The following is a 139,525-nucleotide window of genomic DNA, read 5'->3' on the forward strand; positions in this document are numbered from 1 at the left end:
TGAAAATATTCTTTTCTTTCTGAAAAAATTATGATATCCTGTGCAGATATTATGGTATCCTGTATTGAAATTATGACTTTCTGCATAGGATGTCATAATTTTTTCACAGGATGTCATAAAGAGAGAAGTATTTTCGTCATAAAGAGAGAAGATCATCTTCTAATTATGCATGCATGTGCATGGATTCTTCAATGACAAAAATGCCTTTCCCTCTTTATGACATCCTATGAAAAAATTATGACATCCTGTGCAGAAAGTCATAATTTTAATGCAGGATACCATAATATCTGCATAGGATGTCATAATTTTTTCAAAAAAGAAGGGATATTTTCATCATTCAAAATTTCAAACAAAAAAATAGAACCGCAAATATTAAATACATGTTGAAAAGTGGTGGCTACATGGTCTAATAGGGCGAAGGGGTGTACTCCATGTTGGATTTTCTACACTGCAGGTGGTGTACAAAGAATTTCTCTTATGATGAGATTGGGCAGAATCAGCTCTAATTATAGATATCTATATACAACTAGCATTTAACACGTGCGATGCATGTTAACAATCGAAATCAAAATATATAATAAATATTATCTATCAAATGTTATATGTTTGTCTAAATCATATTTATTTATAGAAGAACTATGCTTATAAAATCAAACTTCAAGATACCATGTTAATTCTAGTTTTTTTGGTACATAATTAATTAGTTTTGGGTTTTATTAAACTTCATATCGCTAAAGTATCTAATTAGGAAAGAAACATTATTAATATAAAAGGTTTATAAAAAAAATTATGAATATTTTCCTATAATTTTTTAACTTTTTGGATCTTATTCACTAGATTTCTTTGCTATTAAAATAAGATAAATATGAAAAACATATTTGGAATCAGAGTCCTATTTAAATTGAGATTACCGCTATTGAAACTAATTAAAAAAATAACTCTAATATGTTAGAACAAAAAAAGCTTATATTGAGAATCATTGCATATCCAACTAGAACTCTATTTTTTATGTATCTAATTTGAAATAAAATTTTATTTTTTATATTATTCTATTTAATTATTTTCTTCTTAAGATTGTTAGTATTTGTATTCTAGTGGTCTTTGGTTTGTAATTTAAGATAGGAGTCAAACTTCTATCCACATTATAGTCTATTTAAAGGGACTCTTGGTGTCTCCTTAGTATGTGGAATTATGTGTGGAACCGTAGAGAACCGGTATAGAAAGAAAGAAATAGAAAAAATTATTTGTGCATGTGGAGACTCCATTGTGAGGTGCTTTTATGAGATTTTCATACTTATTCTCTTTGAATAAATTATTTTTTTCTCTCAATTTTTTTGTTCTTCCACCATTAACTTTTCTTGCGATTCTCCACAAATATTTTTTCGTTTGATGTTTGTTTTGAATCTTGGACTGGTACTATTGATCTGCTACGTATAGCATGCCATTTTATATGGTATCAGAGCAGAGATTTTGATCCATAGACTTGGAGAGTGATTGAGCGATTTGTGGCTTCAATCAGATTTATTTAAAGTATAATTTTTTTAGAGCAATGACTTGATTGTTGGTCGTTTCTATGTTTGTAGCTCCGTATGGTTAAAGAACTTTCAGTAATTCATGATGCGGTAGTGCAAGTATTTGGATTCTTATTTAGTGATTCAAAAGGTGATCATCATGACTGATGTTATTACTATCTCTATCAATGGATTTGAATATGAGATGCCCGATCTTATCAACATCAGTAAGGCTGTTTTTATTACTATCACTTCTCTTTGTAAGTTGAACAACATCTGTTTGCATATTGGAAGGCTCTTACCAAATCTTATTTGAAAGTCTAAGATTTATGGGATATTTTGGATGAGTCAAATATGATACCAGCAGATGAGATTGTGAGAAGAAGATGGAATTTGAAATCTTGAAAGATAATATGGATTCTTCAAATTGCAGTTGATTTCTCGATATTCAAGATGCAAAGGAGCCAAAAGAAGCATGGGATATTCTTGCATCTATTTACTTAAATTTTGGCAATGTGAAAACTCATAAATTAAAATTATCTGAAGAGTAGATTCTGGTTCCAGATTTTTCTAAAATTTTGAAGAATAACAAAATTAGTTTAAAGCTGAAGATTTAAAATAAGGGGAGTCTGATCAGTTAGAGATAGGATAAGTTCTGACGATTCAGAGCATGACAAGATTGATCAGTTTGAGGATCAATCGAGTCCAAAAGAAAATCTTAAATAAGAAAAGTTTGATCTTCCATATCAAGTTTAGAAGAGATTGTGATTGAAGAATCCATGGACTCTAAAATTGCTTAGAAAGATTTAGATGATGCTATAGTTGATCCAGTTATGGAGATCCCTAATGAGGAATCAAATCATGTGGAAGAGTTCTATATTGAACCTATATAAGATTTGGATGTTTCATATGGAGATTTGGTCAGCTATGAAGATAAAAAGTTGATTAATTTTAAAATAGTTTTGGAGATCAAGAAATAAGAAGATATGCTTGGTAGAGATAATTTTTGTCGTGCCTTGGTACCAAATGATTTTGAAGCTATTCCAAAGTTTGAGCTATTAGAAGACTCTATGCATAAGGAGTTGATTCTATGTTCAGAAAAAGTCAATTGTGTGCAGATACTTGAAGAAATACAAATAGGGACATGTAGATATGATCAAATTTTTTTTTTTGATTTTATTTGTGTAAGTAACGACCGATGCTCATAGTTATTGCAACCAACAATTTGATATTCATTGGGATGAGCTAGATCCTCAAAAGTGTCTCAGCATCGTGACTGTGGAGTCAATATCGAGAAGAAGTATTGTAGGATATCATCATCTTCGACATATGCATCGAAGAGGATGAGCCAACGAAGGAATTATTGTTTAAGCTAATAAAGGAGCTCCATTATTCAATTATTGGTTCGACAAATTATTATATGTTGCTATTACTACGGCAATGATGGCGATGGCTATGATGGTGCTTCATAACATCAACAATTTTAGTATTGTCAGTATGGACTTCACAATGAAGAAGAGTGTTGAGAATCATTACGTGTCTAACTAGGATTCTATTTTTTATATCTAATTTGAAATAAAACTTTATTTTTAGTATTACTCTATTTAATTATTTTCTTCTAAAGATTGTTAGTATTTGTGTCTGAGTATATCTTTGGTTTATGAGTTAATATAGGAGTCAAACTCCTATCCAGGTTATGGTCTATTTAAAGAGACCTTTGGTGTCTCCTTAGTATGAGAATTGTATGTGAAACTGTAGAACCATAGAGAACTAGTGTGGAAAAAAGAAAGAAAAGAGATCATTTATGCATGTGGAGACTCCTTCGTGAGGCCCCTTTGTGAAGTTTCGATATTTATTCTTCTTTCAATAAATTATTTTTTTCTTCTAATTTTTTTATTCTTCCACAATTATTTTTTCTTACGATTCTTTGCAAATATTTTTTTGTTTAGTGTTTATTTTGGATTTTGAGCTAGCACGATCAATCTACTATGTGTAGCATGCCATTCTACGGTTTGTGCATTTTCTTATTGCATCTGGACTCAAGAGTGAGTTCTAGGGAAAGGAAAAAAATATATATGATACTCTACCTATTCTCACTATTTGAAAAAAGAGCTGTAGTTTAAGTTGAATCCTATTTAGAAATTAACTTGGAAGATTATTTTATTTTTTTCTTTACATTAAATATCCAGTTCTTGTTTGGATGATCTAGCATCTTATCCATCAGTTAAAAATCTTAGAAGTGGCAGATGAGGGAAGGGATAGCACAGAAGAGAAGACTATTAATCAATCAAGTATGTTATTAGTTAACCCCTAAAAATTAGGATAGTGTAAAAATATTTTATTTTGTATGAAATACTATGAATTATGCTTAAATATATTTTTTCAATTGCACAAGTCCTCAAACTTTTAACTTTTATGGCTAGATATAGACTAAAATATAAATTATCGATAAGATTCTAGATATCCAAAGAGGGCATTAAAATTTTATCTTGTTTTTACTTTTTCTAATTTAGAGATTTAGAGGTCTTTCTTGAACTTATACAATTTAGAGAGCTTGAAATATATTTTTTTTACAAAAAAACTATTCTAAAAAATAGTATCTAAATTCTATTAGCCTTTAAATTCTCTTGCAGTTAAATCCTGTTTAAAATGCTGTGATTTTAATTCTTCGTTAGTATGTTGCTCTCTAATAACAAAAGAAAAATCTTACATAACATATATGATGCATATCAAATCCACAAGGAGATCCAACAATACTTTGACAAATAATATGATTTTATTGACATATGAAATATTTAATAATATACATTTTTTAAAAAAAAAGAGTTAAGATGCAAATATATTTAATGTTGGGTTATGATTCTATTGACTTGTGAAATATTTAGGATTTAGATTTTTTCTTGTTCAGAAAATTAAAGCTTGCAAATTTATGAATTCTTTATAAAAGGTGTTTTATGTTGTACAAAATGCTATGAATCAAGAATTATTGTTATATTTAAATACTTTCTTCTAATTGTATAATTTTTTTTCAACTCCTAATATTTTGAAAGGTATAGATCAAAATATAAATTACTGCCAAGTAAGATATAGAGTATCCAAACAGGACCTTAACATTCTATCTTGAATTTTTCTTTTCAATTGAGATATCTAAATGACTTTTTTAAACTTGTTCAATTTAGAAAATTAAAAAAGTCTATCTTCTTTTTGAGAGAAAAAAATATATTTGGAAAGGTAGATTTAAATTCCATGAGTCTTTAAATTTTCTTAGAGTTGGATCCTATTTGAAATATCACAATTATAATGGATGATTATGTTGCTCCCTAGTGGATCAATAACACATCTCATAGGATATATGAAGCATATTATTAATTTTGTAAAAATATGCATCAATACTTTGACATATAATCAGAGTTCAAAAAATATTTTTTTTCAAAGAAAAGTTACGATAAAACACAATACTATTTGAGGTTGGATTATAATTTTATTGACTTGTAAAATATTTAATATTAGATTTTCTATATTCAAAAATTAAATACAAGTTTGCACTATTCTTTTTAAAAGGTGTTTTACGTTTTACTATGTGATATGAATTAAGAATTTCTATTGTGGTTAAATACTTTCTTCAAATTGCATAATGATATCTCAAACTCCCGATATTTTCATGTTCTTATTGATTCATATTTGGACTCAACCCATACCTAATAGTTTACCCAAAATAATACAATATTTTCACTCATATCTTAGTTTTTTTATAGAGCTTGTAATGATATATAAATTTTAGTAACTTTATAAGGTTCATCTATGCTTACACAAAGTCAATTAGCATCCATTATTGGTCTTTTGAGCTTATAGCACATATTTCATGACTATAGTAAGATTTCTTATCATATATATATATATATATATATATATATATATATATATATATATATTATATATATATATATATATATATATATTAAAATAAAGCAACTGCATTGATGCATCTTCATCTGCCACATGGGTATGCCTCTATCCGCCATGTGTGTAGAAGAGAAATGTAGAAGAGAAAAAACTTGAGAGGAGATGGGTGAGGGCTGTGAAGGTTCGAAACTAAAAAGAAAAAAAAAAAGATCTTCGAAGGAGGGGGAGGAGGCACCTTTAGGGAGAGTTCTGGGTCGGCGGGGCCATCGACAATGGAGGAAGGGACAAAAGCGACAGTGATGCAGAATAGTAGGCGATGGGGCCGATGGAGGATGACGTGGATGTAGAGGCGGATGGGGGGAAGGGAGTGGGGGAGCGTGAGGGTGAGAGCGAGGGATTTAGGAGAGGCAGAGGGGGAGCGTGAGGGGAGGGAAAGGGGGAAGAGGGGGCAGTGATCGAAGTCGAGGCAGGCAGCCATCGCTTCTGTGGCTCGTCTTATGTCCGCAGCCCCTTTGCCATCTGCCAGATCCTCACCGGTGCCTCCTCCGACGTTAGCGTCGGCTGGAAGTACTTCTCCTTCAGAAAGGAATGCGGAGCACCCCGCCTGTGGTTCCAAGGGTGTCTCGAAAGACTTTACTAAAAAAAAGAAAAATATTGGAGAAGAAATCATTTCAGCACAGATAGTGTGAGTTGTCAGTGAATGCAATTAATAAGAAAAGTTATATGTTGCCTATATATATTTTTTAATATAAAATTTATACATTATAGTGATTTTTTTTGAAGAGATAAGTAATAGTTGTACTTTTTTTATTTATTCAGATTGTATGGAGGGATTCTGTCTATTGCTTGTCAGATCATTTGATAATGAATTCTGCGGATGGCTTTTGATTTCTGAAAAGTATAAGCCTCATAAATGCAGTATTAAAGTCTGTAGTATTTCTGCATGGACCGTCAAAGAGTTGTATCAGGACTGAATCCGAACCAAAACCTTCCTAATATCTCTCTCCACCAACCCTCATGAATGAGTTGAAGAAAAATATAATAAAGTAAATAAATAAAATTAAATATTATTAAAAAAATATCCCATGCATCGTATGGAGTTATAAGCTAGTCATTAACATATTTTTGATACTTATGCAGCTATAGTAGTGGTAATACCTTAGATGTAGTAGTTGTACACAATTTATATATGCTTATACAAGGTCAATAGTATCCATTATTAGTTTTCTAAACTTAGACAATGGTATTTCTTGTTTGTACTAGGATCTTTTTTCATGGTATATAGATTTTCTATACTTGTATAATAAAAATGTGATTATGTAACAATTGCACATAGTTTCTACATATTTATATAAAGTTATATTTAGTATTTATTATTAGTTTTCTTAGATTGTACCATGATATGTTGTGGTTATATTACGCTCTCTTGCTATCATATATATTTTTGATACTAGTATAATAAAAATTATTAGTGGTATATGATAAAGTGGATGCACATGATTTGTACATACTTATATAAAATAAATTAGTATTTGTTATTAATTTTCTTAACTTATACAATTATATTTCATCATTGTACTTGATTTTTTTATAATTTTAAATATATTTTCAATAATTTTATAATGATAGTCAGTAGTAACATACTGTCTGTAATGGTTCTATAAGATCTATATATACTTTTTTATGCAAGATCGATAAGTATTCATTGCCAGATTTCATAACTTCTATTATGATATTTTGCTTCTTACTAGGATCCTTTTTATTAATACATATATTTTACATATCAGTGTAATAATAAATAAATAATTTTTAATAGATATATAAGTTTTATATAGGCTTATACGAGGTTAATTAATATTCATTATTAGTTTGCTCAACTTACTTGTACTATGATATTTCATTGTTGTACTAGAGTTTTTATAAAAGTATATGTATTTTCAACATAAGTACTTTAACAATTAGTAATATATGATATTTAATAGCATACAAGTTCTACGTACATATAAAAGGTTTATTAGTATTATTGCTAAGTTTTTGAAACTTGTACTATGATATTTGAGTCCATAATAATTGTATATATATTTTCAATATATTTATAATGAAAAATAATAATATATAATTTCAATGATGGTTAAAATAATAAATTTATGATTGATATGTGCTTTACTTTCTATATTTTTTTAAAAAAAATTATTTTATAGCCTCCTGTCATAGAGACAAGTTGAAACCGCTATGCTAAAACACAATATAGAGGGGATTGAAAGATAAATTATTATCGATACAAATATATATATATATATATATATATATATATATTGTGTATATATTGTATGGAAGAAGGCATATATATTTTATATAAATATATTAATCTATTTGACAAATATGCTAAAAATTTTGAAAATTAACATTTTAAGTATAACCATTTGTCCAATGAAAAGAACCACGAAATGTTGCAACTGCTAATAAAAGTTTTAAAATTTTATTTATTTTTTTATAGTAGAATTAAAAGAATTTTAGATATTTGTAGATTTTTTTTTTGAAAGAGAATTGCAATGTGAGAAGTTTTTTAAGTTCATGTAGCAAATTCTCAACACATTTTAGAAAAAAAAAATAGAAATAAATTTCTTTATTTTTTTTCTTCAACAAGATGTGGGCGAACAATCAAATATGATAAATTACCTTCTTTATTTTATTTTGAGAGAAAAATTGGTAATTAACTAGCTACACATATCCTGTTGTTCTTTTAATATTGTTATTATCATTGTCATACTAAAAAAAATATAATTGCTAATATTTTATTAAGTTAAAGAATCATCATTGGAAAAGTATTTGAGATATACTTTATTAAACTCTTGAACCTTTAATTTAGAGGTCAGTTTGGAAGAAACCCAAGTGGATTTTGCAAGAAGGGAAGCTCGAAGAAGAAGAGATGGAAAGAGGATTATTGTGGGGATTGCCCTAAGACATTTTTCTATCTCGCTTGCATAGAGCTTAAGGCCCTCACAATAGCCTTGTTTGGCATCTTCTTTTCTTTTTGAGCTCCTCTTCCCTAGTTGATCCTACCAGATTTGATAGGATTTCTTCCAAAGATACTTAAATTGTTTATTCTAATTAGCACTACAAATGGGTTAGTTAGCACGACAAATGGGTTCGAATTGACTCATGACTCGACTTAATTCGATCTGATCTAAACTATTTTAAAGGATCCATGGAGCCAGATCGAATTCTAAAATTAGACTCGCTCTATTTTTTTTAGATTGGGTCTGATTTACTGAATTTTAATCTGATCTCATCCAATCCATCTTGTGGAGATTTTTTGGATGATTTGGGTCTTAAGATAAATAATCTAACCTAATCCAAACCCAATACAATATTTGAACACTCATCCGAATCCAAACCCATCTCGAGTCTCTCTCTCAACCTCTTAGAATTGCTCTCTTAAAGTAAAATATCACTCTTGAAATTACTCTCTCCATCTCCTAGGCTTTGTCCCATTCCTGATCGATTGCCCTTCTCCTCAATAAAATGGTGATAACTTTGGTGACTAACGAGGCAGCAACTTTGGTGTGTAGTAGGACTGAGCATGGATCGGATTCGATTGGATTGAGAGAAAAATTACATCCAATCAAATCCAATTAGGTTGAAAAAAATTTAATTCACTGCTGATCGTTTATCATGTGTAAATTTTTTGAAATCGAAATGAATAGTTTGTAGTAGATTCGGATGGACTGTGTCGATTTGGGCTTCCATGTTGATCCAATATTGATTTTAAGTCTAATATTAGCCCACTTAAGTTTATTTACTTTTTTTTATCAATTTAATACAAAAAAAGTTTAAACCTTATATGTTACAAATTTTGAATTTATTTTTGAATCTATATAAAATAAAATAGAAATAAAAAAGATTTATTCATCTAAAAGCAACTACATTTGAAAGCATTCACTTTATAATTATCTCAAATTAATATACTTTCATCAATAATTTAATATTAATATTTTTATGAATCCAAACAGGTGATAGAGTATTTTTTAGAATGAAGTATTAAAGTCTAAACAATGTCGTCCCAAAAATGAAAGTAAGTTTGTGAAATACTATATTGGTTGGATTCAATTTCATACAGGTTAAAAGTATAAAAACTAAATTCGACTGTAAATATTCGATTTTTTATAAATCTTAATTCGATTCCATCTGATTTATGTCTTTCAACCAATTGAAATTGATGTTTATTGGGTCAGATTGGATAGGTTTCTTCAAGTTTCGATTATTTCTTAGCCCTAGTGTGTAGCACGTGCCCAATGCTTCATCTCAAGATATGTCCTTCTTCAAAACAGCAAAATCCAAGATCTTACATCTCAGTTGATTTTTTCTTTTCCATCTTTCCTTGTTCTCCTCCATCCTTCTCATCATGTCCTTGCTTCATTGGCACCTCCATTTGTCACTCCATTCATCCTCCTCCACCTTCACTTATGGCTACCCCTTGCACTTCTTCCCTTTCTCTTGTTTGTAGAAAAAAAATCTCTTCTCTTTTCCTTCCTGACCTCTTCCGAGGAAAAGATTTGCATCCCAATATCATCTTCTTCTCTTGATACTTGTACATCTTCTTCTTCTTTATTTGATCACCATTTTTTTTTAATGCTAGATTTTTTAGATCTAAAAAATCTAGTCTTAGAAAGATTTCTTTCCTAGTCTAATCATTATTTATTTTTCTTTTTTTTTCTATTTTTTAGATATGAAAAGTTTTCTAGATTTTCTTTTCTTCTAGTTTTTTCTAGTCTAACCATGATGAGATCTAAAAATCGTTCTTCCATGCTAATTTTTCTCATATAGATCAAATATTTTTGGGCTAACCATTATTAGAATTATTTTTTCTTCCAATTTTTAGATTCAAAAAATTTTGTATATTTTTTCTTCTATTTTTTTCTAGTCTAATCATGATTAAATTTGAAAAGAATGTTCTTTTATACTGACTTTTCTTTCAAAGATTGGCTTAGATTATATTAACATATAACTATAGTTTGACAAGACAACCATCTGATTAGGTCACAAATATGTTGGAGTCAATCTAATTTAAGCATAGATATCTTCAAAAATTGATATCCAACTCGAACAGTTTTGACTTCATATAGAGTATTATTATATTGTACCATATAGTTAATGAAATAATCATCATATCCATTTTGATTTAAAAGAAAAGAAAAGCTATAATCTCTTCTGTTGCATATCTTTTTTTTCTTTATAAAGTTATCAATTTCATGGATAATATTTTAAAGTAACGAACATGGTTCACATGGAAAAAAAGAATGTTGAACATAAGTTGGATGCAAAAAATAATGTGTAATAATTACATGACTTGCTATTTGACCCTACAAACTAAAGGCACCTGAAGAAATTATAGAACTATGCCTCATTAAAAGTTCTACTATCACTTTTTTTTTGCTTTATTTTATTAGTGCTAGCTAATTTGGTTGATAAAGTTGCTCTGACTTATTTTTTTTATAATTGATGAATTTCAATCCCGCATATGTCCCAAAAAATAGCTGATTTATTTCATATTCAGAATCGAAATCTATATGAAGAAATACAATCTCCTATAATAGTCTAGAAGCTATCTATAGATTTTTTTTCATCTCAAGTAACTGAAATTTAAGTGGGAGAGGAAACTATCTCCTACCAAAAAGAAGAATAGCGAGAATATAATTCATGGATGAATGAGTTAAGGAATGAATAGGAGAGGTGCATATTTAGAGAATAAAACTAATGTTAAGTAGAAAAGATCTGATATTCTAACAAATTTACTAAGTAAGGGCATTGCTATTAGATGTCTCCTTTAATTCTTTAAAGTTGTTAAGATTTTGGATTTTCAAATTTATAGTTAGAAAGCTAGTGCCTTTTTAATAATCTATATATTTTTTTTATTAACTTTTTTTATTTAACAAATTATGATTTTTTAATATTTAAAACTCTTTTAGTATCTTTTCTTTAATGTCTAAGATTTCTTATCCTTGATTATCTTTTATACTGATTTGTTATGTTGTACATTTGAGAATCATCTATTATACAAAGATTGTTATCTTTCTTGTCATTTGTTTAATATGTGATACCTATAGCATGGATCTATTTTCTTATTTTTAGATTATTTAGTCTGTCATGAAAGCTTTTCCTTCTCTTGTTTTAATTTGATACTGTAAGATATTTGAGAGGAACAAGGGATAAGATTATTTTATCTTTCTATTGTATTTAGTTGCATTTCATGCTTATATATTTTTATTTAATTCTATGTAAAATAGATTAACGTGTATGATGGATAGTAATGAAAATATAGCTAAAGTTTCAAGCATACTTGGTTATAGTAGTTCTCAACCTACACAATCCTCTAATATAAATAGCTCCAAAGTGAGCAAAAAAGAGAGATAAGAGATATGGAATCATTATTTTGAGATAGAAAACTAAAAAAATAAAATTAAATATAATTATTATCATTTTATATTTTCAACCGATCTTAAAAATAGAACAAATCATCTTCACAAACATACAAAAAACTATAAGTTAAAAAAAATATCTTGATAGGAGATAGAAACAGTTGATAGATAATGTAATGTCAAAAGATGGTGTTATGTTGAATTAATTGACTCCCTATTCATTTGATCAAGAAAGAAGTTGTGAAGACCTTGCAAGAATGATAATTCTACAAGAGATGCCACTTACAATAATTAAACATCTAGCTTTTTAGATATTTGTTAAAAATTTTAGACCTAAATTTTATATTATTTTAAGAATAACATTGGTATCTGATTGTTTTAAAACATATGAAAGAAAAAAAGATTAGAAAAGTTGTTTAAAGCAAACTATAAGAGAATCAGCTTAACATCTGATATGTAGACATTAAATCAGACATTGGGATACATGTGTCTTACTGTATATTATATCACTAATAATTAAAAACTTAAAAAGTATATCATCGACTTTAGTCATTAGTGAATGCATTGCAAGTTGTATTTTATCTTGGAACATTGAAAGAAAGTTAGATTCAATTATCTTTGATAATTTGTCAGCAAACACAGTTGTAGCCATAGAACTTCAAAGATAAGTTAAAAGAGATTTACTTTTAGATGATAGGTTCTTTCATATACATTGTTGTGTATTTTTAATTTGATTATAAAGAATGGATTGAAGGTGGTGGAGGATGCTATTGATAAGATCCGAGAGACTGTTAAATTTATAAAGTTATCTCTAGTAAGATTGAAAATATATATAAAAATTATCAAACAATTAAAGATGAATGGTAAGAAAAGGATATACATAGATGTATCTATTCATTGAAATTCTACATATCTTATATTAAATGATGCTATACAATTCAAGAATATATTTATATGACTTGAGGTCTAGGATTTTAATTTTAAAAATGTATCAACTGAGAAGATTAATTTTGAAGCATTATTATTTATAATTTTTTAAAATTAATTTTGAGGTATTATTATTTATAATTTTTTAAAGATTTTTCATCATATAATTAATTTTTTTTCATAAACAAAAAAATACAACTACAAATTTAAATTTCTATGAGATTTGGAGAGTATAAATGCTCCTAATTTAAGAATTTAGGAGTTTAAATGTAGTTGTGATGATGATGGCCTTAAAAATACAAGAGAATTCGATAAGTATTAGAAAGATTGTTCTCACATTCTTGTCGTAGAGGTTGTTCTTGATCCAAGACATAAAATAAGGCTTATTAAGTATTGCTTTCAGAAAATCTATGGTAATGGTGATCATGCTTTAACTAAGATCAATAAGATGCATAATGTTATTTAAAGTCTTTATGATCATTGTATAATTTTATATGGTACATATGACTCTCATGTTCAAGTGAAGAAGATGGTGTCTACATCTTAAGATAGAGAAGATAAGAGTTTTTTCATACAAGATTATAAAGATTTTATTCAAGAAGAAGAAGTTGCCCAATCATCTAGTCAGAATTTGAGATCTATTTAGAAGAGATCTTTTATGATCTCTAATTTGTATATCTGCATTAAAATATAACACTATATTGGGAATAAAATAACTTACAATATATTTTATTTTTTAAACAAGTTCATCCTCTAGGAGATCATAATTTTGATATTTTAGACTACTAGAGAATTCATGAATCAAAATATCCAATATTGCCTAGGATGGTTCGTGATATATTGGTAATTTCGATGTCTACTGTTGTATCCGAGTCTGTCTTCAGTACTGCTAGAAGAATTTTGGATGTTTTTTGTAGTAGTCTATTTCTTGATATAGTTTAGGTCTTGATATGTACACAAGATTGGCTTCGAGACATCTTACCTTATCTTGCAGATTCAATTTCTAGAATATTCATAAACTTTATCATATATTAGTATATTAAAATTTTTTAATTTCTAATTTCATAATTTTTCACATGTAGATGGCTCCACCTCCTCATCTGAATTATAAGATTGAAGATTACGAAATAGCTATAGTTATTGATACTACTAATTAGCTTATACTGGTAACAATTATTTTCATTATTATGTCTATATTGTTAAACTTTATCTTAAATATTCTTGGTAAAGTAATTAGTTGGTAATATAACTTTTTACTTTTCTTCCTTTGAATACTATTTGAGATCTCATTTGCCTTACAGTTCTTTTAGAAATATCATATTTATATTATATTTTATGTTTAATCTTCTATGATTATGTTAGAAGATAAGGCAATTTGCAATGAATGAATGATTATTTTAGAATTTTACTTACCTTCTGATTTTGGCTAAACTACATAAGAAGCTATGAAGGCCTTGGCTTATTATACTGTGGATAGTTATTTTTGTTGATCTATTATATAATTTTATTATACTTGGAATTTAAAATACTTTATGTAAGAAAAGGGAGTTGGATCTTTATACAATGATAACTTTCAACTTAAAAATTCTTATTTTTATTCATTAAAATCAGAAATTTTATCTAATGTGCATCTTAGTATACACATCCCAACTATATTAAACTAGTTTATTTTTTCATGATCTACTTTTACCTATTTTATAATTCTAATAATTAATGATATCACTTTTGTTAATGCACAAACTACAGTCAGAGTGGAACAATAACCCAGCCAAAATGGTAAAAGCAAATCGCAGTCATTCGATGAAGCATCGAAGTTGGAGGATGGAGCTTTTTATTGTAGATATTTTTATAGAGTGTATCTGGTTTAGTGACTTTGATTTAAAATATAAGTCAGACATGTCGTTATATTTGTACTTTATAATCATGACAATATCTAAGTTAGCTATTTGTTGAATCTAATAATTCTATAAAGTTGTAGATGAATTCTAAGTTAGTCTAAATGCTTATGACCTATTGTATATTTTTTTTAATGATATTAGTCTGTGTTATACTTTTCAATGACAATTGTTCTGATTCTTGTTCAGCTTATATGAGTCTCTGGGCAATTTTCAGTGGTAAACCTTTTAGATCTGTCTTGTTAATTATAACTTGTAAGATCAAAGTTTACATGTTCAAGAGAGAAAAAAAATATGGAATATGATGTTCTGGACTGTATAAAAAATTAAAAAAGTTTATTAATTTTACGTGCCCCTATAGTTTTGCCATAGAATTCTTTAATCTTTTTTGATATATGGTTATTAAGTTGATGGTATACCATTTGCTAATTCTCTCAGATATAATGTAGTATGAGAAGACAATTATCATCATAGAACAACAAAATACCTCTGGTTGTTTTGGTTGTCCATGACTTTTAAAGCTCTTTTGGACATTCCTTCAAATCTTGCTGTAGTCAAAATAATGCTTCAGATATAGAACTGCTTGAATCAATGAATAGATTTTATGTATTAAATTTGTAAGTTTTGCTGTCATGAATGTTTTCTGAATATATACTCCTTTTGAAGTGGTTGATGATTATCTAGAAATTATTGTACTGATGGCTTGAGAATGTCTGTCTATCGCCGTAATTATTTAGCATATGCCTTGCCATATAATATTGTTATCATTCTTGTTCTTAGAGCCTGACGTTATGGAGTGTCTAAAGGGTATTAAATGTTCTTAATGATAGAGATATAAGTTAGCATGGGACTGGTCTCTAAGTATTTGTAGAGCTTGTATGAAGGGTTTTAGAAAGACTTTAAGAGTTCTTCATGACTAAACTTCATTTTTGTTAAGACAGGCTTCAAAGGATCTTTTAACTTGCACTAGTAAATAGCTTAGCTACATTCTCTATGCACGTCTTCTACATTGATGCTATTAAAACATGTGTGTATTTTTCTTCCCTTCAAGTGGAAAATAGAAATCGGCATGAGGGGCCAAGTACATTAACTTCTGTAGATAATAAAGAAGAAATGCTTGTTGATGACGATGATGATGAATTGAATATTGGTGAGCTAAATGAGCTAGAATCAAGTCTATCTAAAACATCAATCCAGATCCGGGAGCCAGACATAGAGGCATCATCTTGAGAGGTTTTCAAGTGTCTGCCAATGACCAAATTTTGCATCTTCTTATGCTTTCGATAAAATCTTTAGCAATAGTATTTTTGCATTTTGAAATTCAAGACATGAGTGTACCATCAATAGCAAGATGGTTGTAAAGTGTGAAGAATGTGACTCAGCTTTGTTCTTGGCAAAGATGCTCTTGTGACTGATCATTTTATTGAGTGTGATATTAATAATAGAATCCAATTCAGCTTTGTATGCAGAGGTGTTGAGGAATTAAGTTTTGATACCATTTTTCTTAATTAATCAAGGTGATTGAAGCAGAGCATGGTGTTAAAAAGAGTGTCAAAATCGTAGGTTCAAAAAAGACTAATCAGAGAATCATTAAAAAAATGAAGAAAAAGACTAATCAGAGAATCATTAAGAAAATAAAGAAAATAAATATTCAAGACAATTCTATGTTGACTTGGATCCAATCCGGATCCAAACCAAACTCACATTTCATAGATTAGGGTCAGGTTATACATATACCTGATCCGATCTGAATGATTTATGGGGTCAAGAAATTTGATTATGGATCTGACCCGATCTGATCTGATTTTCTATATGATTGGGTTTGGATTCAATATTCAGATCCGATCAAAGAACCGGATCGGATCGGGGTCACTTATGATCCAGTCTGATTCGACCTATTGCACCCCTAATTTCAGTTGCTTTGGAGTGGGTTGGATTTTATAATCTATGTCTAATTGACATAATTCACTTTTATACAGGACTCATCTGCAATCACCTAAAAATAAAGAGAAAAAGAGAATTGGGGTGAGAATGGTCATAGATTAGTTAGGACATTACTTGTACCCATCTCACACTTATCTTAAGTGAATAGAGTCTTAGGATAAGGATAGAGCAAGATGGGGTGGGTTGGACAGATTGGATAAGAAAAAATTATAATATTTTTTTGAATAAATTACAACAACCCCTTAAGGTTAGATTGAGATTACACTTAGATCTAATAGTTTGAAAAATCTGCACCTACACCCTTCATATTTATTTTAAGCCTATAGATTAATCCATGTTGTTAGGCAAATCACTAATCCTATATAGGACCCAAATGTTACATCATAATAATTTTATGAAATAATTGAAATGATCTTTAATAAAGAATGAGCAAGATGAAGTGGGAACTCTCCCCTCCTATAGAAATCGATCTCCTCTCCTTCATTTCTAGTTTCATTTTTCTCCTCATGCAACAACAATCTCCTACTCTTATGTGTCTCTGCTCTACAGTTCTTATGTACTATCGACATCTTCTCAAGCTGTCTTCTAAGTTCTCTCCTTCGACTTGACTTCATGCTCTCCATTTTCGACCCACCCTCTTCATCTAATGCCAATGGACGTATTGAAATCCCTGTTGGTATTCTACACTGAAACCCTAGGTTTGCTCTTTAAACTGAAACTTTTAATGTCTTTTTTTAACATGCAATTTATTAGAGCTCTACTTGAATTTGTTAAAGATTATCAGATTTTTATCATTGAAATTAATGTTATTACATATACTAGTGGTTTAATGAAGTTTATTAGGCCTCTAATTGAATGTATCAGATGTTTAGTGTTTGAATTTAATTAAATGTAACTTATTGGATTAATTAAATTTCATGTCAATTTGCTTATTTCGACCTTTGTAATTAATTGAATCTAACTGAATATGGTAGGACAAGATGTCAATTGTAGAACATGATGTACTGGTTTAAATTTCATAATTAATCAAAAATCGAGTTAGTAGAATATATTTTTTGATCTAAAATTAATATCATTTTATCTACTTTTATTTTTTTATGAACTAATATTATTTGTTTTCTCTGTAGGACATCCTAATATCTCAACTCAATACAGCTTCTCGGAATAACTTATCGTGGCCAGATTATTTCAACAAACGGTGTCATTGTGGTCGCATAGCATCAATAAAAATTTCAAGTTCTCAAAAATCCAAACAAGTTATATTATAGTTGTAAAGAATATCATTTTGTCGATTGATATTTGTTTACAAATGATTAGTCCAAAACTCACTCATTGATATTAGTTAATGATTCAATTTGAGATATAAGAAGAGAAATTAGTAACTTAAGGATAGAGTTAAGAATATTGTAGGTGAGTAGTGCCATGACAAATAGACTTTTGATTAGAATGATGGCACTACTTATTTTTGTTTGTGTTTATGTTTAAATGACCATCATTATATTAGTTTTGAAAAACTTATTATTATAATGAATGCTGAACTTAAATGACTATAGTGTTATTTTAGTCATGCACCAAACTTCAGAATTTCTTGTGCAATCTATATAATCTTATGGAATAGTTTGTTCCTCATGTAATCTATATAATCTTGCATATTTAAAGTATGAATATTTAGCTCTTTTATTATGCAAGTAAAATCATGACTCTTATTTGGAGATTATTATTAATGCACATAGTGTAAAACTTGAATTTCGCTTATTTATGGAGAACTTTAATTATGACTGTGTACTACTATTATTTATATGATACATTTTGATTAAACAGTGATTGATAATTAATATGTATCCTTCTAGATTTTGAGCAAAACTCTCAATATCACTTTATCTTGACCTTTTGTACAATAATGTAATATCAGCAGATCTCCTTACCATATTTGTGACCACCATTGTTTAGTTAAAAATCAAGTTTCATTAGCTTCAATTTATTGCTTAGCAAGAATTCTGAGTTTCTCAACATTTCTTCTCTAGAAGGATCCCTTCTATCTGACACAGCACCCCTTCTATCTGAGTACCTGAACATAGCATCCCTTCTATCCCTTCTATCTAACACAAAAGATACAAGCTAAAATATGTACCATCATCTTAGTGATTTTGAGATCTCAATGGTATTTAATATTTGACATTCTTAATCAATGGTTAATGATTTCTTATCTCTAGATCAAAATCAATAAGCCCTCACTTCAATTGCCTGATCGATGTGCTATCAAAAGTTACATAAGTTTAATTGCCTATTGAATTTCTATGCTCCTATGATAAGTTAGAGCTAATGATTGCATCATGTAATAGTACATTCAAATAATATTAGCCATTACATTATCCTATTAATAATGATAAGTTGGAATTAATGCAACATGAAAAACAACATGTAATACAACATATGCTCTAAAACAACATGTAACATAACATGTGAGCTGCAATAAGATGTAACAACATGTGCTGTGAAACATATGATTTGCAACAACATCTATAAACAATATATGCTTTGAAAGATATACCCTATTAACAATGATAAACTGAAATTAATTATATGATTTGCAAATAATATATAAAACAACATGTAACACAACTTATGAAACTGAAATATGTACTGACAACCTGAAACAATATACTATATTGAATGTAATAGTGTTTATTATCAAAGTTTTATATTTCCATATGTTAATTAATTAATACATCAAAAAGAATAGAAGATTTTCAATCCTTAATTAACAAGTATGTAAATCAAATATTACAGATGACTATATGGTACTAAAAGCAGTAACCATCTTTTACATCCAAAAGGAGAAAGAAATATCAATATAAATATCCTACTTTAACATCCCCCAATATTATTTTTATTGGCTTCCAAATAAATACACTCCTTTCCTTTGAACCAGATCCACCACTTCCTCTACCATTTTCTCGAGGCCTCCCCCTTCTACTAGATCCACCCATTAAAGCAGATATACCCCTTGAAGCAAATCCTCCTCTTAAAGCAAATCCACCCCTTCCTTTTAAGGTAGATCCATATGTAGGTGTTCCATCAGATACTTAAGATTGATGGGATATGTTAGCTTGGCTTTAAGAGTGTTCTTGTATTTTTTTTATAAAAAATAGAAAAAAATTATTTAAGTAATTTGATGTAATAAAATTAAAAAAATATGATAATTTATACCCTTTTTGTTATAGGAGTATGCTAGCAGATTCTTCTATTATGACTAAATTCTTTGCAATTATCACACCTCATAGTGGTTTGCCTTTCTCTCTCAATAAGTTCATCTTTTTCCTTTCTCCTTTTCTTTCTTGGCTTTTCAGATAATTTTTTGAGAGACGGAGGTTGTAAATTTTTATTATTATTTTTTGGATCAAGATTAATATCAAATAATAGATGAATCACACAGCTTTATTTTTTTAAATATTTTTATTATTTTATAATATTCATTATATAATTTTTTAAATTTTTTCTTGTATAATCAACACATAGCACCACATGTTTGTATGATAATCCAATAATCTCTACTCACCACATGTGTAGCTCCTTTTACTCAAATTAATAGCAAATTTTTTTGTCCTTTCCAATACTTAAAATTTTTACTTATTGATATCAACGTACAGAGCTTTGAGCCTTGTATGGTTTTATCCAACCTAGACTTAGTAAATTGAGTTAATTTATCCTTCCAAACACATCCCTTCATATACCTCATTTATGGTCTACTCATCAACTTCATTCTCATATTCTCAAGCAATCCAAGAATAAGCTTGCTCCTAAACTTTCCCGCCCATTGATTAAAAGACTTGCATATCATTTATGATGTGGTCACTCCAAGCTCTGGATAAAAGCTTCTAGATAAAAAATGTACTTTGCCTACATTGATAGAGATATTTTCATCATGTATTGATGAGCCTCGACATCAGAGTCCTTCATTCTTTTCATTGCATCTTCAAACTACAATTGGTCATATGCTTTTGTAATAGATTAAGAAACTTTGATATGATTTTTTATACAGATACTTAGCACAAAATTGATGACTGGTATCTAAAAATATTTTGAAAACTAGCTCAACTAAATCCTACATATAGATTCGACGGTATGAGTAAACCATTCAAATAATACAAATTAAACAACTTGTAAGCAAATTATTAACCAAACAGAATATTCATATGCTTATTGCTATTTTCATATGCACAATATTATATTATGTTATAATTAATCTTCCCATTTTGCCTCAAGCATATAGCATGTAACCAGAGAAACTAGATCATTGGATTTGAATGTATTAATTATTTAAAGGACTTTACACCAACAAGATAAGTCTAAGGTTCAACTACAAGGTATAACTAGAGAAATTGGATTATTGGGTTTGAATGTATTAATTATTTAAAGGACTTCACACCAACAGGACAAATCTAAAGTCCGGCTACAAGGTAGGTATAACACAAACAAAGTATTGGCATTATGATATTTGCACTTTTCAATTTGTGTATAAACTACTTATCTTTACTTTGATGAAAAATAGTAGATTAGGAGTAACATTTTATAAACAAAATTAGACTCATGCAACATACCAAATATTTACTTCATCAGAGTATAGACTATATTATATTACAAGGTTTACACATGCATCTTGGTATTGCTATGAAGACTATATTATTGACTATATTATCTTGGTATTGAAGATAACTAACTATATATTTGAATCAAAGCTCTAAAATGTAAACCAAATTATCTTATCAAATAACTTATCAGTAAATTAAAGCACAGAATATGAAAGACTATATATCTTTTGCTTATTAGATACGATAATTAATGAGCCATTTATTTTGATATAAATGCTTCAAAAAGAACCTTCATCTATCCTTAATTACACTCAATCTTCACTGCACCATAAACCACAAAAAATGGTCCCTCATTCCCATCAATTGAAAATGTTAAAGTAGTACACCACCAAAAGATCCTTTCAAACGGCACCATCCAACTCTAAAAAAGATTGCACCTCTCTAAATAATCCTTTTTTATTGCCTTAAAGCATATAAAGATCCTTTAAAATATTGGGAATACTTTAGATTGTATAGCCCTCTGATATAATTGTATCTTCACAAATGTACTAGGATTCTTTGTCTGAAGTAGTTTAGTATATCTAGGCATTTTAGATTATGATTCATTATGCTTTCTCTTAACCTTTTTCAGTGCCCTTCTTTTTGCTCTATACAGCTGCATCATATGAGGCTCGACACCATATTTTTCAGTCAAAATTTGGTACATTAACTCCTAACTTATATGTGAATCGATCTTTAAATGAGGCTTTAATATCTTGGTTATCCACTTAGAGTTCATATTATTATTCTTTTAGATCTTACACATATATGCTGCCCTTGTAAGGTTTTTATCATGAAGGTGCTACTATCAAGTGTAATGGATGTATGAATTCTTCAATTACCTCTTTGACCTATGCAGTGGGCAGTCATTCTCTCAAGTTTATTTTTTATCCCTCTTAAGTTCATAGTCACCTAGGGCTATATAATCTCTCAATGTATTCTTAGACTCATGTACATCTACAAATAGCTGTCCTTTTTCAAACATAATTTGTCAACCCACAATCTTAAATGAATTATCTTTTATATTCAGTGAGAAAAAATTATTTTTCTTAACTTATAATTGGATAACTCATCACTACTTAATGGATCAACTGATTCAATATACTTCACATCATTTGGCTGATTATCACTGCTATCATCCGCAAATCTCTCAACATCACCCCCATCAATTGAATCATTTTCATCCCCATCATTTGACTCTTTCGTGATCATCCAGTCATCATTATCTAGTCAAAAAAGGACAAACTTTTTTAAATAATTTAGGCATATCATCTTTTCTACCAATATATAATAGTGTACTCTTCCTACCATCACCTTTCTCATATCTATCTCCAACCTGACCTCCAACTTTTTCTCTAATTTGATGTCCAATATCTCTTTCAACTTTTCCTCCTCCAACTTATCCTCTACTTTGACCTCCAACTTGAACTTCACTTGCATTCCATACAGAAGAAATAATTATAGAAGAAACTGAATTATCAATATTATCTTTATCAAACAAGTACATCTCCTCAATTTTTTGATGTGTGCTAAATATATGGATCACATCATTATCATTCGTAATTAAAAACCCACTATCACATGAGACAGTAAGATTCACAATCTTTTTAGATTCACAATCCTTTTACAAATGAGTTTATATATAGCTCATTATTATTCTTAATTAAAAATTCATAATTAGATAAGATAGTAAGATTCACATCCCTCTTATTAATGAGTCAATACAAATCAGCCATCATTCCTAAATATGAATAAAAATCTTGGTTTGCATTGTCGATCCAATATTTTTGATCCCCATAGTGTACAATAAAATTATGATAAGCCATTGCATTCTTACATAAATCAATCACTATATTAATTTATATAAAGTTAATAGCTAACCATTTAAAATATGGTATTTCAATCAGAATAAAATAATTATAAAGTGTTATAAGAGATCCTCATGAAACTGATAAATCCTTTGCATGAATGAGTAGAACTGTTATTATTTGATCAATATATTTAAGTAAAATGTACAGGCCTTTTCTTTACTTTGATCAAAAAAATCAAACTAGTGCATTATGCTTTTTATCTTAGCATCACTGCCACTAACCAACACTCAATCTCAGGTTAGTTTGACAATCAAATCATGGATGATTGGTATCTATTGTAGAGGCAACCAACTTTCTGACCCCAGATATCAACCATGTAGCTTCTTAGAGGCTTTATCGACGATTAGTGCATTCAGAGAGAGTTTGATCCAATTAAATCTCCAGAGCCTTTTCCATCGTCCACTTGAATATGGGCTGAGATTTCTACCACCAAGGATATAGTTATGGCCCATAGTAGTTATATCGTGGGCATAATAACTATTTACAATGTGCACCTAAGATTGCCTATATTGCAGGCCATTATTAGACACCACAATTAAGTTTAGGAAACTCAGGATCACAGTTAATGGACTCTCCTCTTAAAGAGGGGAGAAGAGGACCCTCAGATAATTTTTTTTTGAAATTTTTTTTTTTTCTCCACTGTTTCTAAAACTCCGGTTAACTTAAGTATCGAAGAGTCTCCCATTAGATAAATTCTAACAAGTGGACTTTTGGTTGCCGGTGGTGAAGTTTTTCTTAATTTATCTCCAAACCGACCTCTACCTCAATCTCCAACCGACCTCATCCAAAGTTTTGCAGCAATGATATCCATTACAGATATATAAAATCATATTCTTTTTATCTTCATCATATCAATCTCAAAAATATAATTTTTTAAAAAATAATAATTCGACTAAATGCATGGTTCCTAATTAATTTCTGCAGTAAATTTGTGAAGTTGTCAACTAGCAGCCAACCCCCTCACCTGCATTTAAAAAAATGAAGAGAAAAAAAATAATATTCAAAAAATTCCACCTACTCTATAAGCTTTTCTTTTATTCGGATCCAAGAAGTGTTTCACTATTATTTGCCCCAAATCCATTGTGTGTTGGACAAAATCTGGTCTAGTAGGGTTGGAGCAGAGCCAATCCTAGCCTTGTCTGATTTTGCGCCAAGGGCGGGATGGGCCCTGAGTGACTGGCTCCAGGCGGTTAAAATCTGAGTGGACCGCCAAGCGACTGGCTCCAGGCGGTTAAAATCCGGGTGGACCATAAGTTATGGCCGTTTATCGCCGTCGCGCGACGAAATAAAACGCGAAGCCGGAGGCCTGACTGGAAAGGAAAACCACTGCCAAAACCTCCACCGCCGCTTCCGAGCCACGGCCGCCGGGCGAAGAGAAGAGATGAGCGTACACGACGTTGACGGCAATGACTCTGACGAGGGAGAGGTCTTCTTGGATGACGAAGACATCATCCAAGAGATCCCCATCGACGAAGAGGGTCCAAAATCCCTTCTTTTGCTCTTTCCTCTCCAATACCTCTCTATCTCTCTCTCATCTGCCGCTTAATTTTGCCTTTTCTTCTTTTAATATGATGCAGATCTTCCGGACCGGGACGATGAGATGGATCCCGATGTCGACGATGGTATGTAGTTTGGTTAACTCTTTTGGATTGTCTTTTTTTTTAAAAAAAATTTCAAATTACTTTTTTGGAGTGGCCGTTGTGAATTTATTGAATAGAGTTGGTTCATCTGACGAAACAAAAAAACGATTTTCTTTGTGTGGGAACACAAAAACGATACCTGGGACACGAGAAAAACTCTTTCTAGTTGTAATGATTTGTTTTCATAGTTGCATGGATAAAAAAAAATCTCAAAATGTCTTTTAAAATTTCTAGGTATTTTATGCACAACAAATCATGATCCATGGTGTCAATTTTTATTCCAAGAGGTCCATCGTTGATTTTCATTGGTAAGCATTTGAGGTCAAATCAAGTTTCTCAATCTTGGTACCGGACCTCATATCGCTACATTGCTGGTGTAGCATCGGTATGCCCAGCGTACCAAGACTCAGTATGCCTGTAACATAGAGTTTTGGTTAGGTACCGGTATCACGTGAAAGCACCAATATTGCCAATCGTGGGCTAAATGCGCTTGAGTGTATTTTAGATTGCGAAACTACTTAATTATTGTTTTTCCTTTTTGATCAACTAAGTGTGCTTTTTGTACACTAATCAAAAGCTTAGATGGAATAGCCCCATCATATGCATTTTAATAATCAAAAGGAACTCTTCTTTTTCCTTGACACTAAAACCTCATTATTCAAAATTTCAAATGTCTTACATGTTATGCTAATATAATTCATATAAGTTTTCATTACTTAAATCAGTGTCAAATATTTAACTTCTTTGTTATAGTTTTCATCATAAATGTGCGTTGGCACATATATTTTCTGCTAGTAATATATCAAAGTGCTAATGTTTCTGTCTAGGAACAATTTCAACCATCAAATATAATTAAATTAATCTTATCCATCCAAAAATTCTAAACTACAATGCAGTAGTACCTCTTTTAATAGTCTTTTCCATATTTGTTACTATACCAAATCAATTTCTTCCAATACCTATTTCAAATCCTTCAGCTATGACTTTGCCGGTTGTCTTCCACTCTTCCTAACTTGTGTTCTTCCCCTCTCTCTCTACACTATCAATATGGGACTTGGGATTCCCTCTAGTTACTCTTCATTTAGTGCCTGAACTGGAGAGGTCCAATTCTCAACCTCCAACTAGAGAAAAGTTCAAGCACAATCTAAAGGAAGGTACTCTTCTGATATGGAACTTTTTGGTTTGGAAACTATGATGTAGATTGGTATGGATCTGAAAAACAAGCCTCAAGAAGAGTTGTTTAAACAAACATAACAAAATAAGTATTCTGTTTCTTGTTCTTCCAGTTCTTTAGTTGTATGATTGGAGGTTGCTCTATCTCTTTCCTGTGAAGGTTACTTGATTCTTGGTACCTAGATTTGGTTCTTGTCAGAAGTGGACGCCTTTTATGTTTTCGACCAATATAAACAACCAACTAATATATGCTGTGCTTTTTCTTTAGCATGAGGTGTTTTTTTTGACATATTCTGATGTAAAGCTTGGTCTGGTGGGAGATAACTCCTTTCCTGGCAGATTGAGAAGTGGAAGCTTAGGTTTAGGAAAATTATGATAGCGGACAAGGAAGATAACATGTTTTATTCTTTTTCTTGATAAATAAGTAATGCATTATTTGAGATCATAAGAAACAGAATAAAGAATGTAAGGCTCTGGTTCCGTTGAAAGGTTAGAGTATATGGTTCTAGTTTTCCCCTCACTCTATAGAACAGACAATAATTCATTATGATGTTATAATATTTTCTACAATAGAAATCTAGACATTATGATAAACATTCCTTTCTCTGATTACAAGTTTTATTTGTTGATCCTACATGCATTTGCATGCCTAATTACTACTTTATCTAGAATCTATTGATGAACTTGGATTTTGTCTATTGATTAATTTCTTCTAGTTGCTATGGGGGAATATAGTTGTTTTGGCTTCTTGTTGTTTTTTCTTTTTATTTTAGGCATTGTTGAATTTGCTTCTTTCTGGTACCTGCAAAAACTTTATAACAAGGCGTGCAAGTTTAAATTTCCCCTTATGATTATATATAACCTATTGAAGATTTCTTCTTTTATACGTGATTGGCTATAAAATTTCTGTTTGATATATTGTTACTATGGATTAGCATTTTTATTCATCTCTATCTTTTTATTCAAGATTAGTGGTTAACGCGTTGTGTTTTTTTTGTTTCAGAAGAAGCTGATGATTCTGTCTACATATTCAGGGGCCATTCAGGTAAGTTCTTGTCTTGATGCCTCGGCTTGTTTTGGATATAAGATCATGGGTCCCTATTGGTCATTTCATCTTGCATTTTCTTTGCTTTCTACTAACAATTTGGATGGACTAGCTCAGTTTTGATAGAAAAAATTAGAAAAGGTTAAGATTGATATAATCTTATAAACAAAAATGGGGACTGTCATTAGAGTTGGTTGCAATGAATTTCTATCATTGTATCTCAGTATTATAGTTGGAATATTTTCTTTTGATGCAAATTATATTTGTCTTTAATAATTGTAAAGTAAAGATAAATTTTCAATCTATACATATTAACTAAAGTGTAATATATTTTTTTATTCACATAGTAATTTTTATTTTGATCTTAATCAAGACAGGCTTAAGTGGATAAAGCCTAGCTCTAGCTCAGCTCATTTACTAATCAAGTGAGCCTAAGTTGAGCCAAACATGATATTCACATGAACAACTTGTTTGTTTGATAGACTTAAATCCCATAGATCAGCAGGACCTTGCTCCATACATGGCCTTTCCTTTCATATCAATTTGGGTACCAAAGATTGATCTTTTTGATCATCTTTCACCAATTTTGCTCAGGGAACTTGGGCTTAGGTATTGTTGCGACTAATTTGGTAAAAGTAATGCCCTTTTTCACCTTCGTTTCTACCAAGTGAGGGCTCAATGAATTAGAGCTATAAGGAGTTAATGGTAATGACATATGATGGTCAAAAAGAATGGTAGATAGTGGACTATACCATATAGTGCTTTTGTTTTATGGAACTTGGAAGCATAGATCAACTCTTTATTTCTTAACCATGGGGTAGAAATGGAGTGGGACAAATTCTTAACAATAGGAAAATTTTGATGAGGCTAAGGAACATACTTTTATTCGTAATTGGGACAAAAATTCCACTGATGTAGAAAGTGGTTTATGTTGCTACTCGTGCATATGTGGCTCCATGCCCACCCTATGTTCGAAGCTTCCCCTCCATGTCAATGGGCCACGTAGCGGGTGCCTAGATGCTTCACACAGACTTGGTTCTTGCATGCTTCAGGTGCATGGGTCGAGTTAAGTTTCTAGGTCTGGCATAATGAGTCATGTCATGTGCAAATTTGTTATGGTGAAACAATTTCTTGCCTCTTGTTGCGAGCTTAGGATGGTCAAGCCTCTAGATGTAAAAAGATGTCTGGTAGCATGAGGTCATGGTAGAGGACAAACGAAGGAGGTGGCAAAGGACTCTTTTCCAAGTACCTTGTTCCTACTCTTCTCTCTTCCATTTTTTTGCCTTTCTTCCTTCATTTCTTTTTGATCTCCCTCACCATTGTCACATCTTTCTTCTCTGAATTTTCCTTTTCAACCATTGACCCCCTTGCTATCTCGTTCTCCTTACCTCCACTTGTCTCCTACCTCTCGTTCTCTGTTTCCCTCTCCTCTCTTCTTTAGGAATAGTTAGGACACTTTGTAGGAAGAAAAAGAAAGGGAATTGGTGGAGTCTGCCAAAGCAGATTTAATGAATTGACCACAAATAAAGATAAGCGTCTTTGTAGTGTTTAAAATTGTAACATATCTAGCTTTAGTTGAAACTGTAGGAAATCTGATTGACCAAGCATTAAGTACTATCATGTCTTTTGTTGTACCTATATCTATTATATAATGGCAAAGGAATGAGGCTACCTTCATGCGGCTGGTCGAGAAAAGTGAAGCTCCCTTTTTGTTGGGCTTGAACTTTTAATATGCTTTATTCCCTATCAGTTTTGTTTCAAAAGTTGAAATAGAGTCCTAGATTGTTTCTTTTTTCTTTTCCCATGCATACTAAAATTAGGTCCACAAATGCTTTCCCAGCTTCGCTTTTCTTTTATTTCTCACTACAGTCTTAACATATGTGATGCACATGTGAGCAAGGTCCATAGTTTCGGTACTAGGTACTGTACGTTACCTAACTGGTATGTTACTATACTGAAATGCACCGTATTGACGTTTGCATACTGGTACATCATTTTTTTGGATTTTTTTTGTTTTTTCATTTTTTTTTTGTTTTGAAGGATTATTTTAAGGTTTATGGATATTTAAAAGTATTGTATTGTTCTTTTAAAGCACCCAAAAATGCCTCGTTTACTCTTCAAAAGTACCTAGTAAAGGCTCCATGGATGTTCACATTACTTAATAAATTTCCTATCAGCAAATTTAGATATTTTAAATATTGAAATTTGAAAAGAACTAGTAGTAATTAGAAATTCTAAGGAATATCCAATGGGATTAGATATATGTAATATTCCAACCATGGTTGTAGGTAGCTTGTATCAAAAGCTTCTAAGAACAACCCAAAAGCAATACCATGTTAACTCTTCGATTATGTGATCAACCATGCTAATAAATATCAAGAAATTTATTAAGTTTTAAATGTTCTAAGCTTTTTCTAAGATATTATCTCACAGAATTGTATAGCACTAGCTCATGATGTCTCCTTCAAGTGAAAATAAAAATTAGACTTGGTAAGATTGAATTTATATGTCATCAAGCACTTTGATTATTTGCAATAACATTTTCAGGCTACAACCATTAATGCTCAAAGAACTGCAATGGAATTAACAAAAATCATACCATTAGGGCTAAAACCATGTGAAAGGACAAACTACATATAAACTAGAGCTTTTAATATGACAACATGTCAAAAGGAAAGAAATTGTGACACATTTGCAGTAATTTGGAACATTCAAATCCAATAGTTTTGTATTTATTTACATATCATTAGATGCTTTAAGTTATAATACTATCCTTGTAGATTGTCGAGGAACATGATGCATTTAGATCATTATGATTTATGATTGTTTGAACTTTGAAGTATTTGAATTGTGGCTACATAGTATATGTGGGGAAAGAAGAAGAAAAATGAAAGAAAGAAGGGAAGGGAATAAGAAAAAGAAAGAAAGCAAGAAAGAAAAGAAGAAGAAAATGAAAGAATGAAAGGAAGGGAAGAAGAAGAAGGAAACAAGAAAGAAATGAATGAAAGAAGAAGAAAAAGAAAGAAAGAATGGAAGGGGAGCAAAAGAAAAAGGAAAGAAAGAAAGGGAGGGAAAAAAGGAAGGAAGAAAAAGGAAAGAAAGGAGAACAAAGGAAGGAAAGAAAGAAAGGTGGAAGAAGAAGAAAAGGAAAGACAGGAAGGGGGGAGAAGAAAAAGAAAGAAAGGAAGGGAGAAGGGAAATAAAAAAGTTAAGGGGTCTGAACCACTCCAAACCAAGCATAAAAAAGCGGTTAATGTTTGATGTATCGATCAGTACCATATCATACCAGGCATACCATACTATACTGATATTGAACTGGTATGTAGTCTCATACCATGCCGATACTTGATACTCCTCACTGTCTCATACTATATTGCGTATCGACACTGTAATAAGATAGTACTAGTAGGGGGTCCTATACTGAGATGGCGAACCTTGCAAGCGATTATGCTCAATTTGGGCCGGTATGGACCTTTTCCAAGTTAAACCCTTGAAACTTGATACTATGCTGGTTTCCCCTCAATTCAGAATGGTTCGAACCCTTTACCTGGGATGAACCTCCAAACCAACCTGATATTGCAGTTTAGGTCGGTATGCCCCAGATTGGGTGGTTTGGGTTGGTTCGGCTTACCTTGCATGTGAGGAACCATTTCAGAAATCTTTTTGAATTTGTGAGTATTGCAATTAAATGAGGAATGTCAGAAATTTTTTATCTCTTCAGAATTGTAGATACTAACTGTGAGAAGAGCATTTTTCTTTTTATTTTTTGGGGTGGGGGGACTTAGGTGCATGAGAAGCGAAGATCACATAATTTTCTATTTCTTTTGGGTTAAGGAGGCCTAGCTTTAGGTTTTGAGGCTGACTTCAAAACCTTTACCATCATATATTTGTAAAAGTAGATTAGTAGATATCCATCAAGTTGTAGAAAAGTAGAAAGAAAATTGATGGATAGATCCCTCTGTTTTCTTTCATTTCCCATGTTCACATCTCGATCCAAGAAAAATGAGATTCTTTGCATGTGTTGGACTCTGGTTGCATAAAATGGTACGGTTGCATAAAATGGTACAGTTGCATGTGCTACTTGTTGACGAAGCATTAATTAGAGGCGTAGATGATTTGTTGTGATCTACATGGACATATTACACATGGATTTAAATGATCTTTATAATAGTAACAATTAGGTTGTTAGATTGGGATTTTTTTCTTAGGATTTGTAGTATGACCATGTAATTGTTTTTTTTTTTTTTTTTTTTTTTTTTGTGTGCAAAGTTTGAAATATCCAGGATCAAAACCCCATCAACCAAAGGGTGGGTATGGTACATGCTGTATACATCTATCACATGTAGTATCAACAAAAACTATTGAGTGGTACACTTTGAGATGGCTAATGCACCCCAAGGATGTCTTTTTCTGGCCTCCAAGACTGCTTTCTTTGCCCTTTTCTTATCGTTTATTTATTGTATGAACACCATGAACTGTTTTAAGTGCCCTAGTTATGGATTTTGATATGTGTTGAAGTTTTATATTGCATGTTTAGGACATAACATCACATAATTTGGAATTAAGGGTACATCTAAAATATGTGTTAAAATTAACAATTCAAATTCATTTTGGTTATGGGAGATCATAGCATTAACGAATGGCATCGAGAACTACCAATGGCCCAATTTTCAAGATGAAATAATCTAAATCTCACACTGATTTGACAATTAATAAAGAAATCACAATATTTATGATATATTAATATTATTGAACAGCCATGATAATCTTTTGAATATAATATAGCACCTCATCTTATGCCACATGGAGTGTATAGAGGGCTTGTAGATTTTGGAGTGATAAAAAGGCAGGCAATGCACAAGGCTGTCATCATTGCGAAGTCTGGGTGGGTCAGATATATGTTGCCTTACCCCACATGCAAAGTGGTTGTTTCTTTATGTCAAACCCATGAACTCTAGGTCATAATGGAGCAATCTTACCATTGGATTAAAGGCCATTTTAGAGTGATCAACCAAAATTCCAGATCTTCGTTTCCGGCGAACAAGGACCATTAAACCCACCAACAATATAAGAACACGTTGCTTTCAATTCAAGATCAAGTTATTCTTGGATTTTTCAAGAAATTTATAAAAGAAGAGGTGATTTACCTAGCCATGACGTTGTTCTAGCCTTTAAAATCGATAATTCTTGCTTGAAGCTCAGAGAAAGCATACTTAGATAACCCATCTCTTCTCCCTTAGTTCATTCCAAACTTGAAATGGTGGAGAGCAAGATGAAAACAGATTGAAAGGTCATTCCATGCAATACGGAGTGGTACTGCTTGGTTAGGTCTGGTTCTGTGGAAATATAAGCTTGATTTGCCTAGATTTGGGTTAATATGGGTGAATCTGACTAGTTTGGCCTTTTCTAGGGTGTACCAGCCCCCTGTATGCCATCTTATTTGGTATGTCTGACATTTCAATCCTTTGTCATCTCCAGATGCATGTCTATGCATTGGATCCCTTGAATGTCTAAGAATTTCTTCTTAAAGAACCATATCTAGTATCATACTAGTGTTTGTGTTTCAATCAAGGTTTGCTGTACCCGTTGGTATCATATTGTATGAGGCATATCGTATTGGTACAGTCTTGTATCATATCGACACTTGATTTGCCTCACCGTCTCATACTACCGTATACTGACATTGTAATATGATGGTACTGAGATGGGGTCTAGTATTGAGACAACGAACCTTGGTTTGAGTATAAAGTTTAGATACTTTTGTCTGAATTGAGTGATTTGGCCAACACAAGTGACATGCCCTATAACAGTTCAGGTACTTTAGGTTAAGTTGAGTGGTTTGGCTAACACAGGTGACAAGTCCGATAACATTTTATCTATCCTTTTCTTCTTAAGGAGTTTAATCTCTAGTTATTAGACCTTAAAAAACTGTACATTTTCTTATTAAAGTTATAGAATGTAGACTAGTTAGCCAAGTCACTTGGTACGGTTTAAGGATCAAAAAAGAGAAATACATGGAAATGGATGAGGAGAAAACTAATGATATTAGTTGTTTTTATAATCATTAGTAATAAGAGTGCACAGTGAAACATTCTATCTGGGGATTGATCTGCTCAAGTTTACTAAACCAAATTTTCATTGCATGTTTCATTTTGCTGTTCTTATGCATCATATTTGGTTTGCACTGGTTTTAAACTGAAAACTGGTTATGTTTGCACAACTTCATAAGGCTCTTTTTTATGATTGATTTGGAGAAATCATGCTTGTTTTTGCTTTGCAGTGCTTCTGTTAGCCTTTTATTTACTGATATAAAAATAATTTAAATCAACTCATAAAATTTTCTGACTGTTGCATCTGTGTTGATGTAGATGAACTCTACACTGTCGCTTGCAGTCCAACAGATGCATCTCTTGTGGCTACAGGGGGTAAGGATGATAAAGGATTTTTGTGGAAGATTGGTTCTGCAGATACAGGTCTAGAGCTCCAAGGTTTGTTCGATAAGTGAGATGTGTTTCTGTAATGGAAACTTGGCTTATTTATTTTTATTTGCTTTACTCAATAAACTCTAGGAACATGATTTGTTGCTGGCAATTTCTTTTTCACTCTTTCTCAATAAAATTTAGGAAAATGATTTGTTGCCGGCTACATTTTCATTCCTGATACACTAATAGCTTTCTTTTCTACTCCTTGAAACCTTTGAATGAGGGTATTGTACCATTTCTAACTGACATATCTTATGATGGGTTTGAAATTGTGTTAAATCAGGAATACTGTTTGAATTTTGAAAGATTGCTATTTGATCAGAGTATTAAATTAATCACTTATTTCTACAAGCAAATCTTTATCTCTTTGTCAAAATTTACCTGGACATGTGATCCAAGTGTCAAGTGGCCAAGTCTCCAGAAGACTAGGACATGGAAACATTCATAATTAGACAATGGGACACATCCATATTATTACATAGATGTGTCTGTAAATATTATTGATTAATTTTAGAGAATAATTGATAATTTCTTGGATCAATTGTTTCATAGTTTCGTAGAATTGATAAAACTTTTACTGAAATTCACATTAGACTGATTACGTTTAGGTATAAATGCTAGAAGTTGATTTGAAACTCTGATACATCCTGTTTCACTAGCTTGAAGTGTGAAGAATTGTCATGAAGTATCCAAGTGTTCAGACATGTTAAGAAACCCAAATTTTGTATTATAAATATAACTGATGCCATGCTCAGGTACCTGCTTGTAGTCTGTAAGTTGCCAACGGCCCAACACCATGCTTAATTAACATATAAAAATATGTAGAGCTATAATCCATATAACTCATGAAGAAATTGATACTAATAGTCTAATATACTTTTTAAGTATTGAAAGGTAACTCTGACAGATTAGGTCTCCACATTTAAATTTGTGAATTGAAAAAAATGATTTGGTTAGGTATCTATATTCGTATACTGAATCAGTTATTTTCTGATCACTTCACATACATTTGCTTCCTCATGCTTTATAAGGCCCATGGTGCTGTCTTGTTTTTTTACATGCAAATGGTGTGGCATTTTTTTCCTCTGATATGATTTAATTGTTAAGTTGAATCATTTGATGTCATTTGAGGAAAATCTTATCTTTGACATGATTCTAGCTGAAAATTATGGTCTTTGGGCAAACAGATTCTATGAATCATGTAGTCATATAGTCGTTGGGTATTGGGATTCTGACTCAATTTGGTATTTGGCTCGTAGTTTCTGTTGCTATGAATGCAATTCCTTATATTAATTTTCATTTTCTTTCCTCTATGACAAGGCTCTTTGGAAGTTGGAAGAATAGAGGTACTTCTGAAGGTTGTCTGGTGTTTTCATGGATTTATGCTGCTAAGCAATAAGGTAGTCCATGCCCATCGATTTGTTTTTCAGATTTTGAGATAGGTTTGTCTTTTGTTCCAAGATGCCTGTCCAGAAATTCAACATTGATTCAAAGGGTTTATGATCCATTATAAGTTTGAGAACCTACCATTGAGCTTTCTTAGGCTCCTTTGATTGATCACAACTTTTCTCCTTTAATCTGACCTCATATAACAGGGACAAGCATGTCGATTAAGGTAGATTGCTAATCTATGGTATCTAGTCCAAGCTTTAAATTACTGAGCAGTTTGACATGTACCTCTTGGTACATACTGTACCAAGGCTTCCTTGATAAAGGGAAGCTCGATTTGGATGAAAGCTGTCCAAACTGCCTATATTGAAGTCTGAAGAAGTATTGAGCAGTTCTGGATGTATCAAGGTCAGTTCATGCTGATTTGACCCTAGACCACTCTCAAACCAAGTGGTATGCTTGGGTCCACTTGGGAAGTGGGCTAAGGGTGATTGTCTCTCCCTCCCTCACCATTTGAAGTTGGAAACAAGAGGAAGAGGGACCGGTTGCTATAAAGGTTTTCATACTAGGTTGACCAATTTATTTCTCAGCATTTGAAGGTGGAAACAAGAGGAAGAGGGATCAGTTGCTAGAAAGGTTTTCATACTAGGTTGAGCAATTTACAACTATTTCTGCACTAGTGGTACCAAAATTTACTCCACAATCGGTGTGATTTGTACGTGCTTAGGTTCCAACCAGGCCAAGGCACGAAACTATCATAAATTGCAAAATTATTTAACTTTTTATTAATTAAAAATGTTTATATGCTTAAAAAATGCTGTCAAATTATCAAAATAAAAGGGAACATAAATTGATGCACCAAAAGAAATAAGGTCGATGCTCTAAGAAAGTGCTTGTTAACAAACTAACATTTCAAGAGGTTAAAAAATTTTGAAGATTTAAAAAACATTGGTAAAACTACATACGCTAAACTAAACCTAATGCCAAGTACATGATCACTTGAGTGATTTTGGGTTGTAGGTGCTACCATCGTTTACCGTCATGAATATAAAACTTTTTCTCTGCTTTCATTCCAATTGCTAATTTTGACACAATATATTTTGATTTATTTTAGTTTGCAAGTTGATATTTATGTATATCAATGACTTTAGCATGCGAAAAACCTTGACTATAGCATTTAACTTCGTACCAAAGATCTTCGACTCAAAATCGGACCCCATTCCAGCTGACCGACGGTACAAGTCATTACGCCCTTATACCAGATTGTACTGGGCTCGAACCGACATGGAGACGGTGGATGAACTGAGGAGGAAAAGAGAGAAAGAGAGAGGGGGGAGAGGGAGGCCGATGGTGGCCACTAGAGGGCCGCGGAGGCTGCTAGAGGGCTGTTGAGGGCTCCCGGCCTCGGGCTTTGCAATCCTCCACGAGATAAAATAAGAAGAGGGAGAGGGGAAGGGAGGTGAGAGGAGGGAGGGGAAGGCGGCGGGGAGGCCATCGGTGGGCCATAGTGGCTGCCAGATGGCCCAAATCACCCTTGCGGCCGGCATGGGTTCGAAATAGAGGCTTCGCACTTGCTGCAGCCATAGGGGCATTTTGGACTGTCCAATGGCCATTTGGTGCACCGCCAGTCTCCTTGCCGCCTTCCCCTCTATCTTTTTTTTTTCTCTCATCTTGCGAAGGATCATAGAGATCTAGAGGCTCAGTGGCCCTTCGGCGACCTTGATGGGCCACCATCGGCTACCGCCAGCCTTTTTCTTTTCTTTCTTCCCCTCGTCTCTCTCTCTTTCCTTCTCCCTCACTCTGTTTTTGCCGGCATTCCAAACCGAACATCCGAATCACATTGGTTAGCCATCAGTACAGTTCAGCACGCCCCGAACCATTTGGTTTGGGGCAGTTCGGCGAACCATGCTTGGTACTATTCTATTTCTTGCAAGAACATGGCATTTGGATAAGAAAACATGCTAAAAAAATCTAAAACTATAGTTAGAAGGTTAAAAATGCTATCTTAATGGTATTTGGATTTTGGATCAATGCATACCCATCGATATCCTTTTTTGGTATAATCCTTGATAAGGCATATGTTGTATGGACAAAGCTAGAGCCAGAGGAGGGGAGGGGGAGAAGGAGAAGAAAAGAGAGAAAAAGGGAGAGGAAGGGAGGAAGAGAGGGAGAGGGAGGGAGATAGAGAAGTTGAGAGAGATAGACGGAGGGTCAAAACCAAGGTTTGCCAAACTGACCTGAACCAGACGGTTGAACTATATCGGTGGCCTACCAGTACAATTCCAACATGGAATCTAGAACACCGAAAGAAAGAGAGGAAAAGAGAGGGGGGAGGGAAGGAAAGAGAAAGGCTGGAGAGGCCATCAAAGGTGGTTGGAGGGTTGCTGTAGCCGTTGAGGGCCGCGGGCAACCATGGTGCATAGGATAAGGTGAACTTAAGAGAGAAAAAGAGAAAAAGAGAGAGGAGGGAGGGAAGGAGAGGAAGATCCAGCTATGGTTGGTGGCGGTCGCCAGAGGGCTGGGGAGGCTCCTAGAAAGCCCTCCCACTCTGTCCGGTTGAAATAGGGGTGAGACACCATTGTTTCGATTGCAAAATCGCAATTCTTTATTTTTTTTTATCAATTTACAATGAAGCTGCTTCCCAGTGAATCCGACAGTTCACTCTGAACCAACAAGGATCATGATTTTGCAATTGAAACAAGGGTGTCTCGCTCCTCTTTCAACTGGATGGAGGGGAGGGCTCTTTTGGGGCCTCCCTGATCCTCTAGTGGTCACTGTTGGCTACGGTCAGCTCTCCCTCTCTCTCTATCTTCTCTCTCCGATTCACCCTATCCTACACACCACAGTCATCCATGGCCCTCTGCGGCCCTTCATTGGCCATCGCTATGGCTGGCCGGCCTCTCTCTCCTTCCTTCCATCGCTCTCTCTTTTCCTCTCCAGTTCTCCCATTTTCTTTACTGTGTTGGTTTGGGACCGATATGGGGATGTACCGAACCATACCATCGACCGGCCAGCACGGGATCTGGTTTCATTTCGGTGTTCGTCAAAATCCTCATCTCGATGGGATCCTCTATTTCATTTCGAAACAAGGGTGATTTTTTTCATTTTGCCGGCCTGACTTTAGTTCAAGTTGGCAAAATAAAAAAATCACTCCTATTTCGAAATGAAAAAGGGGAGATCCCATTGAGATGAGGGTTCTGGCCCTCCCTTTGTCTCTTTTGATCTCTATCTCTCTCCCCCTTCCTTTCTCTCTTTCACACCCTTCCTTCCTCAACCTCTCCCTCCCTCTATCTCCTTCTCTTTCTTCCCCTTTGTTGTCGGATTTTTCGAATTGAGTGCCAGAATCGTACTGGTTCCACCTTGATATCGTTTAATATACCCCAAACTGGATGATTCGGGATAGAATTGCCTCCTTTGGTCCCTATCTAGCATGACATGAGTGAACTTTGACTTACCAATAAATCGATGATTATGTAACTATGAGTCATATGCACTTATGCCACGTTCACTGTCTATTCCTAGCCGTCTAGATGCATCGTTACTTGAACTATCATCATCATCATTCTTGGTGTTGCAAAATGATTTAGGCAACTGATCATCTGAGGTCTTAGCACCATCAGAATTGGAGTGAACAAACTCCTCATCCACTCTCTACAATGGAACTATAGTTTTCTTTTCTTATTCCGTCTTACTAATTTGAGAAACTACTTTCTATGGTTCATCGAACTATCCTAAAGTACCCAGTTTGGGGCATGTCAAACCATACCGACAGCCAACTGAGAGGGTTCTGATGTGAAAAATAGAACACCAATGAGGAGAGAGAAGAAAAGAGAGGAAAAGAGAGAGGGTGGAGGGAAGGAGAGGAAAAGGCCGAAGAGGCTGCTAGAGGCCTGTCGAGGCCACCAAAGGGCTGTTGAGGCCTCTGGAGCTCTACCTTCCTCTGTAGAGAGGAAAATAGAGAGAGAGATGGAGGGAGAGAGAGGAACAAAAGGAGCGGGAGAGGGTGGGGAGGCTGGCGGTGGCCATCGAAGGGCCATGGAGGCCCTCGAAGGACAGTATTTTCCTTCTTGTCCTCCATCGGATCAAAATAGGGGCGACTGTCTCTGTTTCGATCATGATTCCTTTTTTTTTAAATCACTTTCCACCGTGAAGTCTGCAATACTGTTGCCCCTATTTCAATCCGACAAAGGGCGGAGAGGAAGATCCTGCCCTCCGAGGGCCTCCGCGGCCCTCCGGCGGCCTCTGCCAGCCTCTCCGCCCACTCCCTCGCTCTCTTTTTCTCTCTGGGTTCAAAGTTCCCTGCTCTTCCGATCATCTGAGGGCCTTCGGCAGCCACCACCAGTGTCTCTGCCATCTCCCTCTCCTTCCCTCCCTCACCCCTCTCCCTCTTTTTCTCTCTCCAGTTCTTCCTCTCCACTGCTTGCTTTTGCCATGTAGGTTCGGGCCCAATACAGAACAGTATGGGGCTGCACCGAATTGTACCACCAATTGATCGATTCAAGGCCGGTTCTGGCATGAGAAATTTTGCTATTTTCTTTCAGTGGATGTTCCTGCCTACTGGGTTCTATTTGATGGCTTGACTGGGCCCATCATGTCGACCAACCTACCTGCCTAACTAGATCAGCTACCATAGTGGCCTCTTCTTAGTGTTTCTCTATCAAATCTCTGGAAAGATGTCTTAGAGCTCTTGTGATGATGAGCTACTCTCCCTTGACCTTTGTGGTTGCTAGGCTGGATGTGAGTGTGGCATGTTTCATTCTACCTATTGTTGTGCATCCACCACAGCCTCCCTTAACTCACCGAGCTCTACCTGCTGTCTCTTAAGCTGACCAGTCATCGGGTTCTCTTCATAATATATGAAAGATGATGATTTCTTCTGAGCAACGTATATTATCCTTGTATCTACAATATATCATGAAATCACGCCAAAGTACAAAGTAACTCAATCTCAGTATTCCTCATTTGCTTCGAATGTTTATTGAAGCTGTCATGCTGGTCTCTTGGACCTCAATGTGGACTTCCTTGATTGTGGTGGAGTCATCCTGGTGCTAGTTACAGGAATATTCCATTAGCATTTTTCTTGCTGGGTTCAAATTTTCTACTTTTTCATTGCCACTGGGATATGCCATAGGCACTCCAGTTTTTCATGATTTATATTGTATTGGACCATAATTGGGTGCTCTATCTCAAATAAGATGGGTTCTTGTTTCATAGATTCTGTTATATGGATGTAAATGCTTCCAAATGCTTGCACCATACATTTCATGAAGCTATCGGATCAGTATCATTATAGTTTTTATTCTTTGCTCTCTATACTCAGGTCATCGAGATACTGTCTCTACAGTAGCCTTCAGTTCTGATGGGCAATTACTTGCTTCTGGAGGTCTGGATGGAGTTGTACATGTATGGGATACATCTCTAGGTAGTCTTAAGTGTACACTTGAAGGTTCTGGAGAAGGTTTTGAGGTGAGATTTATGAATGCCTGATGATATCTATCAAATTCTATTGCTTTCCTTTTTACATGTTAAACTGTGTAGCTCTGAATTTTTTTTTTGCTTGAACTGCTCAGTGGCTCAAATGGCATCCAAAAGGACACTTGATATTAGCAGGGTCAGAAGATTCAAATGTGTGGATGTGGAATGCTGACAAAAGTGCTTGGCTCAATACATTCTCTGGTCATAGTAGCAGTGTCACCTGTGGTTCTTTTACTCCTGATGGTACTTAAAAATATATTGTGGTAAATTGTTGATGTTTCTTCATTTCAACCAAATGCCAAATGAGGCTAATCAACTTCCACATCATGGTTCTTTGAAGGTAAGATTATTTGTACTGGTTCTGATGATGCATCCTTGAGGATATGGAACCCTCGGACTGGGGAGAGTATCCATGTTGTTAGAGGTATGATATCTGTCTTCTTCTGAAGTCACCTTTTATGTATACTGAATGCTTCTTGTTGGTCTAACATGGGTATGAAATGTGCTTTTGTGTACATGGATATGGATATGGGATACTAGGTATCGTTTAGTAGGTTGGTATGGGTGAGCTTGAAGCATCAAACAAAGGTAATGGAATCTCCTCCAGGAGTGAACTACTGGGCATGCTTGAATATGCAGGGCATTAAAAAACATAGTACTTGGTGATTTAAATCGTAATTTTAGCTTATGAGGTGCAGATTTATGGCTCTTATTATGATGCCATTTTACCCATGGAATGCCACGGTGATTCTGTTGATATTTGAACTGTTTTGACTTCAAAGTCAAAAGCCATCCATCAAAAACTTTGTATTAAATGAAAATGAGTACTATCTGTTAAAATTTAAATTAGGGACTTGAAAGACAACAAAAGTCACATGATTGAAATCATGGTTTGAAAACTGACCCGAACCGCCCGATTCGGGCCATACCGAGTCGTACTGGCACCGAATCGGGTCGGTTCAGGCCTGGATTTTGGCACCCAAAAATTAAAAAAAAATATGAATCGGGCGATATGCGGCTATTTGGGCTCGAACCAGGTGGTACGCAACTGTTTCGAGCTGAACCGTCCGATTCGGCTCATGTTGGGCTATTTTTATGTCTGAGACACAGAAAAGAAGTCTTTCGAGACTTCTCCGTGTTTCTCAATCTCTCTCTCCTTCTCACTCTCTAGCACCGAGAGCAGCAGGAAAACTCTGAGAAAATGCGGATTAAACATATGTTTCTCCTTCCTAGCTCTCTTTCCTCTCTTTCCCTCTTCTTTTTTTTTGTTTGAAAATTTGTGAAAAATGAGAAAACAAGGGGGAAAATTTTTGATTAAAGATGTATCGAAATGATACGAATATTAATTAATATCATTAAATATCAATTTGTACTTCAAAACATTCAATAATCCATAAAAATTTGATTGGACACTCAAAAAAAAAAAATCTCAAAAAACTTGGCATGCCGTACCATGTGTTGGTACGGTATTGAACCGGTACCATATCAAACCTACCGATGACTGGTATGGCCACTGGTACTGATTTTCAGAACCTTGATTGAAGCGGCATTTTGAGCCCAAGCGCAATAATTATTAAGTCTTGACAAATTCACTGTGCGAGTGACCATTGTGCAATTTTGCAAATTGGCTTGGTCTATTTTTGTGCTTTTATATGTTATCAGTCTAGCAAGTAAAATTTTTGTTACATGGAAGCAGAAAACACGAAGCAGAGTAACAGGCATCGAAAATTGAGGGATGGAATTTATATGGTAATCTAGAAAACCATGGGAACAATGTTACAGAGTTCAGACAACATTTTTTTATGCATTTAGAATGATGCAAATAATGCAAAAATAATCATCTTTTGGGAGTTGATGTTTGCTGTTTTTGATTTGTTTGTTTGTTGGAAAGGTTATTATTCCAAAAACTTAGGGTAGCAAGTGATTGCACTTTAAATGAAGTGATATATATTTGGTCAAAAATTAAAGTGATGAATATATCCTCTCTCTAGATGAGTTATTCATAGCCATGACAGTAAGTGAATTATTTTAATTAGAAGAGTTCATATTTGATCAAGATTTCTATTTTTAAGTTAACTACATGGAAGAGAATCTTACTACTATAATATAAAAGGTTAGGAATTATTTGGTTTGATAAAATTGCTACTAGACTTGTCTTGGGAGTTATCAGGAATTATGAAATTAGAGTGATTTTTTATGTTATTTCTCAACGTGGTTTGTTCGAACCATCTTTTTTTCTTCTCTCCTCTTTCTTATATTCTTCTAGCCCATTCTTTCTTTAGGCTCTGCTTGGATGCCTGGACTAATTATCCAGGAATAACTCTCCACAGAACAAAATTTTCAGAGAGGCAGCCACAGTAGAAAAAATTGAGCAAATCAGGGAGCTTTGCAGATCATACAATTCTGAAAAGTGAAGATACTGGATTCTTTCTGATAGATGATTCCAGTCTCCCAGTTTTTGGAGGGCTGAACAACCAAAGTTTCCATCAATCAAATCTCTCTCTCTCTCTCTCCACCCCTGTCCCACCATCATGCTAACTCCTTTGCTTTGCTCTTCTAAATCTCCACCATATATGGTATATCCGGTGGATAGTTTAGCAGGGCATCTGAGCGGGGCCCTTAATTATCTATTGCTGGTAAAACACCAAATTCAAAATCTGATCTGATAACTGATATCCTTTGAAGATCCGATGTTTGCCTTTTAATGGTTTTCTCTCATAGTCTTCTTCAACCTCTCCTTGTAATCATTTTCCTTATGTTATTTTCAGATATGACATCTGATCAGTGTTAAGCACCTTTTAATCATCTTTCATTTTAATCCTTTGGTTACAACTCATAACTGTACTCTATCCCATTGAAGCCCTGATCCTACTTAAGCGTTACTGTATGTTTCCTCTTTCTATATCAATTTTTCTTCTGCTGATCAAATATTTTTCCCTTTACTCCATTCTTTTCATAAACCTCAATTGTTCCTGACTTCCCTAGGCCTTGAGACCAAAAGGTGTAAAACACTTTACACCATCCTCTTTGTTTGCCAACAAATCTTTCTGAAGACAAATTTTACAATGCAAAGCTGTAATTTTCTAAAAAATTGCAATTTTTATTCAATTCCTCATTTTCCTTGTGCAAGTCCTATGATCTTCATTGTTGGGTTTAATGGTAGATCACAAATTCAAAAGGTTCAAAATCATGGCCCACCATATCGATTGGTATTGGTGCATATTGGGCATACCATACCATACTAGTACCAAACTGACATGTGGTATGAGAGAGGTGTATCAAGTGCCAGTACACCAAACCAACCCCCATACTGGGCATCACTGACACTATATTAAGATGTTACTAGTATAGGGTCCAGTATTGAGATGGCAAATCTTAATGAAAATAGCTAACTTTTTATATGCCATACTATAGAAAACATGGCAATCTCAAGTTGCTAGCTGGTTTTTGCTTGTCTTGGGAATAAATGTACATCTAGATGATAATGAGCTTGTGGAGGCAAAATTTATAGACATGCTTGCGCCCAAGATATATTGTCTCGGTACTGGGCCTCGTACTAGTACCATCTTGTTACTATGTTGGCATGCATTGAATAGGGGCTGGTTCGGCGTATAAAATGTCAGTATGCCCCTTGTACTGTATACCAATACTGAATAGGTATGGTATGGTACATCTTGTACCAACCGATTCCATACAGTATGCCGTACCTTACTTTAGGGACATGGTGAGAAACTCTTCACCTAGATATAACATGTAGAAGAGTAAGGGTAGATATTTGAAATATAATGTTAATAATATGTTTACAAACAAGAGATTTGTACATCTAGAGCTAAACTTGAAGTTCAAATGCTTCAGAGTTTTCTTCCATGGACATATAGCTGGCAAGCAAAAACTGTAGCTATAAAAATAAATGCCAAAGTTTGTCTTCTGCATTTCATCACTTGGATGAAGAATGATGTCTAAAATGCCCAAGAATAATAGTTGAAGATGCTTGGGATACACTATTTTCCAAATATCTCAAAGATGCTGATATTCACCATTATTGTGAAGCCTTATCCCAAATATGTGGGTTGATTTTATGAATTCTTCTTAGCCAATATTCCTTTCAAAGATTACAATACATTTTTGTTTTGCTCCAAGATTTTCCCTCTTATTGATGATACCGATCTGAGGACTTGTACTCAGAGAAGCCTCCTTAGACTTTGTTTCTCGTGTCTATACCATCTTCGTTGGGTCTCCATCACTTGATCCTTGTGACAAGTCTATGCCTCCTTTCATTTATTTTTTCCTTGGTAACTTACCAGATTCATCTAAACATCTTCATTTTTACCATGTTTAGTTTTTATATTTTTGACATTTTATTTTTAAATTTAGACAACCTTAGCTCAATTTACAAGCCTTACATCGTTATTAAACTCTTAGAATGCTTTACAATTGACTCGACTGAATTTCAACCCACTAAATTGGTGTCTAATTGCTCACCAAGTCAATTATGGGCAATTGAGGGGCCTGCTATAGAGCCTAGAGGCCACTTGACTAGGTGGAGGATGTACTGTATTGGTTAACTGATTTGAGCTCATATAACCGGGAAGCAACCATCCTAGGTTTTGCTAGACTTGAGAAAATGTCTAGATGGGAAAGGAAGAAAGCTTTTGACCTGGGGAAGTTAATTTACTCTTAAAGCAAGTATATGCTAAGGTTTCAAAATAAAATACAATTCCTTGCCCCCTATATAGACTAGTGATTGCCAAATCATTCCAAAATGTACTGACACTGGACTGGGATAGTTCCGACATTCGAAACAAGGTACCAGCGAGGAGGGGGGATGGGGGAGGGAGAAGGAAAGAGAGGAAAAAAGAGAGACAGAGGGGAGGAGGGAAGGAGAGGGAGAGAGAGCCTCGAATGCTTGGTAAGGCTACCAGAGGGTCGCTATGCCTGCTGGAGGGTTGGAGGACCAACGAGGAGGTGGGAAGAAGGAAAGAGGAAAAGAGATAAAGGGGAGAGGAAAAGAAAGGGAAGAGGGAGAGAGAGCCTCTGAAGGCCCATCGAGGCTATTAGAGGGCCAGGGACGGCAAATCGAAATAGGGGCAGGTTTCTTTTTTTTTTTTAAGAGGATATCAGGTGAAGTCAGCAACGGCTTGTTGAGATCCCATAAAAAAAGAAAATGAGATTGGTTCCTTCGGCCCTCCAGTGGCCTTAGCAGGCCTTCGAAGGCTCTTTTCCTCTCCCCTCTCCTTCCCTCCCCCCTCTCTCTTTTCCTTTCTTTCTTTCTCCCTCCTCATCGGCCCTCCAGCGAGCGCAACAGCCCTCCGATGGCCTCCAGAGGCTCTCTATTTCTCCCTCTTGTCTTTCCTCCCCCCTCTTTCTTTCCTTTCTCCCTTCATCTTGCTGTATCGCTTTGAGCCTGGTACGGAACAGTATAGGGGCGTACTGAACAGCACTACCAGTTGATCAGTCTAGGCCCCGTATCGGCACGATGAACCTTGATACATAATTACATACCATGCAATTCCATTCTAAATACATGACTATTTGTTCCTACATCTGTCAATGTTTTTGGGACAACGGGAATTCTCATTATAAGCTTTGGTTTTGAATCTTTTGATAGATGCATTATTGGTGCTCTTTGGATTTAATTCTTGGTGCCATTAATGTTTCAGCTGTAACTTCTTCAAGCTCTTAATGTGAGGATTTAAAGCTTTATTTAGAAAAATTTACAGTGACACTCCAAGTTTGGGTGATTTACACTTAAATCTCAAAAGTTTAAAAAATGTCAATTAGTCACCAAAACTTTAAATTCGTTGCAATGTGGCTCAATTGTCCATCTCCATTACAAAATGTTATCACATGAGGATCACATGATACTTATTTTGTAAAATTCCAACATTGCCCTTCCTACTAAAGGCTCTTGTTTTGACGGGAATTGAGAAGAAAAGAAAAAAATTGGCACTTTGAGATCTGTGCTGGTAGATGAACTACTTTGTCTTTTGAGATCTATGCAGATGGATGGATTATAAAGAATGGAATGCTTTAAAATCTGTGCAAATGGATGGATGATAGATGGAGTGCTTTGAGATTGGGTGCTTTAAGATCTATGCAGGCATATGAATGACAAAGGATTGGGTGCTTTAAGATATGTGCAGGCATATAAATGATAGTAGATGAAGCGCATTAAGATCTATGCATGAGAATGGATGACAGAGGATTAAGTGCTTTGAGATCTATGCAAGTAGATGGATGACAGAGGATGGAGTTCTTTGAGATTTATGTAGATGGAGGGATGATGGAGGACGGGCTACTTTGTGATTTGTGCAAGCAGATGGATGACAGAATGGAGTACTTTCGAAATCCATATAGGCGGATGAATGGAGGGAGTGCTTTGAGATTTATATAGGTGGATGAACAACAAATGAGGAAGTGCTTTGAGATCTTGGAGGATGGACGATAGAGGATAGAGTGCTCGAGATTTGTGCGAGTGGATAGATGATAGAGGATGGAGTGCTTTAAGATTTGTGCAAGCAGATGAATGACTGAGGATAGAGTGCTTTAAGTCTGTGCAAGCGAATGGATGAAGAGAATAATGCTTTACGATCTGTGCATTTTGAGATGTGTGAAGGTGAATGGATCACAGATGAAGCTTTTTGAGATCTATGTAGGCAAATGGATCACAGACAAAGAGCCCTTTATAATCTGTGCAGGCAGATGCTGAAACTCTTTAAGATTTGTGCGGCAAATGAATGACAAAAGATGTGATGCTTTAAGATCTATGCAGGTGAATGAATGTTAGAGAATGGAGTGCTTTGAGATTTGTGCATGTCAATAAATGACAAAGGACAACCTCTTAAGGGCAATTTTGTCTTTTTTCTTATTGCATTAACAGTGTTAGGATCTAGATAGACGGTTGGGCCACATTTCAACAAATTTGAAGTTTTGGTGGATGATTGACACTTTAAACTTTTGGGGTGTAAGTGTAAATGGCCCAAACTTGAACGGGTATCTTTGTAATTTTTTCTTTATTTATTATTAAGATTGGAAAAAAAAACTTATTAAATCTTGTATTCTTAGAAATTATCTGTTGAAACCTGAGTAGGCATTTTTAAGTTCCCTAAAAGAGGGATTCATATTGCAAATGCAAGATTGAATGGTTTTGAATGTTGTGAGCTCTAAATCATTTGTCACTGTATTTGTTGAGCGGTTTCCCAATCGAAATGGAGTGGGCAGTCTAGCATAAGAGGTGAGTGTAAGAAAAGCTTTACTATCTTTGGGGGCCTTGGAGGTGTTTTGCATGTATACCATGCAATCTTGACATTCCTTTTATTTCAGTTCACCATCAACTCATCAAGTACTGGTCAGAACCAGCCAGCCTCCTGCTGTCCTCCTTGACTAGTGATTTTATTTCACTATTTGGTATAACAAACTTGAATATTTTTTTATGCATCTTGATCTTCATAAGAATGCAACTTCTTGGCTAGGTTGTCAACCCGATCGAGTCGGGCTCAGATTGATGGATGGACAACCGCCTACCAGTATGTGGGGATTCACAAGCCAGATATAACATGTTTTCTTCAAGGGGGGCTTCTGATCTAACACAAATATGATGCAGTGTCAATTTATGATCATCTAATGAAAGTATCTCTTGAACAAACCCAACATAATAATCCAAGATTAACCTGTTTAAAAGTCTACTTAAACCATGTGTTTGGTATACAAAATTTTGGAGCCAGTATAGTCTCAAGTTTTTGGCTGCTTGGGCAGCTACTATTGGGGAGATTGGTTATTGGGCTTGGTTTCAGTTCGCCTATGATTTAACCAAGCTGAATAATATTCCTTTTATGAAAGAAATTATTTCCTGCTATGAAGGAAATTATTTTCTGTTAGCAAGTTCTGTAATATAAACTATGTTAATTGAAGTTTAGGTAGATGATAAAACTAGAAAGTGTAATTGGATAAGTAACAGCAACGTCATTTCTTATTGTTTTCAAAGATAAATTTGGATATTTTAGTCTATTAAACCATGTGGACAGTGTTTGATGTCATTTGCTTGATAGATGTTGATAATTGAGGATGCCTAGGATAGGTCTTCTGTAATGCCAGTTTAGCTTCAGCTAGCTTGACCAAGAAATGCATGTCTCTGTAATTAAAATAACTTCATGTTTTTCCTTTTGAGAAAGAGGAGAGTTGTGTATTATTTATTGTCTGTTGAGGACTTGAATTTGAAGAAATAGACTACTTTTTAAGAGAGATCAATTGAGACTGTTCTTAATTAACCTGATAAATTTGTTTGGTGGCTAGATTTTTCTATTCTGCACTTTCAAGTTCACATTTGTTGATCTTTGTAATTGTCATTTCTTCATCACTTATTTGCTAGAATCTTTTACCAAGTGTGCCACACCTACCTAGAATCTTGCTTCCTTTCAAGCATGATCTTCCTGTATTTTCACCCAAATTTTGAAATGTGTCTCATTGTTAATACTCTTTCAGCAAAATCAATCTTAGTTGGCCAAAAGGAATATACCGTTCTTTAGTTTACTGGTTTTTGTTTAAGTGAATCCCTAAACCAGGCATTTTTGTGTATTGAACAACCAAATGAAAAATTTTATCATGTTGTACCATTAATTTTAATTCTATCAGATGCTTCCTAGGTACTTCCAATGCTGAATTCCTTAATAGCTCTGCCTCCTCATTGTTGATACCACATTGGTACTAATTGGTGCTTGATTTAAGTAACTGACATCCATGTCTATGTAGTCATGGGGAAAGAGATTATAGTATTGTCTTGTGATGTTTAAGTTTTGGACTCGTTGTTGCTTATGTATGTTGTATTTACTGTCTCTTCAGTTTTGCTTATCAAATGTGAAATGGGCATCTGTTATGATAAATTGTTATCGGTGGTTGTATTGGATAGACTCAATTTATAATTTTTTTATTGTGCCATGCATCCTGGGGGAACACTTTGCCTTTCTAGTATTTGTTAACCAATGGTGAAACAATTAATTTTGCAGGACATCCATATCATACTGATGGACTGACATGCTTATCAATAACTTCTGATTCTACTATTGCTATTACTGGCTCAAACGATAGCTCTATTCACATGGTGAATATAACAACTGGGCGGGTTAGTTCCCTTTTCCTGTTGATAATTCTTATTGCTTATCTTTGCCTTTTCCATTATGAGAGTAGTTTCTATTTTGTAAATATTATGTGCACCATGTATGACATGACCATCTTAGTGGAAAGAAAATAAAATAAAGATCAAGTAGATTCTTTTGTACAATTCAACCTGGAACACAGATTTTAATTCCAGAATTGAAGTTTTCTTTAATTTTACTATAAAAATGTCTTGTTTACATGATACATTTTATTTCTATACCTGTCAAATATGGGATGCTATGGCTTTCTATTATTTGAACTTTTGTCTCATGAATAAGAATTAAATTGCATTGTTACAATCAATAGTCTGCTTTAAAATGACTATAGAAAGAGATTTGTGGATAGCTTTTTTTTTCTTTAATTTCTTTAAAAATTGCTGTAGAGTGCAGCCTTTTGGATTCTGTGCTCTTGACTACTATGAGTCTTTGTCAGAAATCCATTTTGGCTTTGGTTGGTATTTAACCTATGCGAACAGTACCTGAACAATCCCATTGTGTAAGTTGCTGCCTGAACCATTCTATCTGTATACATTGACATATACTTGATGCCAAGTTCAGACTTGGCCATGCATATCTACCCATGCATGTTTAGTATCTATTTATGCATATGATAATACATACATCATTGGGACTCAACCTATCCGTGCTTATGAAGTGATACATATGTATATCAACAATAATGTGCTACCTCAATTTTGATGAGAAAAAGCTTTCATCGTGATGGCATAAAAGGCTTAATATCCTTACTACATATAATGCATACTCCTTAGCAGGGTGGTGAGCCAATAGTTGAGTCACCTGCAAATGATCCTTGTGTGAGAAAAAGGAATTTAACAGTAAAGACCTTTTAAAATAGAATTACTTGTGAACCATCCTCTACAAATATTTTGCTTGAGAATTAGAGAATGAAGTGGTAAACAAAAACTAGGAAATGTATGTTTGCATATACATTGGAAATTCATTAAAAAAATAGAGCTAATTCTATTTGAGCATGTATCAAATGGCACGTACATGCTTTATGCACAAATGTTGTTGTGTTTCCTATGAAGGGTTAGTTGGGCTTGCACATTAAAAGACTTTGATTGATCCGTTCATTGTACAGCACCTTGAACCTGTGCATGCTTGTAACTCCAATGTCTTGTCTCATGTATATGACAAATCCAGACTGCCGACATGTACATTTTTTTTTAGTAAAAACATGTATTGTTTGATCTAATTAATTTTGCTTTCTTTAGTTTATGAATAACGACAAATTTATTGCATTGTTTGGTCTTAAACTAGTCATAATCCTGATAAATTTGTAAACGAAAAAAATGTTGCCACTTGCTGTCTTAACACCATCATGATCTGAAACCTAGCCATGCTAGGTTCTTAGTATAACAACAACGACAACCGATTACTGGTCTGCATTCAGTTCAATCCTTTATTGCAAATGCACTTAATTTGTGAATTGGCCCTCTAAATCATTTACCCTTGATGGCCATTTGACTATATGTAGCAAACTGAATTTTCATTCAAAATAAACTTTTACAGCTCCCAGCCCTAAATTGAATAGAGTTTGCTAACATAGCATCAACATCGCTTGGTAGAAGACATTTGTATTTTTTAGTTGTGTACATTGCAACCCCCTCTCTACTTCTAATGTTGAAACCTAGGTTTGCTGTACAGGTCCATAATGGTGCGTACCATGTGTACCATACCATACTAGTGCCGAACTAGGATGTGGTGTAGGAGGGACATATTGAGTGTCAGTACTCCATACCGACCTCCGTAATGGGCGTACCGAGTACCAACAAGGTAATAGGATGGTACCAGGGTATAGGGTCCGGTACTAAAATAGCGAACCTTAGTTGCAATTGTCTATAGATACAAACATTACTTCATGGTACAACTAATTTATTTCAAAAAGAGTGATTTATATCTGTATGGTAGACCGTAGAAGTACTTTATACCTTCTAGTAGACTATGTCAACAGGTTCCTTACTTTAAGATGTAACAGATATGATAGGTGGATCAGCTACATAGTTCAATAAGTAGCCAAAAATAGGAAAGGGTTTTTTTGCATATCACACCCAAGATTTTATTGAAGTTACATATAACATTGCTCTTTATTCCCTATTTATAAATTGATCCAAATAATATTATTTAATTTGCATGGTCCCTTCTGTTAGCCTACTGTCTTACCATAGGTCCATAGCCCCTATTTAAGGTAATAGATATGGCAAAACATTGTATCACTGGTTACTCCTAACTAAGATCAATGAACAATAAAAGAAACCCATCCATCTCAATCAAGGTTTACCATCTCGGTATCGAACCCTATACTGGTACCATTTTGTTACTATATCGATACCCTCAGTATGGGGGCTGGTTTGATATTCTAACAATTGGTACACCTCCTGTATTGTGTGCTTGTTTGGTTCCGATATGGTATGGTATGGTCGATATGCACCTGTGCTGATTGATGCAGCAAACCATGGTCCCAATTATCGACATCTTTCTTCTAGTCCCCTTCTCTCCATCACCCTCCTCTCAATGACCCCCAAAGCATTGCTGTCATTGGCACTGATACGTTCAACCACAACCCTGCATTCAAGCTTTGACTTAGAGGATCGATGCATTTGTCTTTGAGTGCGGCAGGGCATTTAGCGGGACTTCAATCTATACCCTTCGTTAGGCTTTAGTTGGATACGCTACACATGGCCATGAATTTGGACATCCGTGTATCACAAGGATGTCTGCTGTATGCTAGTAGATGAGGATGGGAAATGATCATCCTCACTACATCCACTCCATTGGGAAGAATATCACTAAATTATCATCTTAATTCACTCGCTTTAGATCTAAATCAAGGTCCATCATATCGGTGCGTATCGTCCCACGTCGTGCATATCATACCATATTGTTATTGGATCGATGCTTGTATGCAATTGGTATGCTGAATTGACTGCTAGGTATACCAACATTATGCCAACATGGTATCTGTATGGAAGTTGGTATTAAGACAATGAACTTTGATCTATATAATTATTTAATTTATTATTTAATTTCTTGTCACATCCAAAGTTATTTAAGGTTATACCAGGAAGAAGTTCTAAAAATATTATATTAATGCATGGAGAAACTAGGTTCCACCACGGTGAATATGATAGCATCCACAGAAATGTGCTTCCCATAAAAAAATGCAAGCTCTAGAAAACAAGGAAATTCAGCTAGAGTATGAAATCATTCAGCTGAGCTATGATGGGGTGTCATTGCTAATGCTCCATTTGACTCCAGGATATTGAAGCGATTGAGGAAATGAGCGAAGCAATGCTAACTATGTGCTTTTGTAAAAACGCTAAAACAAAGAATAACAAGAAAAGTATATAATGTTAAATTTATGAAATGACTGGAAAGCCTCTATTAATAAGTGACAATGTGCACTTATATCTAATAACAAACACCACATATGGCCCTCATGCCTTTAGTGACTACTAGGAGCTACACCACAACTCCATCCGAGCTTGTTGCAGTGCCAACACCTCAAAGGGCTTTTGCTCAACAAGGATGTTAGTATCCCATAACTACAACAGAGATGTTGCCTGCCAGCTCCTCTCCCCTCTCTTGCCAGACCTCACTGATTGTCCTTACCTCGCCTTTTTTTCGCTAGGCAGCCTCGCCTTTGTTTGTCATCAGTTCTCTCTTGATCCGCCTCTTGGTTCACCATTTTTCATCTCTTCAAAAAATTCTTGGCTCCCATTGTTTGCTAATTCTCACTGGCCTTTTCATTTTATTCTTTCTATTGTAATCCAAAATCATGTAGGAAACTGTCGAGTCCAGCCCTTGGCCTTGAGCCCTCAACTAACTTGCGAGGTTGTCCACTCTAACCTCTTCAACTCCCTCCATGCCAACCTTCTTGTCTAGTCCATATCGTTCGCCATCGCCGCAGCAATGATGGCAACAAGGGGGACACCTGGTGGTTCCCCACCCACTATAAGGTGCTATGCTACCAACAGGATTTTGACTAGGATTCAATTGATCTCTAGGGGCTGGTTGGGTTCTAGATGAAACTGGTCCAAAGTGGAGAGGGAGGAGAATGCAGAATGCTCAAGATACGAATGGCCCGTTGACAAGAATGACCAATTGATGTGAACAACATTGATGATCCCTGATAGTCAGTTGTTTGGTTCAAGGAAGTAAAAGAGAATAGTGGGAGATTTTCCCATTCTTGGAATCGATAAGATCTAATGATAAATTTAGATGGTATTTCAGTCATAAAGCACCAACAGTCCCCGCTAACATCTACATTATGGAGTCTGCTCATGGAACCCTAACCCAAGGTTCTTCTTGCAATAAATTAATATTATTTGATTCGATATGTAAATAGAGATAAAGAGAGGTGCTATATGCAGTTTCGATGAAATATTGAGTGTGATATGCAAAAAACTCAAAAATGTAAGCAGTGGAATCAACAAGGATTACTGTTTATTAAAAACTGAAATAGTTAAGAAACAATATCACACGAGGTAATCAACAAGAGCACATTCACACTTTAGTTCATTTTCAAGAAAGACTGGAAGACACTTGGAAAATATTTAGCAATCATTACTTCGATAGGTGCTTTAGTTCATTCACACCATGATTCAGTCCCTCTGACAGGTGCTTTCTTCCTCATATGATCTCATTATGAATTTATTTTATCCCCATGGCTGCTAGATTAATCCTTGCTAATGGTTTGATTGGTAAGTGTAGTGGTAATGAGATATCTAATGGGAGGTGTTGGAGGGTTTTGACTGTACTGGTTGTTCTGCTTCAGCTGTTGCTTTTGCTCTATAAATGGCAAATCATTTTACAATCATTTTGATCTTTTGTCAGAGAAAAAAGGTTTTCTGGATGTTAGTAAAAAAATTGTTACATTATTAAGGAATACCGTGTAAGAGATAGAAACAGAAGTGCTGGACAATTTTTCTTATTTTCTGGACGTCAGTGTTGGGACAAGGTGAGCAATAAGGATTTATAGAGCTGAACCCAAATTGCTGGGACAAGTTTTAATGGTCATGGCTATGCTTATGAGGGGTCCTGCATGAAATCTACTCATTTACCATGTCATAGGACTGATGGCTAATGATGCCTTCATGGTAAAATTTATCTTAGGATAATGTTATCTATTCATAAGCTGAAATGTGCAATATTAATAGCATATAATATAGGAATGGTATCATCAATCTGATATTTAATCATATTATTTTCAATTGAAACTCGAAACTAGCCAAACCCTTTTGACTTGGTTGTATTATCAGCAACTTTTGGTAGCCATCGGAAAAATTTATGGATGGCCAGAAATTGTCGGTTTATTTGGGCTTTAGGTTTGAAGAACTAGTTCGTATCACTCCAGTTACTTTAAATTTTAATTTCATTTTATTTATTTTGCATAATATGATCAAGTTATAGAGTCTTATATGGTATGTGAATGTGGATTAGGGAAATTGGTTCCTTACTGGTAGCACCTGCTCTTTTTAGGTGATCAGCTCATTAAATGCTCACTCAGACTCTGTGGAGTGTATTGGACTTTCGCCAAGGTATGGTTGCTATCCCTGAATAAGCATGCTTTCTTTTTAAATTTGCATAGTAAAAGCATATTTCTGTTAGGTACACAATAATGTGCTGTGAAAATTGATGTTCGCATTTATATAGTTGATATTTGATAATGTTATTTTCGAGAAATTTAGCTGATTATCTCTAAGTTGTTTGTTTACTATGGTGCAGTTCTTAAAGATTTAATATGTTACTTCTATTTTAGTTATGTGATTATTGTTGAGAAGCATGTAATTTGTAAGATGCTTTGGAAATGCTATATTCTTCAAAGGCACCTCTTGGTGTGTAATTGATTAAAATACTGAATGGAGTTGTCAATCAAGAACATTTAATGAGGTAGAGTTTTACTCATCTTGGAGGCACAATTTGCAAGCCAAAATGCTGACTGAAACAAAAAATCCTGAAGAAATTCATTTTAGGGTGAGAGTATTGTGCTTAACTCTGGATAACTCTAAAACTATGAGGCCTAAACTAGAGACTTGAAGTCAGTGTTTGGAGATCAGTCAGGGTTGGATGGGTTGTCCCATCCTGTTTGATCTGTCAGCTGATCAGAAAAATGGATAAGATCATGCATAGACGTGGATTTTTAGAAAAATATTCTCTGAACTGTTGAACCAAATCATCCAACCGCTTGAACCCCAAGCAACTCCGATTCCCAGGTAGCATACATTATATTGAAGAAAAAAGGGAAAGAAAGGGCACCAGGACCCTGATTCTCTTCTTTTCGCCCAGTCCCTTCCTCATCCCCATCCCTGGTGGTGGGGATGCATATGACACAGGACTCTGTCCTCCACTGGCAGCAAAAACAAAACAAAAAGAAAAAAAAATTCAAACATCAAGACCCTGTTTGGATTCTGTATTCTGATGTTTCTGATAGTCCTGGCTTGGCACCTCCTTTGCTTCATACTCAACATCTGCCCTTCATCCATTATGCAGTAAAAGCCCTGACCCTAATGCTCATGGCCAAAGCCTCATCCCTTCGATCTGTAATTAGGAAAGTTGAATACCTTTGCCCTTGGAACTTTTTGTCAGTGGCCATGCCTGGCTGTTGCCATTGTTGGATTTCATCAATTGTTCTTGTTGATTGCTTTCATTGGAAGTTCAGTGATCATTGTTACTGCTAATCATCTTTGTTTGAAGATTCAGTAGGACAGAAAGTGAGTTTGAGGAAGGTGGAAGATACATGTTGAAAAGAGGGCAGCCTACTGCAAAAATTAAGAAAACAAAAGATCTGGCTGTCAACTTTGCGATTGACCTGTGGTCGAACTGTCAACCTACATCCTAGCCTACAAAAACGTTAGACCTTGTCAGCAGGTTCTAAACAGTGTTTGAAGTTGTTTTTTCATCCAATGGATGAAAAATCCATTCCTTCTAATCTATGCTTGTTTTGCCAAAAGAGAATTAATCTGTTTTCATTTCTTGTAGATACTTGTATTTAGGTTAAGGCTTAAAGATTCATTTGAATTTGCAACATACATTATCATATTAGTAATATGCTTATGTTCATTATGGCCTGCCATACCACCCTGTATCATATTGGGAGGAAACCAATAGGAAACTCTACTTCAAGTTGGTACAAGCCCTGTGCCGACCTATATTAAAGTGCATTAAGGTATGTATGGCCCATACTGGAGCATACAGATCGATATCGTATTGAGATAAAAATTGAGAAAAATAGTTTGAAAGCTATTTCAATATAGGATGTATATTGATGCCGTGCCAACCATTCCGTACTGAACTGGTAAAGTGCCGATACGGTACCCGATACCGACATTGTGGGCGTTGGTTCATCCACATATCAAAATTGTGTGACCTTTTCTATTTGGTACTCTTCTTGGTTTAAGGAAGATTATGGGTTAAAATCTTGTCAAGTTGCTTAACAAATTTAGAATTATTGCATATGTGGCAGTTTTGCAGGCTTCCAAGATACAATGCACCGTACTGGAGATGCATGGTGCTTTTTAGTTTGGAGCTAGTGTTTAGGGATTAGGGGTTTTTGGGTCCTTGTGTCTAGGCTAGCCCAAGGGGCATGGTATCTAGCCTCTGAAATCAAATTAAGTGGGGCGGGGTGTGTTGTGGTGAAGAGAAAGGAACTTGAAATGCTTAGCTGCATTCTGGTTCCTGCACATAATATATAATCTCATGAGTTTTCTTTTCCTCTTTCAGCTATATATATTCTGTTATTAGTTTTCAACATTAGTTATCATTACACTTTTTGTTTGTTAATATTATATTTTATTTTTTTGACTCATTTGGACAAATGTCGGCCATTTGTTTTAGTTGAATTTTTTCAGTCAAAGACCACCTGAAACATTTACCGAACTACCAGACCTTAGGACAAAAATATCATATGCTGCTTGTCTTGTGTATGATGGTGAGCAACATGTGCATATATGTGTATGGTTGCATGAAGCCTATCATCACTAGTAATTTGCATTTGCGACTTAAAAGACACTAACCATATGAAATCACCCTGCAGTTTTCCTTGGGCTGCAACAGGAGGCATGGATCAAAAGCTCATGATATGGGATCTACAACGTTCTGCAGTAAGATGCACATGTGACCATGAAGTATGTACTGATTCCTCACATGCACACACCAAAATCTTTTGCTACTTTTCTCCTTGTTCTTATGGTCACTATTGGGTATCGACTGGCAGGAGGGTGTAACATGCCTGACTTGGATGGGTACATCTCAGTATGTAGCTACAGGCTGTGTGGATGGAAAGGTGCGGATTTGGGACACTCTCTCCGGCAATTGCTTGAGAACTTTCAGTGGCCATGCTGACACCATTCAATCTCTGGACATTTCTGCCGATGGGAATTCTCTTGTTTCAGTCTCAAGTGATGGGACTGCTCGTATCTTTAAAATCTCGGAGTTCCACTAAGGTATACTTGACATCCTTTGGTGCTGTGTAACCATTAACTTATTGATATAAAGAATTACTGGCTCAAGAGTTGATATACTTTACAAGTTATTGTATTCCATAGAAATTTTGTTATATGCTTGAGTGCTGGTGCTGCACAGTATTTAAAAAGTGATCATCTGACTACGATGCCTTCAGTTAAAATGTTTCCTGACTGTCGAACTTTGGACGAAATTCTGGACTGAGAATGTGCATGTATGGATGATATGAATTCCATATGTGCTTGTTTTCAAAAGATCGCAATTGTTGATCAGTTTTAGCTGAAGGTTTTAGTCTGACGAGGCAAGCCATCTTATCATAGTTGGATTAATCCAGATTCTAGACTGACTGGTGTTTGCTGTTCTTCGTCTTTAGAGAACAGCTGCGCCAGGCCAAAAAAAGAGAGGATTTTTATGTGGTTATCAGTCAAACATGCTGCAGACGAGATATTTTTGCTAATACTGGTAGGAACGTTAAATAGTGGCTGCCCTCTTTTGCTGTAATCCACTTGAATCCGTTAACCTTACGCTACTTGGGTGTTCTTTTACTAAAAGCATCGGGAGACAACCAAAGATAAATTCTTTATGCACTGCGGGTGGTGTAGAAAATTCGATATGGAGTATACATGGGCACATGGCATGGCTCAGGTCCATTGGGTTATGGTTCAAATGGGTCGTATTAGCTAGGATCCGTTTATCCCAAATTCCAGTCTGAGATGGTCCTATAGGGTTTGGTGAGCCATGCCTGGCACAATCTATAATTTGTCGGATTTGTAGGCCATGGGCTTGATGGATGATTTTTTTAAAAAAAAAAAAATCAGTTCAAACAAATCATATCAAGCATGGTTTGTTTAAGCCCATTACGGGTTGTGTCAAGTCTGATCCGTTTAATATCGTCACAGATCAGAGACTGATCATGTCTGATTCGTAACGATTAAATTTTTATTTTTTTGAGTTGATAATAATTATTTTTGAATTTTTTATCATTTTAAAACCCCCACCCCCGTGTCTTGGTATAAATATATTCTTTTTGTTTTATCCAATCAAATTGCCAGGATGTTGTCATAAACTTTTTGGACATGATTTCAAGAGGGGAGAGGACAAAAAATGGATGGTATTGATAACGAATCACTGGTTAATGCCACCAAATCTGCTTCTCTAACCATAGAAAATAAATAATATATTTCATAAAAAACAAATAACATATTTCAAGGAAATAAATAATGATATGTAAGAAAACAAATCATGGCATATCTTTCAAGGAAATAAACAATAACATATAAGAAATAAAGCATAGCATGGAAAATAAATATTTATGATGCCGTGTGGTTGACGTAGCTCATAATTGCATCTATAATTGTGTGATTAGTTACTATAAAGCTTCTGCATCACGTGCATTACCCATCTCATTAAGCGTGGTGCTCTTGGCATATCACATTGTCAGTCTCTTTCACTCAGCCCTTAATTTTTTCAACCTCATGTTATTGGTTTTCAGGTATATGCAAATAGGTATAAATTTTGTTTTCAATTGTGCATGTGAAAGAGAATTTAAGGGATATTTTGAAAAAAAAATATTGGATTCTTACGAATATTCTATTTTTTTTATAATTATAAAAAAATTATATTTTTTAAATTAAAAAAAAAAGAAGATCAGGTCGAGCTTAGACCGTGCCTGGCCCTGAGCCATGCCAGCCCAAGTCTTTATGGGCCATCCCAACCTTGGGTCACGGACCGCAAATCCTCAGCTAACAGGCACGGTCTGTTACTATAGCTAACGGGCCGTGCAGCTAACAGGCTGTGCTTGGCACGACCCATTTCGTATCAGGTCGAGCCGTATAATGGACGGCCCGGCCCGTTGCCCATGTCTAATGTGGAGTACGTCGTCTTGTCCGATTTGTCTACATAATCACCGCCTTCCAACACGTATTTAATATCTGCAGGTCGGCTTTTTTATTTAAAAATTTTATATGATGAAAATATCTGTCTTTTGAAAAAAAAATTATAGCATCCTGTAGCGTATTATAGCTCAGGATGTCATAATATGGAAGGGATATTTTTATCCAACCACTTTCCAATACGCATTTAGTGCATGCAGATTTACTTTTTCGTTTAAAAATTTTGAATGACGAAAATATCCATATTCTTTAAAAAAATTATGACATTCTGTGTATATTATAACATCCTGTGGATAAAAATTATGATTTTCCGAACGTACGATATTATAATATGGACACAGAATGTCATAATTTTACAAAAAAATAGTGATATTTTCGTCGTATAAAATTTTTAAACGAAAAAATTGATCTACAGATATTAAATATGTATTAAAAAATAATGACTATATGAATTAATTAGGCAAGATGATATATTCTATGTTGGATTTTCTATACCGCCTACGGTGCACAAATAATTTGCCCACAACATCCAATATCAAGTTTGGAGGGCATTCTCGTACTTCGCTTTCATTCTCGTACTTCGCTTTCACCATGGACGATGTAGAGGGCTAAGGTATTGAAACAAAAGGTATAATGGGCTGAGGGCTGGATTTGGAAAGAAGTGAACAGGAGAAATCCTTCTTAAAAATCAGGATAAATGGATGCTACTTTATTATCTGCTCTACTGACATCGGCTTTCAGACAACAGCAAATCTAGATGTAGAGTGACTTTTTTTAAGGGTGCCCTCCCCACTTGTCCTAATATTCTTTCTTTTTCCTCCTCTTCCTCACTCCATATTGTTTCATCTTCTCATCTTTCGCACCTTCACCTTTTTCAAAAAAATGCAGGTTAGTAATCTCCCTCCTCTTCCATGAAAAGAAAGAAAAAGAATTATTTGAAGAGATGTACAAAGGAAAGAAAATGAGGCTAAACGAAAATCACCAAATAACTAACAATATGAAACCGCACGGTAGCAATAGCGTTTCATAACCAATAGTCTACTCCATCCTCCGACTTCGTTAAGAAATTTTATATACGATACTCCTTGGAGGGCCTACAAGGTGGTGGTTGGAACATGGAGAATAAGCGTATATCGCGAATCCATTTCCTTTCGTCTCCAAGCATTCTGTATTGGTCCAATCCCTCCGGTTGGATCGCTATTAGATGATGTAGAGGTTCCCAATTTGATTCAGCTGCCGCAAGGCTAAGGCTCCCTTTCTGTCCAATCCTCTTGCGCACTATTTTGTATCAAATTCTCTTATTGGCTGGAGAGTGGCATCCTGATCTCTCAACCCCCGCACAATAAGACGTCTGTGCTTATTTAATAGGCTAACGATAATAGCTGAATGTCCAGGGCTCCAGATTTTGTCATATTCCACCAGATGGTAACACATAGGAGGTAGGAAGACACAGGAGATTTTATTCACCTAATAACCTTCAATTTTCCCAGCATAATTTTTTTGAGCTATGTTATTGTTATTTAGTCTACATTTTTGGTACATATAATACACGAATTCCTGTACAAACCAAAAAGTGAACAGTTAAACAATGTAATGGAAATCTGAAATCTGGCACCAAGGCAGTGTTTATATAGCTCGCGCAGCTAAGTTGACCTATGATTTTACAGCAAAGGCCTCGAAAGTATTGCTCTGGCTTGAACCAAATAATTGCCGCTTGTTGCATTAGATTCTTATGTTGTAGCATTGTTTGGGGTCGCAATCTGTCCAGATACCACCACACCTGCTGATGCTGAAGAACCGTGACCAATTGGATGATCAAATTTACAAGAAGGTCCATACTTGCACACTCCGAAACGATTATAATGTGTGCACACTGGTTGATCCTATGACATAGGAACAAATAAAGTAAATATGAATGGCGCATAATGAAGCATTCAAGGCCATAGCATACACGTAGTTTAAAAGCATAGGACCATGTGCTTGATACTATGGCAAAAACCTTTATACTATTTGAAAGGCATAAATCTAAGCAAGAGCAGACTGCATGAGACTAAGACGTTATGCTTGTTTCTAACAGCTACTGCATGCTCAAGAAAAATGTGGCACGTCCCTTCTAGCGTATGCATTGAGTGAGACATAGTGACATCCGTGCATCAGTAAGGATACCATGAACGAGAGTGTTTATCAACAATAAAGATCAAATGTTGATCAGAAATGATGGAAAAGTAACTCACTGGTTTCAAAGGCAGGCCGACGGGGCTAAGAACGCCTACCGGCACAGTTTGAGGACGAGTCTTCGGATGGTGAAATTTACATGCTGTTTTAAATTTACAAACCCCATGTTTCATGAAATACTGGCATTCTGGCTGGCCAGGTCTCTCAGGATATTCATCAACGGGCACTTGCTGACTTACAGGAATATCTCCCTTATTTGTTTTATGATTTATGGTTGAAGCTGAGTTCCGAGCATGAATATCTGGTGGAAACAATGGACTTACTGGAGCCTAAAACATTCCAAATGAAAGTCAAATAAAGAATATAGCACCATGATACACCCATGTTTAAACCTATGCTGAGAAAAACAAAGATGAAAATGAAGCACTCAAATTATAATTTTTTGAGCAATTACTTATTCCCTTCAATTCTGAGTTGTCCCTAGTGAAAAATTAGACAGCTCAGAGGAAAATTGTAAATTCAGTTCTAGTATCATGACATCAATAATGGGTTGCATCGATTTGCCTCTAGATAACCACCTGCTTTGAAATTGATAAATGCCCTTGCATTTTTGAAAGAAGCTTCGTTACCCTCACTGACAGCCACACAAACATCCCATATATAGGACTGAAGAGAGAGGTAATTTGAAAGAAAAAGAAAAAGATCTTAATAACCCAATATATAACCAAGGAAAAAACAGAAGAAAGATGCACCACTAATTCTAGTGCCCTGTGCAAAAGCATGGATCTGCAACTCACTTCACAAAGGGCCATTAAGTCAGAAGTGGAACTATGAAATGTGTCTCATAGAGTCATTCTTGTTTACTTCTTTAGGCTGTCTTTAGTTCAAGAACAAAAGAAGTGAAGAACAGTTATTTCAACTGGAATTCTGCAAGTTGTTTGGCTGATTTATTTCATGAAATAATCGAATTGCTGTTTGGTTAGAATGATTGAATAAGAAAGGGTACATATTCCTTGAATAAGAAAGGTACATATTCCATAACATGTTTACCTATGATGTCCCTAACCTAAGTTTCTTCCACCCCTTCAACATGTTATTTGCAGATAATTAGCAGTAACAATGCACATACAGAAGGACAAAGAATGAAAGTAAGCACCAGAGGTTTAATAGATCATCTTGATCTGATTATAGATTAGTAACAGATTTTAATTCTTGGTCTCATTTAATATTCATGTAAACATAGAACTGATGACTACAATTAGAAGGATCATGATTTGATGCCCACAAGAAACCAAAGAAGTCACAAACCGAAAAATATTCTCATGAACAAAAAAAAAGTAGCTTGTGCAATAAAATAACCATCCTTGCCTCGAACAAAGAATCCAAATTGTGCCACTATCCGGGAGGGTGAACAACAACAAAGAATCCAAATGAGACACAGAGAAGGAACTAGATGGAGCGCTTCCAACCATAGTCAAGAAAGATCCACTCCAAAACACAACTGAATATGAACATATCCACAGCAAATAACAATGACACTCTATAACAAGTGGGGCAAAACCCTATCCAAGATGGAGCAGCCAGAGGTGCCAGGGAGCAGATAGAGGCGGTGAGATTAGGCAGAGTCAGAGCAAGGGTAATTTTGCCGTAGTTAAGGAAGGGGCAGTTAAAAAACATGGGAGAAAGACAGGAACAACAGCAACTCCATGCAGGCTTTATTTCAGCCTCATGCTTCTGAACTGAATGAAACCCTAATATGGTGTATGAACAAGAAAAACAATGACCAACAGGAAGAAAGTTGTCGTAAATAGTATTTCCTTGAGGTATATGCAGTGTTGTAAAAGCCAGTTGTGGTATGCAGGTGGTTGAGAGATCAGATATCGCTTAACCAGATATCCGGGAAGGTTGTACAAAATAATGTATATATGTACATATGTACATACGTACATACACACATATATGCGCATGTATTATAAAATTGTTCCATTTACTTTAGGAGTTGTCACAGTGTAACAAAACTTGATGAGCGGTAAAATATAAAAGTTTCCTGCAAAATGCAGAAAAATATAAACTGATCATTTTTTTTTTAAAAAAGTTAAAGAACAACAAGTTGATACAACAAGCAACTTTACTGAATAATCAATAACCAATGCAAATTTGGAAATGAAAAGAGTGTTTGAGAATTAACAAAACTGGAATGTCTACAAGAAGGAACCCTAACAAAAATATTAACCAACTATTGTACTTCCTAGAATTATATCATCAGTCGCTAATCCCCCAACAGAAAAGTCTTTTACCTTTATATGAGAGATTAAAATAGAACATAAAAGGTATGAGAATGGAAACCATATATATCTAAGGGATTCCTATGAGTAGGAACACTGAAAGAAAAAGAATACAAATTGCAGGAGTCCTGAGAGTTGGACTCCTTAAAAATCTAAATCATCTTTGACCACTTTGACGGAGTCTTCTGGCTCTTCTGTAGCTGCCACAAGAGTACTCCTAGACAACTTAAAGAGACCAAGAAGCTTGCAACTAAGAAAAATAGCATAAACAATTCCTGCTTCCTTTTCTTCTTCTGTTTTTAATTTTACTTTCACAGAAGCTGTATTTGCTGCTACTCCATTACTTCCTCAAGAGCCTAGTTTGATGCCATGCAATTATAATTCCATTGATAGAAGGGGAAGGACAACACTCACTGTTTCTTGTGTAGAAATATCATCATGGAAGTTGAGTTCTTCTTGATTGTCATGCATCACTTCCATTGAAATCCTTGAACAATTACATTATCATATTTTCTCCTATTGAAACCTCTGCATTGATAAATTTTCCAATCCATTTCATAAGCAAGAAAAAATCCATCATAGTCAACCTCCCTAACATATTGCCCGATTAGTTTTCAAAAACTGCTGTCAAGGTCATCATCTTTCTTTTCCCACCTGGTTTCAGATTAACTGAGTGATAAACACACCAAAACAATTTGCAAAAACTTTACTAAAATTAATCTGCATCATGAAATTATATCAAGCCACAGAAAAAAAAAAGAAGTCCAATTTTCGCAATTTCAGAGACAGGTTAGAATATTAAGCATGCACTCTCATAATGGTCTCTTATTTATGCCAAGAAATCAATTTTGTATGCTCTTTGTACGATGTAAAATTGCAAACTATACATGGAACACACATATACCGATAAAGCCCAAAATGCATTGGTTGAAACTTGAAAGAATCAACATTTTGTTTCTCAAACTCGCACTATGTGAAATTTCTTGAAAACTTGGAGCCATACAAAAATGTTAAAATTAACACATGATGTTTCATAATCAACATTACATTATTTTCTCTCCATTATTTTAATATTATGGATAAAGAGGCTTGAGCTCTTCCAGGAGTTTCATACAGCATCTTTTCTAAACAATGTTAACATTCCTAGAAGTCAAAGTATCATTCTATCTTCTCAAAGATCATGATTCAAAGGAAAATGGTAAAAATTATTTAAAGAAAGATAGTTCTTGGGAAATGCAAAGTGATTAATCACCTGATACCCATTCCATTCTGGATTTGAATGGAAACCTTGAGGAGGTAAAATCATCCCAGGAACATAAGAGGGTGATGCATTAAGAAAAGAAATCGGCTCATTTGACATTCTCTGCACAGGCCAGGTCATCGGCACTTGTGGTGCTCCTAAACCATGTTGTGGAGGTTCACTATTTCGATGTCCTGATCGAGGATCTTGTCCACCCACAGCAGTAGGATCAGGATGATGATACTTACAGTTTGTCGCAAATTTGCAACTGCCAGTACGCATGTAATAAGGGCACTCACGTTCTCCCTGCAATTGTGGGCTAGCATTAGTTGGTGGTGCTGAAATATTAACTTCAGAAGGTGTTGGAAAAGTGAAGAATGCCAAGACTTATGGCCAAACATCAGCTTCAATATACCTTGCCATGAAGTCCTGATACTTGCAAGCATTCATATCTATGAAAAAACCTAGCAGACTTACTGGTCGAATTGGAAGGCCCAAAAAGTTTAGCTGCACTGAGTTATTTTCGAGTTTTCCTGGATGATGAACATATTTACAGGCTTTTCCAAACTTGCAGCCTCCTGGCATTGAGTAATACTGCAAAATCCATTATCTGCCATCAATACAACAAGCATTCTGATATGACGCAAAAAACAATGAAATAGGTATAACAAGAAAAGCTTGTTCTTCCCGTCTAAATAATTACATATCTATTACCTCTAAAAGGAGAAATCAAAAATAATGTGGCTAATACAACATCAGAACCTCTATTTGTGCCATTAATCATTTTGAGTATTTAACTATTATGGGAAAACACACAGAACAAAAATAGGTATTTAGGAAACCCCAGTGTGTTTCTTGCTCAAATAAAACATAATGCAAAACGAAAGTGTTTTACATATAAAATAAAGACTCATCAAGAACTTTACACTCCCGAAATAGTTGGGAAAAGGCTAGATAATTATGATTATAAACAAGAACTTCACACTAAACCTAGCTATTGAGATATACAAATGAACTAATAAAGCATAGAAGTCATAAAATAGACATCTGTTGTAAATGAGATAACTTTAGTTATTTACCTACATTCACACTAATGCAGTACAATAATAAAGATATGGAATGTACATTGATTGTCTTTTGTATCTTCATTGACTTATAAGCATTAAATATTATAGTTGGCAGAGAACCTCTCAACCTTTTCACAATTAATACCTCATGGAACAAAAAAGATAAAATGCAGATCAACCTGAATGATGGAAAGGATCTGTCTCCAAAAAATTATTCAGTCAGATAATCCTTGCACAAATTTCCAAGCCACATACTTGAGCACTTCAAGGCATTTATCTTTCAATGTGCCAATTTCTTTTTGTAGTCATGTTGAGTTTTCATTTTGCTGGAGCACGCTATGTGATAAGCACTTCCTAATTTGTTTGCTATAAAAGACAAACCCAGTAAGATTAAGAAACAGGAGTTCTAATAATTCAAGAATTAACCACAAAAGTTCAAGGATTATTAGTAAAATTTGCCAAAAATCAAGATGACATTCTTTTCACTCAGGAAGATATGAGATTTGCTTAAAGATGTGAATTTTCAGAACTTCTCAAAAAATGAATGACTATGGGATAACATGTTATCTGGACATTTCTAAGTTGTGGGAGTTCAACACTTTTGGACACTCGAATATGGCAAGACACTCCACTTTGAAGTGTCTCGCTGACATCAGCAAAAAGTGCCACCACTTGGCACCTCGTTTTTGTTTTCGAGTGTCATGAAATGGATCTTAGTTTCAAGTGCTAGACACCTTATGTGATATCCAAGCCCCAACAAGGCCTAAAATTTGAATTGGGCTCGGTCCATTTGGCCGGCCCAGCCACTAGAAAGGATCCCAAAGAGCCCAATCACTATGCACGTATTTTCAATCACCTAAAAAAAAGAAAGGGAGGAAGACTCCCAATGGGAGTCTTCTTCTCTAATGAAAATCAGAGTTGAAGCCGAATTCTAGGGCTCCTCTCTATAAGAGGAGATGCCCTTCCCCTCCATGATTAACCACCGCCGAGAACCCCTCTCTCTCGCCATCTCTCTCTTTATTTTTTCCCTTTCTTGATTTTGGATGACCCTCATTGTAACCATTGGAACCACGGCCACAGCTCGCTGGAAAGAGAAAGGCCAAAAATCCTTAACTAACCCTCCCCTCCCTTTTCCTCGATCCTTGCATCCTTGATTTCAGCCGATAATTGAAGGATTTTTGGATGGAATCAAAATCTCCTATTTTCACTATTTTTTCATGGGTTTTTTTTTATTTTTCCAACGACAGTAGTTGTTGCCGGCCGCCAATCGAGAGACTCTCAGCTGCACCACTTTGACTTGCATCCCCAACGACGACTGCCATGGCCTTGAGCCTCTAGTTTCCGAGAAAGAAAGAGGAAGACCCCTGTTTCATCAAAGAAAAAAGAAAAGAAAAGAAAAGAAAGAAAGAAAAAAAAAAGAAAGAGAGGGAGTTTCTCTCTTCTAGTTCTTCCTCTTATCTCTCTCATCTCTCTTCTTCTACTTTCTCTCTCTAGAAAATTCCACTCTCTCTAAAATTATTTCTGTCTATAAGGTTTTTCCCTCTAGGATTGATCCAATAAAGGGCACTTTCTTTCAATGAGTTTGATTGACCTCGGTGAAGAGGTCCTGATCCATGGTCATCGGATAGCATGCTAGCACTGATCTTGATTAGACCTGATACCACTAGATTTGATCACTACGATTTCTATTGGGCCATTTATACACTAGTTCAATCACGATTTGATTAAATGATCTTAATTGGACCGATTGGGACATCGATCGCAACTAATTGGCTCTTGTCATATACCAATAGATTTGATCGTCTTTGATCTCTATGAAATCAATTGCATCTTAAACCGATCTTGATTAAATAAAATTATTTGATCGAATTGATATCTAATCGTCGGGCACCATGCCAAGCTCCACCTTGACTCTTGTTAGACATTATAGATTTGATCATCTTCGATCTCTATTGAACCATTTTTATCTTAGTCTAATCTTGATCGAATAAAGTTAACACAATTGGACCGACCCAGAATGTTGGATGCGACAACCGTTTATCATGTCTTTCTTAATTATCCATATCCTTTTTTATTATTAGACTCGACTGTATATAGGACAGTAATCTCGACATGAAGATGTCCAAAGTAGGATATTGCGATATGATTTATGAATTGAAGATTTTGAAAAAGAACCTTTTGAAATTATTTGGATTTGTTAACGTGTAAGATAAGTAATGATGTATTTTTTCTAGATTTATCGATAAATTATAAAATATTTTCTGTATTGGACTATTCATGATCTATGAATCTGATACACATATTTTGAATTACCAAGTATATCCTTTTTCCGAAATATTAAGTGACATGAATCATACTGATTGATTTTGATGTTGCATGACTTTATAAATTATTCAATTTAGAATATGAAATATGTTTTTGAGGAAAGTGTATTGATCTGAAATGAATTTTAACTAGCAACCGGACTATGTATCGAATCCCGCCGGTGGGGGTTAAACGCCGATACTTTGATATCCTGTTAGTGAGACGATTAAATACCAATATTTTGATAGCCTATACCAATGGGGGTTGTATACTGGTATTTTGATATCCTGTAAGTGGAATAGTTAAATGCTGGTAATTTGATACCCTGCCTATGGTGGTTATATGCTAGTACTTTAATTTAGTTCGTAGCTGTCGAAATGAACGTGATGTTTTGAAAAAAATCAATTTATGAACAAAAATGAATTTGCCTAGATCATATTTTGATTAGTAATGTATATTTTAATTTGATGCATATGCATGCTCATTTTTCAGTATATTATTATTACTTGATTTATCTAGATAAAGTATAATTGTTTATTGGGTTGTTTAACTCATTACTCTATATATTATTTTTTTTATAGATTCAGACTAGCTTGACTCGAAAATTCATTATAGAACAGAACTAGAGGTAGACTTTGATATTTTTATTTTAGATTAGAATTTATTGAAATTTGATGCAAAACCTTAGAATATTATTTTGTAAGACTTTTGATTCGGTTATTTGAACTAAAGTTGAACGTTAATTTTTTGAATTTTGTTCTGATGTTGCTTTATGATATCGTGATGAGATGTCTTGCATGCTTGTGGAGAGAGTTCTCCATTAGTATGCGGCTGTTACCGCGACCTCTTGACTCGCAATCTTGGGTCGAGGGAGTGACACCCTTAAGCATCATTATGTTGTTAACATAAAATAACTACAATTATATGGACACTTCAAGTAAAGGTCATTATGCGGACAAGCATCAAAAGTGTCATTATGTAGATCTCTAGAGGCTACTGTGTCCAATACTTGAGAGCACTTAGATACTTGGCACCCATGTCAAGCACCTATGCAGTGCTAATATTGAGATTAGGTCAGAGAACACGTCTAGTTAATCGAGCAGGCTAACCTATGGGGGAGAAATACCATAAACATATTTGAAAATTTTGTTAGAAGTCCATGTATTTCTCTAAGAACAATAGAATATTGGGAATGTGAGGGTGGGTCTGAATTTGTTAGCATTTGCATGACTGAAAAACAAAAATCAGTGCCCAGGTGATGACATCGGTAAAATCACAAGTGGTAAAATTCTAGTACAGGTTCAAAACTATAAATCACAAAGGATTAGACATTAAGAGATGATAGCAACTCCTACTTGACTCAAATCAGGAGAAAGAAATTATACAAGGACATGAGAAATGCTTCACACAAGAACCTATGAAACAAACCAAAATGAAATAATTTGACACCATACAACTTAAAGTGGTTGAACTTGGTAGGGTAAAAATGAAAATTAATCACTGCTGGTAGATCCTTTGATTAATGTCTTTTGGAATAACATGCAAAAAGATATTGAGGATAAAAATCTAAGAGAAAAAAATAGCATCTATCTTGTGCCTATGAGATTCATCCAAAAACAGTTAAACCTGGTAGAAGAATATTTTTAATGTCATTAGAAACCATTGATGAGAGAATTTTTGAAAGGCAAGTAGGGAGAAAAAACTAGGAGATGACAGAGGACCTATGCTAGCTTTTAGGTCACAGTCCCTTGCTATATGGACTCATTTTAAGTTGTCGCATTACTTGAATATTTCCATGAGAAGCAAATTACAATCAGCAATCTTGCATATTTTACCATGACTAGATCGACACATCCATTTCCCAGATCAGAAAATTTGTGAAACAAGTTAAAGCTGGAAAAAGCCAGCAAACAAACTAAACTATGAAAACAGGAAGAAAACATCCTTGCATACAAGGTTTCCGGAACCGGTACGGAGGCCTGTACCAGTTCTTGAACAGTACCATACCGTACTGTACTGGACCATACCAATAATAAAAAATTCAAAAAAATCCCATCCAACAGCTAAAAAAAAAAAAAAAAGAAAGAAAGAAAACCAAGCCAAACCGGACCACACCGCACCATACCGGACCAAACCACCCAGCATCGAACAGTTCGGGATGATACCTTACTGAACCGATCAGTTCGATCCAGTTTAGGCCATTTTCCAAAAAACCGGCCTGAACCAAACCGATTCCCCACCGGTACAGTACGGTATGGTACGTATCGCTCAGTTCGGGCCGATATGAAATTTACATGGTACCAAAATTCACCCTCAGTAAAGTTTCTCTAACATGACCATAGACCAAATCAACTTGAAACAAAAGGTATACTTTTTATGTGTAAAAGGTTATTTGTTTGGCTAACATGATTTGCAGAAAGATTGATAAATTACAAGCATTTCAAGGAATACACTCCTATGAGAGCACACATAAAATAGCTGAATTCTGAAATTCAAAGCATGAGATAGATGAAAAGGTCATAAATCAAGAGTTAAGAATAACTGAAATAGAGTAGACAACCCATGACACCATACTGGTCCATACCAGTGCTTACCAGGCATATCATAGCCGAAATTGTATGAGGCATAAGAGGCAGACTGCATATCAGTATGCCAAACTAAACCCCATAGTGAGCATACTGACACTGTACCTAGATGGTACTAGCATGCATTCAGTACTGAGATTGAGAACCTTGATACAACCTACCATTTTAGCTAGAAACTTCGACTATAACAAAACTGTTTTCTCTCTTAACAGACAAAAAAAAGGATGTAAGATCTCCTTAAAACTTCTTTAGAGTGTACAATCATAAAAAAGGATATATTCATTGTTAGTGCAAATAGTCGCATTAGTATATTAGATCTCGGCATGTGCTATGAATGAAAGTGGAAACACACCATTTGGAACCTGAAGGATGCAAGATGCATGGAATTTAATGGTAGAAAAGATGTTCTATGGACAGCTTGGGTTCCATCAATACCGATAAAACCAAGTCCAGTTACTATGCTGTACTTCACCCATTTTGTTAGGAGCTGCTCTATCAAACTTGTCAATGATGAGATATCTTTTTTAATGAGCAAATATAGTTCCACAAATCTGTGTTAAGCATACATTGTTGATTAGTAACATTTTGAGAGTTTAGGAACGCAGTAGGCTTATATTTTTATTGAGACGCTTTTTGTTTCAAGCACCATCACATGTGAGGACCTACTTTTAAAGTCCTTGACCTGGCAGAGAGACAGGACTTAAAGAATTTGAAGATTTTGGAGGGTAGCTTAGTCATGCAAAACAGGATCGTAAGTGGGGGAAGCATAAGGAATTATGCTAGATTTCAGTGCACTGTAAAAAATCGAATTCTGAGATGTAGAAGATCTATGGCAACATATTCAATAACATTGACAAGAAAATACTGAATGAGAAAAACAATTACGATAATTATGATAATGAAGAACTGTTAACAAAGCAAAATGCTGACCTTGCATTCCATTTGCCCAGCCCTTTCAGAAAGTGTTTCTTTTCCCTTTTCTTCAGTAGCCTTTCAAAGTAAATTCAGAAAGAAATTTAGGAACAGTACAAAAGTGCATCAAAGCACAAGTCAACAACACAAAGGACAAAATGCATGATAAAATTTTCTTTCTAGACAACCCTACTAAAGTACATCAAATGAGAATTTTTATTTATTTTTTCCTCTTTAAAAAGAAAGCATTTTCCCTTTTGTGGCCAGACTTAAACCTCTTTTACTAATAAGGCCAACCCTACACTTGCCAAGTTGAGTCCACTTAGGACTCCTGCAAACAAAAGAGAGAAAACATATAAGAAAAAAAAAATTAACCTTCAAGCATGCTAGAAAAAAAAGGAGAAGAATGTGGCCATCTAGCAACTCCCTGAATTCCTGCACAACCAATTTTTGAAATACCAATTTGGTTTTAAGATTGATTTGCTGCAACTACACGACATAATTATGAAATAATCCTTCAGGTGACCACATGGGCCTGCACGTCCCTCCAAGTCCTGAATACAAGACTAAAAGGAAGAATTTTCACCAGCAATGACACCCATGGATAGCCTAAACAGCCAATTGGAGGCCTATTTTCTTCTCAATATAATGATACAGATGAATCACAATATCCTAAGCAGACTTTATAGTGTTGTTTCCCATGCATTTTCCCTTATCTTGGATGAGCAGATCCTAGGTCTAAGTCGCATCTGATAAGAATGTTCAGATGGATGTGCGGTAAAACTAAAAAGGGTAATGTGAGGAGCAAGTAGGCAAAGAAGGTGAAGCGTTGTGCATGAACAGAAATTGAACCAATGGAGGACTATGGAAATAAGGTAGATTGCAAAAATTCAAATGAGGTCTTCCGAAGGATCTCCTCACCTTTTGCTCAACTGTAATTGCTAATAAAATGTGGGCAATAAATGGGTTCTAAATGCACCAATTAACTGTTTAGGTAATTTGTCACGGTAACTAGAGAGGTCTTTCTTCCTCTTGCTCACCAGCTCCACTTGTTACAAACAGAGAGGTAGCTGTACAAAACATTCAAAGCTGTGCAGCCACTCTCTTCATCCATGTTTTTTCCTTCGTTCATCCCCTTTCTTTTTCCTCTTCCGCTTTTGTCTCTTGCCCAACCTTTTAATATGATAAGAGAAACTCAGAAACCTAATCTTGGGCCAAGCAACTCTAGGTCAAGCAGTCTGATGATGCTGGCACATCTCAGGTCTCAGTGGAGCCAATACCCGTTAAATACACCCAATTTCAATCTCACTCAATCAACCCACCCATTTTATTTTTATTCTTGAGAGACCACAAAAAGAAGGGAACATAAATCTCATAATTTTGTTAACTTTTTTTTAAAAAAAAAAGTAAGTAATAGTCCTGTTCTTGAATAAGATATTTGTTCTTTAATAAGCTATTGCGTCGTAGTATGCTAAAACTTACTCCTGTAATCCTTTAATAAATGCTCCAATAAGTGGACCGACAATTTAGATATAGTCAGAATCATTTATAAGCTGGAAACAAATGGGCTGCAAAACAGAGCTGACTCTAAGGCTTTGAGGATAAGATTTTGAAATCCTCAATATCAGTATAGTAGATTATAGCCAAAAAATGCTGAGCTTACATTCTGTCCGATCCACCCTTTTTGAAGGAGATCCTTCTCTCTTCTCAATAATCGTAACAAGAAGTACAAGAGTCAAAATCATGAATGCAGAATTACTTTTAACTCAGAAGTGATCAAGCATCAATTCAAGAATTGACAAATTCCTTTCAGGAAAGGGAAGGTAAGGGAAGTATGATCATGCTAATAAAGGTGCTGGTTCATACTGAACAGAGAAAGGGGGGAAACGAAGAGGTTCGAAAACAATAATGGTAACCTTGGAATCTTTTTCCTCCCCCCTTTCTGAAAGAGTTCCATTTTGCATTTCATCAACAGCCTGAAAAGGCAAAAAACAAAAATTCAAGAGAAATAATGATTTATCCAGTCGGATTTTATAACATTAACATCAATGAGAAAATATGATTAAAAACCCCAGGACCATTTTGAATGCTAATGTGTTCAGATGCTTGAGAAAACAATAGACCAAAGTGAATCAATTTCAATGGCACTGATTATTGAATTAAGAAATCAAAACCGACAACAGAGGTAAACCGAAGCAATAATAAACAGCCAACAATGGAAAACGCTCACCTCACATTCCATCTGCCCCACCATATCTGAGGAAGCTTTCTCTTCCTTCTTATCAACCTTCATAAAAATTCCAAAATCAACAATACAATAACTACAGAATACAATTTCAATTAGAAGTCTATAAAAGCAACTTGAAAACAAATATGTAATTATAGCATCCTCTTAGGATGAAAGAGAACCATGTTTATGAATGCATGTATCCATGTATGCTGGCGCGCAAAGCCCAAAGAAATTCCTCCTTGGCATAAAAGTATCATCAAAATTAATTATAACAAAAAGAACAGTCCAAGAAGGAAAATGCTGACCTTGCTTTCTGTCTGTCCCACCTTTGGAATAGGTTCCTTTTGCTCTTCTTTAACAGCCTTTGAAATGAAATTAAAATAGAAAAATAAAAATCAATCCCAGCAATATTGCTTTAATTCAGGACTTCATATCATCATTGGTTCTCATTCCAAAGGAAATTATGACCATGTTACTATGTTTATTAGTCAATATAAAAGATCAGTATAATTGTGAATCATGCATGATGCAAAGCACTTTACATCAAGACAACATAAACTAACACTATCCAATAATCCATTTTTATTATGTTTACAGAATAGCAGAATCTAGTAAGCTCTTCACTAGCGTACACATCATGGTGAGTAATGGTAATTGTTCAAAACACTGCAAGAATTAGACACATGCTCAATTGTCTAACCGATCGCATATTGTAGGCCTTAGCATCTCCCTATTCTAGGCTAGTCTGTGCTTTATGTTTCTGGTAAATCTCAACAACTTAATGAAAACTGACTGAGATTGATTGCTTACATGGATTGCAAAATTCACCAAATCATAACATCTATGACTGTCCATAACGAGTAAAAGAATAATAGATCAAAGATTTGATATGCACGTGGCAATATGCTTGACAGACACTAGCCAGCACAAGTACTACCCCAACAATTTCGTTTTTCAAAATGAAGAACAAAAAAGGTCTTGATACCCTTTTAAATTAAGGATTTTTAAAGAAGGATTACTTGGTACCATGCTGATCCTTGCTGGGTGCCAATAATGGCCCAACATAGGCCAGACTTGAAACCTTCTAAAAGCTTATTGATCATAATAAATAAACAATAACAAACTACTGTTTCAGAAAATAGCCATCAGAGACTCCTATCAAAAGGAAAGTACAGATTGACAAGTGTCAAAAAAAAAAAAAAAACAAGGGTGGTTAAAAAAAAAAAAGCAATTAGCCTGTCCACACTCCGAAGAGCCACATATTTAGTTGATAACAAAAGCATTATATAAGCTCCAGAAGGACATGGTTCAATTGGCCATCTTACTGAATAAAAATCATGATCCAAACTGGTAGCTCCACTAGATAAGCACAAAAAATAAGACTTTAACTTTGTTCCTCATAGAATCCATACTGATTACTCTGCCAGGAAAAATATTCTAAATAGCTCCAGACCAAACACCTAAGCAAGTAGCAGCGATACAGTAAAAATGGCACAAGAAGTGGCATTTAGTGGCAACCAACCAAGTTGTTTTGCCACCACAATTAGCATAATCTACTAGCAGCTTTTTCTTCCCAAAATTAATAATATTGATTATGCCTAGGCCAGCCAGTACATCCACAAGTTGATGGAGAAGGTGATAGATATGGTGAGGGAAATATATGTCATGCAAGTGATCACTAATGATAGGTCAGCATACAGAAAGACAAGCATGAAGATTATTATTCAAAGGAAACACCTCTGCTGCAGTCCATCTTAGAATTTATTGCGAAAAAAAATTCCTAAGGCAGATATTGAGGCTGGCTGTCACTTGATATGCCACCCAAACAACCAGCAAGGAGAAACTGGCCATTATGAAGCCCTTTACGTTGGCCTTAGAAAGAGTAATTCAGGGGCCAGCAAGAGACCCAAAAGAAGCAATTGCATTGCGGAGGAAGTAATACATAATAACTTTTTGCACCTTGCACTTCAATGTCATGAAACACGATTGTAGAAATAGTTTGATCAGGGAAACAACTCTAGTAATTCTGCAAGCAGCATTCAGAAGGCCAACAAAGTTGAGTTGTTATACATATTTAAAGAACCTGAGTATCAGCTGAATAAAATCATTGCACTTAGTAGTCATCAATCGTAGCAAACCTTTGAGTGGGCTTGCATGAGTACTTCTGTCATTAATTATATTGCATTTGATGGTCTTCTTGAGACGAAGGCAAGTCTACGCCAAATGTTTGTCAATGCTGAGTGGCAGGAGAGTAGATATACGATGGGCCGACACCAGCAGGTAAGAATATGCATCAAAATAGTTATTCATTATCTAGTCTTCTAGTTGGTCATGTCATACTAAAATAATTGTTGTTCGTTATCTAGTCTTCTAGTTGGTTATGTCATACTAAAATAATTGCAAATTGTGTTACCAGCTTACTAGTTGAATTTGAAGTTCTAGTATAGCATCCCTGATGTTGCAATGGATACAAACTTTTATCCTCCCTATGCAATGTGATATACAAGATAGAGCTCGATCCAGATGTCATAATATTGTGTCTTGAGGAGGTTAGTTAAATTAGGTGGGATATGTCGTCCATAATTTAAAATTTATTTAACATATTATGACATCACAAGCCATATCTCTTTTGTGCAGACAAAACTATTTAGGAAGGGCTTCCACAGCTTCGGTGAACCAAAAGCTGTGCACAACAAGGGCAATATGATGATGAATCCAAGTAAATTACATATGAACAATAGCTATCAGGTGGTTGGTTGATATTTTATAGTTACCACCATCTAATATTTAATTTTGTTCAATTCTTTTGCAACTGAGTGATGGTTTCATTTCGAGGGCTCAGTCTGACATTTTAAGCAGCTTGCTATCTACATCCTCTCACAGACAATGTCCTCCAGTGGCTGTGAGTGCAACTGGTCCTCATTCACCTTGATCCACAGTAAACAAAGGAACCCACAAGATAAGAAAGGAAAGAAGTTCTGTGTAATAGAGGTGCCAACATTCGAGAAAATTACAATAAATGGAGAGTGTGTGGCTAATTCAATTCGCTCTCATGTAGAAACACCTCAACAATCTAGTATGTGTACTACAATCTAAGGTTAAGGCTTAAGTGCATCGAGAAGGAAGTAGAGCTGAAGTATAATGATCCGCTCTATAATGATTTTGTTCAGGATGATGAGGATCTGATGATTTGTTGGTTTGAGGGCCAACAACGAGAGCCAAAACTCGACGAGCCAGGATCACCTAGATGACTAGCTAGCTAGTATTGTAGTTGGCAAGGCTAGGATGGACGCAAAGTAATGGGCAAAACATAAATATACACCATGCTCACATCCAGCAGATTAGGCAGAGGGGTCAGTGAAGGATCAGATCCTTAGATGATTCCATGATCGAGACATCCTCCCACCAATTTGATAGAGAGATGCTTGGAAGAGGCTGCCATGCTACCCAGTCCAACCAGCAGGAGGGCATGGTCGATCATCGCAGCGGAGTAAGCCAAAGCGAGATGGGATAAGAAAGAAAACAATTAAGAAAAAAAGGCAAAGGAAAAGACAAGACCTCATAGAAGAGAGTGGAGTCGCATTCAAATACCAAGGAGACCTCACACTCACGGGCACATGGGAGCAACAATGATGATGCATCTGGTGGCCAAGGAGGTCAGACCATCGCATATGGCTCATAGCCCCAGAGTGGAATTCGATTCCCTGAAGAATCCCAGTTCACCCATGCCATCCAGGATACGGACCATGGTGCCGACCGAAAGACCGTGATGATACAATAATGTAATGGAGATGGGGTCCTTGAGGTCATTATGGATATGAGACTACTGCAGATGACATAGCATATGGGTAGGATCCCACAATGTATCAAGATCAGAAGCCTATATGATATCATATGGATATGGAGTCGGCTACTTATGGATATGGTGCTTCAGACACATCATCCTCCAATGACTACCATCCTACATAGCCTAAACCATCTTTTTGGTTGGACTTTGCTGCTATCATATTCAGATGGATTGCTCCACAATCACAGTATCAAGCAGATGACTCCTCCCAGAACGACATCATCACCCATAGCACGTATAGTCGTACAAGGACTATCTGGATTTCATACCTTGTGGCGGCCCCATGAGCTTATAGAAGTGGAGGGCCATATAGTTGGAGCATTGGGTTGAGCCCCCTACATGCAAAGATGACCCCAACATCTATAAGAGACATCGGCACTCGACAAGATTTTAGATGTCGGTATCTAGGTTGTACTTACATCTAATTGATTGTATCATTGTATATTTTGTATTTCACTAATTGATTTTGGGCATTGTACATTGCTTCTCCTAGCATGCGAAACCAAGATCGCTTGAAACATCAAATCAAGCTTTTAATCCTAATAAAAACATCAACTCAAAGTTTTAATCCTAATAAAAAACATCAAATTAGGGTTTTAACCCTAGTAAAAACATAAGAGACATCAAAAAATATCAAACTAGACTTAAAATCATTCAAAAAACAAAAAAAAAAGATTATTTTCATTAAATGATAAAAACATTCAAAAACAAAAAATAAAAATAAAAATAAAAAAATTGTGTGCTGGTTAGGAACTGGCATGCTACATCGTATCGTGTCAATACAATATCGATTACTGACCCGATAGCTTACTAGTAAGGGGCATGGTACCAATTCAACGTACCTTGATTGAGAGGGATTAGTTTAAATGAGGGTTGGTTCATTCGATGAACCGGAAGAAAACACTTAAAGCTTGTTTTGTTGCATGTGAGCCTTTCCAAAACAAATAATCACAAAATGGACTCTCCATAAATAAGTTTTGTGCAAAATAGGGAGAAACAATTTCTCATAAAACTCAATTTTCAAGTTTATGATTTGTTAGTTTCGGCAAAACAGGTTCCGTGGAAATTCATTTTGAGTTTTTTGTAAGTCTATTTAGTAAAACATGTCAACCAAACAGCTCCTTAGATTGAAGTTGTTTTATATGATTTCAGCTTTTAGGTTGGGATGGAGGACCCATTTTCTATTGATCCAAATTAGATTCAGGCGATATACAAGCTAGGTTGTGGTGGTTAGGTTGAAAATGCAAAACATAGACCTGACCTGGTTTTCATATCAGGTACAGTTTTTAATCCTAACATGACCCACGGATCTTCAAATTCGAATCAAGTCGGGCCCAATCAAGCCAATTCATGGGTTAACCTAACCTATTTTCAGCTCTAAGAGACAGGCCTGATAAACCTCTAGCAGCCATGGACAGCATGCTAGCGTGTAATGATGGCCATGAGATTAAAGAGCCTCCAGACACGAGACTGCCAGAACATCTAAAGACATGAGTAGCGACAACAATGATAATAACTTTGATTATGGGCCTGGTGGTGGTGTAGGGAAGACTCAACCAATGTACGTGCAAGGCCACCTTCAATCATGCTACCATAGCTACCATGCTCCCATGAGACCATACTAGCAGGGCAAAGGGATGGGGAAGGCTATAGACAACTATCCAACCATCACTCATGGCACAACCCTCTAACTCCTGGTTGACATATGGGTGATTATCCCAGATCTCTGATGCCCAGAGTGGCAGTAGTACTCCACATACACACAAGCCCTATGGTTGGTCAACAACAAGGGCAATTGCAATCAAATTTCAGGAGATACAGTTATGCATATATATACTGTCAATATAACCATAGCTTCTTACCAGCCCACTGCAGTTGATGTCCCAACATTGCTATATGTGCTAGCATGAATTAAGATAGTCATATATATCCATTATTTGGTGTGGTACATGGAGTATATGAGGCAACATCATAGTGATGCCACCACTACATGACACTAGAGCTATACCATGACCACATCTGAATACATAATGTGAACCTTGTATTAGACTGCAATATTTACAAGCCCGCCATACACACCACATGGCATAAAGGTGAGGGTCTTCATTTTCAATTTTCCATGTCAAAAGCCATGATTAGTTGTTTAATGATATTATGAAGGTACTCTTTCTTTGTTCATTTGTCATATAATTGCAATCAAAATACTATTTAATCTTGAGTCTTGGTAATTTTTGATTCCATCCATTAGTTCAATGAGTTCCAACATGCATTTCAATTATTATTTTTCACACATACTAATATATTTTTAACTGCTATATGCAATCTTATATAACAACCAAGAGATGCAAATATTTTCAACAGACATTTTAAACCATGACTAGAATACTTAAAGGGACACCCTTACCATATGTCTTGCAAAAATATATCATTAAGACAATAAAACATAAGAAAATGCAAAAGAGTGGAGGGAATAATAGGCCATACCATGGGTGTATTATTCATCTCAAATATACTAGTCAATACCCCTAGTCAGCATGGTGCACGGAAAGGTGTGTATTGCACTAACTCTTGGACGAGACAAGATCAATACAAACGACAAAGTGTTTTGAACCTTGGTTCCAACCCAACCAGAGTTCTTGTCTTAAGCAAATTTGGATATTGATGGAGACTTTACAGAGAAATGTAACAATAATAATAAATCTCCCTATATTATATCATATAAAACCTAAAATATCAATCACTCTACAAATATAAATAGGAAATATCTTAGTTCCATTAATAACAAGTTAGGTTCGGCAAAGCTTGAATTCAACTTCAAACCAACTCAGCCAGGGTCTATCACATCTTTTCATCCCAAGCCCAACTCTGATTGTTCAAAACACTAACCTAGCCTTACCCAACAAGTATGTTGGATCAATCGCATAAGGTTGACACCCAGCCATAACAAATGCCATGCTATTATAGCTATATATACAAAACAGAGACTGGTGTCAATAGGACAAGAAACCAGGATCTGACTTCAAATATCATATGAAAATAAATGACGATATATACTATCTTTTCTCAACAGTCTGCTTACTTCTTTGAGAGGTTCCTGAGAGTTTGTCAGAATCCAGAAAGTGCTATGAGTTCATTCACAATATGATTTTATCATAGTGAAACAAATTACTCAATATGGAAATACATGCAAAGATTCTATGTCAAATTTTTAGGAAACAAAAGTAGCAGACTGAAATCACACCTGATTCGCCTCAAATGGTTTCTTGGATTTCACCTACAAAATCAAATCTCCATCATCATCAGTCATAATGTACAAAGAAAAAGACTTTCCTAAAAGAAATTTTTAGAAAAAACCTTATTCCTCTTCCTCCTGGCAGGATGATTAAACTTGCAGCTCGATCCGAATCGGCAGGTTCCATTCTTCACATAATACGTGCAGTCAGGCGCATCGAGTCTCTGTGGATACCGAAACCTCTCTTCCTTCCCCTCTTTCTCCTTCCCCGGCGAACCCGAATCCTTCTCAACAACACCACCATTCTCGTCACCAGTGATCTCTTCCTGATCTCCAGCCCCGGTATTGTCCTGATCACCAGCTTCCTCCGCCGACTTCTTCTCCAGCTTCAAGCTCGCAAACTCTCCAGTGAGGGCTTCCACAAAAGAATCGGAAGGGGAAGAAGGAGAGGACGCGGCTGTGGCCAACCCTAACCCAAGCTCCTCCGTCTTGGGGACTACTTCCGCCTCAGAAACCGCCATTCCTTCTCCACATCGAGATGGATTAAAGAAACCCTAAAAGGCGGAATGAGAGAACCGAAGGGTGGAATAAAGGGAGAAAAGGGCGAGAGAGAAAAGAACATTGACAGCGATGTGTTAAACAACATTATTTTATTAATTTTTTTACAGAGGGAAGGTTGCTTTATAAAGTTGCCATACCTGTAGAATTTGGACTTCTTTGACTTCATTGGACCTCGCATTCGGACACTGGACAACTGGATTCCCTCCTATTACGTGCCATCATCATGTTCCCCGGTCTATCTCATCGTCATAAAATCTTTTCCTTGTAGAGAGCGCACTTGCCCTTCAACTCTTTTTTGAGATATCATACCATTGGTTTTTATTATTTTCGATCAAGTAATTGTGTGGTCCTGCACCCGCTCCTCGTCTTTGCTTCTTCCTCGTTCTCAAAAGTTCTATTGTCTTCCTTTCTCAAAAAAAAAAAAAAAAAAAATCTATTATCTTTCTTTCCCAGAAAAAAAAAAATCTATTGCCTTTGTTTTCTGTACTCAAGGAATTATACCCTGCATTGTGCTCATCACATCAGATGACTGCAGAAATAATTTAAGATAAGATGAGAGGAAGGGAAATCTGAGATAAATACATGATGAATGTAATCCAGAAAGAATGAAACAAGATAATTGATATTATACACCACGATGATGATGCGGATGATGTAGGGTATAATTTCTTCTACTCTTTCCATAATGAAACCAATGATGTCCATATAGAGCTCCTAAAAAAATTTCAATTTTTCTCCTAATTCTTGTTAATACCGTAATCAATCAAAAAAAATATTAAAATAAAATATCACTTGTAGTAGGTGCTAGAAAAGTTTAAATACTTTATATTTTATTTTATTATTGAGAAACTAAATGATAGCTTGAGGATTATGCACTACTGTTTCTCGGTTCATAGAATGAATTACTTGTGAGTAATTTAGCAGCATCATGCAACTACTACAACAAAATTAGACATACATATACAAAGTGTTGGTCCTTATTTTAATTAAAATATAGGATCCGGATATTGTTGTTCATTTTTTTTTTTAATATTAAGATTTATGACAAATTCAAGCTACATTACATATTTGATTTAGTAAAAAAAGACAAGCATTGTCAACTTAATTGGATGTACTTCAAAATGAAAAAGATTATATTATATTTCTCTCGTCTCAATCATATGAATACAACCCTATATATACACTAAAGTAGAAAGGTGATTACGATAGCTATACAATTGTATTCAAACAAATATAGTAACTACATAGTTGTTTCTAATAATTACAATCAATTAAATATGGTAAGTCTAGCCCTAGAATTTCTATAGTCATGGGACCATAATAGTCATAGTATTCTGATCCTGGAATTACTATAGTCATGCAATTATAATAATCATGATATTGACACCTCATAATAATATCTACATTCCTCCTTAAACTCAAGATTGATGATTGAAAGCAAGCTTGAGTCATCAATTTTGAGTTTGAATGTTAGGAGATAAAAACAGCCTGAAGATGAGTTTTGTTGGAAATATCATCAAGTTGATCTATAGAAGAAATAGAGTGAAGATATAAAGTTCTATGAAGTAGATGCTGGCATACAAAGTGATAATTAATCTTAATATGTTTAGTTCGTTCATACAAAATATCATTATGAGCTATCTGGATTGCACTTTGATTGTCATAATATAATGGAGTAGGAGTAGACACGAAACACTGATGGCTTGTAATAACCAATGCAATCATATTTGTTCAGCAATGGTATCCGCAAGAGCACAATATTCAGCTTTAGTACTTGATCGAACAACTATCGTTTATTTCTTACTTCTCCAAGAAATAAGTGAATCTTCAAGCAAGAAATAGTTTAGTTGTTGATCGACAATCAATTAGATCACCTATCCAATCAGTATCAGAAAAAGTATGTAGTTCAAGGACCGACTAAGATAAAAAATATAAGCCATAAAATATTATCCCATTTATGTACCATAAGATACGGGTCATCGCTGCATAATGTGTGGAGGGAGTGTAGATAAAAACTGACTCACCAAATATACTGCATAAAAAATATTTAGTCAAATAGTAGTAAGATAAACTAAGCTACCACCAACTATCGATGAAGAATAAGATCAGTTAGTAGCTCTCCTTCCATAGCAAAGAGTTTGGCATTATTCTTGATAGGAGTATCAACTATTTTGTTATCGATCAACCCTGCTTGAGCAAGAAAATCAGAAGTATACTTGACTTGTGAGAGTAAAGTCCATCATCAGATATTGAGACTTCAAAACCCAGAAAATAATTAAGAGAACTTAAGTCTTTCATCTCAAACAATTGACTGAGAGAATGCTTTAAATCATAAATACCTCCAGTATCATCTCCAATAATGATCATATCATCCACATAAAGTAGAAGCAAAATGAGGCCATTCGAAATCTTGCAAGTAAAAAATGCCCAGTCATAAGCATTAGTAATAAAGCCAAAATGAGCAATGATGGAGCTAAACTTTGCAAACCAAGCATAGGAAGCCTATTTACAGCCATACAATGCTGGACGTAATCGATAAATTATGTTAAAAGGATGAGGATACCTGGGAGGAGATTGCGTGTAAACCTCTTCTTCTACATCATCACTGAAAAAGAGTTTTTAACATCCATCTAAAAGAGAGATAATTTTCTAATAGAAACGACAACTAAGAAAGAGCGAACTGATGTTAATTTGGTAATATGAATAAAGGTCTCCTCATAATCAATTTCATATTTTTAGATAAAATTTTTTGCCACTAGATGTGCCTTATAATGCTTAACTTTATCATCTGATCGAATTTTGATCTTGTATACCCATTTGCATCCCACCATAAATTTATCAGGAGGCAACTCAACTAGATCCTATATGTGAGTTTTAATAAGAGTATCAAGCTCATCAATCATAGCTTTCCATCAAAGAGGATCAAAAGAGGCCTCATGGTATGATCAAGGCTCATGTAAAGTAGCTAATGCAAAATAACAATGATAATCATTAAAATATGAGAGCCAGGGATCTTACTCAAGTGAAATGATGAGACATGGCTTGTGAATCAAGAATGTCAACATGATCTACTAATTATTCGAATGCGAAAGGGTTGATCAAGACAGTAGAAGGAGCAGATATCTCTTCATCATTTATAACATACTTAGAAAAAAATAGAGTCGATGAAAAAAGATAAATGAGAAGCATTTATGTGCAACTTGGAAAGAAATGTAAATGATTTATGTTTTCCCAAAAAATCATATGACACACAATCTTAAGATGTTTAGATATTGGATCATAGCACCTATATCCCTTTGTTTGATCCCATACTCGAGAAAACAACAAAGATGAGATCGAGTATCAAGTTTGGTATGTTCATAAGATTGAAGCAAAGTAAAACAAGCACAACCAAAAATTTTTAGATGAGAGTAATCAGAACTTGAACCATATAGACTCTCATATGGGGACTGATTATGAATGATCAATGAGGGAATATAATTTATAATATAGATTACAGTCAAAATAGTCTCCTTCAAAATTGATCTGGAGCTGAAACAGAAATGGATAAAGTTCTAGTGGTATCAAGCATATGTCTAAGTTTATGCTCGACGTGATTATTTTGTTGGAAGGTGCCAGAACATAAAAAATGAGAGCAAGTTCTTTCACTTCTAAGAAAGGCAAGCATAGGCTCCGACTTATATTCTTGTATATTATTAGATCGAAAAATTTTGATAGTTTTAGAAAATTGGATATGAATCATTTTGCAAATTCTTGATAAATATCATAAAGCACAGATCTATGTCTCATTAAATAAATCTAAGTATAATGAAAAAAATTATCAATAAAAATTATTAAGTAACGAGAGCCACTTATAGTAAGAATAGGGGTTGGTCCCCCTGTATCAGAGTAAACTAAGTCAAAAGGTGCTAATACAATGGATTTATTTTTATTAAAAGGCAATGCATGTTGTTTTCTAAGTTGACACCCAACACAATCAATTTTTTTAGAAATAATAGATCCTAATTGATCACTAGAAATAAAGACTATAAATAAGATAAAGACACATGACCTAAATAAGAGTTTCACATTCTAAAAGTATAAATGAGCTATAAAGGCTATAGAGAAGGAATAACTTGACACATGAAGTAATGAGAGTTCAAACATCCATCCAATTTTATGGCTTATCCTAATAACCCATCCTATTTGTAGATCCTATATGGTACAATCATAAAAAGAAAAATACAAATCAAACCTACATTCACAAAGTTATCCAACAAAAAACAAGTTTAAGAGAAGTTTGGAAGTATAATAGACATCAGAAAAAGAAAAATTTCTAATAGAAATGGATCTTAAACTTGTGGCGGATGTGGTTGAACCATCATCAGTACGAATAGTAGGTCCATTAGAAACAAAAGACAGTAAAAAAATATGTGGGATTAGGGGTCATATGGTTAAAACAAGCTGAATCAATAAATCAGAAAGTATTGTCTAAGATTACTGAGAGGTAGAAGATGATTAAGTGTTAGTACGAAATAGAATTTATGAAATGAGTACCTCAAGATTAGATATAGTGAGAGAATCAAATAGAGTATACTCTGACCTATGCTCGATAGATGGACTTGAAGTAGATAGAGAATCTTCAAAAAAATCAGTAATTGCAGTATTATGCTGAGAAGAGTTAGATTTATTGAAATTTTTATAAAAATCAATAATATGCCCTGGAGTATAACAATAAGCATAGAAATAGTTAGATTTGTTAGCACGTCAAGTATTCGAACAATCTATTTTAGTAGAGTTGCCTAATTTTCTATTATGTACTAAGAAAGTCATGACTAAAATACTGTCTTGCTTCTAAAAATGCATATTACAGAGGCATATTTTTTCATATTTCAATTCTACAAAAATGGTATTGATAGATGGTAAAAGAGTTCAATACAAGATAGATGCCCTAACTGGCTCAAAGTCATCTTCGAGTGCTATCAAAAATTGAGTAAGTCAAATAGAATCGTGATAATTATTGAATAGGAGAATATCTTCAGAATTGGATAATTTTGACTCAAGAGGGCTAACTAGTCCTAGATAAAAGATATTTAAATATAAAATCTATAATGAATTATCTTAGTTATTGTCTCATATGCAGTAAATCACTCATAAGTTGATATTAATGAGCAAAATTAGAAGAAACATATCATGTTGCTAAAAAGTCCCAAACGTCTTTTGCAGTATCAAAATTATCAAATTGCATATTAATAGATGGGATTGAGGTATTGGCAAACCATATTTTCATCCTTGTTTAAGATGATTTTATAAATTTAATAGCCTTCTAGATCCTATCAATAATATCCTTCATTGTCTTCAATCCATTCTTCACAATCAAAGTAAGAATATATGCACAACAGCACACATGAAATGGATAGGAGTGAGCTCGTAGTGGCTTCTCCTTCGGGAGTTACTTCCTGCAAGCTCACTTTTATAGCCAAATGGATAGAGTGACAGGGATTCAGCAAGAGCTAAACAATCCCTAACATGTAGTTACTTTTTGTAGATCAAATTTTTAACTAAAGTAATATATCATAAGAATAGGTTCAAATGTCAAAAAAATTGATTTGTTAGATGTTGATCATTAAATCTTATTTTAGGACTTGTTGGATCTAATCTATGATAAGATCTAGTGGCCTGTTTACTGACCTTAGAGAGTAGGCTGGATGCTATAAAATAGAGACCTGCTATAAAACAGAAACTATGTAAGAGAAAAAAGTGAGTCACAAAAGAAAGTCTGAAAAAAAAACTCAATAAGAGATAAAATCATAAAGAAAAACATAACAAATTCAAATGTAGAAGATGAGAAAATTATAAATTCAAAGCATAGGGATCAACAAATCACTCCAAAATCTACATCTCGCACCTATAATTTAAATGTGTCACACCATTATCGTAGAATCATACCAAAAGAGAACAACAATATATTCTTTGAAGTTCGAATCTCATTTTTTGTTAAACAACTATCTAATTCAATTGCATAAAATCCTAATACCTCTATTCATAACAAAAATGATTGGTTATAATTTTTTTTAAATTAAGATATTCAGAGTAGTTATGAGTTTGATAAAAAATGAAAATAGAATAGGGATTAACCCTACATAAAATAACAATAGATTAGAAAAATTTAGTAAATTAGCTTATTTATTTGGATCTCGAAGGTAAGGAAAATGTAATTGGTTGGAGAATGATAAAAATTAATAAAAGCAAAAATGATATACAAAATTTTATCAATTATCATGAATTGAAATTCATGAGCTATATTTGGAGGTTATGTGAGAGGATTGTGGTACAAAATATTAAGAAATATTGATAACTCAGACCACCATCTTGATTTTCTGATAGTTTTTATTTTTTTTTTCTTAGGCAAATGATGGAAAGTTTTGAAGAAAAAGAAATCATCTATTTTATGATCTTTATTGACTTAAATAAGTCAAATTGTCTAATATCATGATTCTAGTTTGATGGGCATTTAGGAGGAAAGACGTCTGAGTTTAATCTCTTGTCAGAAATCTATATGATGGAAGAATTTTTATCATAGGGGACTAACATCAAATGTTGAGACTAATCTTCTTTACATTAACTTATTGAATTTAAAAAAATTGAAGGACCATACACACCAAAGCTTCAAAAGGATTAAGGTCGATTTTGTATACTAATAAGAAAAAATTTTGTTTGCAAAGTAATGTAGGATAGAATCAGGTTTTTAGACTAAATTTAAAATCTTAAACTAAAGACTTCAGTTACTATTCCTTTCATGTTTAGAAGCTTCCAGAATGATCATATAGCATTTGACACTAACTCATTATGGAGAACTACTTGAATAAGAATCGAACACTTGCTGATTGCGATAAATTTTTTAAAAGAAAGTCAATGCTCTGTGAATAATTTTTCAAGGGTAATTAGAAATAAAGATAGCTTATCATAAGAGTGATAAATTCTGATAAGAAAAAGTTGAGGGGTATGTGTGTCTTCCTTCTCTTTTTGTTTGTTCTCAACTATAGAAGTCAAAAAATTTTATTTTATGAGGGTGTCTCCACATTATTAACATCACAAGACCATGCATTCTCGAAGATAATAAGTTGACAAATTAGGAAGCTCAAGAAAAAAGACTCATCTGGATGAGAAACAAAGATCCTCAGAATGAAATCAAAAGCTTGCAAATTATACTTCTTAAACAAGTCATCCAATAGATCTACAAAGATAGTTATCAAATAAGCACTCACAACATCAATATCAAGACTTTCCTAATGTCGAGTCTGTATCTACTAGCTACATCACTAGTCATGTTAAATCATTATATAAACTAAGTTACTAATATCACCAATGAGCTGGTAATCATTTTTTGAAGCTAACCATGTTCTGACCATCTTAAGCGGCATATGGCCAATTTCCTATATTTTATATTGTTTATAGCATACTCTTCTTCATTTTGTAACTTTGATGCCAGCTGCATTAGATCAAAGAATTTGTTAGATTATCAAGACATCGGATTGGAGAGAAATGATGTCCTCTTATCATAATTAAATTATACAAACCTTCTTCTTTCTAAATTATGCTTAGTCTCTATTGCAATTGGAATTTGGTTTGGTGGAAGCCTAGTGGCAATATTACTGCTGCTATCTCAACTGGATTAATAATTGATCATCAAGAACTATAATTGCATATTGAGTTCTATGATCGTGTGTATTTCGTATCCAGCCGATGATGCAACCTGTACTACTCAATTGCACAAATTCTCTTCGATTTCTATTTAAATGCAATCAAAGGCTATTACCTATATAAGATAGCATGTCTTATATTTGTTGCCTTTTCCTCATAGGCAAGTGTGCTTGTGCTAGTTTTCTTTTCAATGTTTGTTTTCTCAACCTTTGCTGTCTCAAATAAGATCAAAAAAAAAGAGAATCCATAGAGTTTGTAACTATGAGCCAAGCTTTGGGGATACCAGACTGTGGATTATTAATATAGGTAACAACTGCAGTAGATCTAGATCTCAATCAACTTATGGATAAATTGTAACTGGATAAAATAGTCAATCTTTCATGGACTTCACAGAGATACTATTTTTTTATTCATATTTTTTGTGCTACCTATACCATCAAAGTGGAGATCATAAAATTTATTGTCATTCTTCATTTGATAAATAGTTGTTTTGCTGGCAAGAATATCCATTTCTTTGAAGAAGTATATGAGCTTGGCAAGATACCTCTTGATGATCCTATAAGAAGAATTTTCATGGAAAGGCACATCACTGAGAAGTACGTTGTTAGGATATGCTATTCTTCTGATGTCATCATTATAAGTTATTGTAGCATCTATTATATTACAAACCATCCATATTTTATATTAATCTTTATTTTGATGTTCGAAAGTTAGAATAAATAAATGAATAATGAGTAGAGTGGGGCTAACTATGCCCGATTGTCATACTAGCTTTTATCCAGAGTGCTAGCGAATGCTATGATTGTCTCATAAGTTTTGTGAACTTTATTTTAATATTAGATTTTTACCAAATCTAGTAGTTAAGATTATTCGATTCATATTTTAAGTACAGAAATAAAAATAAATGTATCTGACAGGATCCATCAAAAAATACTAAGCATCTTGGATCTTGCTCACTCTAATCTCTTCAACGATACAGTAAATGAGATGATGCTACTGATGAAAATGGTAAGGTTATTTGTAAATAAATTATTTGATATTACTAGTTGTTACCCCTTTCAGCAACTATAAGACTGTTGATCTTTATTTTCTAAAGAATTTGTTGAAAGATCACCGGTCATCTATGCACTTTGTGAAGTTCAAAGAAGAAAATCTAAAACAACCTGATAATTTTGAGCCAGAGGTATGGGATCTCTCTCTCTAAGACTAAATTGTGTGTGGTGTACTAACAATCAATTTAAAATGTATCTCGAGATGCAAATGTGATGTGCAAATTGAGGGCAAGCATAGTTTCTTTTGAAACTAGTGTCATCTTATCTTGTCCTCAAAATTTCAATAAGTTTTGTTTGTATATGTTTTTAGTAAAAAATTATGTTAATAGTTGGGAGAATACTACCATTATATAAACTCTATTGAAGACTCTATAGTGAAGTAAAAAAGATTATATCGAGTAACTTGTGAATTTTGGCATCACATTTGCATATGGTGTGTAACCCTTGGTCTCATTAAAGCTTTGGCCCAAGAGAGTATCTTCCATGTCATATAGATGGCCCTTCTCTTTGTTTTGCTAGGGTTTATATCTAACTAGGTATAATATTAAGCTATACCAATAGCAAAGTAATGATGCAAAAATCATGTGTAACTTATAATGCACCAATCACTATTCTTGTTCATGGATTGTTGTGAATAAGATAGAAAAAGGAACATGGTTTACTTCTATATTAGTATACAAACTATTATTAAGTTATTTATGTAAGCTATTTGGGAATTCATCACCCTTTGATGACATTAGATGGTGTGGCAACAAGAATTTTACTCTCTCCCTATGGGATGCAAATCTAAAAATAATATTAAATATGATACTACCAATAGAAAAAGGAGTGACGATGAGCATGCATAAATCAAAAGAAATATAACTGAGTGTTCCCAAAAGATCTTGCCCTATGAATGCAGCATGTCATGCCTGTGGGGTAAGAAGACATCATCTTTTTGAATGCTCACGATGATGCCACACCATTGAAGTCCACGTTATTGATGCAAATGATAAGTGCATGTGACTATAAAAAGCGTGATACTGATTAGTGAGAAGTTGATTGGTAAGCCCATTCTACTATAATGAACCAATTGATATGGCAACCATTCATTTTTTTGGCCTTAATTTGCGATAAGCTTGATGGTTGGCTCATCATTTGCATCAATGAGGTGGAGTTCTAATCTTATAAAAAATATATATATACAAAATAAATTGAAATAGTATGTAGTTTTTAACTCGAGCATGTTTGCTAGTGCATAAGGGCTGGCAAAGTATTACATGCTTAAATCTCTATCCTATGTTGTATTTAGTTAGCAAGAATAAAATAAGAAATTACTTTGAATGACCATATATCTATTATGTACTGTACCGATTCATTTGCTCAAACTAAGATTCATTGGGTTTGTCTTGTTATAAATTGTTGGCTGAGACTACATATATGATCCATTAAGAGCCATAAGGATACAACTTTTTAGCACATATTATATTTGATTATGAAAAAATAGTTTCTATATTTTTATTAATAAAAAAAAATTATAAGATAAAATATTTATACTATGCATGCACAAAATCACTTGAACTTATAAACAAAAATTATTTACTATTTTAAAGTTTTTAAAAAATATTTAAAATTAAACATCAAACATGATAGTGTATCATTAAACAGTTATGTACACACACATACTATGTTATTTTTATTATTAACTATTTTTAATACTATAAATTCTTTATATGTCCACACACACACACACACACACACACACACACATATATATATATATATATATATACATAGAAACATGTTTGCATTTGGTGTTTATAAGGTAATGATTTTGGATCATTATCATTACATTGTCATATAAATGTAGTTGAAAATACAGTTTGATATTGAACATAAATCTCGGGATACAAATTTTTATTTTTACAAATAGAAGCAAAAATAATATTAAATTAAAAAGAAAGAGTGAGAATGGAGAAAGTGAAGCCGTTCTCCCCCAATCCATTCACAAGGCGAGGCAGATAGGCGTGGGGATGCGGTGCAAGACTCACAACCCATATTTGTGGCGGGTTCCCGGATAAGCCTACCTTTCCGGTTATCGCGCAAAGATCGAACATAACCGCCCTGCTTCGTCCACGCAATATCCAGGCCAAAAAGGCCAAAAAAAGGAGAGAGAGAGAGAAAAAGAAAAGCCCAGTCGCCAATGGCCGCGACTGCTGCTTCTCCGGCTTCTTCCTGCGTAATTATTTTATCGAAGAAAAGCCTCTCTTCTTCTCCGTTGCTTTCGAGAATTACTCCTGTTCCACTCCCCAATTCCATGGCAGAAGGACGCCACCCTTCCGTCCTTCCTCCTCTTTAGAATGGGGGAGGTTGGTAGGTGGAGCGATTCCTCGCAGTCGCCGGCAAGGCGTGGTCTGTTCGTTTTCCTCTTCATCATCATCATCATCGTCTTCTTCTTCTTCGACTCCGCCGCTTCCGGCAGCTCTGCTGTTCGACTGCGATGGCGTGCTTGTTGACACGGAGAAGGATGGCCACCGGATCTCCTTCAACGAGACCTTTGCCGAGGTTTGATGCTGTAATTTCTGGTTTAGCTTGGGAATTCGATGCTTATATGCCAATAAAGGTTTTGATTTGAATTAGTTTGCTGATACATGTTTTGGGCTTACTGTATTGTGATTAGCCCAGTGAATGGTCATTTTGAGCGTTTGAGTCATTTAGTAGCCGTAGAGCCTCTTTGTATAGTGGCAAAAGTTCACATTTTGCGCAGTCAGATTAATCTTGTTTCGCAATCAATTGTAAATGTTTGGTCATGACAAATTTTTCGTTTCCAACCGAATGATTTTCTTTGACTTGAGCTGTAGTTCAAGCATGTATTGAAAGAAGTATGGAACCCTTGATATCAGTCTTTCAAATTGGACATTGACTGTGGAGTTTCTGTGGTCTGTTCGACTATACACATAGAGTTTTTTTTTTTTTTTTTTTCTTTTCAAGAAAATGAAGATTTTTTTTTTTTAATGCACAATTACAGAGGGAATTGGGTGTTAGCTGGGATGTGGAGCTATATGGTGAATTGCTCAAGATTGGTGGTGGAAAGGAGAGGTAAAAGCTCTTACATTTTGAAAATCTTGATTTTAAGTTTATGCCAGGTTGTGCATTAAGCCACCAATGATGGTTTGAATGAAGGAATGATCGTAGTTAACTACTTTGCTGATATGCATCAGGACTATAACAACTTTGGTGAAGGACATATTGGGACTTCCATGTGACCATTATGCCAAAATGAAATGTAACTAGAAAATATATGGCATCTAATTCTTCTGTTTTGAAGTATGTATTGATTTAGTTGATTTTTGTTCATTTTCTTTGTAATATAATATTATTCATAAATAAAATATTATATAAAAATTTGTTAATTTGGAGATGTTTTTCCAGGTTTGTGCTTAATTTTTTATTTCTAAGTATATGATTGCTGACTATTGAATGATGTTCCATGGTTTTTTAGAATGACAGCATATTTCAACAAGGTGGGTTGGCCAGATAAAGCACCAAAGTCAGAAGAAGAAAGAAAAGATTTTGTAGCTTCTCTTCACAAAAGGAAAACAGAATTGTTCATGGCCCTTATTGAGAAGAAGCTGCTTCCTCTCCGACCTGGTGTTGCAAGGTCAGACATTTTCAAGCTTCCAATCAAATAAAACTTAATTGATATCTGGTGCAGTTTTTGATCCATCATCTCACATGGTGTACTGCGTTAGTTTTTAATATGTCTGGAATTCTTTAAGAACATAATTGTAACATATTGTCGTTGGAAGCCCAAATCCTCTCAGGATGATAATGCCATTTAAAACCCTGAACTTATGATTTTAAATACAAGTTACTATGACCATATCATAATGACATCATATATTTATATTACTACTTGTGAAGCATATGCTTCCTCAGTAAGCCCAGGTCATTCCTTGATGCTGAGATATCCAGTTCCAAAGAAGACATCAGCCTGTATTAAGGAAAATATTGGAGAATATGTCGTCAATAAAGAGGATGTTCCAAAGAAAACCAATCTATGCCCTGGTGGATCCTGATGGAAAACTAAAAACAGGATTTGGGGTAGAATTAAATGATATGACAATGTTGGGAAGGTTTACTTGAAGTTTAAATTAAACCACAATTATGTGCCTAGTTTTTCATCTGATGGTATGGCAGTGTTATTAGCCAATTATAAAAGCTAGGTACCCTCATTTTATATTGTAGTTTGTATTCTTCAACATTTAAGAGATGTTCCAGTTTAGAGTAACTACCTAGGAAAAATGTCACCCAATGCTGATCGGGCATGTTTACCAATTGAAATGTGGGCGGCTGCAGGCTACTGTCTACTTTTCATGTGAGTAATATCCAAACTTTGAGGAAGCAAAAACACTACAACAAAGTTTAATTGCAAGTTTAAATGCAGCAGATAAAGGATTTGAACTCTAAATACCTAATGGTATAATTTTTCCCATTAAAGGTCCAATGGAGATTTTTATGCAACTAGAAAACTGCATACAGGCCAATATATCATGAACAGTGAAAGCATTACAAAGTAGAATTCATTCATTAAAAGGTGAAAGTACTATGGTCAGTGATTCATGAAGTCAAAGCATCATATCTTTGATGTCTGCCCTTGAGAAGTCATACATTTATGTTGGTCTTCTGCTGGTTATACCAGGCTGTCGATAATTTGTTGCTTCAAATACTATAACACAAATTCAACAGTAATCTTTCAAAATGAAACTTTATAGAGTTGATCATGATATACAATGGTTAAATTCCTGGAAACTTAAAATAAAGCATCTTCAATGTCTCTTACCCATACATCAAGCAGATGCAAAATGGATGATTGCAATGCAGTTATTGAGATAAATTACCTCATAGGCTAATATTATTTGAAATTCAAACTACTGATCTTGATGGAAATATATTAGAGCACATAAAAACAAAAATCAAAATGATCTGGATGCTTTTAAACTATAAATCAAATCAAAGCATGGTGTCATATTGTTAAAATGTTCATTTCATCATTTGATTTGTCAATAGAGACCTATAAACCAATGATTTATGGTTTCTAGACAACTTAGAGATTGTAGATCATGGTCAATGATTTTGATTTTCATTTGAAATGGCTACTATTTGATTTCAGTAGCATTTGATACCAAATACCATGTATCTATTTCTCTCCTCTCTCTCCTCTCTCTCTCTCTGTGTATTAATATGTATGTATACCTACAACTATAGGTGCACATGCACATGTTATGTATATCCTGTGGTTTAGATCTCATAATGCCCAAGGATGTGTAAATAGTTTTGTTAGTGATTATGCTTATGAGGGCATCTTTGTTATTGGATCCACTAAGTTGGTGCCTGGGTGGCTTGGTTATTTAAACTATGTGATCTACATCTTTTGGATGTCTCGTGAGTTATGGGCCCTTCCTTGGTTATAGATGTACTCTAGTGAGCAATGAGTACTTGACATGATGTGATTGCTGGCTTTGTGGTCTTCCAAAAGTGTTTGAATAATTCCTCATCAACATTTCCATTCCTCATCCTTTCTTTCTGAATGATTGCAGCAAACACTTGCTTTTTCTACAGCAGCCACAAATTATTACCTGAGCTTATGATAATAATAAAAATAAAACATCTGGCCCTGTTCCATTTGCTGTTTCAATGAATAATGCATAAACAAGCTCTGACCAATTTTTAAAAGAAGGGAAAAAAATGATGTGTGGGCTAGCTTTCAAGTGCTAGTCTGTGTCAGTCCATGTTGTTCGGTACTTACCATGCTGGTCTAGTATCGGCACCTGAAATGGGCACGCAAGACATCTATTAATTTGTTTGTTAAAAAATGTCTACTAAAAGGTACTACATTTTTTCTGTTTTTTAAATTTTAGCATGGCATAGCATGTCTATGCTGGCCGCTAGCCAGCCCACTAGTAGCAGCATTTAAAAAACTTCTGCATGGGCACCACAAACTTTGTTTTGGTTTGTTTTTTATTGTTGCAAGGCCATTTTGTTGATGTTTGCTCAGATTTTTGGGCTAAAGTATGCTTTTATAAAGTTTATACAAAAAATCCTGTTTTAATGCTGATATTTGTTAGTGAAGCTAAATTTGCGGAGAATAATTCTGTTTTGCATGATAAAAAAACTTTACCTATGGAAGTTTGAGTTTTTTTTTTAGAAAAAAAAAAACTCATATTGGTATATTTATTAGAGTTATAACTGCTCTCTATTTTTTGCCAAAATATAAGCTAACACAAGGCTTTCTAAAATCAAAGTTATATTGAAACCATGCCATGGAATTCACCAATTAATTGGTCTACAAGTTGGCTTCAGCTTAGTGATTGCATCCCTCTATCTGGATGAGCGTTCTGAATTCAAATCTTGGTGGTGTTATTTTCGAAGTATTTGATAATTCTAATACATGTTGCTTCTGTCATTATTTTCGGAAAACAAAGAAAAAGTGAAAAAAGATATTCAATTTCTTGTGGTAATGCATGTTAAAGTCTATGGGTTTCCTACAATATGTTATTCATTTGACCACTAGATTTTTTAGATAATTTAAACTTATGTAATTGTTTAGGCTGATTGATGAGGCTCTGGGAAAAGGAGTAAAAGTTGCAGTGTGCAGCACTTCTAATGAGAAGGCGGTATGAATTATCAGGTTCCACAGTTACATGTGCCATATTATTTTGCTCAGGAAAATAAATTTGTGGAATAATTATAGTCTACCAACTAGTAACTCTGTTTACTTTTAAAGACTCATTGCTTGTAGCCTGGTATGTTATATCTTAATTTACAGAGTTTACAGTTTATCACTATGCTTGCTTCTTTTTTTTTTTTTTTTGGTACATATGGGGGTCTAGAAGACCCAGATCAAGAATTGAACTGAGAAAACAAAATAAAGACAAAGCGACAAACAAAAGGAAAAGGATAACATGCTAAAGTCTAAGAAAACCAACTGCTGATGAATCCGCTAACACCTGCATCTTCATGTAAATGGGCATGGATGACAAAGAATGAAAGTCTGAATTTTGTTGAAGACTTGCTAGAGAGTCCGCCAGCTGATTTGCCTCCAAAAGCATGGGTTGCCAAGAAAGATTCCAAGGATGCAGCTATTTGAACAATAACTGATAGAAGAGGATGAATGCCAACTGTAGAAGCTGAAACTTTTCTAAGCTACTTTGTGATTCAATGGATGACTGTTGTTGAATCTCCATCCAACCAAATCCTTGTGAAATTTAAATACGTAGCTGCCATTATCAATCCTTCCCAAGCTGCCCAAAGTTCGCTTCAAGGACCGAACATGCAACAATTCTTCTTGCTCCAGCAAATAATACATATCCTGCATGATTCCTAATTATAAAACCACCTCCTGCCTGACCATCTCTCCGAGAAGCATCGAAGTTCACCTTAACCTTTCACAGGGAGGATGTGTCCAAGAAACCGACAAAGATGGTGTTTTAGATGGACTTACAGAGCTGCCGACACCCCACTGCTGTTATTTTTCGCATCTTTCGACAAAACTTCATAAAGTCCGCTGCAAGCAGAAGCATGGTTGATATTTTTATTGTTTTTCCTGGCACCTTATTTCGAGCACAAATCCATCTACATGACAATAGTCTCTCTGCCCACATGGAAGCACAAAGATCAATCAATGCTGCACGAATGATTGATATTTGAAAAGTCCAACTGTCTGCAGGACATATAACCAGACAGTGGTTGATATCTTCCTTGGTTCATACACAGAAGTCGCTACTTGAATCTATATGCTGCAGATTTCTAGCAACCAGAACCTCTTTACATGGTAGCCGGCCCCAATTCACTTTCCACCAAAGATTTTAATTCTAGGAGCTACAGCCATATCCCATATCTTCTTTTAATCTGTAATAGGTCTTCCAAATGATATCTGACTTCAATGTGTATAATTGAATCCAAAGGCACTTATAAGTGAAAATATATTGTAGTAGGTTAACATACTCGATGCTGGAAAGATGCAAGCCGCCGATAAGTTACACATTGCTGCATTAAATGCCCTGTAAGCATGCAATGATCTAGAATTGTGGAGGATCAAATGGCATTGCATTACAGGCTAGATTGGGCATGGAACTGTAATTTGTTGTGGTAAATTGATGCCAAAATGCTACATTATGTTTCTTTCATATGAGCACACGCATTTAAGAGTACAAACAACGTGAAAGCATTCATTCATGTATTTACAATGCTTTACTTTTTCTATACAAAGTTAGCAAGTAGCCTACAGTGTTGGTGTGTTTAGGCCAACAAGTACAAAGATGCCCACAATTATAATGGCATGCACATGTCGGTTCTGCATTCTATATTGTTTTTGTAGAATATATCCCCTTTATTTTGTATGTTTTGGAGATGTACATGAACCATGTTGACAGATTCAAAATTGAGATATTTATCAACATCTTGTTAGTTTATCATATTAGCATTGGAGTGAAGCTAAATATGTGAGCTTCTAAGATAGTTATCAGTCCTAACTAGGAGCTAAGGTTGGATGAACACTTCGAAAACATGAATTTCATTTCATACAATCAAATTTACATATTTATGATATGGAAACCCCTTGTAAACAAAATTAAATTTGTCAGTCTAATGAAAAGAATGAAGATACATGAAGTTAACCTGTTTAGTACTAGTTAACATTTTAAGACCAGGATGGTCGACCCACCCAGCCATTACTTGCAAGCAACTGAGCAAGGCGCCATACTAGAATGTGTTTTATATTCTCTTGATGCTTGCAAACAGCTCAGCCCAAAAATTCACCCCATCAAGAACCCTCTGTTCTGTCTTGAGGTTCTCATCTTTGTGACCATAGCTATTCAGATGCTGAGAGCAAGTCATCTATTAGGCTTGTCATTGTCAATGTCACAGATGTTATGAGGAATTGTAAATCTCTTAGCCTTAGGATAACCCCTTTCTTTACCCTTGTCCTTCTTTTTTCTTCTTCCCTTTTCCCTTTCTCTTCTTTCTTTACCTGAACCTTGAAACAACCATGGTGATAAGGCTTGAATCCTGAAGTAGCGTCGACAACTGACCAATTCCACGCTAGTTCTCCTTTAAGGCAACGGTGGTGAAGGAGCTGTTACTGCTAGATTTTGGGCTAAACATCCCTTGGATCATGACCTGACAAACTAATGATATTAAGGAGAAAGGACAGCTAAACAAGATAAGGGATTTCGAGCGACGGGATTTGAAGAAGGTAATGACTCAATAAATTGGTCACTCGTGGTCCACCTGTGGTCTGCATTCTTCCTATACTAAGATTCTTAATTTTGTTCATGTTGTACATGTCTTTAGACCCTGATGTCAATTCAAGGACCCCCCTCATGCCAATCCTCCGAGAAAATATGCACAAGTTAGATTGATGTAATATATTGTCCCCAAGAGAGCTTCGGATGCCCAAACAGTCACGTTATTCCCAACTCCTGTTCACTGAATGATGTGATAAATGGAGCTTGGATACAGTAGTTGGCTCTGTTTTCTTGTGTGCACTAGGGAGATGTTCTAAATTCAATCATTTCTACCATTTTTTTTTAAAAAATAAATCCTATAGCTGTGGAATGGGTGCAGTTTTAAGTTTGCTATGCAATGGGAACAAGTTTCTACTTGAACAGGACTTTACCATTAATGGCTCTGTGATTTTTGCACAACAGATGCATCACCATTTCCTAACCTAGTAACAGCTTTCTGCCATAATTTTGTCATGCAAAAATCTCAAAGCCATACATCCTACTTGCTTCCAATTTCTAGCTGACTTGAATTTCACCCTATTAGTAGATGACATGCTGGCTTCCTAAACATGCATTTATCTCAAGCAAAGCACTTTCGATTTGTGTCTCACTTAGCAACATGACGTAAGAACATGTTTGATAACCCAGTAAAGCAACACAGCCTAAACTCATAAGGAGATGTGTAACACAATGGAAGAATGGCATATTAAGTTAGGGTGAAACATTCTTATGAAGAGTTTTGAAAATGATTTGGAGGGATCTAGTTCGTGCATAAGAAAGCATGCTTAGTTGGCACTGGACACTGAAAGAGAAAGATAATCAGGTTTGCATTTGGGCACTGATTGTTTCAATTTCAAGTGTGTACTGTTATTTGGTAAGCTCACTTTCCTGTATGTTGTCAAAACAATTCACTGGTGACAGTTTCAAAGTATCATGGATAATCTTATAAGAAACATGAAGGAGTAAGAGTAAAATTGTACATTAAACACTGTGTGAACTATTGGGTCCAGACTGAAATTTCAGTCCAGGTTGGTTTCACAAAAATCAGTTCCATACCTTGAATATTTTATATGGTTTTTGAATCTGTATATGGATCCACGCCTTATCTATATGTGTATGAATGTGGATACGATGTCCATTGGGTCCAATTCTGCAGATCCTAGTGGTAACCCTTGTCAAATCAATCCCTTCTAGTTCTAGTTTTGCAAAACAAATTACTCAGCTGACTCACTTGCCAAACTAGGTAAAGTAAGTTAGGTAAGCAATAATGGTGCTATCTTTACTTTGTTTGCCACTTCAGATGAGGGAAACTCAGTGGTCCACATATTAAACTGGTACTTTGCTCCTCCTCCTTCTCTTCTTTTGTAATAGCTGAAGTGTTTCTATTTTGTTCATTTTTTCTGTTAATAGGCTTTGGTCTCTGAGGAACAATTTGGCTGCTATTTCTTGTATCTAAGCTTCCTAAATTGCTAATATCATGTACTAAGAGTTCATAAGAGAGAATACAAAAAGAATTGATTCAGAAGGTTCTCTAATTTGTAACAGTCAAACTAGAATAAATCAACGAGGCTGAACCTTATTTACCAAGGATGCTCCACAGAATTGTCGAGTTTGGGGGATGCTATTGATGTTCTTTGGTAGCCACTTCTGTATTAGTATCTTTACTCTTTAGAATCTGTTATTGTAACTTCATATATAATGTTCCCTTGTCTATACTAAAACCTGTTGCATGAATAGTCAGATATTGGCATTCCATTTTCTACCCAAATCCATATAGTCTTGGGAAAAAAATTCTTAGGACAATTTTTTTTTCACAATATCCTGTTGAATTTTAAAAATTTTAACCACTGGAAGTTTTAAACATTTTGACCATTATATGTCGGATGCAGGTTGCAGCTATAGTTTCTTTCCTTTTAGGCCTGAACGAGCAGAGAAGATAACAATATTTGCAGGAGATGTAGTTCCTCGTAAAAAGCCTGATCCGGTAACTATTTTCCTCTATCTGGGTTTCCTGAATATTGTTTTATTTATTCCAAAATCCAAATCTTTATCCTCTTTTTCCCCTGCTTTCAAGGTTAACTAAACTTAATTTTTTGGTTCTATTAACTTGTCTTATGGAATAAAGATCAAATGTGAAAATGGCAATTCAGTGGATTTGGATTTAATTGAATGTTTATTTATCTATTATTGAAGTCTTTTCTTTCATTTAGCTCCTACAGCCGCTCAAAATCTATGAACTTATTAAACATTTCTTTTTTAATTCTGATATCCAGCGTAATATAAGGTTTCCTCCATGATAGCAGTTTATTTAGTGACCTACAACAGAGTTTTCTGGACTCGAGGATCATATGACATCCAAAATAGATTCCAAAGTCATTTATCACTTTAATGAATTTTCCTTCTTAGATGTTTTGGCTTATAAATTAGGGTGCAAATGAAGGTCAATGATACTACTTTATTCTCAGTTCTATGCCAACTGTTATTCATCCACAATTCTACACATTGAGAACCTAACATAGTGAATGCCATATTGAACAACTGCACATGAATAGTTGATGTATCATAGAGTTGCCAAAACAAAAAAGTTACAATTTGATTTCATCCAATGCAATGTCCTTTCTACTGTGTAACTCAGGAAGGATCTTTGGGTATTTGTTTTACATAATATGAATAAAATCATGTTCCAGCTACTTAAGTAACAGGGAAGAGGGTAAAACTAGTAGCTTCTCAGATGTATTTTCCATGTATTTGTTGGGTGCTTGCTGATAGTTTCTTATTGTCAGTTATTTACCCAAATTTCTTTTTGCATAACTTTGTATCTTTCTGAATAAAAGTTTATGATGCTGATCGTTCTCTCTCTTTGTGCAGGCCATCTATCTTCTAGCAGCCAATACTCTTGGTGTTGAGCCATCCAGGTATTGCTTAACATTACATGGAGACTAGATGCACTCTATATAAGCTTCACAAGTTCATAAAAGGCATTAAAGTTTTAGATATTTTTGGAAATTATAATTCCACTGTAAAGTATATTCTCCATTTTAGTATGACTGCAATTATGCTATATATTGAAAAGTATTATTCTATCTCTTTGTGAGTACTCATCCTACTCATTGCTCCCTCACGCTTGCCCTTGTTGCTGTGTAAAGATTTAATTAGTTCATCTATCATGTTTATTTTACTTAACATGCATAGAGTAACATAAATTGGTTCTGTCATGCTTTCTCTAAGCATGCTGAAGCCCTTGCGTAGAATCTTTTTTCTTTTCTTAATAATTCTCAGTTGCTTGACTATGATAGCTTGGTTAACCATCCTCACAGGGTTAAATTGGTTCTTTTTGGGTCCTGATCCTGTACAAAATCTTAATCACCATTCATTATGATGCTTATTTTTCATTCGTACAATCCTTTTCCTTTTTCTGATTTTTAAATGTCATTTTTCTAAACGATCAAAGTTATCCCATAATTGTGCTTTAATTTGTTATTCCAGTCCTCATTTCTGTTAGCTGGTCGTCTTTCTTGTAGCATGCACACTAAAATCCTCCTTTCTGCACCATATTCAACTAAATTCTATTATTGTAGTTTCTAGATGGCAACTTTCCTAATTACCATCTTGTTTCCTGAGATCCTTCTCATTATCAGAGGTTAGATGATTCCTTTCTATTAATTAAAGTAGAATGGGCAAATGTTGGTGGCTGATTCATTGAGCAGAAACCAGTGGCACCAGACGGGTATGAAATGGATCATATAGGTCCTGAATTACTTGAAAGTTATTATTACTCAAACTCAAGACCACCCACTTAGGCTGATCAATCATGTCTCCACAAACATCCTGAAACAGCATCATGATCATTTGATGTTTACAATCAAATACTTGTAAAATTTATACCTCTACTTGCCAACCTATCAGGGGAGGTGAAGTTTCATGCACATTGGAGAATAATTTATCCTGATGGAGATTGCATGGTGTGAGCAACACTACAGAAAAAGAATGTTAGCGAAGCACCTGAGTCATGAAGAAACTGAGAGAAAGATATCCAGTACTAGAAAATACAGGGCCAAACACTCATCAATTTTGGAGTGCCTGAGTAGTGTATATTGCAGAAGTGACATTGACTAAGGATGACAAATGTAATTCTAAGACGATGACATGACTATTTTTGTTCATCCGATAGCTAATAGCTAACAAAACCTAAAAGCACAAATAAAGAGACCATAACTTCCACTGGGGAATGTAGTTCCAAGACCTTTTTAAAGACCTCTTTGAAATTGGCTATGGAGGGAGGAATTACTTCGTGAAAGAAGTGAGTGGCCTTTCCAAATGCCTCCACATTTACATAATTATAGTGTGGAAAGGGTGTGCTTTCTGGTTGGAGGAATGAAGCTTTGTCTAGAAGCTTGTAAGTGGTCTGTCAGGAGGCTTTCTGAATGGGCAGCACCTATGTTTATCTATAATACTATAACGTGCCTACTTTCATTTTCTGATCCTCCATCATATATACATATATATAGATCTACATACATATATATGTGTACATGTATATGTACATCTATATATATATATATAGTATATATGTTAATCTTCTTCCCCTTCATGAATTTTCAAGAAGGTACTGTAAAATGTATAGTACAAATTGTCATACTTTCAACTTTTCTTTTTGGCCTCCTGTATTGCAGTGGAACTCCAAAATTTCCATTTTAGTCCTAGTCAAGTCTATTGCTAATCTTACATTATCCACAGGCTAATTTCATTATTTCTTTTATATGTTTGAAAGCAACAAACGTCAAATGCAGTTGTTGTTTTAATCTTTGTTTTCCATGCTTTCCAGTTGTGTTGTGGTAGAGGACAGTGCCATAGGTCTTGCAGCAGCAAAAGCTGCTGGCATGAAGTGCATAGTAACAAAGAGTGGGTAAGCATATTTTCTCACCAACATTTTGATTCATATCATAGATGATGAGCAATATGTCATTTTTGAGCATTAAATGTTGAAATTAGTTTCTTGAAGTTATGATTTTCAACTGGAGTTTATAACTTACAAATAATATAACTAAAGCATGTTATATAGTCTAAAGATAACAAATTTCAGGTTTTAAAAAGAATGAGAACCCATAAATATATATTCTTTAATATACCTGGATGGAATTTCTTGTCTTCAGAAGAGTATATTTGTTGAGCTATCAGTGCATGGGGCTTATCATTTAGTACCGAACGTTAGCCACAGGGCAATTATAATGCTGTATCCATGCTTGAAACATTTTATTCAGTCTACAATGTTCATTCATGCAATAAGATGAATATTATTATCAATGTATGCATTACAACACTAGAATGTGGATGTGGTGCTACATTGTTACATGAATGATGCTTGATTGAAATTGGCTTTAGAGGTGTTCTGAAACATCCGCAGTTTTTAACTCTCTTTCTTTCTTTTTTCTTTTTCCTTGGATACAGTAACTATCTGAAGTTTTGAACTATATGATGCACTTATAAGAGTTGTGGTTAAGTTTCTATAATATTTCTTACAGGAAGTAGAATTTTTACTAGGTCATTCATAAACAGCTCAAGTATGAAATCTAGTCTTAGGTCAAGCGATATAAAATGATGGAGCTGAAGCCTACGTGGTGCAGAATAACTGTCTTATCTTCAACAGATTTGGAAATTTAGCAGTCAACTGGACGGTCTGTCAGGGATTAACTGTTGCAGATAATTAAGCTGTTTAACTTAAGCATTTAACAATCTGAATATAATCAGATAGATACTAAAACATTAGATGTTCTTCTTTTAGATGTTCTAGATAGTGAAAATAATGTTAAATAATACACTCAAACATCATACATAGCTTACATATTTGGTAAAAATAAATCCTACTCCTCCATTTCATAACTAAATAGATATGTGAGTCTAAAATAGAATGCATACATAATGTAACCTTTGTTTGTCAGATGTATGACCGTGTTTCTTTCATAGTTACACTGCCGAGGAGGACTTTGTGACAGCAGATGCAGTCTTTGATTGTATTGGAGACCCTCCTGAGGTTCAATTCGACTTGATGTTTTGTGCTAACCTCCTCCAAAAACAATATGTCAGCTCATAGATGTAAATCTCTCAGGCTTGTCTGTCAAGCATGTTACTAGTCTTTGCATCACATTGTAAAGATAAAAAATGAGAATGTCAACATGCTCTGTGTAATCACTGTTGTATTAAATTGAAAGAAATATTGGAAAGATGAGTTCCTGTTGCTAGCAACAAATGCTTACTGAGATTGCAGGCATGCCTATGTGTTCTCAATGGCATTTTTTTTTTTTGTAAATGTATATGGTCCACTTTTTTTGAACTGGTCTTACATGTTCAATCTGTTCAATGAATGGAAGCGAAAAATTCAACTTGTCATGCTGCATTCTTCTTGTCAAATCCTTTTTCTAACCATATGTAAGTAATTGGAGACAGCATATGTTCTTTAGTTCAAAACTTTACACCCTTATTAAGAGCTTGAATCTCCAACCTTAGATAGGATAAAAAGGTCTGCATGACTGACACCTGGGCAACAGCTCAAGCCTTTTCGAGTGGCATTCTGGATTTGCTGGAAGATACAACTTATTGACTATGGCAAACCACTCTTTTACAAATACAAATACTTACAGACGGTAAAAGCTTTTGCATAGGAGATCAGACTGCTCTTTTTATGTTCAATCTAGTTTGTTCCTTTGCTGGGACTACTAAGGATAAACTTAGTTGCAATGGTGTCTGGATTACATGGCAAGATGGTATCAAATCTAAAATCATTCCAGCAGATTTCTCCAATCATCACTACAATCTACAAATATATTTGCTAATTTGTTTAACTTAATTCACTCGTAATTCTTCTTACATTTCTATGCAGTGGAGTGTTCAATAAGGAGAGAGTGGTTCACATAAAAAGAGGGATAATGTTGGCTTTTATGGGACTCATATTAATGCACCAAGCTTCTTCACAGCATAAGCAAGAAAATATAGTGCTGAGTATTAGATTCATGATTGGAGGATCCAAACCGTGAGGCTTTTAGAACTTGAATTCATCAAACTCAGTCATGGTACCTGCCTGTCTGAGGCCTATGGACTCCTTTTGAGACAGGGTTGCTTGAGATTCATATCATCATTAATTTGCGGCCAGGTGCCGTTAGTTGATTCAGAAAATATATTGTTTCCAAATGCTGAGTTACAAATTACTGCAACATAATCTTTCCAATATATAGAATTGGAACTGCATTTCATCTGATCCTTCGGTTTACCTGTGCTTTTCAAAGAAATCAAGGTCCCTATATCTAAAGTTATTATGTTAACCATTCATATTGTTTACATGTTTGGAGAGTTCCCAAAGTTGCCCACTTGTATGAGCTTAAACTGAGATCAATGAAGTAAATCTCCCAAAGCGCCAACTGACCATATAGGTTTTATAGAAGGCTTGCTTTGCTTACATTTCCCTTGTCCAAGAATTTCACATTAATTTTAGAGGGATGACATCATACAGGCTTTACCAAAATGGGCTCTATGTAAGGCTTCTGCTTTGCTTACATTTGCCTTTGTTAGAATTTCACATTGATTTTGAAGGGCTGACATCATAGGTTTCAAAGCAGGATTTTCATTGCTTAAATTTGCCTTGGTCAGAAATTTTTCTTGTCCAGTTGAGAGAGTTGATATCAAGCTGATAGCCCGTTGTAAATCTTCTAAATTCATTTGTGGAACCTCCAACTTAAGAACAGTGCTCTATTACCTACCCTACATTTCAAAAAAGCTTGGATGGATGATAATAATGAATCTTGTCATCTTAAGATCAACTTAGCCCATCAGTTGATCCGTATGTTGAGTAGTTGAGTCCTCTTTCAAAATGGCTTCCACCTTTTGTTCCTTCTTCTACAATTCTATGTTTGAGGACATATAAAGAGACCGGCTGCCCAAAGCTTTTCTCACCACATCGATAGTACTCCCTTGACGGAAATCCCAGGAGTTATCATCCATTTGGTCTATGCCTTGGTAAAAAAGATTGGACTGCCATATCAGCAGTTGATACCTATTCAAGTCCCAAAACCAACGTCAAATGCAATTATTGGTTTCTCTATCATGACTGTTTAAATGTGAGTCTTATTATTATACATTAAGAACAAATTGAATTATTTTAAGTGTTCGCAACAAATTGGACAGGGTTTGGACCTTTGCTGACACCGGACAGTGCTGTTATATTCTTAAATCAGCTTGTAGTTTTCCGGAGAAATGATAACTTTATCGACGAACGAGTTTAAGCAGTCATTTCCAAACTCTTTCAGAACTTAGAGACAAACCAACATTTGAGGTACAAAATGGAAGTGCCTAGGCTATTGCAACAAATTAGCTACAGACCTAAACCAGAGAAAGCCACTTCAATCCACCAAGAAAAACTTGGCTCCTGCATCACACGATCAAAAATTCCACTCATGGATCACATGACAAGGGAAAGTAAGACCAACAGCCCAACAGAAAATACCAATCTAATGAATGTCAACTTTGTTCAGCATACATAAACCAGGGATCTATAAGAACAAAACCTCTGGGAGCAATTAAATGACTATTTGATTTGCGATGGTTTACTTTGTAAGGTCGTAACAGGAGCCACCAAAAAGCAATTGAAGCATGTGCAATGCTGAATGTACTAATTAAGAAGTAACAGATATTGGCTGTTTAGAATCACAGAGCACATCTGACAGCTGACTGATATAATTTATCAGCAAGAAACTGACTGATGAACAGCAGAATTATGGATCTTTGTCCCAGCAAGTTGGAAAATTTACTCCCATACAGATTATATGTAGAAATCACTTACTTGAACAACCATTGTAATCCGAACATGCCTGAGACTAGAAACAATAACCAATACCTCTCAACATGCATCACAACCTTTACTCATGGCTGCATCAAAAATCACTTTTATGAATTCCATGCTCTATTACATACCCCAAGCCTGTTTCAGCTGGATCCTCTGATACCATCTCCCCAGACATTATCCCACGAACCACTAGCATCTCTAGGGCCCTCAATGTACCTTTGTCCCGGCACTTGAGAGTTACCAGAAAGCTCAGAAGATCCCAGTTTTTGGTCTTTTCTTGGCTTTTTTCTGATCCCCAGCAACCGCAACACAAACCTTGCAAGCTCACCATATAATAAGCCAGTACGGTCGATGATCTGAAAAAAGAAAAAAAAAAAAAAGGAAAATTAATCTGTGAACACTAAGCATGGCTAAGGAAGGAGATGCAAGAGCAAGAGTAAATTGAGTTTAGACGGTACTTGAAGAAGTGCTGACATAAACAGATGGAAGGCTTGAGTATTCTGATCAATAAGGATTGATATCCGACCAAAAAAGTTCACAACTCCATTCATCTGTCATCAGTGTCACAAAATAACTCAAATAATGAACCAGGAAAGATGGTACCCCAAAAAAAGGAAGGACGTCCTTAATGGGATATAATATATAGCATCTTTCGGCAAAATATGTCAGATTTACAGAATTCCAACTTGAGCTTCATCTATGAAAGCGGGAACTTACAAGTTTACTTGTAAGTTGGTCGAATGTTGGTGGAGCATTTACATATGCATATTTTGTACACACACACACATATAGATGTGTATATCTATATGTATGCACATATATATATATATATAGTCCATTTATATGTGCACACACACACACATATATGTATGAATATACATATATAAATTCACAAACACGCACACACGCACACGCACACATATACATATATACATATATAAATTCATACATACATACAAAGAGAACTCATAACGGAGAGATTTCTCTTACCACTCGAATGAAGGATATCCAGAAGCCTGGAGGTGATGAAGGGCCATATGGGTTATTAGGATCCTCATTGCCATACGGACCACCAACACCCATCCCATAAGAACCCAATGGGCCACCAAATCCATTGTTATACATGTTGCCTCCAAAACCTCCAAAACTTCTGTACATGCTATTTCCATAAAGGCCACTATTATATGAACCACCAAGTGTACTATATGGACTGAATAAGCTGGAACCATGGCCTGAGTTGTAATAGCCTGTGTTCAGGAAGCTAAAATCACAACGTGAACTATATAGAACATAAATTTGTTAATAGAAAAATGACTTCAAGATAAAATGCCCCTAACTGTTCCCATAACTTTGCTCCCATGGCCTTGGTGGCACAGGCCTCCCAAGAGTATTTGTTGTTGAAGTATTCCTCTGAGCATTTGGAACAATCTCTCCTGCATTTGCTGTCCCAGATGCTTCAACTACTTCACTTGTGCTGCCAGATGATGGCGGCTTGAAAGGTGCAGGACCAGATGAGTTCCCTGCTTGTTCCCAAGGTTTTGGAGGTGGAGTTGCACCTGGAAATGTCCAACTCGATGGTCAAGATGAACTTGCATTTTTCATCAACCTCATTTTTTGCAACTACCATCAATAGTAAATCTCCTAATGTTATATTAGTCTTGGAATTTAAACAGTATGCAAAAACTGAAGCCTTCTTTGCATGACTCATGTAGTCCAACAAATGTGTAGCATGCAAAGTAGAGAAACAAAATTATAAGAAAAAATATTACATTAGAATAGCAGTAGGTGGATTTATTTCCTTTTTCTTTTTGCTGAAGAAAAATGAGAAGTAAAGAAACAGAAGATTTGAAGTCTATGGAAATCCAATCTACTGGCAAACTTTTTAATTTTGCATCCGTTTGTTAAAATATTCTTTAAATTATCCTACCTAAAAAGATAATAAACAATTATCTTGAATAACTAGATATGATGTTTGTTTCATTAGACACAATGTATATGTTTATTATGATGGAAACTGGAATTGCATAGCCTCCTATTCTTAATTCATCTACTTTTCAACTTGACATATCTTTTATTTCTCTAAATGTTTTGCAAGATATCAGAAAAATAAAAATAATATGACCCGTGATTTAATCTAATATAAAACACCCTATGATTTACTATTCAATTCTGATTCCGGCAGCATGGGTTGGGTGCATCCGGCTTTCTTATCAGCTACCTGAAAAGGCCAAACTCTTACTCTTAGCATCTAATACTTTCCTGAATTTGTTTGCTAAAGCAGATAGCCATGCATGGATCATTAAGACCCTAAAATGCTGATGAAGGAGATTGTTTTTTTTTTTTTCATTATTTTAAAGGATATTGGTGGAAGGAGGTGCTTGCTTAGAAATCCATTGCGAGCCAAAGGCAACACAAGATTCCCAAACCTCATCACCAAATAAGGCACAAAAAGAAGGGATTAGAAGACAATATTCGCATTGAAGTCTATATGCTTCGACATATTACATTTACAAAAAAATACCAGAATCCTAAAAAAACTCATGGAATTTTAACTGCCTCTCCAACTTCTCCCTTCCTTCACCTCCTCTACTCGACCAAATTGCTTGCTTTATGGTGTAAACCCTTACCCATCTTTGGAATACCACACAAATTCAGCCGCTAAGCATCCACACAAACCTCCAAGATTGTAAAATTCCTATACCTCACATTTCTTTTCACAATCCACCGTCTCTTATCCTTCTTTCCAAATCAGTTGCAGAAGTTGCAGAAACAAGGCTCCTCGTTAGAAATTTAAGCTTCCCCTAATAAAACTCCCCAAATTCAAAAGAAAAACGTGGAAAACCAATATCTTATATTTTGATCTATCATCCATCAAAAATCATACAACAAACCGATAGAATCGAAACTCAAAGGAAAACAATCCAGCAAAAAAATTACACCAAACATCTGCAAAATATTCGGATTCACGCAAACCGATACCTGAGTTGGTGGAAGCCATGGTGGGATTGGATTTTTTGGATTGGATCTTCTTCTCTTGAGGGCTCGAAGGATTTCTCGGCCAGATTGATATGATCTCCTCGAGGGTTGGTAAAGGCTGGAAGGGGCCTGACGACCCGCGCGGCCTCCGCGAAAGGTTGGTGGGAGGGGAAAAAAAGAGGAAGAGGGCGAGGTCAAGGTCAACGCAGGTCCGATGCAGTGAAGGGAGAGAAAGCGCGTTCGGGAAAGGGTGTTGGTCCAAGGGAGGGGTGGGTCGAGAAGATTCCGGATTCCCTCCAATTTCGCACCTGGCAATTTTAGCCAATATTAAACATCAAATATCAATCCAGTCAGCATTCTAGAAATTTTAACTAATCTACTTATAAATCTTAGATATAATATTTGAAATGAATTTGACTCGACTATAAATAATAATATATCATATTTTAAATCTGATCCGATATAATATAATTCTAATTCACACCCATCTCGATTTACTCGTCGTCCCAATCCTGTTCATTTTGATCATTTCTTCCATCTTTAATTAGAAATATATTATCATTGAATTTGAGAAAATATAATATTATGTAAAAATCACAACAATCGATTATTTTTATTTATTTTATTTTCAAGCCCATAATTAATTCAATTTATATAAAATTAGTTTTTACTAGAATATACTATAGTTATAGATGTATACTAGAATTTGCTTGATTTAAATAAAAAATTAGATAAATTATAGAAAATTATAAGCTTTTCCAATTTATATAGCAATTGTAATCTTATTAATTATAGTTATAGATCCAACCCAATCTGATGCGATGCATCTTGTTTATCCAATCCGACTTATCAACCCATCCTATCTACTTTATCTATCCGATTCTATTACCATCTATATTTTCTCTCTCTTTGTTAGCTTTATATTTAAAAATCTAAAAATCCAATAAAAAATTATGAAAGTTCAGAAGTAAACATGTGAAGGTTTTCCTTGTTCTCAAAGTAAAAAGGAGGATAATAATCTCCAATCCAAGTATTCCTCCAAGATTCCTTTATTCATAGGATAAATTTAATTTTTGTTTGTTACTACATATGCTATTTCATGTAATGAGTAAATTTTGAGTACCTAGTTTTGTCCAATCCTTCCTACGAAAAGTATTTCATCCACTTGGATATTTTTTTTGAAATATTATGGACTCTTCTCAAACTGTGTGATACATATTCTATACTTGTATGATTATAAAAAGAAAAAAGTTATATACCCATACAATCAATATCTCTATACTTTATCTATCTTTGTACCATTTATTTACCTATTAAATGGAAAAGAAAGAGAAAAGTTAACCCCTCTTCAAAATTCATGAAAGTCAGAAAAGAAAGTAGAAAACTAATTTGAAATAAAAAAAAAATGAAAGTGAAAGTTATCTAGAGATAAAAACTAAATATTATAAAGCATCCAAATATGTTAGAGACCATTGTATATTGGAAAAAATATATCGCAATGACTAAAGCAAGTGGGAGGCTAAAGAAAATGTTCTCCTCTATTTTCTTGAATTATTAAATACATTCCACTTAATAATTCATTTTTCATTATATTTTTTGAAAAATTATTTATTATTTTATTTTATAATTGTACATTTTTATTTTCATATAAAAGTGAAATAAATTTGAATTGCAGAGGAAATCTTCTTAATTATTTTAGAATAAATATTATCCATTTAGAGTCTATGCATATAGAGGGAAAAATTTGAATTTAAAGAGGCTTTAGAAATTTATTAATTATTTTAGGAAGTCATTAATTATGAAATTTTCCTTCAAGACAATTTTCCTTCATGCATGCTAAGGGAATTTTTTTCAGCATATTTTCCTCCTTACTCTCAGCGCAAAAAAATTGAAATAAATTTAAATTTAATTGGAAGTCTTCTTAATTATTTTTTAAAAAATAAAATTTATATTTTTTGAAAGTTATTAATGTTAATTATATAAAAAAATATTGATTATGCGGAGTCTGTTCAAATAGAGAAAAAATTGAATTTATAATAATTTTAAAAGCCATTAATTATTTTAGGAAGTCATGTTAATGAATTAATGTTAATTACAAAAATTTTTCTCTTAAGAAATTTATTTTAGAAAGTCATTAACTAATTCAACGTATGTAGAAAAAAAATGTTGAAATAAATTTGAATTTGACTGGGATACTTCTTAATTATTTTAGAAAAAGTTATTTTAGAAAGTCATTAATTATTTTAGAAAAAATGTTAATTATGAAAAATTTTCTTTTATGGAAATTTTCTTCCACACTTGCAAAGGAAAAAAAATTCTTTCTTAATGTGGATTTTCTTCACCTGCATTTGTAATGTTGACAAAACCATTATTATTATGATTATGATTATTATTATTATTATTATTTAATGTCAAGGGTGATCATCCAAAATAGAAGTGAGAAACATAAAGAAAGAAAAACCTACTCTCAAATAAATATATTATAGTATATGATGTGGCAGATATTTCGTCTGACCTTGGTAATAACCAAAATTGTGTCACCTCGGCAATGTTCGACCTTATTCACCTTGGACGTGAATGAACTAAAGGCACAAGTGTGCTCGCCTGAGATTGATAACAGTAGTAATGTCTGCTCGATCATTATTATATAGTTAAAGTGGCCATAACCATGAGACCACATGGGTAGTCATTATTGAGCACTTAATCATGAATATAGTCATTGTTGTGTAATTACTGTATGTCCCACTTATCTTGGTAATAGCTATCGAACTTTCTCTATAAATAGGAGGAGAAGGGGATCTTCATATAAGTCATTCTATAGTTCTTATTCTTACTCATTCCTCTTTTTCTCTTTTACTGTTTTTTAGATTTTGGTTGACTTAAGCATCAAAAGATCCTCCCATTGGAAAACTCTAGTAAGAGGACTTTATTTCATATCAAATCATCAATCGAGAAGCAGAAATAGCTACACCCTCAGGCACATGCAGTACATCGGATGGTTACCGACCTCAATATCACTTCCTTCTTACTGACCTCAGCTTGATCTATAAGGCAGTTTGTTAGTTTGGTCACTTTCACCATAAAAGTGAAACAATAAAAGGTAAACCTAGTTGATTTAGCTTTCATGAAGGCCACGATAGTCTGAATGGGGCAGGTCATGGGTAATGCCTTCTAGCAGATTATGGATCATGGCCACGAACACCATGTATCCATTGCTTATCTGTAGATTTGGATGAAATAGTCTCAACACCAATGAATTGTTATAAAATACCCACAGCCGGAACCCACAGCGGAATCGACATCAGCAAGTGCGGCTCCGCCCGGACTCCTACGGGAGCCGGGCTCCACCGCCGACAGCAAGTGCGGCTTCGCCCGGACTCCTACGGAAGCCGGGCTCCACCGCCGACAACGAGTGCAGCTCCGGCCGGACTCCTACGGGAGCCGGGCTCCACCGACGACATCAGCGCAGCTCCGTCCGGACTCCTACGGGAGCCGGACTTCGCCGCCAACATCAGAACAGCTCCGCCCGGACTCCCATGGGAGCCGGGCTCCGCTCTCAGTATCAACCGCTGGTAAGCTCAATCCGGACTCCTATCAGAGCCGGACTTCACCCTTAACTTTGTTTGCAGCGCAGCCCCGCCCGGACTCCTATGGGAGCCGGGCTCCATCACCGACAGCAAGTGCGGCTCCGCCCGGACTCCTACGGGAGTCGGGCTCCACCGCCGACAATGAGTGCAGCTCCGGCCGGACTCCTACGGGAGCCGGGCTCCACCGACGACATCAGCGCAGCTCCGTCCGGACTCCTACGGGAGCCGGACTTCGCCGCCAACATCAGAACAGCTCCGCCCGGACTCCCACGGGAGCCGGGCTCCGCTCTCAGTATCAACCGCTGGTAAGCTCAATCCGGACTCCTATCAGAGTCGGACTTCACCCTTAACTTTGTTTGCAGCGCAGCCCCGTCCGGACTCCTACGGGAGCCGGGCTCCATCGACATCAGCAAGTGCGGCTCCGCCCGGACTCCTACGGGAGCCGGGCTCCACCGCCGACAGCAAGTGCGGCTCCGCCCGGACTCCTACGGGAGTCGGGCTCCACCGTCGACAACGAGTGCAGCTCCGGCCGGACTCCTACGGGAGCCGGGCTCCACCGACGATATCAGCGCAGCTCCGTCCGGACTCCTACGGGAGCCGGACTTCGCCGCCAACATCAGAACAGCTCCGCCCGGACTCCCACGGGAGCCGGGCTCCGCTCTCAGTACCAACCGCTGGTAAGCTCAATCCGGACTCCTATCAGAGCCGGACTTCACCCTTAACTTTGTTTGCAGCGCAGCCCCGCCCGGACTCCTACGGAAGCCGGGCTCCATCGCCGACAGCAAGTACGGCTCCGCCCGGACTCCTACGGGAGCCGGGCTCCACCGCCGACAACGAGTGCAGCTCCGACCGGACTCCTACGGGAGCCGGGCTCCACCGATGACATCAGCGCAGCTCCGTCCGGACTCCTACGGGAGCCAGACTTCGCCGCCAACATCAGAACAGCTCCGCCCGGACTCCCACGGGAGCCGGGCTCCGCTCTCAGTATCAACCGCTGGTAAGCTCAATCCGGACTCCTATCAGAGCCGGACTTCACCCTTAACTTTGTTTGCAGCGCAGCCCCGCCCGGACTCCTACGGGAGCCGGGCTCCATCGCCGACAGCAAGTGCGGCTCCGCCCGGACTCCTACGGGAGCCGGACTCCACCTCCGACAACGAGTGCAGCTCCGGCCGGACTCCTACGGGAGTCGGGCTCCACCGGCGACATCAGCACAGCTCCGCCCGGACCCCCACGGGAGCCGAGCTCCGCTCTCAGTATCAACTGCTGCTCCGCCCGGACTCCTACGGGGGCCGGGCTCCGCTCACGACCCCTACCGCCAGGAGGGCTTCACCCGGACCGCAACTGAAATCGGGCTCCGGCCGTTACCAAGCTTCAATTGACAGATCCACGCCCCCTGACAGGCCCTCAAAACGGCCACGACCCTGCTCCACTTCCTGTGGTGGGCTCTGCGCAGTATCATCATTCCCTGACAAGCCGCAGTAGCCATAGCCGCCCTGCTCCACTTCCTGTAGCGGACTCCGCACAGCTCCACTATCCCCTGGCAGGCCACAGTGACGGCCACGAACCTGCTCCACCTCCTACGACGGATACCATGCGATTCTCCTGACGACGCACGCTGCTCCACCCCTCACAACAGATTCCACGTGGCGGGTCGAGGTGATGGCCACGTGTCTGCTCCATTATCTTTCGCAATCAATTCCCCTGACCATGGGCGGCCCACTACCAGGCGGTTACAGACGTCGCCATCAGTCTGTTGCCTCCCCCGCCTATAAAAGGGAGACCCAGATACGTTATTCTCTAAGCTCTTTTGCCTTATCTCAAAACTCTGCTAAATTCTCCGTTCGAGCACTCCATTCTTGTTGAGGCAGAGAACTGACTTGAGCGTCGGAGGGTCTTGCCGGAGCAACCCCACCTCCGGTTTAGACTTCCTTTGCAGGTCCCGGCGGCGACCGCGGCTTCCCCAACTCCAGCTTCTCCAACGCAAGCGGATTTTTGCACCAACAGGATTGGCGCTAGAGGAAGGGGTGTGTCTTCGCAGCACCCTTGTTCTTGAAGGAGCGCTCAACGGACCCGCTTCCGGCCATCTCTCCGTCATCCACTCCTAATCCTCCCCTGCGAGATCGACACCCGATGCCTCCGCGCAGGGCGTCCACCCGGCGGTCCACGGCCTCCGCGGCCAGATCTCAGGCTCCGGCTTCCCCTCCCGTTTCTCAGCCAGCTCCTCCTCCCCCTCCGACGACGGCGGTCGGCGCGGAGCAGTTTGATTTGCTGGCGCAGCAGGTCAAAGGCCTCGTCGAGGCCGTACAGGCAATGCAGCAACAGCCACCGCAGGCATCGGCGCACCCGGAAGGGGCATCTCCGGAATGCCAGGACCCGGCGGTGGGGCGAGCCACCTGGGCCAGCCGCCCCGTCCTTCCCGGGAAGGTGAATCCGAAGGTAGAGAGCCCTCAATCGGACCATGACTCTACCCCTGGAAGATCCCTGCCCCCGTTCTGCCAAAGGACCCTCGAGACTCGGAGTCGAGAGGACTTCCTGGACCGGAGGCTCCAGGAGATGAACCGGCGGATCGAAAAACTCCGCCATGCGCCTCCCGCTTACGGTGAGGATATCTGCACTGACCCTCCCTTCTCCCAAATGATTATGCAGGAACCGATCCCGTCGAATTTCAAGCTTCCTCAGTTCGAAAGCTACGACGGGACGTCGGACCCGATCGATCATCTGGAGGCCTTTCGAACGATGATGCTGCTCCACGGTGCTCCTGACGCCATCTTGTGCCGGGCTTTCCCGTCTACCTTAAAGGGAGCTGCAAGAAACTGGTACTCAGCTCTGAAACCGGGTACCATATTCTCCTTTGATCAAATGAGCCACCAATTCGTGGCCCATTTTGTCAGCAGCCGACGTCCCCGAAAAGGTTCGGAGTCCCTCATCAACATCAAGCAGAGGGAAGGGGAGTCCATACGGGCCTACATCAACCGCTTCAACATCGCGGCGTTGGAAGTCCGGAACTTGGACCAGTCGGTTGCCATGGCCGCCTTGAAAGGTGGCCTTCAGAAGAACGATCTCTTGTACTCCCTGGAGAAGAAGTACCCCAGAAATTTTGCTGATCTACTGGCTCGGGCTGAAGGATACGCCCGAGCGGAAGAGGCCTTCAAAATGAAGGATGAAGAGACTGCGAGGGAGCGTCAGGCGGAAGATTCTGGTAAGCCCGCAGTTGAGAAGAGGCCAAAGGAAGCCCGGCCTCGCTCCCGATCCCCTCCTGGACATAAGCGCGCCCATACTCCCCCCAGGGCGCGCAGGCAGAGAAACCCGGACAACAGGTTTCGGCGGGGTTCCCCGCCAGGGAAGTTCCGCAACTACGCCCCCCTCAACGCCTCGAAAGCCCAAGTACTGATGGAGGTCAGGGAGCTGATCCCTAGGCCGGAGAGGATGCGCACGCACCCCGGGAAGCGCAACCCCAACAAGTTCTGCCTCTACCACCGCGACCACGGCCACGACACCGAAGAATGCATCCAGCTCCAGGACGAGATCAAGGAGCTCATCCGGCGAGGTCGACTCGACAGATTCATCCGCCGCAGGCCTGAGGGTAGAGGAGACCGGCCAAGAGCCCTCCCACCGCCCGAACTGCAGAAAAGGGAGGAGCAGCCCGGGGACCGGCCTCCTATCGGGACCATCGACTCCATCGTCGGAGGGCCTCAAGAAGGAGCAGGAATACTGTAAATGTATCGCTTACTATTTCGCTTTGAATCTACCTTTCTTTTTAGCTAACATGCTCCTCCCACCTAGCGTGGATATATTATGACCAGATACGATTCCTCCAAAAGCACGGCCATGTCAGGAACAGGAGGAGAACCTCGTCCTGACATGAGCGAGGTCAAAGGCCCGGTTCTTTTAGACCGGATGGGGGGAGAGGCCTTACAACGCCCTAATGTGCCCCCACAGCCTTGTTAGGGATAGGAGGAAAACCTCGCCCTAACATGAGCAAAGTCAAAGGCCCGGTTCTTTTAGACCGGATGGGGGGAGAGGCCTTACAACGCCCTAATGTGCCCCCACAGCCCTGTTAGGGACAGGAGGAAAACCTCGCTCTAACTTGAGCAAAGTCAAAGGCCCGGTTCTTTTAGACCGGATGGGGGGAGAGGCCTTACAACGCCCTAATGTACCCCCACAGCCCTGTTAGGGACAGGAGAAAAATCTCGTCCTGACATGAGCGAGGTCAAAAGCCCGGTTCTTTTAGACTGGATGGGGGGAGAGGCCTTACAACGCCCTAATGTGCCCCCACAGCCTTGTTAGGGACAGGAGGAAAATCTCGCCCTAATATGAGCAAAGTCAAAGGCCCGGTTCTTTTAGACCGGATGGGGGAGAGGCCTTACAACGCCCTAATGTGCCCCCACAGCCCTGTTAGGGACAGGAGGAAAACCTCGCCCTAACTTGAGCAAAGTCAAAGGCCCGGTTCTTTTAGACCGGATGGGGGGAGAGGCCTTACAACGCCCTAATGTGCCCCCACAGCCCTGTTAGGGACAGGAGGAAAACCTCGCCCTAACTTGAGCAAAGTCAAAGGCCCGGTTCTTTTAGACCGGATGGGGGGAGAGGCCTTGCAACATCCTAATGTGCCCCCACAGCCATGTCAGGAACAGGAGGAGAACCTCGTCCTGACATGAGCAAAGTTGAAGGCCCGATTCTTTTAGACCGGAGGGGGGAGAGGCCTTACAGCGCCCTAACGCGCCCCCACAGGCCAGGCTGATAACGAGAACCTCGCGCCGGCTCAAGCAAAATGGAAGACCCAGACTCCTACGGGAGCTGGGCTCCGCCGTCAGGGAAGCTTCACCCGGACTCCTACGAGAGCCGGGCTCCGCCGCCAGGGAAGCTTCACCCGGACTCCCACGGGAACCGGGTTCCGCCACCAAGGTAAGCTTCGCCCGGACTCCTACGGGAGCTGGGCTCCGCCGCCAGGGAAGCTTCATCCGGACTCCTACAGGAGCCGGGCTCCGCCGCCAGGGAAGCTTCACCCGGACTCCCACGGGAACCGGGTTCTGCCACCAAGGTAAGCTTCGCCCGGACTCCTACGGGAGCCGGGCTCCCGCCGCCAGGGAAGCTTCACCCGGACTCCTACGGGAGCTGGTTTCTATGCAAAGAAGAGTTCATCCGGACTCCTACGGGAGCCGGGTTCCCACGACAAGGAAGACTTCACCCGGACTCCTACGGGAGCCGGGTTCCACCGCCAAGGTAAGCTTCACCCGGGCTCCTACAAGAGCCGGGTTCCGCCGCCAAAGAAGAGTTCACCCGGACTCCTACGGGAGCCGGGTTTCTACGCCAAAGAAGAGTTCACCCGGACTCCTACGGGAGCCGGGTTTCTATGCCAAAGAAGAGTTCATCCGGATCCTACGGGAGCCGGGTTCCTACGACAAGGAAGATTTCACCCGGACTCCTACGGGAGCCGGGTTCCGCCGCCAAGGTAAGCTTCACCCGGACTCCTACGGGAGTCGGGTTCCGCCGTCAAGGTAAGCTTCACCCGGGCTCCTACGGGAACCGGGTTCCGCCGCCAGATAAGCTTCGCCCGGACTCCTACGGGAGCCGGGCTCCGCCGCCAAGAAAGACTTCGCCCGGGCTCCTAGGAAAGTCGGGCTCCATCCGCTACTTCGCCAGCAAGGGTTAAAAATGGTGGCGAGGCTTGGCCACATGACGAAATCGGATGGAAGGGAAGAGCCCCTTCCCACGACGACCTCTAAGCCGAACAGGCCAAACGACGAGAAAGGGTCAACGAACGACAATGTCGGTGCTACGCGCGGACAAGGTAACACAAAGTGCTTTTTCTTCATTTCCGATATATGTACTACAGGGCCAAGACGGCCAAAGAAAGAGGGACAAAACGACAAGAAAAAAAAAAAAAAAAAAAAGGGGGGGCAGCTACAAAAAGGGGGGTGACTACAAAAGAACTCTAAGGAGGTCCCGCTCCCTCTAACCTAGGGTGATCACCTCCATCCCCCAACCAGGACTGCCTCAGGCTATCCACCATTTTCTCTAGTTCTTCCTTCTTTTGCAGCATATCCTGGAGCGCCTAACGAAGTCGTCGGCTCTCAGCCTCCACTTCCCGATGCCACTTCCGCAAAACTTCGGACTCCGCCTCTGCGTCCGCGACGGCCTTCCGCTCAAGCCCCAGTTGGATTTTTACTTGTTGCAGCTCGGCTGTCTTCTCCCCAAGGGAGACAGAAATCCCATCGACAGTGCCTCTCAGGGCTTGGAGCTCTTCGGTATCTTGAGCGTTAGCAAGCTGCGCCCTAGTAACCAACTGCCTCTGGAGACGAACCACCTCGTCCGCCGCCTGACGGAATCTCCCTTTGTACTCTTCTACCTGCCGGCACCAGCTGGTCCGCTGCACATCGTGGCTCACCTCAGCATCTTGAAGCTGCTTCTGGAGGTCGGAAACCTTTTGTGACCATATCTGCTCATCCCGCGCCGTGAGCCGGGATGAGTTCCCTTCCAGCTGGCCGATCCTCCTCTTCGCAGCTGACAGCTCCACCTTAAGGACGCTGATCCTGACTTCTTGAGCCCAAGTTCGGTCGCTGGCGCTCTTCGTGCATTCCTCGAGCTCCTTTGCGAAGTTCGCCTTCCTCCGGCTGTAGTCCATGATTGCCTTCACTTGGAGACTCCTGAAGTGGGCGGCCTCAGCGGCGGCCTCGGAATAGCATTTTTTCAACTTGCGGAGCTCGTCCTCCGACTTTTTCAACTTCTTCGTCAGGTGGAGGACCTCCTTTTTGAGCCGTTGGATAGTTGACTTCAGCGGGACCCCCAGGGGCAAGGGGAGTGCTTCGGCGGGGCACTGCCATCGGAAGATGCAAACGTCAAAGACCAACTCATTACGAGAAGAAAGGCAGAAAAGAAGGAGCAGGGGGAAGGAAAGGCCATCCACAATAAGAAATTCAACTTTATTGATTAATTTTGAAGACAAGCGGAAAGAAAATATGGCGACAAAAGAAAGATACAGGGTCGGAGGTCTCAGACCTCGGGGGCAGGGGGTGGAGAGCTCGGCGCAGGGGGTGCAACTGCGGCAACAGCTGACGAAGGGGCAGCCTCATCGTCAGACTCCTCCAAAAAGCCGAGATCAAGGTCGGGGTATCTGCTGGCCACCCTCTCTCGACAGAGCTCGAACCCCTTGGTGAACGCCTCCAGGCCGAACTGGACGTTCAGCTCCCTCATCTCCGCGGAGGCCTTAAACTCCTCCACCGCAAGGGTCCTGGCCTCCGAGACCAGAACCGGAGTTTGCTCGGCCAGATGGGCGACCTCGGCCTCCGCCTTCCTTGCCGACTCCTCCAAGCTTCGCCTCTCCTCCTCCCGGGCTCGTCTTTCCTCTTTCCAGTCTTGTCTCTCTCTCTCCAGGGCCTCCCGGAGGGCGGCCACCTCGGCCGTCTTCGCTTGAAGACGAGCAACCTCGTCTTGGCAACGCTCCTCCGCCCGAAGAAGGTCCCTTCTCATGTGGCCCGATGCCTCGACATAGGCGAAGAGCTGGTACCCGATCTGCAAGGACAGATAGAGAATTACAACAAAGACCGAGCAACTGAGCAAATAAAAATCCGCTTACCTCAAGAAAGGACCCCAAGGTGTCCCAGGCCCGCTGCTCGGGATCGGCACGATCGATCCTCTCCACGACATCGGACAGAATGCAACCATCGAGCAGCCGACGGATCAGAGCCTTGTCATTGAAGGGGTTCTCCGATCCCCCCTCGGAGCAGACGGACTCGTCTGCAGCGGTCCGGTGGCTGCTCGGCCTGTGGGCCACCGATTTTCTCCTCCTCCCCACGGCGGGCGCCTCCGTGGGGCGGACCTCCGGAACGGGGACCCCAGTCGGCGGGCTCCTTGAGGGAGCCCGGGGGGCCGCTGGCTCGGCATCCGAAGGAATGTCGATTGTCGGGGTCACCTGGACGGGCGCAGCCAAGCTCGTCTCCTCCACCCTGGCCCTCTTCGCCGAGCCAGAGGTCATCGCGCCCTTCCTTTTCTGGGCTCTTATAGCCTTGGCGAGCATCCGTGTGGCTTCGGCGTCCATTACTAAAAAAAAAAAAAAATAAGAAAAGAAAGAAGAAGGAAAAAGTGGCACCGATCAGTCCAGAGTCAAAAAAAAAAGAAGAAAAAAAAAGAAAGAAAAAGAAAGAGAGAGAAAAGAGAAAAAAGGAGAGAGAAAGAAAGAGAGAGAAGAAGAAGACAAGAAAAGGAAAGATATATACTTGCTGGATCCTGAGGGCTCAGGCCGATGTTGAAAAGAAGCTGCTCCCTCAGTAGGTTTGGAAGGGAAGGAGCGGGATAACTCAGGAGCTTCTGGGCGGCCTGGAGGTCGTCCTCTCCCAGGCTGGGAGCCCGACGGACGGAATCCCTCAGAGACCCCCAAGGGGGCAGGCCCAGTTCCAGGGTCGGACAGTAAATGAAGAGAAATTTCTCCTTCCAGTTGTGAATCGAAGAAGGGGCGCCCTTCAGCAACCCCTTCTTACCGAACTGGGGGGAGAAGTACCACCAGTCCTTCACTGAAGGATGGCGTTTGAAGGTGTAGAAATGTCTGAACAGGGAGAGGGACGGTTGGACCTCGGCTATATGACAGAGAGAGAGAAACCCAATCAAAAACCTAAAGGAATTCGGGGCGACAGAGGCGAGAGAAATGTCTAAGAAACGAAAGAAGACGGCAACAAAAGCAGGAAGCGGAAGCCGGAGTCCAGCACGGAATGCCTCCTGGTACAAACAAAAGCGACCAGGAGGAGGAGCGCTGGCCCGGTCAGAGGGGCCAAGAAGCTCCAGGTCGTACTCTGAAGGGACCCCGTACCGAGCCCTTATCAGAAGAAGTTCGTCCGGAGTCGACGAACATGGATGGCGCCCGGTGCGAAAACCGGGCGAGGCCCTGTCCCGAACGCGGGTTCGTCCGCAGAGACAGGGGTCTGAGGGTTCGAAGCAGAAGAACTCCCAGAGCTTACGGGGGCAGAAGAATCGGAAGACATTTTTCTTTGGGGGAGAACCTAAAGGGCCCTAGAAAAGCAAGCCGAGAAGGGAAAGAGACGCTGGAAGTCAACTCAGGAGAAGACACAAAAGAAGTGAAAAGAGGAGAAGACCCTAGGCGGTAAGAAGAAGAAGGTGGGCACTAACCTATCTTGCTTTGGGGGCCTGGGGAGCGAGAAACGGAAGGCGCCTACGGCTCGAGAGGGCGTTCGCTAGAGCAGACTCTCGGGGAGATGACAGACGCCAGCAAGAAATCAGAAACGGAGTGGGGCGCCTGAAGGGGGGAGGAAGGATTTAAATAGACTCTGGGATCCGGCGCCATAATGATCTTGAATCCCCCCAGGCCAGCCCGCATCCGACGCGTGTCCCACTCCCCGCGGCAGACGGCTGAAGGCGGCTGGCGGTTGGCAGGGTCATAATTACACCGTACCTAGGCCAGCGTACCTGCGGGGTCTTCGAAGCGTCCCCTCGTACCGCCCCAATTCGAAAAGACTCCGGCACGCGCTCATTTAATGCCAAAATATCTGGGAGCGGCAGGGCACGGGATTCGAAGGGACGGTTCCGGCTGTACCTCTTTGTACTTCCTTCATTTGAAATTCAAAACTCGGATGTAGGGGGACTGGTGTTGGGTATAAAATACCCACAGCCGGAACCCACAACGGAATCGACATCAGCAAGTGCGGCTCCGTCCGGACTCCTACGGGAGCCGGGCTCCACCGCCGACAGCAAGTGCGGCTCCGCTCGGACTCCTACGGGAGTCGGGCTCCACCGCCGACAACGAGTGCAGCTCCGGCCGAACTCCTACGGGAGCCGGGCTCCACCGACGATATCAGCGCAGCTCCGTCCAGACTCCTACGGGAGCCGGACTTCGTTGCCAACATCAGAACAGCTCCGCCCGGACTCCCACGGGAGCCGGGCTCCGCTCTCAGTATCAACCGCTGGTAAGCTCAATCCGGACTCCTATCAGAGCCGGACTTCACCCTTAACTTTGTTTGCAGCGCAGCCCCGCCCGGACTCCTACGGGAGCCGGGCTCCATCGCCGACAGCAAGTGCGGCTCCGCCCGGACTCCTACGGGAGCCGGGCTCCACCGCCGACAACGAGTGCAGCTCCGGCCGGACTCCTACGGGAGCCGGGCTCCACCGACGACATCAGCGCAGCTCCGTCCGGACTCCTACGGGAGCCGGACTTCGCCGCCAACATCAGAACAGCTCCGCCCGGACTCCCACGGGAGCCGGGCTCCGCTCTCAGTATCAACCGCTGGTAAGCTCAATCCGGACTCCTATCAGAGCCGGACTTCACCCTTAACTTTGTTTGCAGCGCAGCCCCGCCTGGACTCCTACGGGAGCCGGGCTCCATCGCCGACAGCAAGTGCGGCTCCGCCCGGACTCCTACGGGAGCCGGGCTCCACCGCCGACAGCAAGTGCGGCTCCGCCCGGACTCCTACGGGAGCTGGGCTCCACCGCCGACAACGAGTGCAGCTCCGGTCGGACTCCTACGGGAGCCGGGCTCCACCGACGACATCAGCGCAGCTCCGTCCGGACTCCTACGGGAGCCGAACTTCGTCGCCAACATCAGAACAGCTCCGCCCGGACTCCCACGGGAGCCGGGCTCCGCTCTCAGTACCAACCGCTGGTAAGCTCAATCCGGACTCCTATCAGAGCCGGACTTCACCCTTAACTTTGTTTGCAGCGCAGCCCCACCCGGACTCCTACGGGAGCCGGGCTCCATCGCCGACATCAAGTGCGGCTCCGCCCGGACTCCTACGGGAGCCGGGCTCCACCGCCGACAACGAGTGCAGCTCCGGCCGGACTCCTATGGGAGCCGGGCTCCACCGACGACATCAGCGCAGCTCCGTCCGGACTCCTACGGGAGCCGGACTTCGCCGCCAACATCAGAACAGCTCCGCCCGGACTCCCACGGGAGCCGGGCTCCGCTCTCAGTATCAACCGCTGGTAAGCTCAATCCGGACTCCTATCAGAGCCGGACTTCACCCTTAACTTTGTTTGCAGCGCAGCCCCGCCCGGACTCCTACGGGAGCCGAGCTCCATCGTCGACAGCAAGTGCGGCTCCGCCCGGACTCCTACGGGAGCCGGGCTCCACCTCCGACAACGAGTGCAGCTCCGGCCGGACTCCTACGAGAGCCGGGCTCCACCGGTGACATCAGCACAGCTCCGCCCGGACCCCCACGGGAGCCGGGCTCTGCTCTCAGTATCAACTGCTGCTCCGCCCGGACTCCTACGGGGGCCGGGCTCCGCTCACGACCCCTACCGCCAGGAGGGCCTCACCCGGACCGCAACTGAAACTGGGCTCCGACCGTTACCGAGCTTCAATCGACAGATCCACGCCCCCTGACAGGCCCTCAAAACGGCCACGACCCTGCTCCACTTCCTGTGGCGGGCTCTGCGCAGTATCATCATTCCCTGACAAGCCGCAGTAGCCATAGCCGCCCTGCTCCACTTCCTGTAGCGGACTCCGCACAGCTCCACTATCCCCTGGCAGGCCACAGTGACGGCCACGAACCTGCTCCACCTCCTGCGACGGATACCATGCGATTCTCCTGACGACGCACGCTGCTCCACCCCTCACAACAGATTCCACGTGGCGGGTCGAGGTGATGGCCACGTGTCTGCTCCATTATCTTTCGCAATCAATTCCCCTGACCATGGGCGGCCCACTACCAGGCGGTTACAGACGTCGCCATCAGTCTGTTGCCTCCCCCGCCTATAAAAGGGGAACCCAGATACGTTATTCTCTAAGCTCTTTTGCCTTATCTCAAAACTCTGCTAAATTCTCCGTTCGAGCACTCCATTCTTGTTGAGGCAGAGAACTGACTTGAGCGTCGGAGGGTCTTGTTGGAGCAACCCCACCTCCGGTTTAGACTTCCTTTGCAGGTCCCGGCGGCGACCGTGGCTTCCCCAACTCCAGCTTCTCCAGCACAAGCGGATTTTTGCACCAACAAAAGTCATTAACTAATTCAACGTATGTAGAAAAAAATGTTGAAATAAATTTGAATTTGATTGGGATACTTCTTAATTATTTTAGAAAAAGTTATTTTAGAAAGTCATTAATTATTTTAGAAAAAATGTTAATTATGAAAAATTTTCTTTTATGGAAATTTTCTTCCACACTTGCAAAGGGAAAAAAATTCTTTCTTAATGTGGATTTTCTTCACCTGCATTTGTAATGTTGACAAAACCATTATTATTATGATTATGATTATTATTATTATTATTATTTAATGCCAAGGGTGATCATCCAAAATAGAAGTGAGAAACATAAAGAAAGAAAAACCTACTCTCAAATAAATATATTATAGTATATGATGTGGCAGATATTTCGTCTGACCTTGGTAATAACCAAAATTGTGTCACCTCGGCAATGTTCGACCTTATTCACCTTGGACGTGAATGAACTAAAGGAACAAGTGTGCTCGCCTGAGATTGATAACAGTAGTAATGTCTGCTCGATCATTATTATATAGTTAAAGTGGCCATAACCATGAGACCACATGGGTAGTCATTATTGAGCACTTAATCATGAATATAGTCGTTGTTGTGTAATTACTGTATGTCCTACTTATCTTGGTAATAGCTATCGAACTTTCTCTATAAATAGGAGGAGAAGGGGATCTTCATATAAGTCATTCTATAGTTCTTATTCTTACTCATTCCTCTTTTTCTCTTTTACTGTTTTTTAGATTTTGGTTGACTTAAGCATCAAAAGATCCTCCCATTGGAAAACTCTAGTAAGAGGACTTTATTTCATATCAAATCATCAATCGAGAAGCAGAAATAGCTACACCCTCAGGCACATGCAGTACATCGGATGGTTACCGACCTCAATATCACTTCCTTCTTACTGACCTCAGCTTGATCTATAAGGCAGTTTGTTAGTTTGGTCACTTTCACCATAAAAGTGAAACAATAAAAGGTAAACCTAGTTGATTTAGCTTTCATGAAGGCCACGATAGTCTGAATGGGGCAGGTCATGGGTAATGCCTTCTAGCAGATTGTGGATCATGGCCACGAACACCATGTATCCATTGCTTATCTGTAGATTTGGATGAAATAGTCTCGACACCAATGAATTGTTATAAATTTAATACTAATGATCCTTCCTCCACTGATGGGCTAGCTGGAGCTCGAATCATGGCACTTGATCCATTTGGGAGATGTGGCTAGCCAAAGAAAGAGATGCTAGAAAAGCTTTCTCAATGAATCTTATACTTGATCGTTGTCAAGCTATAATTCAGATCTTAAAAAAGCAAAGCTATGTTCCAAGACAACTGTAGATTCTGTAGATTTGTGATTAAGGAGTTTGTAGATGTCCCCCTCATATGTGTCCTAGGGAAGCAAATGTTAGTTTGCAGGATGATTGGCATGCAAAAATATTCTAGTTATATTAACTACAGTAAAAATAGAACATAAAATATTTTTTATGTAATCTAAGTATGCTGATATTGAATCACAATTATTTAAGATCGTCTAACATATATAAATAAATTTATAAATTAGATCTGAAATCAAAATAGGAAGAAAAAAAATATATCTAATCATTTTTTTCTGTTCTTCCTCGGATCAGATCCTGCAGATGTCTAGGATTCCTGTCATAGCTGCACCGTGCCCGACCTCTATTGGTATCTACATGGAGATGATTTTGATCGAAACTCTGAAGCTCCGAGAGTGTTAGCTTCCTTGCAAGCTTCATTTCTTGGCTTGGATCAGGACCCTTTTCCTTATATTACTTGAAACAGCCTTGTTATTAGATTTTAAGGATTGATCCCAATCATCAAGAAAATCAAGAACTGTTTCTTAATTTTTCTTTCTCTCTCAAGTCTCCCTAATCTCTCAGATCAAATCTAGAGGAGGAAGAACTAGGGCATGGAAGGGAGGGAACTAGGTGTGGAAGAGGAAGAAGGGCATGGAAGGGAGGGAACTTATGGCATCCTATGAGAAACCCCTTAGTTGTCACATGCCCAACTCACCCCTTTTTATTTTTATCACCCAAAAACCTAATAATCTATGCCAAAACCAGATAGGAATTCGGCTAGATTAGTTAGGCTCTATCTTTTATCTAGATAAGAGTCCTAACTAATCAAGAAACCAAATAACAACCTATCCCTATCCCTTCACGCATGCCAAAGGAATTATGCGAGAAAACCATCGCCCCTCTTTCTTTCTAGTCAGCCAAGTAGAGAGAGAAGCCTAGAAAACCTAGGCTTAAGAGGTTAGGTTCAATTAGGTTCAACTTGGGTTCAAATTGAATCTAATTTGAGCCTGATTTAAATCAAATTCGAAAGACTGTCAAACTTGATCCAATCAAGATTGAAATTTAAAATTAATTTGGATAATTAAACTCAATTAGTATTAAATTAAATTAAATTAAATTAAATTTAAATTAATTAAAATTTAATCCATAATTTAATCAACTCTAATTAAATTGCAACACTTACAATTAAGACCATCTACTAACAATTAGCAGTTACTAAATCGTAACACTTACAAATTAATTCAAATCATTAATCTAATTGATAATTTGACTTTGATCCAAATTATTGATCGGATCAAGCTCTTTTTGTGTATGATCCCTCAGATTCTATTCTATCTGGTAGTAAAAAATATCGTGATCTCTATTATAGTATCATCGAAACTCCTTTTGATAGATTAGAACAATTCCAGCTCAATCCAGCAAGGACCGTTGATCCGTAAATAATTCTAGTGAGTTTTCACAATCCACCAGTAATGTCTAGTTGTATGTAGTGATAATCCAGTAGAACAGAAAAATTTGAACCCTAGATGCAGTTACCATGTGATTCAGTCCTTCTATTGGGAGTTCCAACTCGATGGAGGTTATGGAGAACTCGTCAAACCCCATTGCCAGTCTAATGCCAAATTGACTCGACTCGAGTTCAAATATGAATCTCTTGAAAACTCTTTTTTAGTATTTATACTTGCTTCGATCGAAGACTTTCAGAACTCAGTCTTATGAATCGCATAGGACTACTCCTTTTATACCAAGATTGATAGATCTCATTTAGATACATTTTACTCCAAATAATGAATCTGAACCTATTATAGCCAATATACATAGTAAGAACTCGAATGGCTAAGGACTGAGTGAGTATATAGTCAAACTCAGTAGCCTCACTGTGAATAGCCAATGCACCGTATGTTAAAGGACCATTCACACTATTACAGCATCGAAAAAATCACTGACAAGTGAGTAGACATTCAAGTGATTTCTCGTGTTGATCACGCTTAATGCAAGTTATTCTCTAATAGCCACCTACACCCTCACCCCAGTGTCCCTATACCACAGACTTGAGATTCATCTATCTGGAAGGGAGGTGATCTATGCACCAATCTTAAATGGATTGATTGTTGAAAAATAGACAGTTCAAAGCATATATTTTTTAAAATTTTTATAGTAAAAGTAGTAGATTAAATTTTTTAATCTCCTACATATACTTTAAATCAGATCTAAACTATCTTTCTAAGGATCAATGATATGAAAATAATACATAAAAAAATCTAATTTGACATAAAAGACTACATCGATCGTATTGATATCCGAAATCAGATCTAATGGTTAGATCTGATCCGATGAATTTAAAACTCATTACTTGATCACGGATCGATGATCATCACTATTAATGAACATAGTAAGAGATCCTTCCTGATGTCGAGCAGCCGCACAGCACATCCGGCCTTTACAAATGTTCACTCGAAGCTCTGAACGGATCATCCTTCTTGAGAGTGTTAGCTCGCAATGAAGGCTCTGGATGGATGGAGACTCTTTTCTTCAGATCGAATGGATACCTCTAGATCAGAAGATGGAGCTTTTCAAGGAGGAGATGGTATGGAAAAAGAAGAACAAAACTCTTTTTTATTTTTTTCTCGCAAAGCTGGAACTAGAAAATCCTAGAAGTCCACCCTAGATCTCACGCCCAAAGAGAAACTTTCTTCCTCATTTTCTTACGCACAGACGCCCACCCCTCTCTTAGATTTTTCACACCTAAACCCTAAGGTTGTCTCATGCCAAAAGTAATCTAATAGTGCGCACAAAAAACACCCCTTCTTAAGGTGGCATCCCATCAAGATAAGGATAGAGTTTGAATATTTTGGTTCAAGTTCAAATAGGGTTTGATCTTATCATGAATTCAAATCAGATTTGAACTTTATTTTGAACCAAACTCAATCCACATCTAAGAGACTCAGAAAGGTGGGTGACAAACCTTAGATTGGCACAAAAATATTCACACAAAAACCATTTTGGCATGATGAGAAAAGGTGGTCGGTGGCAAGGAAGAGTCCCTCCAATTTGAGACTCTAGATTTAAGTTTGTTTTCAAATCAATTTGAACTCAAACTTGAACCAACAAAATTTTAATCCAAAGAGGATCAGAAGAAAGCATCACACACTTTCTAGATGCAAAAAATTCTACATGAAAACTCTTTTCATGCATGAAGAATAGATGGGCGCAGAAATGGTGGCGCAAGGAGTTGTTCAACTCAAATTCAAATTTGTATTCTTATCTAATTAGGTTCTTGACCCAACCAAATTAGGTTAGACCTAATTAGATTATCTAATTTAATTAGGTAACAAATAATCTCAATTAAATCTCAATTAAATTAAGAATTAATCAAGCTCGAATTAGTAATCGAACACCCTTAGCGATTAGATCATCTCATAACATAATCGGATCAAATCAAATTGAATCCAATTCAATTAGATTTAATCCAAACTTTAATACTCAATCAAATTGAGTTAATTAGCAATCTAATCACTAATAAATTCTCCTATCATTCATCAGTAATTAGCAAATTAATTTATTATAACTTTTGTACAAGATTAATCATCAATTGAATTGATGATTAAATTCTAGAATGATTCTCAATTGTTGATCAACCACATGATTAGTCAAAAACTTTTTTGAATGTGACTCTATAGGTTTGAATCTAAGTGGATAGTATAGGAATGAACTTCTTTTATTAATCAAAGTGATCATCTAGCAATGGTACCCGACGTTTGGATAAGTCAAAAGATTGCAAAGCATCATTCATGAACTTACTGGCATATGGTTACCGTATAATTCATCTCTTTGATCCTAATACTCAAGATGACCTGGGGTTTAACCATCAACCTCAGTATAATTAGCCATATTTTATCTCAACCTTTCAAATCCATCACATAGATTACCCTGGTCAAGATTTTATTGAATTGAAATACACTGATGTATTAACTCTTATTTATTCAGAAGGGTTAAATCCATCTTAACTCACACAATGACTTTGTAAGTACTTGATTGTATCCAAAAATCTTTCATCATTAAATTAAAAATTTAGGTAGTCCGATATCAAAACACAGTGAGTTGCTTGCAAATCATCCGATCTCAGATCGGAGGGACATTTATACCCATATCCTTTGTGAGCTACTTTTGACAGCAGAGTGCTCAGCAGTTGGTCATATTTAATGAGATATACTTCTACGTCTCAATTGTATGCCATATCAGTATCTCCATACCACTTAGTTACGAGGACAATCAATGCATATGACACACAATAACTTATACTCGATAATCGCCATCATCCTAGTAATAGTATATCATTTGATCGTGAACTTATTTTAAGGACTAAACGATATATTCTCCTATATCGATTAGGATAGTCCTAAGGACTTCATCACAATAATTGAAGTTTATTAAGAAGATTTACACTACTTTTTGATGAAAAAATTAAATAATAATTTTATTAATTTATCTATTCATATATTTACAAAATAAGCTCAACTATCAATAGATTGATGATTGACTTTGGGATACAATTTTCAACAACTCTCACTTAACTTAAAGCCAATCAGTACAGTATCATATATCCATCTTCAGTTTATAATCTTCAAACTCCTTGATATCAAGGGCTTTAGTAAATGGGTCGACTAGGTTCTCCTTTCCGTCGATCTTCTAAAGCTCGACGTCATCTCAATCTACGATCTTCCGAATCAAGTGGTAGCAGCATAGAATATGCTTGATGTACTGATGTGACTTTGGTTCCTTCGTTTGAGCAATGGCACCAGTACTGTCGCAGTACAACAAAATAAGACTATCGAGAGAGAGTGTCACTCCGAGCTCACTGATGAACTTCTGTAACCATACAGCTTCTTTCGTAGCATCGGATACTATGATGTATTTTGTCTTACAAGTAGAGTCGGTCACAGTGTGCTGCTTGAAATTTTTTCAGCAGATTATTCCATCGTTCAGGATATAAATATAATTCGACATGCTCTTGCCGTCGTCATGATTCGATTGAAAATTGAAGTCTGTAAATCTCATAAGTTTTAAGTCAGATTCTCCATAAACAAGCCACTAGTCCATAGTATTTCTCAAATACTTAAGGATGATTTTTACAATCTTCCAGTAGTTCTCCTTTGGATCAGACTGGTATCTGCTCACTACTTCTAGTGAGTATGCCACGTCTGATTTTGTACATGTCATAGCATATATTATGAAATTCACTATCAAAACATATGTAATCAAACTCATACGCTCCCTCTCTTGAGGAGTTGTCGGATAATTTCTCTTTGAGAGAGTAATTTCATGACCTATCAAGAGATAGTCCTTCTTAAAATTTTTCATGTTGAACCGTTTCAGCACGGTGTTGATGTACGTAGACTGGGACAATCCAAGCATTCTTTTTGATCTATCTCTATAGATCTTCATTCCAAGGATGTAGGATGCTTCTCCTAAGTCTTTCATGGAGAACTGAGATGATAGTCAAATCTTTATTCTTTATAATGCAGGAATATCATTCTCGATTAAGAGAATATCATCCACACACAGAATAAAAAATATTATCACAGAATTGTTAATCCATTTGTATATGCAGGGTTTTTCTTCATACCTAACGAAGCCACACGTTCTGATCATTTTATCAAAATGCATGTTCCAACTGCTACTTGCTTGCTTCAATCCATAAATGGATCTCCATAGCTAGCATATCTTAGACTCATCTGTGGATGTGAAATCTTCAGGTTATATCATATACACCTCTTCTTCTAGCTCACTATTGAGGAAAGCTGTTTTCATATTCATTTGCCAGATTTCATAATCTAGATGTGCAGCTATCGTAAGTATGATCCGAATGGACTTTAGCATTGCCATAGGGGAGAAGATCTCATCATAGTCAATACCATAATGTTGATGATACCCTTTGACAATCAGACGGGCTTTATAGATCTCCACCTTGCCGTCTGTGCCTCTTTTTCTCTTGAAGATCCACTTACATCCTATGAATTTTATCCCTTCAGGTGGGTCAACTAATATCCACACATTATTGACCTTCATGGATTTCATTTCAGATTTCATGGCTTCAACCACTTATCGGAGTCAGATATCTGCATTGCATCCATGTAGAAGATCGGATCCTCATTGTTCTCATCGAGTTCAACAGAATCTCCATTTTGAATCAAAAAATCATAGTATATGTCCGTTGGATGCGATACTCTATCGGATCTCCTTAATGGTGTATCAATAACGGATTCTGAATTGGATTTAATCAAATCAAATTCTATGGGTTCACTAGATTGTGTCGGTTCTTCTACCCATCAAACTTCATCAAGCTCGATTTTAGAAGTACTAATTCCTTCACTAAAGAATTTTTTCTAAAAAATATCCTTTATTACTCATAAACACTTTCTATTCATCAGCAAGGTAGAAGTAATATCCCTTGATTTCTTTAGGATATCCTACGAAGATACACTTGTCAGACCTAAGTTCTAGTTTATCTATTTTTAAATATCCGACATAAGCCGGATACCCCCAAACCCAAAGATGTGAGAGAACTGATTTATGCCTAGTCCATATCTCATATATATTTTATTTGTAGACTTACTTGAAATCCTATTAAGTACATAGCAAGTCGACTCGAGCGCATATCCCAAAACAAGATTGACAGACTCAAAAATCCCATCATGGATCAAACCATGTCTAACAAGGTTCGATTTTTTCTTTCTAAGATGTCATTATGCTGTGGCATTCTAGAAGGAGTCTATTGCGAGAGAATCCCATTCTCTTCTAGATGTGTCAGAAATTCATTGAAAAGATATTCATCTCCTCGATCAGATCGAAGAGTTTTAATATTTTTTTCAATTTATTTCTCTACCTTACTATGAAATTATTTGAACATTTCAAATGATTTAGACTTGTTATTCATCAAGTAGATATATCCATACCTAGATAGGTCGTCTGTGAATGTAATGAAGTATTGATGCCCTCTTCTGGCACTTGTGCTCATTGATCCGCATATATCAGTATATACAAAATCTAGAACATCATTGGCTCGTTCATCTTTTTTAGTAAAAGATGGTTTGATCATCTTTCTAAGTAGACAAGATTTATAGATTAGCAATGATTCACAATCATTGTCCTTAAGGATTCTCTCTTGGATTAACTTATTCATCCTATTTTTGTTAATATGATCTAGCTTACAGTGCCAAAGGTAGCCATCCAAGACATCATCTATCCTAGGATATTTTTTTGATGTGTACATTACACTAGGCCGCGATACAATATAAATTTTTTTATTCAATTATCCGTGTATTACAGTAACACCATTCAAAATGATATCATAAAATTTTTTTTATTAAAATTTTATAATTTTTTTTTATCAGAAGGCCTATAGAAATTACATTCAATAAGAAACTAGGACAATAATGATAATCACTAAGAATAATGATATAAAAATTAAATATAAGTTTGATGATTCTTAAAGCTAGAACTGAAATCGATCTTCCATCTCCAACGTTCAGAAATCTCTCACCATCTTCAAATCTCCTACCGACCTGAAGTCTCTGCAACGAATTACAAATGTTAATAAGATTATCAGTATCTAATACCCAGATCATTGTATCACAAATTGAGAGATTACAAGGAGTTATCATATAATTACCTTGCTTAGCAATCGATTGCTTCTTCTTCTTCGATCTATTTGGATTAAGAGAAGCAATGTATTGAGGATAGTTTCTCTTCTAATGATCCTGCTTCCTACAATAGAAGCACTCTGCCTGACTCTGATCGAACTTGGACTTCACGGTCTGATCCCAAGCACTTGGCATCTTATTTTCTTCTTCTTCTTTCCTTTCTTAAAGGGATGACATTCACTTGAAGAAGATGCTCCCACTACATTCACTGTCTCCTTGTAGAATTAGTAATCTTTTTAAAAAGTCTGTAGCAATCCCAACAGATCGTGGTCGTTTATCACAGACTTCGTCATTCGATAATGATTGAAAATGGTAAGTAGGACTTCGGTAGGAAATTCAAAATTACATCTTTTTCAAGCTGCTCGTGCAAGAAAAAGTCGAGCTTGCTGAGGTGCTCGATCTATTCGATCATGTACAATATATGATCGGTTACTGATGCCCCCTTCCTTTATCTTGACATTGAAAATGGTATAACTGATCTTGTGCCGGTCAACACCATCAAAAGTGCCAAAAGAATCATTCAATATTTTGAGTATTTTTTTTGATTGAGCTTTTTCAAATTTATGACTGAACTCATCGTTTATAGCCACTCGCATAATACAACATACCGTAGTACAGTCGTTGAGCCACTTCAAGTAAGTGTCTCGAACCGCACCGTGAGCGTTAGAAGCGAGCTCTTCAGGTGTCGGATCTGTCAGCACGTATAAGATCCTCTTGTACTCTAGGACTACCTTCAATTTTCGATATCAGCTATCAAAATTGGATCATCTTAATTTATCACTGTCTAACAGCGATCGGAGTAACAAGTTGGTGGCCACAACTCTAAAAGAAAAATCAAAATCTAATTAGTATATGAATCATTAAGCCTAAAAATATGAATTTTAGTCTAAAGGTTCTCTCCAAAGTTTGCCGTACTGGACCGAACCGTCCGATACGAGGTGTACCGAGCTGGACCGGTCCCTTACCGATCCGGTTCGGACCTGTTTTTTAGAAAAGACCCCGAACACATCGAACCGCCTAATTCGGTGCGGTTCAGACCCATACCATTCGGAATCAGGCGGTCTAGTTCGGTTCGCTGTCGGTTCGGGATGAACCGACCATACCGCTCGAGGGATCATTCACAGGGGGAGGGGGAGGGGGAAGGTGGGGCCTTTTCACGTGGTCGGGGGGGGCGGAGGGAGGGGGGAGAGAAATAGATGTGGTCCACTTCACGTGGAGGGAGGGCCTGATGCTTATTAAGCACCAGGCTTTTGGTGTTCTCTGAGAGTTCTCAGAGAACACCGTGGCCATGGACAACCTTGGTCTCAACGGTTTCATTGAGATCTATAAAAAATTAAAAAATAAGTAAATTTCATAAATTAGAAGAGTGATTTGAGAAGAGACTGATCTTTGTCAGAGATAAGATAATCTATTATTTGTCAGTAATATTTTTTTATTTTATTATTAAAATAGGATAAAAATGAGATAAATAAAATAGGAGAAAATTATATCAAAATTTTATGATTTTGTTATGATTTAATTATATGTGATAGATCTTTGAAAGATCTATATGATGACACTAAATTATTAATTTTACTAATTATATTTTTAATATTTTAAATATTTATTTATTTAAAAATTAATAAAAATTATATTTAAAAAAATCAAAGTTTGGCAATCATGTTTAGAATGATTCAAGCTACTTAAATCTAATCTCAATTTTTTTTAAATATTTAATATTTAAAATATTTTTTTAATTATTTAAATAAAAAATAATTATAAATAAAAAATATATAAAAAATATTATATTTTAGTAATTTAAAATATTATTAAATTATAGATATTTATTTTAAATTTATAATTTTTAAAATAATATTAAAATTATTTAAAATTATATATATTTTAATTATCATTAAATATCATATTTTGTTATACTTTCATATATTATAAAAAAAATTTAGAATATGGTTCATTCACTTTATAATCAATTTTATATATAATTTATTATATAAAAATATTAAAAAAATAAAAAAATTAGAGTTAGTTTTAAAATTGAGAATAATATTTAGAATATTCAAATAATAAAATATTGAATCTAACTTAAGATTTTTTATTTTTTTATAAATATTTAAATAATTAAAAATATTATTAAATAAAAATATATTTATTAATATTATATTATAGTTAATTTAAATAATTAGTATTTTATTATACCTGCAAATGGTAGAAGAAGATTCAGAGTGTGACATTGGTTGTGATCATGGCGAGATGCTCTCAACTCGGCATCATTGGAGATGCAAATAGTACAACATAGAGTTTAGAGAGGAGGAGTGACTAGTTGAAGCAGCACATAGCTGATGGTTATCTTGATGTGTCATGTGTCAGAAATATCCACAAGAGATCTAACAATTGATGAAAATATTTGTTGATTCGAAAGCAATGAAGGAAATGGCAAAGTAGAAAGAATCGAAGTAGATCGTCGAGCTGCAGAGCCACCTTTTATCACTCTAGAGAGTCAGAAGAGGCTTCTGCTTCAGATGATGAGGGGGCACAGATTGAACTGCCATTCAGACGAGCTTGACAGCTCAGTACCGGTAGGAGGAGATGGCCGGTATAGAGAGTGATTCGGACCATCATGCTATGAATCAGGATCTGATCAGCGACTGGTGGGGGAGAATTCGAGTTAGGAGGATACCTCAGTCAGAGAGCCTGGTGGTAGAGGAGCAGATGCATCATGTCTTCTTTGTTGGGAGTTTTTGGCAGTAGGAGGAGGTCCTCCAGAGATAATCAGTAGGAGCTAGCATTCAGGATTTGGATCCACATGCTTGCCCAGCAAAGATTCAAGCAGCAGATAATTGATAGTATGCTGAAAAAAGATAAAAAGATGGATATGTGGCAAGTTATTGGATCATGGTTTCATTTAAACCATATTCCA

General features: G+C 36.9%; 5 protein-coding genes across 8 annotated transcripts; 3 read left to right on the top strand and 2 right to left on the bottom strand.

Moving 5' to 3' along the window:
* Nucleotides 1–24,374: 24,374 nt before the first annotated feature.
* Nucleotides 24,375–58,104, top strand: LOC105051323 (uncharacterized). Its single transcript, XM_010931695.4, has 11 exons — nucleotides 24,375–24,579; nucleotides 24,679–24,723; nucleotides 26,918–26,959; nucleotides 33,328–33,447; nucleotides 40,151–40,296; nucleotides 40,401–40,548; nucleotides 40,646–40,729; nucleotides 49,308–49,423; nucleotides 54,960–55,018; nucleotides 57,514–57,604; nucleotides 57,694–58,104. The coding sequence occupies exons 1-11, from the start codon at nucleotides 24,483–24,485 to the stop codon at nucleotides 57,919–57,921; spliced, it is 1,176 nt and encodes a 391-aa protein (XP_010929997.1). The 5' UTR covers nucleotides 24,375–24,482; the 3' UTR covers nucleotides 57,922–58,104.
* A 3,169-nt stretch (nucleotides 58,105–61,273) lies between these two features.
* Nucleotides 61,274–82,529, bottom strand: LOC105051321 (zinc finger CCCH domain-containing protein 65). 4 transcript variants are annotated; one of them, XM_010931691.4, is made up of 11 exons: nucleotides 82,409–82,529; nucleotides 81,833–82,264; nucleotides 81,720–81,752; nucleotides 74,937–74,993; nucleotides 74,632–74,688; nucleotides 74,318–74,377; nucleotides 72,420–72,479; nucleotides 66,011–66,127; nucleotides 65,546–65,839; nucleotides 62,068–62,337; nucleotides 61,274–61,716 (listed from the first exon to the last, which is right to left on the bottom strand). In XM_010931691.4, exons 2-11 carry the CDS (start codon nucleotides 82,229–82,231, stop codon nucleotides 61,564–61,566), a joined length of 1,500 nt encoding a protein of 499 aa, XP_010929993.1. In that variant the 5' UTR covers nucleotides 82,232–82,264; nucleotides 82,409–82,529; the 3' UTR covers nucleotides 61,274–61,563. The 4 variants fall into 4 exon arrangements, with proteins under 4 accessions (XP_010929993.1, XP_073099789.1, XP_010929995.1 ...); XM_073243688.1 differs by lacking the exon at nucleotides 82,409–82,529 and having other exon boundaries at nucleotides 81,833–82,334; XM_010931693.4 differs by lacking the exons at nucleotides 62,068–62,337; nucleotides 82,409–82,529 and having other exon boundaries at nucleotides 81,833–82,339.
* A 7,467-nt stretch (nucleotides 82,530–89,996) lies between these two features.
* Nucleotides 89,997–91,220, top strand: LOC105051337 (regulator of G-protein signaling 1). Its single transcript, XM_010931711.2, is given in 10 exon segments — nucleotides 89,997–90,008; nucleotides 90,115–90,153; nucleotides 90,155–90,178; nucleotides 90,180–90,318; nucleotides 90,321–90,347; nucleotides 90,436–90,554; nucleotides 90,795–90,810; nucleotides 90,847–90,962; nucleotides 91,051–91,146; nucleotides 91,149–91,220. Coding segments are annotated over 10 exon segments (660 nt in total).
* Nucleotides 91,221–93,055: 1,835 nt separating this feature from the next.
* LOC105036569 (CBBY-like protein) lies at nucleotides 93,056–106,540 on the top strand. The gene is given in 10 exon segments (XM_073243111.1): nucleotides 93,056–93,288; nucleotides 93,291–93,550; nucleotides 94,014–94,084; nucleotides 94,488–94,646; nucleotides 97,596–97,662; nucleotides 102,162–102,186; nucleotides 102,189–102,256; nucleotides 103,141–103,187; nucleotides 105,098–105,178; nucleotides 106,237–106,540. Coding segments are annotated over 10 exon segments (1,005 nt in total). The 5' UTR covers nucleotides 93,056–93,188; the 3' UTR covers nucleotides 106,364–106,540.
* Nucleotides 106,541–108,905: 2,365 nt separating this feature from the next.
* Nucleotides 108,906–112,261, bottom strand: LOC105051319 (peroxisomal membrane protein 13). Its single transcript, XM_010931689.3, has 5 exons — nucleotides 112,085–112,261; nucleotides 110,443–110,661; nucleotides 110,096–110,352; nucleotides 109,564–109,656; nucleotides 108,906–109,461 (listed from the first exon to the last, which is right to left on the bottom strand). Exons 1-5 carry the CDS (start codon nucleotides 112,101–112,103, stop codon nucleotides 109,246–109,248), a joined length of 804 nt encoding a protein of 267 aa, XP_010929991.1. The 5' UTR covers nucleotides 112,104–112,261; the 3' UTR covers nucleotides 108,906–109,245.
* Nucleotides 112,262–139,525: the final 27,264 nt, after the last annotated feature.

The sequence above is a fragment of the Elaeis guineensis genome, chromosome 9 (assembly GCF_000442705.2).
Source record: "Elaeis guineensis isolate ETL-2024a chromosome 9, EG11, whole genome shotgun sequence".
Taxonomy (NCBI): Eukaryota; Viridiplantae; Streptophyta; class Magnoliopsida; order Arecales; family Arecaceae; genus Elaeis; species Elaeis guineensis.

Bases quoted from the DNA above. Each gene is read 5' to 3' on its own strand.
- LOC105051323 (XM_010931695.4), top strand. From the start codon at position 24,483: ATGAGCGTACACGACGTTGACGGCAATGACTCTGACGAGGGAGAGGTC. The intron at 26,960-33,327 runs GTAAGTTCTTGT...GTGTTGATGTAG, and splicing joins CATATTCAGGGGCCATTCAG to ATGAACTCTACACTGTCGCT. The intron at 40,730-49,307 runs GTATGATATCTG...TTAATTTTGCAG, and splicing joins GAGTATCCATGTTGTTAGAG to GACATCCATATCATACTGAT.
- LOC105051321 (XM_010931691.4), bottom strand. From the start codon at position 82,231: ATGGCGGTTTCTGAGGCGGAAGTAGTCCCCAAGACGGAGGAGCTTGGG. The intron at 74,689-74,936 runs GTCAGCATTTTC...ATTTTTATGAAG, and splicing joins TGGGACAGACAGAAAGCAAG to GTTGATAAGAAGGAAGAGAA. The intron at 61,717-62,067 runs GTGAGTTACTTT...CCTATGTCATAG, and splicing joins TCGGCCTGCCTTTGAAACCA to GATCAACCAGTGTGCACACA.
- LOC105051319 (XM_010931689.3), bottom strand. The intron at 110,353-110,442 runs GTTAGGGGCATT...TCCTGAACACAG, and splicing joins GGAGCAAAGTTATGGGAACA to GCTATTACAACTCAGGCCAT. The intron at 109,462-109,563 runs GTACCGTCTAAA...TTCTTTTTTCAG, and splicing joins TTATGTCAGCACTTCTTCAA to ATCATCGACCGTACTGGCTT.